The following is a 114410-nucleotide window of genomic DNA, read 5'->3' as shown; positions in this document are numbered from 1 at the left end:
GTTGCTCAGTCGTGTCCAACTCTTTGTGACCCCATGAACTGCAGCACGCCAGGCCTCCCTGTCCATCACTAACTCCCAGAGTTTACCCAAATTCATGTCCATTGAGTCAGTGATGCCATCTAACCATCTCATCCTCTGTCGTCCCCTTCTCCTCCTACCTTCAGTCTTTCCCAACATCAGGGTGTTTTCAAATGAGTCAGATCTTTGCATCAGGTGGCCAAAGTATTGGAGTTTCAGCTTAAACATCAGTCCTTCCAATGAACACCCAGGACTGATCTGTTTTAGGATGGACTGGTTGGATCTCCTTGCAGTCCAAGGGACTTTCAAGAGTCTTCTCCAACACCACAGTTCAAAAGCATCAATTCTTCGGCACTCAGCTTTCTTTTATAGGCCAACTCTCACATCCATATGTGACTACTGAAAAAACCATAGCTTTGACTAGACGGACCTTTGTTGACAGAGTAATATCTCTGCTTTTTAATATGCTGTCTACGTTGGTCATAACTTTCCTTCCAAGGCATAAGTGTCTTAATTTCATGGCTGCAATCACCATCTGTAGTGATTTTGGAGTCCCCAAAATAAAGTCAGCCACTATTTCCACTGTTTCCCCATCTATTTCCCATGAAGTGATGGGACCGGATGCCATAAGGTGTAGGATCAGGATAACTCTATTGATTCTTTGTCCAGAGCTCTGTTTCTTATATATATGTTTGTCTGGTCTCCTGGTAATTAGATCTTAAATTTGCTGGCCTCCCAATTCAGGCGGATGAATTTTGTTAAATTAACCCCTGCTGCTCGTGACCCTAAAGCAGCTCCCATGTGGAGTTTCCCATGATGCTTTGGGAAATCAGTAGGCTCCAACCAGGTGGCTCTTTTCCATGACTCCTAAACAAGTATGGCATATCTTCACAGCCACGCCAGCCTCTCTGGAAGTTACCTGCCACTCCTTGAGTTGCCTACAGGATCCCCAGTTTCATAGATACTATATAGATTATATTTTTTTTAAAATAGCTTTATTAAGATAGACTTTTCATGCCATGTCTATCTTTTCATCTCACTTAGAATTTATCATTCTATCCTGTTTAGCACATTCACAGTGTGCAGCTGTCACCACAATCAATTTTAGAATATTTTCATCTCCAGTAGAAAGGCTGTACTGATTAGCAATCTCTCCCCTTTTCCCTCAACCTCCTAACTTCCCCCAAATCCTAGACAAAACTTCACTTTCTGTCTCTGTAGATGGTCCTATTCTGGACATTTTATATAAGTGGAATCATATATGTGCCGTTTTGCTTAGTATAGCATTTTCAAGATTTATCCATGTTCTAGAATGTGACAGTGTTCAGTTTCTTTTTATTGCTGAAGACTGTTCCGGTATATGGATAGATCACATTTTGTTTATTCATTGATCAGTTGATAGTAATTTGAATTGTTTCTCCTTTTTGGCTACTATAAATAATGCTGACATGGACATTTGTGTAGAAATCTTTGTATTGACATATGTTTTCATTCCTTCTAGGGTGTATCCCTAGGAGTGGAATTGCTGGGTTGTGTAGTAAGTCTATGTTGACTCATTTAAGGAACTGCCTGGATATTTTCAAAGTAGCTGCACCACTTACATTCCCACCAGTTAAGTATGACTGTTCCAGGTCCTCCACACCCTCACCAACACTTATTTTCATCTATGGTGATCATAGCCATTGTGGTGAGTGTGAAGTGGTATCTCACTGTGGGTTTTATTAGCTTATGGGTGTTTTTCAAGCTGGGTCTTGGTTGGCTTTCCTGGTGGCTCAGCTGGTAAAGAATCTGCCTGCAATTCAGGAGACCTGGGTTCGATTCCTGGGTTGGGAAGATCCCCTGAAGAAGGGAACGGCTGCCTACTCCAGTATTCTGGCCTGGAGAATTCCATGGATTGTATAGTCCATGGGGTTGCAGAGTTGGAGGTCTTAGTTGCAGCACACGTGATCTTTAATCTTCAGCTGTGACATGTGGGATCTTTAGTTGCAAAATGTGAACTCTTAGATGTGGCATGTGGGACCTAGTTCACTGACCAGGGATCAAACCCAGGCCCCGCATATTGGGAGCATGGGGTCTCAGCCACTGGACCACCAGGAAAGTCCCTAGTTAATGTTTTAAATTAGACCACTTCAAACATATTTTTCAAATCTCGTGGTTCCTATCAAATTATCTTCATGAGACAGAATAACTGACAAAAAGGAATGGAAGCCAGGATTGGAGGAGGTAGACATGAGAGAAGGGGTAGGTGCTGAAAGGGAGGGAGTTTGGGGTGTTGCAGGAGTCACAGCTGGGGCTGGATGCACAAAGACGTGAAGGAGCCTCTAGAAGAGAACAGAATTCACAGGAGTGCTAGAGTGGAGTTGGTTACAAGTATATTTTCTTTCTGGGAGTCTTCCACTATAAAGACAGGGCCGCTGAATAAGAAGAATCACATTTGGTATTTATGATATTAAGTTCAGTTCAGTTCAGCTCAGTTCAGTCGCTCAGTTGTATCCGACTCTTTGCGACCCCATGTACCACAGCACACCAGGCCTCCCTGTCCATCACAACTCCCAGAGTTTAACCAAACTTATGTCTATTGAGTCGGATGCCATCCAGCAATCTCATCCTCTGTTGTCCCCTTCTCCTCCTGCCCTCAATCTTTCCCAGCATCAGGGTCTTTTCAAATGAGTCAGCTCTTCATATCAGGTGGCCAAAGTATTGGAGTTTCAGCTTAAACATCAGTCCTTCCAATGAACACCCAGGACTGATCTGTTTTAGGACGGACTGGTTGGATCTCCTTGCAGTCCAAGAGACTCTCAAGAGTCTTCTCCAACAGCACAATTCAAAAACATCAATTCTTCGACGCTCAGCTTTCTTTACAGGCCAACGCTCACATCCATACATGGCTACTGGAAAAACCATAGCCTTGACTAGACGTACCTTTGTTGGCAAAGTAATGTCTCTACTTTTTAATATGCTGTCTAGGTTGGTCATAACTTACCTTCCAAGGAGTAAGCGTCTTTTAATTTCATGGCTGCAATCACCATCTGCAGTGATTTTTGGAGCCCAGAAAAATAAAGTCGGTCACTGTTTCCACTGTTTCCCCATCTATTTCCCATGAAGTGATGGGACCAGATGCCATGATCTTAGTTTTCTGAATTTTGAGCTTTAATCCAACTTTTTCACTCACCTCTTTCACTTTCATCAAGAGGCTCTTTAGTTCTTCTTCACTTTTCTGCCATAAAGGGTAGTGTCATCTGCATGTCTGAGGTTATTGATATTTCTCCTGGCAATCTTGATTCCAGCTTGTGCTTCTTCCAGCCCAGCATTTCTCATGATGTACTCTGCATATCAGTTAAATAAGCAGGGTGACAATATGCAGCCTTGATGTACTCCTTTTCCTAGGAACCAGTCTGTTGTTCCATGTCCAGTTCTAACTGTTGCTTCCTGACCTGCATACAGGTCTCTAAAGAGGCAGGTCAGGTGGTCTGGTATTCCCATCTCTTTTAGAATTTCCCACAGTTTATTGTGATCCACACAGTCAAAGGATTTTGCATAGTCAATAAAGAAGAAATAGATGTTTTTCTGGAACTCTCTTGCTTTTTCAATGATCCAGTGGATGTTGGCAATTTGATCTCTGATTCCTCTGCCTTTTCTAAATCCAGCTTGAACATCTGGAAGTTCATGGTTCATGTATTGCTGAAGCCTGGCTTGGAGAACTTTGAACATTACTTTTCTAGTATGTGAGATGAGTGCAATTGTGCAGTAGTTTGAGCATTCTTTGGCATTGCCTTTCTTTGGGATTGGGATGAACACTGACCTTTTCCAGTCCTGTGGCCACTGCTGAGTTTTCCAAATTTGCTGGCATATTAAGTGCAGCACTTTCACAGCAGCATCTTTCAGGATTTGAAATAGCTCAACTGGAATTGTATCACATCCACTAGCTTTGTTCGTAGTGATGCTTCCTAAGGCCCACTTGACTTCCCATTCCAGGATATCTGGCTCTAGTTGAGTGATCACACCATTGTGATTATCTGGGTCATGAAGATCTGTTTTGTACAGTTCTTCTGTGTATTCTTGCCACCTCTTTTTAATATCTTCTGCTTCTGTTAGGTCCATACCATTTCTGTACTTTATTGAGCCCATCTTTGCATGAAATGTTCCCTTGGTATCTCTAATTTTGTTGAAGAGATCTCTAGTCTTTCCCATTCTGTTGTTTTCCTCTGTTTCTTTGCACTGATCACTGAGGAAGACTTTCTTATCTCTTCTTGCTGTTCTTTGGAACTCTGCATTCAAATGGGAATATCTGTCCTTTTTTCCTTTGCTTTTCGCTTCCCTTCTTTTCACAGCTATTTGTAAGATAGCCATTGTATTGTAAGATAGCCTCCTCAGACAGCCATTTTGCTTTTTTGCATTTCTTTTTCTTGGGGATGGTCTTGATCTCTGTCTCCTGGTCAATGTCATGAACCTCTGTCCATAGTTCATCAGGCATTCTGTCAATCAGATCTAGTCTCTTAAATTTATTTCTCACTTCCACTGTATAATCATAAGGGATTTGATTTAGGTCATACCTGAATGGTCTAGTGGTTTTTCCCTAGTTTCTTCAATTAAGTATGAATTTGGCAATAAGGAGTTCATGATCTGAGCCACAGTCAGCTCCCAGTCTTGTTTTTGCTGAGTGTATAGAGCTTCTCCATCTTTGGCTACAAAGAATAGAATTAATCTGATTTTGGTGTTGAACATCTGGTGATGTCCATGTGTAGAGTCTTGTGTTGTTGGAAGAGGGTGTTTGCTATGACCAAACACCCTCTACGTTTGCTATTTGCTATTCTTCTATAATATTAAGTGAAAAACAGTTAAATATAAGGTTAACTCTGTGCTAGGATTATAGCCATATAAAAACATGTCTTTGTGTAGATAGGCCCTGAAAGGGAATAGGAGAAAATAAACATACTTGTGTTAGGGAGCCAGGAGGGTGGGGTTTAAGAAAATGTTTATTTCTTTTTATTTTTTTCCTTTGTTGATACCATACTGTTTGTGCAATACCAAGTTGTTAGGCAGGAAAAAAAAAAAAAAGAATTCACATTCACAGCCCCTCACCTCCTTACCTCACTCCTCATGCTTCAGCCCCACTAAGCCTCCCATTTGTCTCAGACATGTCTGATCTTTCCTGTGGCTCTGAACTTTGTATATGCTATCCTCCATCATTGGAATGCCCTTGGCTCCAACACATTCTCTGCCAAATTCTTCCTTGTTCTTTTTGTTATTGTTGCTGTTCTGTCGCTAAGTTGTGACCCCATGGGCTGCAGCATGCCAAGGTCCCCTGTCTTCCACTATTTCCTGGAGTTTGCTCAAATTCATGTCCATTGAGTCGGTGATGCTATTTAATTATCTCATCCTCTGCCACCCCCTTCTCCTTTTGCCTTCAGTCTTTTCCAGCATCAGGGTCTTTTCCAGTGAGTCGGCTTTTCGCATCAGGTGGCAAAAGTATTGGAGCTTTAGTTTCAGCTTCAGTCCTTCCAGTGAATATTCAGGGTTGATTTCCTTTAGGATTGACTTTAGGTTTGATCTCCTTGCAGTCTAAAGGACTCCTCAAGAGTCTTCTCCAGCATCACAATTTGAAAGCATCCACTCTTCAGCACTTAGCCTTCTTTATGATCCAGCTCTCATATCTGTACATGACTACTGGAAAAACCATAACTGACTATATGGATCTATGTTGGCAAAGTGATGTCTCTGCTTTTTAATACATTGTCTAGGTTTTTCATAGCTTTCCTTCCAAGCAGCAAGCGTCTTTTAATTTCATGGCTGCAGTCACTGTCAGTAGTGATTTTAGAGCCCAAGAAAATAAAATCTGTCACTGTTTCCACTTTTTCCCCTTCTATTTGGCATAAAGTGATGGGGCCAGGATGCCATGATCTTAGTGTTTTAAGCCAGCGTTGTTCTTTTTAGCCCAGCTCTAATGTCCTCTTCCATGAAGCCATGCTCATGGAGTCTCCCTGGAAGAATTGGTCATCCCTTCCTCCATCCTTTGACTTCTGTTTTAGCCAGCAAGGGGCCTGACACACAATGAGCTATTGCTGGAGATCACGTTGTTCCCCTCTGGTGCCCACACCTTTGCAAGGAGGTAGCACCTTCTGTCAAGAAGTGGAGTCTATTTCTCCCCTCCTAACTGGCCCACCCCTGCCTCTAGACTCAAGTCATTCCCTACAGTTCATTTTCACTGTAGCCAGTGATTTTTTTCATGTCTGACTCTGATCATATCCATGCTTAAAATTCCTCAGTAGTTTTCCATTGCCTTGGAGAGCAGTCCATATGTCTTGACGTCACAGTTGTGGCCGATGGAGCCTGGCCCTGCTTATGTTCTCAGCTCCACCTCCCTTAACTGGTTACCCTGAGGAAGTTGCCTCTGCTGGAACATAACCTCCTCTCCATCCTTTCAGTTATTTTCTGCTTAACTTTCAGGTTTCAGACAGACTGCACCCATCTCACGCCACCCCCTGAGACTGAGTCAGTTAGTGCCCTTTCTGTGTGTATACCCAGAGCATCCTGACATGTAACCTCTGTCGCAGCTGTCCCCATTACTGGATTGTGGCTATATTCCCTGTGCTGTACAAGAAATCCTTGTAGCTTATTTTTAGTTGTTCATCTTAATCCCTTACTCCTATTTTGCCACTCCCTCTTTCCTCCCCCAACTGGTAACCACTTCATTTTTCATATCTGTAAGTCTGGTTTTTTGTTATATTCACTAGTTTGTTTCATTTTTTAAATTCCACAAGTAAGTAATGTCATACAGTACTTGTCTTTCTCTGTCTGACCTATTTCACTCAGCATAGTACCGAAGCATGTCCATGTTGCTGCAAATGACAAAATTTCATTTTTTTTTTCTTTTTTTGTGCATATCTGTTACAGATTTTTGGTTTGCAGTTCCTGGGAGGTTTATATACAGTAACCTCTATATATATGTGATTGTTTTAAGTTGTTGATCGCTTAATTTCAAATACATTTTAACAACCCTGCTTTTGTACTCTCATCCTATCACAATGACTGTTTTTGACATATTTTATATCTAAATGTTTTGTGTAACTCTTAACTTTTCATTGTGGATATAGATGATTCTACCATTTTTTTCTTTTAGCTTTCCTACCAACTTTGTGTGTGGATGATTTCCTACCTTTATTGTATATTTGCCTTAACTGGTGAGCTTTCTCGTTTTGTAATTTTCATGTTTCTATTTGTGGCCTTTTCTTTTTCACTTAGAATTCCTTTAACATGTCTTATAAAGCTAGTTTGCTGGTGCTGAACTCTTGCTTTTGGTCTCTGCATAAAATCTGAATGAGAGCCTTGCTGGGTACAGTATTCTTGGTGGCAGGATTTCCCCTCTCATTAGTTTTCATATATTATTATCACTCCCTTCTGGTCTTCAGTTTCTGCTGAAAGGTCACCTGAAAGACATATGGGAGTTCCTGCATATGCTATTTGTTTCTTTTTACTTTTCCCTTCTTGTTTTTTTTTGGCTGTGCTGAGTCTTTGCTGTGGCCTGCAGGCTTCCCTTTCATGGCAGTGCGTGGGCCCTCTAGTTGTGGCACGTAGGCTTGGTTGCCCTGTGGCATGTGGGACCCTAGTTTCCCAACCAGGGATTGAACCCATGTTCCTTGCATCGGAAGGCAATTCTTAACCACTGGACTACCAGGGAAGTGTTCCCTCCGCCCCCTTTCTGCTTTTAGTAGTCTCTCTTTAATTTTTGCCGTTTTAATTACAGTGTGTCTTGGTATGTTCCTGTTTGGTTTAATCCTGTGTGGGACTCTCTGTGCTTCCTGGACTTGAATGACTGTTTGCTCTCCCAGATTAGAGAAGTTTTCAGCTACTATCTCTTTAAATGTGTTCTCTGCCCCTTTCTGTCTTCTCCTTCTGGGACAACTATATCAGTGTTAGTATGCTTGATGTTGTCCTAAAGGTCTCTTAAACCATCCTTATTTCTTTTTGTTCTGTTTTCTTTTTTCTGTTCAGCATCAGTGATTTCCACTACCCTGCCTTCCAGCTTACTACTCTGTTCCTCTGTATCGTTTAGTCTACTTTTGATTTCCCCTAGTGTATGTTTCATCTCAGTTATTGTATCTTTAATCTCTGGTTGGTCTTTATATCTTCTGTTAAAAACTTCTAACTTTCACTCTATATGTCCATTCTTCTCCCTAGTTCTTTGATCATATTTATGATCACTATCCTGAACTCCTTCTTGGGTAGATTGCCTATCTCCACTTCACTTAGTTGTTCTCCTTAGTTTTTATCTCGATCCTTCCTCTTGAACTTGTTCCTCTGTCACCTCACGTTGCTTAAATTGCTGTTTGTATGTTTATGTATCTGGTAGGTTAGTTGTTTCCACACCTTGGAGAAGTGGCCTTCTGTAGGAAACGTCCTGTGTCCCAGCAGCCCATTCCCCTCTTGTCACTCAAGCTACATGCTCTTAAGGTTTCCCCCATGAGGGCTGTGTGGGTCCTTCGATTTGGCAGGCTATGAGGACAGTCTGGCAGGCTTGGGTAGCCCCCAGTCCAGTATGTTGCCAGGCCCTGCCTTACGTGGAGGCTGCTGGCTCTTTGTTGGCAGGGCTGTGTCACGAGGCAGCTGACTACAGAACCCCAGGTGGCCCTGGGGCTGGTGCTGGCTCACTGGTGGAGCCATGGGCCAGAAAACTCCAGGACTGTAGCTTGCCCACTGGTGGGTGAAGCCAGATCCTGAAGTTAGTGTCAGACTACTGACAGGCAGAGCTGGGTCCTAGAGTCTGGTTGCAAGGCACCAGGATCCCAGAGCTGATGTCAGATCACTGGTGGAGGTAGGGGCCGGGGGGAGGGTGGATTCCTGACACAGTTGGATGGAGTCTGAGATGTCCCAAAGCTTTGTTGACCTGCTAGTGGACAGGGCCAAGCTGGTCCCAGGGTGATCTCCTGCGGTCCAACTGGGTCAGGAGGCTGTGGGATTATGGTTTTCTTGCCTGTGGTGTCTGCCTTCTTGTGGGTGAGGCTGGCCTAAAGGTTAGAGCAGGCTTCATGGTGGGCAGGGCTGGGTTCCAGGGGGTTCTGGGACTGGTGCCTCCCACTGGTGGGTGGAACTGGGCGCTGGGCCCTCTAGTGGGTAGGGTAGTGTCCACAGGCAGCCGTGGGCTCATGGGGTCTTTAGACAGCTGTGTGCTGACTGCTGGGGCTGTGTCCCCTCCTAGTTAGTTCCTTGGCCTGTGCCTCAGCAGTAGTGCCTAGAGGCTGTTGTGTGGGGCCAGATCTTGGTGATAATGAGCTAGAGGAAGGAATCCACAATTTGGGCACCCAGCAGCACCAGCATCCACATGGTAGAAGCAGCTCCCAAGAATGGCTGCCACTAATCTCTATGTCTCCAAGGGAGCTACAGTTGCACCCCTTCAATCCCCAGGAGACTCCAAGACCAGCTGGTGGGTTTGCCCAGGCTCCTTTCAAGTTAGTGCTTTTGCCCTGGGTCCCATAGAGTGTGAAATTGTGTGCCCTTTAAGAGTTACGGAGAAGGAAATGGCAACCCAGTCCAGTATTCTTGCCTGGAGAATCCCTTGGACAGAGAAGCCCGGTGGGCTACAGTCCATGGGGTCGCAGAGTCGGACACAACTGAGCAACTGTCACTTCACTTTTAAGACTTGTCTCTATTTCCCCCAATCTTGTGGGACTCCTGAAACCAAGCCCCTCTGGCCTCCAAAGCCAAATGCTCTGCAGACACATCTTCCCAGCGCAGGAACTCCTGTGAGAACTTCTGCAACGTAATTCTCTAGCTTGTGGGAACCTGCCCCTCCTACCTATGTTATGGTTCCTTCTTTGTATCTTTAGTTGTAGATGTTTCCCAGGAGTTTCCCATCTATTTTAGCGATGGTTGTTCTACCAATAGTTGTGATTTTGGTGTGTTTGCAAGAGGTGAGCTCAGCTCTTTCTACTCTGCTATCTTGGCCAATCTGTCAGTCACAAACATTTTGAGATTCAAGTCCCAGTTACTTTTAGGGGTGGGATATACTTGGGTTGCTGTAGATGGGTGTGTTTTTTTTTTTATTGAATTGTGTTCTACATGTTGCCAGTGTACTGAAATGCATTTGATTTCTGTATCCTGATCCTATATCCAGTGCCTGTTTATGTTTTTGGATTTGCTAAGTGGAAAATCACAATCTGTGAAAAGTGAGTTATTTCTTCCTTTTTGGTCTTTTCACCTTACTTTCTTTTCAGTCTTACTGTGCTGGGGGGTGGGGACAATGATGAAGAGTGATCCAGGATATCCTCATCTCACCCCAATCTTGAATGGAATACTTCAAACATTTCATTTACTCTGAGTTTCCTATAGATATCGTTTGTGAGGTGAGGGTATAGTTTCTTTCTGTTCCTAGTTTGCTAAGGGTGTCTATGGTTTATTGTTGAATTTTACCAAATACTTTTTTGCATTTATTGACATAATCTACTTCAGCTTTCCATCTGTTACTGATTATTTGTGTTCCTTTACCTCCTAAAAGGTGAGAAAATAACGTACAATGTAAAGAGAACCTTGAGATGCTTTTAGTGCTTGCCTTTATAACACGTACTGGCTGGTACAGAGGAGAAACCCTGAAAGGCTATTATTTGCCCAGCCTGACGCTCCCTCGCTTGCTTTCAGGCCAGGCAGTGGGCTGTTCGCAGTGGGTGGGGGCTGGCAGAAATGCTGGCTGAGGGAGGCCAGAGAAGCCCTGCTCTATCAGGTGCAGAAAGCACAGGCCCAGGATCTGGGAACATGAGGGATCTAGAGGACACGTGACACAGCTGCCAGACTGGGACGGGTAGGCCTCTCTTCTCCACTGTTAGACATGGCCAGGTTTTCCTGCTGTGTGGGGATCCCCTTCATAGAGCCCCACAACCAGCCTTGGATTGGGCAGATCCTCTCCCAGAGGGCCACTCAGAAAAATGAAGATAGTAATATTTAACTTCCAAAGAATTCCAGGCTCTAGCAGAACACTGAAAAGGAATAAGTCCTCTCATAATAGTTTGCCAAGTGGCAGTCTCCGGTATGAAGATATGAGCTTGCCCTAATGACCTAACCATGTACTGAACCACTCTGTCCACCATGTAGAGGATCTTCAGGCCCAGGGAAGCAGGCCCATGAGACAAGAGGCCATGACTGTTGTCTTCACACCTCCACATGGCTGTCCAGGGGTAGAAGAACACAGAAGCGTGACCATAAAGGGGACAGACCAGGACCATGAGGCGCTACAGAAAGCAGAGAGGCTGACTCAGTACGGGAAGAACCTTCATAGGGATTCCCCTGGTGGGAGGGGACTGCCCCATCACAGCAAGTGAGCAAAGACCCAATGGCCAGCTGGCAGGGACTAGAAAGAAGATTCATGCCAGGATAGAACTACTGACCTCCAAAGTCCCTTCAAGCCCTAGAACATGCAGTGACACCAGCTAACAGAAATGCCTGGGTTTACCTGAGGGTCAAGCTGGTCAATGGGATGTTCTGGGTCAGGACTGCTGGGTTCGGCATCATTCCACAGGCTCAGCTGCTCTCTGTACCAATGATTTCACACCTTTGGTCCCCTGGCTTGGCCTGCGCACTCCCCAAGTGGTTGAGAGCCCTTGGGAAGTCTGTGCTCCTATTTTGCTAGCTGGATCAGGCTATGATTCTGTACTGCGGGAAGGTGCCAAGAGGCCATCAGAGCCCTCCAACATGGAGGGGGGTGGAAGGAGTAGCCAGTCACCCAGCAGTGTGGCACAAGTAGGGACTTTATTGGCGGGGCTCGGGAAGCTGTGGCAGAGCCGAGCAGGCAGCTGTGAGGGTCTGGACCACTGCCCGGAGACGAGGGGCGAGGGGACCAGCCTCTGCACTCTGCTGCTGGGGGCACGTGTCCCTTTTCAGTTCTCAGGGGCAAGTGTACAGGAAGACGGTTCAGCACTTCACAAACTGGTGGGCGACCTCGTAGATTCCCACAGACTCCTGAGCCTTTTCGTCATAGTCAGTCCAGTCCTGTGGGAAAAAGGCAGCGTTAGCCTCATGAGGCAGCCTGGGACAGCGTGGAGAGGAGAGGACTGGGACTAAAAGGCACAGCTCAGGCTCTAACTCAGGCTTCAGGAACATGCCTGACCCAGGACACAGAAAGACTGCTCAGGTCTGAATTCCTGCTCCTCTAGCTTTGTGCTTTTTTTCAAGTCACTTGCCTTCCTGAGTCTCGGGTCTGTCCTCTGTTTTAAAAAAGGGAACAACAGATTTTATGTTGAACGTTGAAAGAAATGAGTTAACACATATGAGAGCTCGCTAAATCCAGTTACTGTTATTAGGTGCTATGCAGATTGAATGTTTTTGTCCTTCCTTCCTCTGAGGCCTGACCACAAGCCTTCCTCATCTGCAAGGCAGTAACCTGTCCAGTGGTCCAGTTGATTCTTGGTATTCACGGTAGTTATGTTCTATAAAGTCCCCACAAGCACTGAATTAGTGAATATTGAACCACTGCTCCCAGGGGAAATACAGGTTAGGTTCCTGGGAGCATCTGATCACAATATTTTCTTCAGCCAATCAATACATAAACTTGTTTCATGTATGTTTTTGTTTAAAAACACCTTATCTAAATAATATACGTGTGTGTGTATGTGTGTGTATATGTATGTATATAGTTGATTCATTAAGACTGGACTTATGGCCAACAGCACTGTATCTCATGCCTAAACAAAGCTTATCTAAGATGTATTTTCTCCAAAAGGCCCGTCCCAGCTTTCCTGCATGTGATCACTAGGTAGTGCTTTAGCATTACACGTTGGGCTATCGTAGAAACCAGAATCACCAACAAAAAGAACAAAAGTGTGGAGTCAGCATCTCGTTGACGAGCCTTGTTCAGCAAAAAGTTAATTCCCACGAGGTGCCCTACAGCTCCCCACAAGGCCCCCAAGTCCTGTACCTTCTCCTGTAGATTAATGTCACTGAAGACTGTCCCCGATTCCACACCCTCAGCAGCAAACCCAGCCTGCAGGTGAGAGGAAGGCAGCAGTTAATCAGGGGGGAAGGCAGCAGTGTGGCAGGTGGGCCTGACCAGGGAACTGCCCCATTTTACAACCCTCTGGCACAGGACACAGAAGCAGTGTGGGATACTGTTTTGGAATAACTACTGAGATCCCAGGGCCTGGCAGGTGCCCTTGGACTAAGAGTGGTTTCTCCAAATTAGAGCCCTGACCTAGAAGGCAGGAGGTGTGGGGTAAACCCTTCCTTCACCCCTGGTTTTCTGAAAGACCCCAGGCATGTCACTTCCCTCTGTGGACCTCAGTTTTCTCACTTTTGAAATGGGGATAACAATATAATCTCTTCTGCCTACCTCAAAGGGTTGTGAGGTGAAAATGCTACACAAATCTAGTGCCATGAGCACTGGCTCTGGAGTTGGATAGATGTGGGTTCAAATTACTGCTCGTGTTTACTAACTGCTTCCCCTGAGCAAGTCACAAAATCTCTGAAGTTCTCTCCTCATCTGAAAAACTGGATGAATAAACCTAACAAGGTTGCTGTGAGGATTAAGTGACGTAACATTAAAAGTAACAAGTTTGATGTCCAACATACATTAGCTGTTTAAGAGATAACAATGATTATTCTTAGGAAGGAGAATTCCTGCTCCATGGTCTCTGCAGGAAGCACAGTCCTGCTGTCACTTCCTGCAGTATACACCTTCCCCAAACATACAGGTTCCCTGGGAAGACAGGTACCTGGGGCTGGAAATCCACTGGTTCAAGTCCTCGACACTCAAACTCTACTATCGTCTTGAACTTCTCATTGTCTTCAGCCTATAAAGGAAGTGTGTTGAGGAAGCAGGCCTAACCGGGCCTAGGATGATCCCACGGCCCCTGTGAGCCCAGAATTGGCTTCAGAAGCCACCCATCTCTCTCTGGAAGAAGGCCACTTTGGCACAGGCTCACCGTGAGATCTTTCAGAATGTGGACTCGGGCTGGGGCGCCTGGATGTGAGCTCACACACAGTTCTGCTTCTCTTCCCTCCTGGGCCTAAGACTGTCAGATGGAGCTGAGGAACCCACTACAGCTTTATCGTGAGAATCTGAACTAGGTGTGAAGTGCCCAGCATAGGACCTGACACTATGGTCAATAAATGGTAGATAAAATTATCAAAGTAAAAACTATGAGAAGAATATTGATGTATAAGGTTTCCAGATCATCCAAAAGCCCTTGGTACACTTAGCTATGGCCTTTTGGTAACCATCTGCCATGCTGTCAAGGCGGGGGCTGACTTAAGACCTTTGAAGTGGGATATGCCTGTGGAGGATGCTCACTGAGTGGAGTGGTATAACCAAAATTTGTGCCTACCTGACCCTTGGGTCCATACGTCCTACACATTCATTGTAGGACAATGTGTAGGGACTATACCTACACATTCATTCTCATTCATTCACTCTGTAGAAACACTTCCTGCATGCCAACCAAGCACCTGTCCTTGGTGTAGTTTTGTTTCCTGGTCTGTCTCTTTCACTAGATAATGATTTACTTGAGGGCAAGTTCTTATGTGATTTTTCCTTATGTGATTTTTTTAACTTCAGGACAAAGCTGAGAGTTTGGCATAAGGCAGGCATTTTTTCAAAAACACCAAATAAGGAATGGATAAAGACAAGTAATTACCCTTCTTTAAATACACAGAACCAAAGCATACATTCCCTCCCTCACTTCTGGACTAATACGCTATGCAGTGACATAAATAAATGTCTAATAAAATCAGATAGCAAGGATGGATGCACCATTCAAAGGACTATCCCACCCATGGACGCAGAGAAGACTCACTAGTCCTCTAAGATGTAGACAAGGCAAGTGTTCCCAGTGTTGGAAACTGAGTGGCCAGGTTGGGTCAGAGGTCGCGTAAGCTCCCACAGCCCAGCACTTTTAAGAAAGCACTACAATAGTCTGGTTATGAGTCTTTTTCCTACCAAGTATTCAGTCAGTGTAAGGTGAATAAATGACTGACACATGAATGAACGAACAAGTTAGCACATGCAGTCAGTCCCATAGCTCATCACTCTGGTGCAGATATAACTCTAGAACACAGGCCTCCTAGTTCCCAGCTTCGATCTAATCCCACCATGCCTGCCACTGCAGCGGGAAACTTACGTTGTAAGATTTGATGGTGCTGCTCAAAATCTCTGAAATGTAAAAGAGAAGACAAAGTTGATCTGAGCCCACGTCCTGGCCCTATCAGGTACCCAGATGGTGCTCTATGCAAGAGTCTACTGTAGAGGCTTGGGTACCTCAGGCCTGGGTCCACCCACAGGACACATGAGCATGCTTTCAGTCTGGTACCAGAAAGCTGTGGGCCAGCCTGGCAGAGGCAGTATCCACGGCCTACCTACCAATGGAGTTTTCCCTCGAACACAGCTTGCACTTCTGGACCATGGAGGCACTGCCACGGCCTCCCTTCAGTGCCACACTGTCCTGGCAAGCAGGAAACAGAACCTCTAGTCACATATCAGTCAGGTGTAAGGGTCCTCAGGAGACCCAGTCCTACCACTTATTATCCAGTTAAAGATGAAAACCCAGACAGGGTGAGGAACTTGCTAGGACAAGAATCCTGGGGAGGCTTCTTGAGACTGAGAAAAGGATTCCCCCTTGAACTCTTGCCTCACATCCCAGGGCCTATTGTTCCCAGTGTTGATCACACCAATGCCTGCCCTCCCAAACCACAGAAAGTGGGGTCCAAAGGCCAGAGAGCTTAGGGCCACAGATCCCTGCCCAGAGACCTGTGTGTGTTTGTGTGCGGGTATGATGGTGGGGGGAACAGTTACCATCAGCCGAATGTACTGCCACTTCTCTGAAATCTCACCACAGTTGCCACATTTCATCTTGAGGGGAGGGAAAAAGAGTATTAGTAGCTGGCTCAGCTGGACAGATGCTGAGGGAACGGCAAAAACGGGGTGAGGTGGGCAGGCTCATAATCTTATCAGCCATCTAAGGACACAACCAGACTAATCTCTGGGCAAAGTGTTTCTCCTGTTGACTGGCCCATCCTCCTCTAAGAAGTGCTCGGTCTGGCTACAGATTCAAGACTCATGTGGTACAGAAATGGCTTCAAGTTCCACACAACAACCACTGAGTTAGGAGCTTCCTCTGTGTTCTCATAGGACGGAAGGTTGCTGGTAGAAGTACTTATCACTGTTGCTATTCTATTTCTTTGTCCCCTTCTCTAAATTCTGCTTTTTGAAGCTAGAGACCATCAATTCCTCAAGTAAGACCTGGCACTCGGGCTTCCAAAAATTTGAAAATAAAGGTGGTCAGAAGGTTTCCTGAAAAAGGGATTTTTCCAGGTACTGAAGGATACTGGGATTTAGACAAGAAGGAAAACAGATGAGAAGCTCCGGAATGTGGGAAAGGGAAGGGCCTCAACTGCTCAAATAAGATGAGGACTTCTGGAGACCATGGCACTAGGGTACCAGATTTACAAATACGGGTGGGGAAGTAAGGGTGCAACCCTGCACAAAAATAAACCTGATCAAGAAAAGAGGTGAAGTTATTCTTACTAAATAATCACAAGATCCCTGCAAGTAGTCTTTCCTTTAGTGTCTTTACATACCATGAAACATTTAACAGAGGGAAAAATTACAAAAGGAATTTCAAGACACTGCTAATTAAGAATTAATAAACTTTTAAAAGGAAAACATAAAATTCTACCCAGAAGAAAAGAGAACATTTAATAAGCTGGATCATCAAAAAAGCAAGAGAGTTCCAGAAAAACATCTATTTCTGCTTTTTTGACTATGCCAAAGCCTTTGGCTATGTGGATCACAATAAACTGTGGAAAATTCTAAAAGAGATGGGAATACCAGACCACCTGACCCACCTCCTGAGAAACCTGTATGCAGGTCAGGAAGCAACAGTTAGAACTGGATGTGGAACAACAGACTGGTTCCAAATAGGAAAAGGAGTATGTCAAGGCTGTATATTGTCACCCTGCTTATTTAGCTTATATGCAGAGTACATCATGAGAAACGCTGGGCTGGAAGAAGCACAAGCTGGAATCAAGATTGCCAGGAGAAATATCAATAACCTCAGATATGCAGATGACACCACCCTTATGGCAGAAAGGGAAGAACTTTACAAAGAGCCTCTTGATGAAAGTAAAAGAAGAGTGAAAAAGTTGGCTTAAAGCTCAACATTCAGAAAACTAAGATCATGGCATCTGGTCCCCATCACTTCATGGGAAATAGATGGGGAAACAGTGGAAGCAGTGTCAGACTTTATTATTTGGGCTCCAAAATCACTGCAGACGGTGATTGCAGCCATGAAATTAAAAGATGCTTACTCCTTGGAAGGAAAGTTATGACCAACCTAGACAGCATATTAAAAAGCAGAGACATTACTTTGCCAACAAAGGTCCATCTGGTCAAGGCTATGGTTTTTCCAGTGGTCATGTATGAATGTGAGAGTTGGACTGTGAAGAAAGCTGAGTGCCAAAAAATTGATGCTTTTGAACTGTGGTGTTGGAGAAGGCTCTTGAGAGTCCCTTGGACTGCAAGGAGATCCAACCAGTCCATCCTAAAGGAGATCAGTCCTGGGTGTTCATTGGAAGGACTGATGCTAAAGCTGAAACTCCAATACTTTGGCCACCTCATGGGAAGAGTTGACTCATTGGAAAAGACCCTGATGCTAGGAGGGATTGGGGGCAGGAGGAGAAGGGGGACGACAGAGGATGAGATGGCTGGATGGCATCACCGACTCGATGGAGATGGGTTTGAGTAAACTCCGGGAGTTGGTGATGGACAGGGAGGCCTGGCGTGCTGCGATTCATGGGGTCACAAAGAGTTGGACACGACTGAGCCGAACTGAACTGAACTGAACAAGCATTTCTCATCTTGCCCGAGAGAAAGCTCCTGTTCACCACTGGGATCAGAATGGGAAAGTCTTACGCGAGCCTGGCCTTGGCGCCCCCACTAGAGGCCGGAAATGCCTGCACCCTAGACGTCTAGAGCCCCGCCCCCCCAGCCTTACCTTCAGGTACCACCGGAAGTCTTCGCCCACTGGCCGGAGGTTGGTGACATTCTCCAGCGTGGCTTTGAGCTGCAGCGCGATTTTCTGAGAAGGAGCGCCAGGGCGACTGCTTCAACAGCGCCTGCGCAGCCCCTGTAGCCCCTGCCCCGCCCCTCTCCTCCCTTCCCCGCACGAGCTTTGACTCCCGGCTCTCAGCACGAGCCCACTCTCCTCATTCCCTCCTGGCGCGAGCTCCTGCCTCCGAGGTTCTCGCCACTTCCCCGCTCTTGCCCTATCGGCGGCTCGCTTCCACTTACCCCCATAGCGGCTCGGCCCACCCAGCGCTTGCTGCGGCCACTGCTTTGCGGCTCGTCGTAAACGGCGGGCGCTGTCTGCGCACTCTCGGTGCGGCTCTGGGCGGGGCCTGGAGGCGGGTGTACGCGGGCCGCTGCTTTCCCAGTACACCTGGTCTTTTAGGCAAAGCCGTCTTGTGGAGGTAGTCTGAGACCGCAAACAGCCGGTACCGTGGATTCAGACCCGCGGAAGGCTCCGTCCAGCAATCGGTAATTAGATATTTACTGAACGGCAAGTTAGTTTGAGGGACGTCGCACCAAACAAGAACAGTCCTGCCCGAAACCTCTACCGGGTCCTCACTATTCTGCCTTCCTTCACCCAACCTCGCGCTGGCTCCCTGCCTGCCCGCCGAGGCATCTTAGATCACGTCAGTTCACGCTGCCCGGGGCCGGCTTCGCAGATTTGGAAGACGGTACCCTTCTTTAAACTGCTCGTTCCTCTACGCAGGGGGCCTTTCGTAGGGTTGTCTCGTGTGCATGTCCTTCTGGTGGTCCGCAAGACTGGGCACTCCCCTTCAGCTTACTCTTCTCTGGGTTCCCGGTTTGCTCTAGCATACGTTCACTCAACTTGTGCTTTTGTCCAGGACTCCTCTGAGGCTATACGGGAGCTGTAAGCATTACAAAGAACAGCCTGTTTGAAGCTTTTATAGCCTCCTGAGGTCTAGATTGTTTAAAATTTGGAGCGACTCTTTAGGATGTCTACTTTGACACAAACTTACCTGATTGCCGCCAGGTACCCTTCAATAGCAGAGGGTGCACTGCAGAGGAACTCCGACGCCTCAGGTCCCAGATCGGCAGCTTAGTTGCTGCCCTGTGATCTTTTTTTTCCATTCTTTTTTTCCCCTGTGATCTTTGAAGGCAAAGTAGGGTGTGTGTGTGTTTGGGACCCTGTGATCTTTGTGTGTGTGTATATATATATTTTTGGGACCCTGTGATCTTTTTTTCTCCCCGTTATTTATTTTTGGCTGTGCTGGGTCTTCATTCCTGCAGTTAAGCTTTCTCTAGTTGCAGCAAACGGGCTAGTCTCTAGGACTCATAGACTTCAGTAGTTGTTGGCAAGTGCGCTTAGTTGCTCTGCAACATGTGGAAATCTTCCCAGACCGGAGATTTAGCTCATGTCCCCTGTGGTGCCAGGTGCTAGACCACCAGGAAAGTCTTGGGACCCTGTGATCTTTGAAGGAGGAAAAGTACGTGTGTGTGTGTGTGTGTGTGTCTGATCTTTGAAGAAGTCAAAGTAGGGCATGTGGGTGTGTGTTGGGGAAACACTTGCCTAGGAGTATATGGGACCTGTCCCAAGTTGGCTGCTCTTGAGGGATGTTGAGCTTAGCTTTATCACATCCCCTCAGTCAAATGAGATTTAGCAACACCGTGGCCACTATCCGTTCAGTCAGCAGTTTGTCTAAGGAAGCCATGCAACCTAGCAGCAAGAAAAATTTCCTGCAGATCTACCTGCTGAACAAATCCCTACACTATCTATACCAACTACGTCGCTTCTTTAATGGCTGTTAGAATTCTGACTTTAAAATGAATCACTGGAAAGGTTTTCTGAGACTAGCCACTTTATCGCTTATAACGTATGAAACCAAGTGTTCTTCGCCATCGTGAAAGAGTTTCAGATAGGTCTATACAGGTGATTTACAACTCCGACCTCTGGCTTCCCTGGTGGCTCGGTGGTAAAGAATCCGCCTGCCGATGCAGGAGATGTGGCTTTGAACCCTGGTCTGCGGACCCAGCGTGCTGCCGAGCAACTAAGCCCATGCACCGCAACTACTGAGCCTGTGCCCTAGCGTTCATGCTCCACAAGAAAAACCACCACAATGAGAAGCCCAAGCAATACAAGAGTAGCCCCTGCTCTCCACAAGGAGAGAAAAGCCTGAGCAGCAACAAAGACTAGTACAGCCAAAAATAAAAATAAGTAAAAAAAAAACCCCAGAAAACCCTCCAACCTGTTATACCTCAGTAAAGCTAGATGAAAAAAATAAAACCAAAATATCAACCATACCATTTTACTCCCTAAAAAATTAATAATACTTCACTAATACCAAATATCCAGTGTTTAGATTTTCTTACTGATGGCAATTTTACATTTCCTGAATCATGATCCAGACAGGGTTCAAACATTTTATTGATTATGTGATTATGCATCTCTCAAATCACCTTTAACATTCCCACTCCATCTCCATTTGTTTGCAGCTTTTTTCTTTTTTTAAGAAATCAGATCACTTATCCTGGAGTTTCCTCTGGTTATTGATTGGATTTCCACTTTTCTTTTTTTTTTTTTTCCCCCACTGTTATTTCTTAGCATGTTTCTCTAATCTTTTACTTCCTATAAACTGGTAGTTACATGTACAGAGTTGATTAGCTTTTTGGCAATACTTAACATAAGCTACTGTTAAAAAGTAATTTGAGACGAGTTCACATGTTCAGGTCTTTATAAAATAAAAAAATGCATTTTGTTACATATTTATTAAAGACAATCATTTATAGTTTATAAAAAAAATATTGTCCTGATACACACAAAAATGTCTAGATAATGGTAATTAAAAAGCAGCACTCCCACCCCCCTTGTGTCCACACCAATGTTCCATCTAGATTGGCTTAATCTTGAAGTGTAATCCAATAAGACTGAAGACCAAACACTTCAGGTCCTGGACAAGATAATAAAATACTCGTAAGCCTTCTGGATCCCTGTAATGCAAGAGGAAAAAAATGTTTAAAAAGCTGAAAAAAACTCAGCAAAAAATACCACTTAATAACCCAGATTATTTATGTACCAGGATATTCCTCATAAGAGGTATTTACAGAATTAAAACTTTGAAAACAACCAAATGTCCAAAAAGAAAAAGCCTAATATACATTAAAATGGAATATTAAGAAGTAATTTAAAATGTTAAGGTTTTTCATGATTAAAGTTAACAGACTGTTGATCTCAATTCAATTTTTGTGCTTTAAAAGACTTTTTTAAAGCACAGGAAAAAGAGATACTTTAAGATTAATGGTTATCTAACTGCTAATTTTATGGGTGATTTTCTATGTTTCTGTATTTCCTATATTTTCTACAGTAAGCATGTATTACTTTCAGAATTGCATAACTGGGTAAGAACAAGGAGACTGTTCATAGGAAGACAACATGTACTAAAAGTGAACTATATCTAATCCCAAATCCTCAAAGCACAAGAGCCAAAAAGGCTGCCAAATTCTAATGATTGTGGCATACAGATTCATGTCTCAATAATTTACCCTGACAAAGACAAATTCCTAAATTTATATTCTAAATGATTTCAAGTTTCACTAAAGTCAGGCTTTAAGATGTGCAATCTGAATAACCAACACTGAGGAAGGTATCCAGACTCATTGATTCCATAAGTTATTTCCACCAATTGTTTTTTTGTGTTTTGGCCAGATTCTCACCCACTTTGGCTGCTCCTGTGGGTGTATCACTGAGAAGTACTTACTGACAACGATTGACTGAAACACCAAAAGCAAAAGGAAGCAAGCCCTTGAAGATAATTTGGAGTCTCTCAAAGCTGTCCAATTCTTAGATTTGTACCAGATTATTATCTTACCATAACAGTCTCAATTTGATTATGGGTTTCATATCAGCGTGCTCGAAAACAGACATATCTGGATATAAGGATCATGTGTACTTACTTGGATTGATTGACATCAATAAGGGAACCAATTTTTGATGTTGTGAAAGAAATGTGTTCGTCTCCAATGACAATTTCAAGCTCCTAGAAACATTGAAAGAAATATCAATCTGAATTGGTTTTTCATCACACAGGAGAAGGGTTCATCATCTTCCAAATCACATGAACTCTAATACAGATGGCCACATTACCAAGAGCAACCTGAGCCCTAGACTGTACTGGGTACTAGAAACAAAGAGATAAATGGTACGACATAAATACTGGTTTAGTCCTTGAGTAGCTTGTACTCTTAGAAGTTGTGTCTGTGGGGCTCCACATTTGGAAGAATTTACATTGTTTTCCATATAGGAGTTTTAATTGTTAACAATGTGGAGTAACATGTATAAATTTGTTTTACAAATACTGAGAATCTAACTTTTAGGGGCAACATGGGACAAGGAAAGGAATTCCAGACCTTGAGTTAATCCCAGCTTTCTCACTTAATAGTTGTATGCCCTTGGGCCTGAATTTCTGAAGAATGGAACAAGCACCACAATCTTTAAAAAAAAAAAATCTATTGGGCAGGGAATGGGGGGGGGGGGGGTGTCTATGGGACAGATGAGCAAAACCAAACAAAGATTTCTGCCCTTGTGGAACTTATAACCTATTGAGTTCTACTTCTTTTCTTTTTAAAAAATATTTAATTAATTAATTTATCTGGCTGTGCTCGTCTTCATGCAGGATCTTTAGTTGAGGCATGTGGGATCTAGTTCCCCGAGAGAGACCAAACCTGCGGCCCCCTGAATTGGGAGCATGAAGTGTTAGCCACTGGACCACAGGGGAAGTCCCCTGAGTTCTACTTCTTAACATTCAGACTTGAAATGTTAATATTTTGTTGTATTTGTGTCAGATTTCTTTTTCAAGAAATATTACAGTTTAGACCCACCTCCCACTCTATTCTTCCTGTATGCCCAGAAGTTGGAATGTATTCTTTCCACTCATGGTTTTAGATTAGATAGAATGTCTTTAAAATTTTTACATAAATGATCATACTACATATATCTTTTTGCTCAACAAAGGTGTTTTTTTTAATTTGTTTTTATTGAGTTACATGGGGCTTCCCAAGTGGTGCTAGTGGTAAAGAATCCACTTGACAATGCAGGAGGCATAAGAGATGGGGGTTCAGTCCCTGGGTTGGGAAGATCCCCTGGAGGAGGGCATGCCAACCCACTCCAGTATTCTTGCCTAAAGAATCCCATGGACAGAGGAGCCTGGTGGCTACAGTCCATAGGGTCACAAAGAGTAGGACACGACTGAGTGACCTAGCACATTGAGTTACATTGCAGTTTTTTGGTTTTGGCCACAGGGCATGGCTTGTGGGATCCTGGTAGTGAAAATGCCAAATCCTAACCACTGGTCACCAGGGAATCTCCATATTGAGTTAAAATTGGTTTGTAACATAAGTACAATATTCTATTTCTACTTCTGCATATACTTATACTGTGCTGACCACCAAAAATTTAAGTTTCTGTCACCATACAGTTGATTCCCTTTACAAATTTTGCACACCCAGCCCCTTCCCTCTAAAAACCACTACTCTGTTTTTTTTATCTATGTGGTTCCAGTTGGTTTGTTAATTTATTTTGGTTTTTGTTTGTTTTCAACAAAGTTTTTGTATATAGATCAAGTTCATTATTTTTAGATGCTTTAGAATATTCATCATCATGCATAAGGAAAACCAAACAAGACAATTTCAGACAATGATAAATAATATGAAGACAAAAACTAAATCTTATTTAAGTGATAAGAAAAGGCATTTTAGATTAGATAGGTTCTTAAGACATCACTGAAGAAGTGACATTTGAAGACCTCAATAATAAAGACAGTCTCAGAATGTTCCAGGCAATATGTAGCAGATGCAGAAGTTCTAAACTAAGAAACACCTAGGTGAATCTGAGTAACATAAATAAGACCAATGAGATTTAAACCCAGTGAGAGATGGTGAAAATGGTAGAAAGTAATCTGGGAGTTCAGATTTAATTTTAAATGCAGTGGGAAGTCAGAGTTTAAAATCAGTGGAATATATAAACAAATTTACATTTTAAAAGATTACTGTCACTTCAGGAGAGAAAAAATGGGCTGTACAGGACAAAAGAAGAGACAATGAAATCAACTGCAAGTTGGAAGGCAGCATTAAAGTAGAAAGAAGAATCTTTCCTATTAATCTGATCAAATATGACAGTGGCTTTTATTTTTTAATTACCACAATGTTTTCAGAGTAAATATCTAAGCCAGAAATTTAAACAGATAGACTTGGTTGCTGGCATGACTTTCCATTACATTGTTGACATGACTATGTTTTATTTATCTTGCTATCTTCACAATGTTTTGTCCATAGTGGTGACTTAGTAAGAAACGTGGGTAGCAAATACTCTGGAGAAGCGGGAGGTGGCCCAGAAGAACTTCAGGGCTGGGCTGCAGGTGTTCAGCAGCTCCACCTGCTGTCCCTAGTCCTCCGTGGGGCTTCGTGCTACCTTAGACCAAGGTGCTGGTAACCTGCTCAGTACAGGGCTCCAGAACACACACACATACTGAGTACATTCAGTGTCACATGCAGAGCAGGAAGCTTTATCTTATTCTAAGACTTCTGCACTGTGGGTAGCTGCTAAAACACTCACCTGCCGGCCCACTCGGTCAGGAGGAGGCCACAGTGCATCATCCTCTTTGGTAATTTCACTGTCATCAATTATTCTCTTCAGTTCCTCCATCACACTTTTATGTACATAAGCCTGAAAGCAAGTTAAAAAACAGAATTTAAATTATATCTCTAAGCAGCATTCTGACTCAGATAGTGATGAAAGATTAAAAAAAAAAAAAGACTAATGAAAATTTATTTCTGGCACCTCTGTAAATGTGAAGACACTCCAGCTTGACTTCAGCATGCTAAGAGGATGGCAGGGTCAGAAGTGTCCAATGACTACACCTCAATCCCACATCTAGTTGTTTCTGTTTCTTGGTCCATCCTGTTCATATGGACCTACTCCTTGCCTATCTGCACACCTGAGCCCCAAAGAAAGATCTGTGAGTAACTCAGGTTATTTTAAATTAAATGATATGCTTCTGAAGAGCAGACACATGTCTTTTACATTTTACATATTACTACACATTTAAAAAAAAGTGAGGATGCTGACATGTAGGGGTAAGCATAATACTGATCGCTAATTAAATATTACAGTATGAAAATATACTATTAAGACATTTTCAGGTATGACAAAGCAGTTAAAAGGAAAGAATGGCTTTAATGAAGTTCAATGGTGTGGTAGAAATAACACCAAACACGGACTTCACAAAGGCAGGCAGAGGTCTAAATTTCTGCTCAGTTTCTTACTAGGAAGGGTAACTCTGAACAAGCCCCATAATTAATATATGGGTCTTCAATGTCTTATCTGTAAAGGATATGTAACACCACCCATCAAAGAGCCTTATGATAGGGGTTCAAATAGCACTACAGATGTAGTACCTAGTGTCATGACTAGAATCTAACATGCATTCAATGATGTTAAGTGCTTTCCCACACTCCCTTTTGCCTACTCAAATGCAAATTAAAAGAGCTCCACTGAGTGCTAGGTACCAGGGAATGCAGATGATACCCCCTAATGGCAGAAAGTGAAGAGGAACTAAAGAGCCTCTTGATGAGTGAAAGAGCTGGCTTAAAACTCAACATTCAAAAAACTAAGATCATGGCATCCGGTCCCCTCACTTCATGGCAAACAGATGGGGAAAAAATGGAAATAGTGATAGACTTTATTTTCTTGGACTCCAAAATCACCACAGACAGTGACTGCAGCCTTGAAGTTAAAAGACACTTGCTCCCTGGAAGAAAAGCTATGACAAACCTAGTTTAGTTCAGTTCAGTTCAGTCGCTCAGTCATGGCCAACTCTTGGCGACCCCATGGACTGCAGCATGCCAGGCCTCCCTGTCCATCACCAACTCCCGGAGTTTACTCAAACCCATGTCCACTGGGTCGGTAATGCCATCCATTGTCCCCTTCTCCTCCCGCCTAAGACAGCATATTAAAAAGCAGAGACATCACTTTGCTGACAAAGGTCTGTATAGACAAAGCTATGTTTTTTTCCAGTAGTTATATATGGATGAGAGAGCTGAACTATAAAGAAGGCTGAGTGCCAAAGAATTGATGCTTTTGAACTGGGTGCTGGAGACTTGAGTTCCCTAGATAGCAAGGAGATCAAACCAGTCAATCATAAAGGAAATCAGTCCTGAATATTCATTGGCAGGACTGATCCTGAAGCTGAAGTTCCAATACTATTGCCACCTGATGCAAAGAGCCAAATCACTGGAAAAGATTCTGATGCTGGGAAAGATTGAGGGCAGGAGAAGTGGGCAACAGAGGATGATAGAGGGCATCACCAACTAAATGGACAGGAGTTTGAGCAAACTCTGGGAGATACTGAAGGACAGGGAAGCCTGGTGTACTGCAGTCCATGGGGTTGCAAAATCAGATATGACTTAGCAACTGAACAACGACAACCAAGGAATATATCAAACACTAAGTGGCAGGTATGTTTTCTGTTTTTTCAGATGAAGCAACTGAGACTTATCAAGCTCAACCAAGAAATTTTCCCAAGGTCACATGGTTAGTAAAAGATCCAAGGTTCAAAACCAAGATCTGCAAGACTTCAAATGATTACTGGTTATTGACTCATCACTATTAAAGAAAAAATAAACTAAAAGAAGATTTGAGAAAAACTTTAGAAGCCATCTACAGGCACATTTATACTTCCCTATTCTTTATCTTTCAATATTATTCCCAGAAAGAATAAAAACAGGACACAAGGCTAAATGGTAGTGAATGAAAGGCCCTCAGAAGATTCATTACCTCTTTTCTGATCATGACATCATTTTTGTAATTGCTGTTGTTGGCATATCTCAATTTCCCTGTGAGTGACAAAAAACAAATTCAATATATAATAAAAACATAAAGTGTCATTAGCCTACCAAAACTATCAGCTATTGCTTAAAATGTATCCTAACTTTCCCTTCAAAGTGTCGAATAGTTTTAGTATTTATACCTCTGGTGTTTCAACAATACTAGTCTTTTCAGTTTTTCACTTTAGGCTTTGGTGGACAAAAAAAGTCACCTGCCTTATCAGTCAACAAAGGATATTGCAGCGATTAAGCCATCAGCCACTGCAGCCACACCACCCCCAGCCCCCTCCCTATGGGTGCACTCTGAGGGGATTCAGGATGTTGAAAACAGGATACTGGCCCTGGACAGTTAAGTTGCATATCAAAGGAATGATTTCAATAAGCCTAGCAACTTCCCATACAAAGAAAAATGCTAACTTAATTAACTTTAGATGTCTGGTATTTGATTAACAGTAACCTTTAGATGTTCTACCTGTTTTTTGTTTTTGGGGTTTTTTTCCCTCTAAAACATCCTATATATCCTGGCTCATCCCTCACTTCTTCAGAATAGTCCCTCAAAGCTATCTGACAGCCTAACTCCCAGGCTTAAGTCCCCAGTGTTTCCACTGAATAAGACAATTCTCAAACTTTAAATTATGTATTTTTTCCCCAGTGAACATTATTAAATAACCTTCTAGCCAAAAATACAGCTGACAATGATTTACAATTCTTGCAAAAGGCAGCTCAGGTGTGATAAAAGAACAGACTCCTTTGTGACTGGCAAATCCTATCTCAGCAGGTTAATGTCCTCAGCTGAAAATAGGAGTTACTGATAACCTACCCGCACACAGGGCCTTCAGAGGCTCAAAAGAATTGTGAAAGTTTCTGAAAACTATAAAATGGTTTTTACACATATTAACATATGACTGTGAAACACTGATCTATTCCTTTTCTAAACATGATAGAAAAGCTGTTGTTTTATTATTGAGCATTTTTGGTATACAATGCCCTCTGTGACACTGTTCATCAAACAGGCTGATTTGGGTATATATGGTGGATATGAAGAAGATAAAAGGAAATAGAGGAGATAATTTTTTCCCCATAGAAGGCACACTAAAAAGAGTCAAAATAACTGATGCCTTACTGCACTGTGTCTCTGCCTCAAGTCTCTCTCCATTTAGTTCATTCTCTGTAGAGTGGACAGAGTCAAACAGTAACAGATGGACCCAATTGGGTCACTCTAATATTACGTTTTAATACTGACAGCAGCTCCCCACTACCTTCTTGATAAAGTCCAAAATCCTCAATGTGGCTTCCTGCTAAGCTAAGCCCATTTCCAGCCTCACTCCTACAACAGGACTCTCACATAGAGCTGGGGTTAATCAAAATACAGTTTACCCTTAAAGGATGTCGGGGTTAGGGGCACCCACCCTCTACACAGTCAAAACTCTGAGTATAACTTAAGAGTCAGCCAGCACCTGTGATTTTTCGGTGTCTACAGTTCCTTATTCTCAATTCAACCAACTGTGGATCAGGTAGTAGCACAGTATTCATTAGTATTAATTAAAAAAAAATCTGTGTATAAATGGACACATGCCATTCAAAGCTATGTTGTTCCAGGGTCAACTAACTGTTTTGGTTTCTGCCTGAAACATCCCATGCACCTTTTGGGTTTTCAGCCTCTTTGCTGTTAATGCTGTCTAACCAGCTCCTACACAGTACTAAAGACTCATACTCTCCACCCAGGTCATCTTATGCAGGAAGCCTTGTTTGACTTGAAGGCCAGGTTAGGTGCCTTCTTTCCGCTCCCAGAGCCTTTCTGCTTCTTTCTTCAACACCTTATACACTGTCTTATCATTGTTAACAAAACTTTCTCCACAATTTGGGCTTGTCAGTTCATTCATGGGATCCCAAAGAGTCGGACACAACTTAGCTACTCAACTACAGGAAGTTCATCTTTGTGCCTCCATTTAGTGGAAGCTTTCTGTCATCTTTTTTCACTCCTTTTCCTTCACCATATTGGTCCCTCACCAAATCCAGTCAATTGGCAAAGTCCTACTGATTCTGCCTCCAACTGTATCCTAAATCCTTCTCTACTTTTACTATCACGCTAGTTCAAACCAACATCCTTTTTCTCTTAACAATTGTAACCATCTCCTGTTAAGTAGTTTTCATTCTTGCCAATTCTGCACCTAATAATTACAATACTTTCTTAAGAATAGATTACACCTCTGCTTAAAACTTTCCAATTGCTTCCTGCTGCACTTAGAAAAAAAATCCAAACTCACCAAGACTAATAGTGTGGCCCCTGCCTACCTAATTGACATCATCTCCTCCTATTCTCCCCAGCGTTCACTACTCTTCAGCCACAATGGCCACCTGAAACATGCCTAGCTCATCTCTGCCTAGAATGTTCTTTTCCCGAGCTGGCTCCTTCTTTGTCAATCAGAGCTCAGCTCAAACATCGGCTCTTCAGCGAGTTCTCCAATGGCTATCCTTCCTGAAAGCGGCCCATCAGCAATTGTTCCATCATTTTATTTTTCGATCACTCAACACTATTGGGTTATTTTTTGTTTACGATCTCCCAGCAAAAGAATACAAGCTCCACGAGAGAGGACGCCTGTTTATCATTCACTCCTACACCCCAGATTGTGGAAGTGAGCCTGGGACAGATAGGCGCTCAAGAAAGGTTTGTTGAATAAAGCAATATGGTCAGAATCGTCACTAAACAGAAGCCCCGGCATACGGACAGAATCAGTGGGGCAGACAAGGATCGTTCCTTCCAAGTCTGCGCCTCACAGCCATCGGTCCCTTCCTCTAGTTCTTCGTACATTCCGGATCCCCAGCCTCCCCACTCGCCCGCCCCCAGGCCTAGTCCTCGCTCCCGGGGAGCCGGGAGGCTTCTCTCACCGTCGGGCCGGAACTCAAATTCCAGGAATTCGTGGCCGAATTTGCCTTTGTGCCCCACGTAGTAACGCAGGTAAAAGTCACTCTCCATGGCTCGCAAAACGGAGACAAGACCGAACTTTCAAGAGCAAACCGCACCGCCACTAAACGCGCCCGACACTGACGTTTGCAGCCGCGCGAGGAAGTGATGTCAAGAAACGTCATCATGCGTCGCGGAGCGACCCCCCCCCCCCTCCTCCCACTTCCGGAGATGGGACCAGGCGACTTCTCCTCTCCCGGCGGAATTAAGCCCCTTTCTCCCAGAGGCTGAGTCGGTTCAGCCCCTCCCCATCGGCCTGCGACTTGAAGAGGCTGTCCCTTTGAAGAGGTGTCTCCTTGGGGCTTGAGGCGGAAAGCTTGAGGCCCAGGCTCCAGTTTCAATTACCCAACAGTGTAGTCGGAATAGGCTCTTCACCGTCTCAGAACCTAGGTCGTCCCATCAGTAAAATAGGGTTAAAGGACCCGACCTCTTGGGAAAACACAGCGCGGCGCGGCGCGTCTCTAATGTTGGCTCCGACTGAACTCTACTGTTTAAAAAATCAGTTCAAGTAACTTCTCAGCGACGCTTTCCCTAAATCCACAGTGGAGCTGGCCTTTTTTTTTTTTTTTTTGGCAACTAACTCTCCCGCACTTATTCTCCATTTTATCTCTTTCTACCTCACTTTTCCCCCTTTCTGCCTCACTGGTCTCTAGATGAGGTGTTGTGAGTAGGAGTTAAGTTTGAATGTTTGATCTCCCACGCAATTGAATCGCCTCGGACGGAGCACCTAAAAAATACTGGTTCCAAACCAATTAAGTCAAAATCTTCCACAGTGGATCTATGTGTTGGTGTTTATTTTTTCTCCGCAGTTTGAATCAGGACTGTGTACTACTGTCCAGGAGGTTCTTGTCTTTTCAGGCCTAAGTGGTTGACTGCGAATGTTTTCTCGGCTGTGGAAAATATTTTCCTCCCTGATTAGGCCAAGAGCAACCAAACTCTTATTAGAAACCTGCCTTAGCTCATCTAAGTTCCAGCCAGATGGAAAACGGAATTGGTTCTAGAGACAGTGCTGAAATGGCATCATTTTGAGGGCCTGGAGAAGAGTCAGACCCGACTGAGCACGCGTGACTATAACACTATTCTGTCTTCAGGCTGGTGGTCCCTGAATCTCATTCCCAATCTTGCTGTTAATACTTTTCTCCCTGAAAAAGTATTGACAACAGAATGAAGAGTGGATGCTGGGGCCAGGGCGGGGGCGGGGGGGGCGGGGGGGGGGGGGGGGGGTTGTCACTGGAGATTTGTGTTAAAATAATCCCTCGTGTGACAGTGATTCACTGTGACCAAAGGTGAACTGATTGAACTTTTCGGACCTCAGGTTTCTTATCTTTAAAATGAGCATAATAATATTACACATCTGGCAGAACTGTTGCAAGGATAAGAAATGTCTTGGAAATTGAAAAATACTTTTCAAACTCCAAATTGCTATAAGGCATCTTATTTAAAAAAAAGACACTGAATGTGGGTGGTAACAAAGGACTCGTATAAAAAAGATAAGGGAATCAATAAATGTCAGCCCCTAGGCTGAGTATGTTTACAAGTGCCCTTTCTTTAAATTCTCACAACAGTCTTGAGGTGGTAGTTAGAGTTAAATATTTAGAGACATTGGGTAATTACCACAGGGTTATTTTCCAAGAGTGAAATTATAAAAATTATAATGTAATTGATTAATCTGGGCATCTGGAGACATGGAAAATATCAAAAAGTGATGAGAAAATTTCAAGGACACCCAACTCCAATCAAGCTGTAAGGTAATTTCAGGCTTGGGGGTATGAAGCCACATAGTAAAGTATAGCTGAAAGAGCATGGCCTGTGTGTCTAATGTGTCTGAGTATAGCATAATTTGCTGAGCATCTACTGTGTGTCATGTGCTGGGAATACAGTGATGGCTGTCAAGGAGCATACAAGCAATTATAATGTAGGCATCAAATTTATAAATAGGGGAAGCACAGAATAGCATGGAAGCTCATGCAGTGGCTCCTAATCCAGTCTAGGGGACTAAGTTAAGTCTCCCTGAAGAAAATGTTCCAGACAGAGGGCCCAGAACTTTTTGGTTATAATAAAGAAAAAAAAAAAGTTGAGACTATAGTAATGAGGTTGGAGAAGAGATACAAGACTAATCACAAAGGACCTTATAACCCATGATAAGGAGTTTGGGTTAAAACCCCAAGGCTGTTGGATTTAAATGTAAGGAAAACAGATGAAGGGCTTTAAGCATGAAAGTGGAAAAGGGTGTTGGTGACAAGACCTATTGCATTCTAGAAAGATCACTCTGTCGGCAATGTTGTAGACTGGATTGTAAAATGGAAAGATTAGAAGAATGAAACTCACAGACAATGGAGATTAAGATGAAGTCAAAAAGGTAGGGGGAAAATCAGGAGTATGGTATCATGGAAACCAAAATAAGAGTACTTTAAGACAGGAGGGCCAACAGTGTTATATGCTGTTTCTAGGTCAAGGAAGAAAAGGATTGAAAGTATTTCCAAAGTTTATAATTAAGGAGATCCGGCTCACCTTGGTAAAAACAACCTCCTTGGCATGGGAGTAAGAGGCAGAGCACTGGAATACAAGTAGGCAAAATTTGTTGTGGAAGCACAGAGTTCCCTAACCTTACAAGTTAGGTCTGAGTCTGAGAGAACAGAGAAGGCTCCCTTAGCAGAGTGTTTAGGACAAACAGGAGTTAAGCCAGATGAAGAGAGAGAAGGAAAACTGAGGCAGAGGACAGCACATGTGCTACATGTGTTTTGGGGGCGCTAAACATAACTGTTGACTTTGGGCAGTGCCTTCATTCTTTTTCTCATCTCTAAGATGGGAATGATAATATTGAGAGTCTTTATCTCACAAGATTGCTCACTCCCCACTCATTAAAGCATCACATAACTTTCAGATTTAATAAAAGGAATTTAATCTCTCTCTAGAAACAGTGCACCGAGTTTACAAATGTCCACATTTGGTTTTTAGTTCACCAAGATGATGCCAGTACAACTAGTGAGATGCAGCACATCACCCCTTGCCTCTGGAAGAGAAACCAGGTTGCAAAGGGGACTGAATACAGAAGCTAAGGGAACTCAGAAGGACAAGACAAAAAGCAGAAATGGTTAGTGTGACCCAACATTCTAACATGCCTGTTACATCAAATATCATTTAGGGGTATTCAGGGAAGACAAGGAAAATTCATTTGGGTACAATGGGATGGAGTCTGCAAACCAGTACTTCACCTCACATCAACAACAGCTTGTATAGAACAAAATGCTATTTAAAACACATGGTTTGTACAGATATTTTCTCTTGTAATTTTTGTAAAAAAGTATCAAAACCTTCATGTCTTTAAATATATATATATACACACACATATATACAGGTGGCTTTTTAAAATTACTTTTTATAGCACAAAGTATTTGCAAATGCGAGGATTTCTGCTGATTCTCAACTATGCACATGGTGCATAGCCTGAACAAAGCTTCCTGATTTCTTATGTTAACTGAGAATGTGAAGCTGTTAATTCTTCCACATCAAAGTTGTCCACATCTTGAAAATCCTCAATACCCTAAAAATAGTGGGAAAATTCCAACACTCTTTGTGCATTGCCAGGAAAAGAAATGATTTACTCTGAAGCAGTGAACTGATAACTCATTTCTGTTTTGTGAAATGATGAGTGTGTAGCAGGATTGAGGGAGAGGAGTAGAGAGGCTCTCATTACTGTGTCCTCTCCCCATTCTTTCCAGCACCTGACTGGATAGTGCTGGGGGTCCCCTCTGCGGACACCACATCTTCCAAAATTTCCAGTTTACTTTTTCACAGTTGAGAAAGTCCCAGAGGCTCTTGACAACATGGAATGCTTCTGTGAAAATCCCACTGCCTCATATCAGTCTTCATTGACCATGTCAAAAAACTATGACACAAATATATGAAAAGCAGTCACTGTTTTCCTTTGGCCACAGGAAAGCTTGAGGGTAAAGACTGTCATGTCTGCAAAGTGCTTGCAACACATCCTGATCAATTTTCTGTGATGTACTTGGTAACTTACACACAATAAATGACCAAGAAATTTGATTAATTGAATCAGAAATTAAATAGAAGTATTCTGTAAAGTGCTTACATTGAACCTATCTTTCCATCCAGCCTCATTTCTTGCTAAGTCTCCCTTGAGCCTTTTGCTCATTACACATTACATTCAGTTCCTTAAAATCCTCGTGCTCTTTCATGCTTCTGTGTCTCAGCTCAGTGAGTCTTCTGCCTGAACCAGCCTGGACACCCCGACTTCATTTCTGAGACTTAGCTCAGGTCTGCTTTTCCTACAGTGCCTTTCTTGATCCCATTCTTTATCTCCTCAGGGAGAAATGACCTCTCTCTCCTTTGTAACCTAATAGTATTCAAAAAAAACAAAAACCTACTCTTTTTTTCGTTTGTTCCACATATGTCCTCCTCTAATTGCTACTGTGAGTTCCATCAGGACAGAAAGCATTTGATTGACTTGTACATCTGCAGTACCTGGCACTTAGTTGCTACCTAGCAAATAGTTTCAGTGGATTAATATACATATTGCAATCACATAGACAGCTGGAGGGATGGATCATACTTATTGCTATAAATTTACATCCAATCTCATTCTGAGGTTACAGTTTACCTCAATCTGTTTTATAATCATGCTCTCAAGAATAAATAAATAAAATTTTAGTTGCCTCTGTTTCTGGAAGACCATTTCTGCCAGGGCCTTCAAAATTCCACTAGAAAGATAGGTCCTAAGATAGGTAGCAGGTTTGATACAGTTGTTTGGGCAGCCTAAAGTAGTCTCCTGGAAAAGGAAAGGGAGGAAAAGGGCTTGGACTAGTGTCTGGTAAATTGTCTAACCTTTGGGCCTTATCTCTAAATGCCCTTCCAGCTCTATAGTCCAATGGCTCTGTGATCCATTATTGGCTGTAGATATATGATGACACAGGGGCAAAAGGCAACAGAAGTGCAACTACACCTCAGAATGCCTCCAAGAATAGGGAACGATGGACCTGACTCCTCAGACTTCATCTTATTTAATGCCATCCAACACATGAGTATTCCACAGTTTGTTTGTTTTGTAGGTTGCTCCCATAACAGCCTCTTCCAAACCACAGTGGTAGCATAGTCAGGGAGCATGGGCAGAAAGAAGACCCTGGCAGGCTACAGTCCATGGGGCTGCAAACAGACACATGACTGAGCAACTGAGCACATAGGTTCTTATGTCACAGGAAACATGGATGTCTCCCATAAAGTTGTGTTTCATCATCATTTTGAGATTTCAGGCTGAATCATCCTGACCCCACTCATTGTTGTTTTCTTCAAAGGCCAGGATCTGACTGAAAGTTTAGAAACTATGCATTAGTCACTATTATCATTTCCCCAGAAATTCTGTTTCTTTGGAGGCAGGTTACAGGGAAAGTTGCTTGTTTTGTGTAAATTTCAGTGTCTTTTACTTTCATCATTTTTCTTCAGTCAAAAATAATTTTACTTTCCATTTCTGAAAGAACAGTAAGTCATTAGGCTCCACAGGAGTTGTCCCTCTGTTCTTAAAATTCTGTTTGGTGTTGGTCATTCTATGTCAGTTGCATGCACCCTCTCGATGAATGTTTCAGGACTATCCACACATGTATATCATGAAGAAACTGCTTGTTTATGCAAAGCTTAGTACCCAGGTTCCAGGACACTGTTAGGAGACCAAGACCATGAGTGATGTGGAGAAAGGTCCTAGGAAGAGGGTGATAGAACTCCAGAATCACTGCCTGCAAATTCAGAGGGTATCAAGCTGGTGAGATATCCAAGCTTCATTGAGTTGGAGGCAGCTCGAGAGTGGAGGAGAGGAATTTGCTTAAAAGTGTCAAGTTCCAGGTATGTTCAGGTTAGATACATGTCCTCTGCTCCTACTTACACCAAACATTTCCATTTTACACCTTGTCCCTGGTTGTCCAGTGGGTGTGAAGTGGCAGAACATCTGAGTTAATAAAAGATCACACCTTGAATAAGAGTCAACGGGGACTAAATTCCTTCTGGGACTGTAAGATTATCTTTTCAATGGTAGACCCCAAAAAAGAAAAGTGCACTTCTCCCCGCATCCCCCAAGACCCAGGAAAAGCAAAGTAAGTGTCCACAAAGAAAAAAAATCTATACATATACCCAGAGTTTTCCTTTTATTTACAAAGCAGTAAACCAAATTCCTGTGTGAACATATATATCCAGAGAACTATAATATTGTGTATGCCATTTCCTCCTCAAACAGGACTTTAGGTTTGGCCACTTTTTCTGATTTAAGCCAAATAGCAGTTCATCTATGTAGACACATGATGGTAACAAACCTATGTATCACCTTAAACTGTTTTCCCCACCTTAAGGATGTGGCAGAGAGTAAGGGGAAGGGCGAAATAGAGATTAACAAAACCTATTCCTTCGTCCTTATCCTCACCCATAGGATACTCAGAGGTAAGTGCCTGAGCCAGTTCCTAAAGTAAACTTGGGAGGTTCTAAAAACATCTCCACTTAGCTCTTTCTAAGTAAGGATGGCACCCTCAGTATGCTTCAGAGAAAACAATGAAGTCAGTCCAGGTGTCCTGAAGGAAAATGAAGTTACTTGAAATGCTGGACTTTAAAACAAGGAGTAGCTGAGGTTCAGGAACGTTCTCACCTGAGCTTGCGAGAACTTTGGGTACGGTGTGAAGTCTGTACACTGGCTTTAGCCACAGAAGAGAAAGCCCAGGTGAGAGCTGCAGCAGACCCTGGTGAGCCGAGGGGCCCTTTTCTGGCTGGCTGCGGTCCCAGGAGTAGGCAGAGGCAGAAAAGCTCTACCTCTTCCACTGCATGTTTGCACAAATCACGATCTCTCTTTTCTGAGCCAAATTTACAAAGGCTTCTCTGAAAACTACAGATATCCCTCTCTTGTGGATTGTTTTAAAATATACTTATCTTTATGTAACTGAACAACAGCCATAGGTGTGCCTCTTCTCTACAGATTTTTCTCTCTCACTCACGTACACGCAGAAACATAAATGCACACAGAGACCACACAGTGGGCCAATCATACCGAAAATAAATACTCTCACATCTATAAATTACTTACAGAGCTAATCTTGGTTTTGAATTATGTTAATAAATAACCTAGATGGGAGAGGAAGTTGAAGTGTCTTCTTTTTTTTTTCTTTTTACTTATGTTGATGGATAGCCACAAAGCATTATCATTCTATTTACAAAAACAAAAACAAAACATAACTCTGAAACCTAAAAAAGACTCTCCAAACCAAAAGCCCTCTGTAAATATAATTTTTAAATGATGAGTAAGCTACTGTACCATCGGCCCCATTTGGTTATGTACATCATTAGTCACTCAGCAGTAGCTAGTCCATGAATTCTTCATGGGTAGTGCAACCAGTTACAAAGTGTATAAAACATTATACATATAAAAACTCTCACATCCTTTGGATGTCTGCAGTTCATCATAACTTTGTGGTTACCTTTCTGCAACATAAATTAAAAAAAATGCACACACACGCACACACACACACATACACACAGACTCAAGTACAGAAACCCTTCCATCCAGGCATACACCATCCAGAGTGTAGTGCATGGGACTGAATTCCATGAGGCACGAAGGGAGTGGTCCCATCCTCAGGGCAGTCCATCATCTTCAAGGCTTAATGCCACTCGCTGGGGGAGACAGAGCAAAGAAATCATCATTAGATCCACTGGAGCTATTTATTGGATAACAACGTACCAGAAACTCTATTACTTTATAGGCAGTAGCTCACATACTCTTCAAACTACCTCAGAAGACAGGTTTGTCATATTTATTTTACAGATGAGAAAACTGAGACACAATGAGCTTAAACAGCATTTGTCCTGGGTCACACAGCAAGTGGGTGAACCCAATTTGAACCCAGATCTGTATGACTCCAGAGCTGTAGTTTTTTTTCATCATTCTGTGCTGTCTCTGTAAAGAAGGGGGCTGCAGAGATCGAAACTCTCTCCATCCTCCCTCATACGATTTTAGGTTTGCTGAACTTTAATGGGTTAGCTTTGCAAATGTTTAATCCCAGGCCTCTATCACACCTCTATCACTCTATCTATTTCTATCACACTGATCACAATCAGGAAGGTAATCGGCTGCACCTCTCCAACTAATTGTATAGAATTGGGAGGCAATGGAGGTCAATTACGTTAACCCCTCTTTCCCTCACCCCTACTTTCTAGTCACTAGATACTCGACTTCCTTCTGCCACAAATGGGTGACCCTAGATGGTGAGACCATTAACCCCTGAGCCAGTCTATTCCACTGTAGACAGTAGATTTAAATACTTTCCCATATTGACATGAGATCTGTTTCTTTATTTCTTCTGATGTTCCCTGATTCTTTCTCTTAGACTCAAGAGAGTTCTACACAGATAACCCTTGAAATTTTCAGTTCGAATTCCCTTCCCTTTCTTTGAGCATCTTTTTCTCCGGCACATCTAGCTCCCCCAATATGGTCCTGATTTTGTCCTGTGCCCCACTCTTCCATTTCCTCAATACCCTCCTTTGGATAGACCCCATTGTTTTAAGATCTTTCTCATAGCTTTATGAATTTGGGCTAGCCACTTTATATCTCTGAGCCTTGGTTTCATCACCTGTTAAATGGGAATAGTAATAGGACCTATCAAATGAGATTATGTATGTAGAGTGTTTAATATAGTATCTAACACAAATGGGATCCAGAGTATTCTACATCAACCTAACCAACGTAAGACAGAACCAGACTAGCATTTTCCATTTCTGGATATTATACAAATCCACTGCCTGTCAAATCATCTTTGGGTTATTTGTGATTTTGCATGAATGTCATGGCCTTGCTCCACTAAACTTCTAGTCTGTTACCCTCCTCCTCAAGACAGATCTCCAGGCCAAAGGCAGGTCCCAGCAGTGATAGTGGAGTTACCCGAGAAGGGGCCAGGGGAGAGAACACAGATTGTTGAGAACACTGATTTCCACAGCTTCAAGGCTAGATACACTGAGATATAGTGGAAAGAGCATAGACTTTTGTGTACATACAGACAAGAGTGTGAATCCTGGTTCTGCCACTTCCTAGTTGTGATCCTAGGTAAGTTACTCAATTTCTCTGAGTCTCAGTTTCCTCATCTGCAAAATGGAGCTAATAATGTCAAGTATATAAGTTATTGTAAAGACTAAACAAGAAAATTTATGTAAAACACTGAATAGTGTCTGAAACAGTAGATTCTTACTAAATGTCAATTTCCTCGCTCTCCTACTCTATTTCTCTGCCCCGGGCAGGAGCTTATTCTTCAGGCCTTAGTTTCATCAGGAATAGCTCCTCGTGAGTGACTGTTTCCTTCTCTGGAAACAGTGACACTTCACATGTACAGGGAACTTTATAACTCACAAAGCATTCTCACATGTGCTATCTCACTTGAACTTAGGCCGTAAAGGGAAGGGGGGTTACCATTCCCATTCTACAAATAAAAGCAAGCACGTAGAAAGGACAGAGATGACAGGGCTGTGGAACAGTGAAACTGGGCGTCATCTCCTTACTCCAAGCTCAACATTCTTTCCACTGTGCTCTCTGATCTTTAAAAACCAGTTAAGCAATTGTTTGCTTGGACTAGCCGAGGCTAAGGATCCTCAAGGCCATCTGCTAACCCTCCTCACTCATCAAACTTATCTCCCATGTCTGCCCTTCATAGCTTTAGCAGCCATTCTGTCCGTCCTGCCCCATACTCAGTCATTTCTTCCACATGCCATTTCCTTAGTCTGCAACTTGCCCCAACACCCAGCTCACAATCTGCAGCCTTCCAGAACCAGAAAGCCTTCGAGGATTGGCTGCACCTGTCTGGTTCATGCCCTCACTCATCAGCCCCTCAGACTCAGAGTGGCGCTGCCCTACCTTGCACTTGACGACAGGCAGCTCGGAAAGAGGGTTCTTCGGGAGTTGGTGCGGCTGTGACCTTGGTTCCCCCGGCAAGACAAAAAGCTCCTTGAGGGCAGGGGCTGGGTCTTCCAGTTCTCTGGTCTCCCCAAGACAGGGCTCTGCCCACAGTGGGTGATCAAAGCTGCTGATTGCCTGACAGGGGGATGGACTGGATGACCTATGAGGTCACACTCAGCCCCGACTCGGCTATACAACCATGACATCTGCTTCAGCCACTGTGTGGTCCTTGCTCCCCCAACAAGCCACGCCCTGTTGTGCCTCTCAGCCTCTGCACATGCTTCTTTCTGAAATGTCATTTTTCCCCCTTCTCTACGTGAAAGACTGCTATTAATCTTTCAAGGACACAGTTCATCTGTCACCTCCTCTGTGAGGCATTCCTGCCTGATTTCTCAAAGACCATTAACAGCTCCTTTGTGGGTATTTCCATAGCATTGGTTCAACAAATATTTACTGGGAGCCAGCTATGCTGTGCTAGGTACCAGGGACACATTAATCAGACAATCCTGCCCTCAAGGAGCTCACAGTCTAGTGGGGAGACCAATGGGTATACAGGCAAGTAGACTACAGTGTGACATGTGTTGTGATGGAGAGAGGCAATGGGAGAAAAAGAAACCAGGGACAGCTTAGAAGAGGAGGCCCCTGGGCTTCCACCATGGCACTTAGCGCACAGCTGTTCAATAGCAAGTGACTCTCTAACTCTCCCACCAGCTCCCTGGAAGCAAGTACATCCTGTCTTAACTTTTGAACACTTGGTATCTAATGTGGTACTTGGCATACCATAACTGGTGTACAGTGCTTACTGTAATGAATGAGTTTGAATTGAAGGACCACAGTTACCTTTCTAGGCCGCAGGTTCTGAAACCTTGCTCAGCACAAAGACAGGCCTCTTTACTCCAGCAAGAGCTTCTAGGTACAAGGTTGTTCTGATACCCTTCTACCCCAACCACCTGCCCCAGCATTTCTGTGTTCCCAGGGCCTAGAACAATGCCTGGCACATGGCTGGTTCTTGATAAATGTCTAAAGGAGGGAGGGAGGGAGAGGGGAAGGGAGGAAAGGAAGGAAGGAAGGAATCCTTCCAGCAAGGAATACTTACTGCTGGATAGACATGGCCAATCTGAGCAGCCCTCCCTATGTGGAGCTCATCCTCCTCCTCTTCTTCGGTAGTTTTCCTGTACACTGGATTGTCGAAATTCATGCTTTTGGTATTCTTCCGCTTCCAGTTTCTCCAGATCAGGTAGCCACTCATGCACAGCAGGGCTATGACCACTGGAGGAGGAGACACGTCACACTGGGTATATCCAGCAGGCTCCAGCCCGCTGCCCAGACATCAGTGCGTTTCTCGTCACCACTCCTACTTGACTGCCCCTTGCTCCTCAGGCTCTGTTTCTGCATATTCTTTTTCTGCTGTTGGGAAGCCCTTCTCTTAGCTCTTCCTTCATTAACTGCTCGTCCTTCCAGATCCAGCTCAAATGCTCTCAGCCTCACATGGTACAGTCAGTGTTTCCCTCACGTGTGTTTCTAGACCACAGCGCTGTACTTTCTCTGCATCCTCAGCTAGACCGAGCTCTTTGAGGGCAGCGACTGTGTCTTCTTTCTCTCTCTATGCCCAGTGCCCATCACTGAGTAGGTGCTCAGTCACATGCTGAGTAAATGAGTGAATTTCTTCACCACATTCTTGCTGCTTCCCTAGATTTCTCTAAGAAAACCATTCTCTCCCAAAATTGGAGTGGGGGGAGGGTAAGGTGGGGTGGGGTGCTTCTTTCCAAAGCTGGGTCTCTGCAAGAAGAGGAGCATCTCTAGAAGGGGACACAGCAGGGAAACACAGGCTCTGAGTTAAAATAAATGGTATGCTAATGAGTGACGGAGGAAGTTCTCAAATAGAGCTGGGCAAAAATGAGGCAAGCAGATTCATAAGATAGTAAGCGGTCACCCTGAGTGAGCACTCAAGTGAGGCTGGGTGACAGCCATCCAGGGTGCTATAGAGGGATTCCACTTTGGTAAGATTATAATAATCACTAATAATGATACCCATAAAGACAGGAACAGGGCAAGGACACCTGCTATCACTGCTAGTATTTGTTATCCCAGTAGGACCAGACAAAGAATTGAAAGGCACAAATGGGAAAGAGAGAACCCAAACTATCATAAACATACATTGCAGGTCTGGAAAATCTTAGAAAAGCAGATGAAAAACTATTAGAAATAATTTTAGTTCAAGAATCAACATAAAAAATTGGGGTTTCCCTGGTGGTTCAGTGGTTAAGATTCTGCGCTTCCACTGCAGGGGCCATGGGTTCATCCCAGGTTGGGGAAGTTCTACATGCCACATACTGTGGCCAAAAAAAACAACATAAAAAAAATCAATAGCTTTCTTTTTAATCAGCAATAATCAATTAGAAAATGGATACAATAAGAATACATAACAGCCCAACAAAAAACTATAAAATACTTGGGATAACCCAATAGGAATGGGCAAGCCCTATGTGATCTATACAATTCTACTGAAGCCCATAAAAGAAGGTTCATATAAATAGGGAGATGTGTCATGTTCCTCAGTGGGAAGGTTCAATGCTGTAAAAATCTAAATTCTCCCCATGTCAATTTATATACCCAACATGTAAGATTTCATCATATTTTTTATAGAATTAACAAGATTATTCTAAAGTTTACCTAGAAGAGAAACTGTATAAAAATAGCTAAGAAAATGTTGTGAGAATAATAATGCCCTATTAGATATTAAAACATATCACAAATGTGCTTCTAGTAGCTAGGAATGGTATATAGGAATTGGTGGAGGAGAATAAATAGCCTAGAAGCGGAACAAGGTAGATACAGGCATACAGTTCATAATAAAGATGATAATTCAAGTCATAAGGAAAGGATGGACTATTCAGTAATGGTCTTGTGAAAATCAGACAGGCATGAAAAAAAGTTAAATCTGTACCTCATGCTATACTCTAAATTCTGAATAAATTAATAATTAAACACTAAAAATGATTAAATTATTGATAGTAGAAAAGTATATAGGGGATATTTTAATAACTTAGAATGAGGCAGATCTTCCTAAGCAGGACATAAAACCCATGAGACTAATGATATGATATGATGCTTAAAAATTTTAATTTATGCATGGCAAAAGAGACCATCAACAAATTTTAAAAATCAAGATGTAGTATGGGAGAAATGATTTATAACATATGTTACAAAGGTTTAACATTTATTATGTATCAATATTTCTATGCATAAGTAAGAACAAGACAGAATCAATAGAAAAATAAGAAAATACCATGAATAGGCAATTCATAAAGGATGAAATGTAAATGGCCAATAAGTTTATGAAAATATGCTCTACTTCACAGGGAAATATCAGGGAAAGAATATTCATCTTTCACCCCTCAGATTAGCGGAAATTTAAAATAATGATTATATTAGGGAAGGTTACCTCTGGGAAACAGCACATGCATGTTCTTCTATAGACCAGAGGATGGCAGGAAAGGGGTTGATTTCTTTTTCACTACATAATGCTGAGTATTTTCCACCCACTCCACTCAAAATGAGCCTGGATCTCACCATCACCTTTACTGATGAAACTTTCAAGACCAATTCACCTGCCACCTTCTCCAGAAGTGCCTATTCTCTCTCCTCCACAGAGCATCATGCCTGTATCATGGCATCTTACAATATACACTAACTCCTCTCCTGTATCACCTTTTTTATGATTAAGTCTGATTAAAGACTAAAAGCTCTTAAAAGTCATTAATCTTTTCCTTCCCTGAATCCTTGGTACCTCGCACAGTCCCTTGCGTGGTGCTGAAGTTTTTAAAACATTCACTCACTAACTCACCACGATGCTGGGGATTCCCAGGATTAAAGGGCAAAGTCCTTATCCTTGAGATACTCATAGGCAAGTAAGGGAGATAAACCTACAAACGGACAATCACAATGCAAAGATCCGACCAAGAGAAAAGACTGATATGAGAGACAGGATGTGCAGCATACTAAGTGAACATGAGGGTAAGAGAGAATGAATCATCCCATATGGCTCTCTGTGAGGTTTAAACAAATGTGACATCCTGGCCATGCTCCAAATCCACCGCACTCCCACCCTCCCATACCATATCCCATGGCTTTGTTTATGCTGTCTTCACTTGCTTGGGTTGCTCTTGATCCTTCTTCATTTGGCTGATTTGGCTCAAATATCATTTCCACTAACTCTCCCCTACCCGCTTTCCTTCTCTCCCAGTTTCAAGATAAGTGTCCCCTTAACATATCTACTGAACTGCCTATGGCTTCATTTTAGGACTTATCCTTTCAGAATCAAATTATCTGTGTTATGTGTCTCTCCAACAAGTCTATAAACTTTTGGAGGACAAGAACCATGTCATACTTATTTTTAACCACATTCCCTCCCCTTATCACAGAATCTGGTACATCATAGCTGCTTGATGTGAAAGGGAAAGCCGCTCAGTCATGTCCGACTCTTTGTGACTGTACAGACTATTCAGTCCTTGGAATTCTCCAGGCCAGAATACTGGAGTGGGCAGCCGTTCCCTTCTCCAGGGGATCTTCCCAATCCAGGAATCAAACTGGGGTCTCCTGCATTGCAGGCAGATTCTTTATCAGCTGAGCTACCAGGGAAGCCCTAGCTGCTTGACAGGCCTGTCCATGTGGCTCAGTGGTAAAGAATCCACCTGCCAATGCAGGAGACACGGGTTCAACTGCTGGGTTGAGAAGACCCCCCTATGGAAGGAAATGGCAAACTACACCAGTATTCTTGCCTGGAAAATCCCATGAACACAGCTGTTTGATAATGTTTGTTGAAAACCAAACAGAAAAAAAGCAAGATAGCATGATCTACTAAAGGAATGGCAAGTAGCTCTACTAATATTTTTCAATGTATTACTTTTGTCCTACTCATTCATTCAACAAATTTGTTATTTCTTCCCATGTGCCAGACACCACTAGGAGCTGGGCAGAGTCGTGAGCAAGAGAGACACCAGGCCTGTCCTCATGGAGCCTACTGTTTAGCTTCACATGGCTGGTATGTAGAGTGTCAGTGAGGGGTAATGGGGAAAATATCTGGATAGTTGTTTGGGGCTAGGTCCTGAAGGCCCTTGGGTGCCAAGCTAAGAAACCAGACTACACCAGGACTGGGAGGTGAGCAGAAAGGCTGCCAGGGCAGAAAAGTCAATGAGAGGTCAGTGTGCTGAGTGCTCTGTCCTTCTAACGATTTTTCCCAAATCCTGGACAGGGTTTCTCTTTTCTCCCCAGGGATTTGGGGCCACACTCACCCATGGGCACGATGATCCCAATGACAGCGGCTGTGACTGTGGAGCCCATCTTTCCACCTTCATTCCCATCTGCAAAACACAGACATTTGCAGGATGATGCTCTATCACTCTGAGCCCAAGGCCCTCCTTGCTGGCCTCATGCAGTAAAAACTACCCAACTGCTTCTTGTCCCTGTTCCAAAATGACGGTCCTGCTCAATGCTTAATAATTTAGTCTTTCCAGATCTTATCAGGACAGAGGTCATCTCCATTTCACAGATGAGGAAATTGAGATTTATTGGAGTTTGGAGGACTCTCAAAGTGGCAAAGCTGGGGCTCAAAGCCAGGACTTGTGACCTAAATCCCTTACCCCTTCACAGTGTTTGGGTGGCAGGAAGCTCGGGGCTGAATCCTTAGGTTTGCTGATGCTTGGGGCAACTGCCTCTTTCAGCCAACATCTCTTGCTTTATCTCTCCCTGTTTCCACCCGAAATAGACTGTCTGCAGTACTGTTTGCATTATCAGTTTACTTTCAAAAAGTCGTTAAAATGAGACACAATATAGCTTAGTGGAATCCAGAGTACAGGCTTCTTGGTCAGACTTCTAGGGTTCAAATCCTGGCTCTATTCACTCTTTCTGTGACCTCGGGCAAGTTGTTGTATGTCATAAATATCGTATTTCTTTACCTTTAAAAGGAGGATAATTATATACCTACTTCCTAGGGATATTGTGAAGATTAATGAGATAATTCATGTAAAGTGCTTACTTAGCACAGTGACACTGACACAGCCTTACCAAGTTCAAAGAGGCCAGAGAGTGGGGTAGGAGTTGTGGTGAGGCCTGTATAGGGCAGATAAAAGCAGATTCTAAACTGAAAAGTGCTTGGAAATTGTACTATGTAGTTTTAAAAGTAAGTTGTGCCATCTTTTCCACTCTTACACTCATCTTCATTATAACATCTGTATAGCATTTTTTAGCTGAAAAAGCAGTTTTCTCTCGGATGCTCGTGATAGCCCTCCGAGGTATGAGATGAGCCATCACCTACATTTACTCCTAGACAGGAGATGACTGTCCCCTGGCAATGGCCAGATGCCAACCTCTTAGCATGTCTACTTCTCCAAGTTGCTCTGCTGCTGCTGCTGCTAAGTCGCTTCAGTCGTGTCCGACTCTGTGCGACCCCACAGACGGCAGCCTACCAGGCTCCTCCGTCCCTGGGATTCTCCAGGCAAGAACACTGGAGTGGGTTGCCATTTCCTTCTCCAAGTTGCTCTAAGGGAACCTAATTATCAAGGGGAGAAAGAGCTGCACTGGCTTACAAAGTTTTCTGCTGAAATGCCGCTATCTTCTCCTTCTGGGCCCTGAGAAAGCACAGGACAGTGATATTAAAGCCTAGAGTGTGATGAAGCCAGTGGGGAGACCCCTTGGTCAGAGTTCTGCCCAGATAAGAGGAACTGGACTTTACACAGGTTCCATCTGCCTCTCTGAACTCCAGGGTAAGCACTCAACTCTGAAAATCCCACTTCTGGACCAAGATGGGCCTGATTAGAAAGATGTTGCCAAGCTGCCTAGTTTCTGGGCCATGCACATGTGGGAAAAAATTTAAAAGATAGTTTATCCTCTTAAATGAACTCCCCCTAGCAGGTAACTCAATTTAAAAGGTATTCACTGGTTAATGAGACAGAACATTTCTAGCAGTGACAATTACTGCTCCTAGTGATTTAATAAGTGGTGAACTCATCCCAGGGTTTACAGAGAGGCATGAGCAGACCATAGTTATGGATATGACTACCTGGGGAACCTACAGAGGGTGCTGGGAACTGAGACCAGGGCTTTTGAAGTTTAAGTTTCTGAATCTGAGGGTCGCGCCCTCATACTCGTCAGTAGCGTGTGATGTAGACACACCACGGGAGTCAGCAGAGGCTGTGTGCACATGCATTTCTGTTCACACGGTCTCCTCTGTCTCATCGTAACCTTGCAAAGCAGGTAGGGAAGGGTTATTATTATCCCACTTTGTAGGTGAGAAAACAGGCTCAGAGACGAGAAGTAGCTTCCCTCAAGACCCTCTATGAGGCAGGAGCACCTGTGACTCCAAATTGCAGGCTGGTGCTCTGCCTCCCCTGCTTCCTCCCTGCTGATAAGCCAGTACCGAAGTCTGGTATGATCTCTCCTTCCCACAGATCCTCCCACCCTGGCTTCCCTAGGACCCTCCCATGTCATGCAAGAAGGCAGAGCTCATTTCCTTACAGTGCTGGGAGTGGTTGCTGGTTGCAGGGCTTGGGGTGGACGGGCTGACGCCGGGAGCCCTGGGGACGCTAACTGAGCTCGGGGCCGCGGCGGCCAGGCTCGGTGTCCCTGCGCTGTGGTTCTGGTAGGTGGGGCTGTGGGGGGTGGTCCCAGGGGCTCTGCTGGTGTCGGCTGGTGTCCTCGCTGTGGTGGAGGCTAACGTCGTAGTTGAGGTAGACTGAGGTGCTGAAGGGGAAATAGCATGAAGTCACTTGGACAGAGAACTTTTGCTGTTTTAGTGCCTAAATTATTGCTCTATAAGCATACTCGGTGAAGTATACTTATAAACTCATCCTCATGGCTCAGCTCAAGTGCCCTCTCTAGTCCTCCTGAATGGGCTACAATCTTTTCTTTAGCTGAATGACAAGCATCTTATCTGTTTATATATATCTGTTTGATTTTATAAAGATGAGTTATTAAAACAGTGCTGTCAGATTAGGTGTGGGAAAGATCACTATAAAAGAATGGGAACAGTGGAAATCATGTAAATCGAGAAGGATTTTTTAAAAAAAACACATGTATACTGTTATATTACTAGGTTCAAATTCTCACTCTGCTATAAACAGTTGAACCTGGAAATCATAAATTATGCAGCAGACCTATGCTCAAACAAAAGGCCTTGTATCTTGATTGAGACGCAGGAATGAATGTGATTTATAAGGTTGAAGTATTCACTGTTAGTCCCAATCATACCAAAAAATGACTTTTGGTAGTGTGTGAAGTTCTGGGTGAGAAACAGGCAAGATTATAATCACCTGCATACAAATAGTAACTGAAGCCATGTGGATAAAGGCTTCTTAATTTGAGGTCTTCAAGGGGTTCCAGATCCCCCTGAAGCTGAATTCAAAATGCTGTGTGTATATGTGCATCTTTCTTGGAAGTGAGAAGACAGCCTTGGAGGGAGTCTACAGGACACTGGCATTCAGGGTAGGTAAAGAAGAGCCTACGAAGGCAAAAAGCAGCCAGAGAAGATGCAGGAATCCAGGGACACACAGTTTCCCAGAAATCAAGGAAGATTTCAACAGAGGGGTCTGCCATTCCCAGGGACCAGCCCTCCCGGCAGCTCTGCTCACCTCGGTAGCACCTCTTCATGTCAGGGCCCAGCCACATTGTGTCAGGACAGGCACACGTGTACTTGGGGGAGTGGCTGGAGATCTGAGGAGCAGGAAGGCACAGGTACTCACAGCCTCCGTTGGGCTGGGCACTCAGCTCACAGGCATCTGCAGCTAAGGGCAGAGAGAGAGATGGAGAGAGAGCGTTGGGGCACAGACAGGACATGCCAGGTTCTCCCTCCTCCCAAGGACGAGGTCCTGCCCACTCGGCTCAATCAAAACATTTTCTCTGCTACTTCTATCGAGCACCTTCCACCACTGGACCTGCTGTTTTATCCCCACATTTGTTTAATGCAGACAACAACTCTGAGGGCGGGGTGTTATGCCCAGACTGACAAAAAAAAAAAAAAAAAAAGACTGCTTAAAGAGAACAAATTTGTCAAAGCTATACCTCTTGTGATTTTGGAGATAATTTAAACTGAGGTCTGTTGGACTCCAAAGACCATGTTTTTTGCCTCCCTATGCCACATCTCTTTCTTCTTTAAATTTCTAGATCTAGAATCAGGCACCAACCTTATTTCCTTACCCCCTTTTCCCCACCTTCACCCTCTCCAATACAGTTAGAATGAGGATACCCTAGTGACAGAGGCGGGACCAACCTAATAGTAGGATTCCTAGCTTTTGTTCCCAACCAGTCAGCTGACTTACTGATGGCCCTAGGATACATTAGTTTATACCACTGCCAAGTACGAACAAATGACAAATGAGAAGCAATGGGCTCCTTCATGGCCAACGTTGCTCTGGAATCAGACAGATCTAAGTTTAGGCTTCAGCTCTACGATCTGCTGACATTATTTTACTTCTCCACTACAGTTTCTTCAGCTGTTATATGAGAACAGTAATTGCCATACTTTGTAAGACTGACAAAAATGGGACATTTGTATGTTCATTTATTTATACCCAGCCTTAGTGCACCAAGAGTTTGAGGCAAATGAAATAAAATATGTGCCAGCAAAGCAGTTCACCAATGAGAGGGATTGTCACCACTGCCTCTGGGGGTGTGGAGATGTGACATGAATGTGAACGCAGCCTGCCTATTGAATGGAGAGGATGTGGGCAGGGGACCTGGGACTGGGGAAGGCTCACCTCTTGGCTGCTTCAGCTCATGGAAGATGACGATATCATGTGGGTTGTTGAGGTTCTCAGCTAGGACGGAGATTTCCAGGCCATTGAGCCGATTTGCACTGAAAATAGCCTCATTCTCCAGGTCTGTCCAGAACACCTTGTCCTGTGGGGTACAGATACAGAGAATGGGAGGTCTAGAGCCTAAACTCATGACCTCTGTCTGAGGGCTCAGGCTCAAACCACAGTCATAAGAACTGCTCCGGCATTTCCCCTGAGCTCTCCTGTCTACGGATTCACGGTGGGACTCTCAGCTCTAACTTGTGGCATACGCTGTGATTTCCTTCTGTCTCAGAGGGTTACTCAGTGATTCTGTGCTTTGACCTAGAGGCTGCTCATTAATGCTGAGCTAGGCCTGCTTCTTAGAGTTCAGCAGAACCAGGGTTGGATTGGGTCTCTTTAGCTATCACCATTGTTAGGGCCTGGGACCAAGATTGGAGAGGATGTGTGGTTTAGTGAGTATTATCCCTACAGGGCCTCCTCCTGCAGCCTCTGTGTGTACACGCGTGTGCATTCAATGGTTAGTCCACACAAGCCTAGATGTGCACATGTAGGCAAATTCACATTTACAGGTAAAACCGTGCACCCTGTGCAGACCTAGACACAAACCCACATGCTCATCTACATACCCAAAGGCACACTTGTACCTAAAGAGCACTTGTCTAAATACTGGTATACACGTTTACATTCACAAGCACTAGCACATACAGGAATGCACATATTTTAACAGATGCATTTATGTACACACATGCACATACACATACATGCCACATATATGCACAAGTACAAACACATGTGTCTGAACACACCTGTCTTTTGAAGCAGAGGCTGGACGTGGGAGGTGGAGCTTTGCCCACAGTTTCAGAGCTGTGCTGGGTGATGTCGCTCCAAGCAAACATTGCCCACACCCACCACGGGCCAATGTCCCCTTGCTTCCCCTCCCCTTGATGGCAGAGTGAGTTATGGGGAAGAGGTATGTGTGTACAAGATCTTGGTTGGTTCTGGCTTCCTTATTCCCCAAGGAGAAAGGTTTTCAGGGTCAGAACACAGGAAAGTCTTGGCTCTTCACTCTCCCATAAGCTTCTTTTTTGTTGTTGTGGGTTTTTTTTTTTTTTTGGCAGGGTGGGGAGTGGTCTTTTTTTCTTGAGGGTTAGGATGATGCCTGGTTCACCTCTATGACCCCAGGGTCCAGCAAAGGTGAGTGAGAGTGTGTTGAATTGAATAGCATTTATCAGGCCATTTCCAATAGTAAATGATACTAAGGAAATGTAAATTCCTTCTCCTCCCTTTATTGGGCACCTTCTGTATATGTGGGTACAGTGCTGGGTGCTGAGGGTACAAGGTCTAGCAACTTACCTATGAGACGTGCTCTGAGAGAGGGGCCGTGGGGAGGAAGCACAGGAAAGGCTGCCAGGTGGACAAGGGACTGCAAAGCCTCTGTTTGCAGGCAGCTCACATATTGTGTACAAACGAGCCAACTGGCTTCCCTGGCCCTTTGTTTCCACCTGGACGAGTCTCAGGGAGTCATCCTGTGTGAACAGCCTTTCCTAGGCTCCAGCTTCCTGAAGGAGCCTTGCCTCCCCTCTCGGAGCTCACCTCAAACACAGCTATCCCAAAAGGGTGGCTCAGGAAGTCAGGGGAGGAAATCAGCATCTTCCTGTTGCCTCCACTGAAGTCAATGCTGGAGAGCTGGTGCAGCTTGGAGTCCACCCAGTACAAGCGCTGGGTCAGCAAATCTTGGGGAGGAGAAGGACGAGGGGATCAGGTGCTGAGCCTGCGATCGCAGCCTGGATCTCGTTTGTGCCCCTTCCCTGCCCACATCTCCAGACCAGGCCTCAGGAGCAAGCCAGCCCAGGGAAACCATCAGGAAACATAGGAACTGGCTCTAAGAGGGAATGTGGAGACAAGACCCATGGAGCTCCAGGCAGTGGTCAGCACCAGGAGCTAGAACAGCCCACCCCATCCCACCCCCTCCATCCAGGAAGGCAGGGCTCACCCAGAGTGATTCCGTTGGGCCACTCAATACCGTCCGACACCAGTGTCTGCCGGCCCACACCGTTGAGCCCGGACTTCTCAATCTTGGCCTGGAACCCCCAGTCAGACCAATACATGAACCTAGAGGAGAGGAAACCCAACTGAGCTTCTTGACAGGGAACATGACTGGGGTGGTCTGGCTCACAAGGACTCAACGGCCCTCTGGATGTTGGAAGATCATGCTTAGTGGGGACTGAAGTAGACCTCTAAAGTTCATGGGAACCTCAAATCTTAGAACTGACAGGTGAGCTAGTTTCAGGGGCATAACATAATGATTCAGTATTTGTACATATTGCAAACTGACTGCCATAATAAGCTAGTTAATATCCAGCACCACACATAGCTACAATTATTTTTCTTGTGATGAGAACTTTTAAGATCTACCAATCTCCAGTTTTTAAACTTTATGATGGCTTCTCCTATTGATGTTAAAATCAGATCCCAAATCCTTACCACAGCTGACAGGGCTCTGATGACCAGGGCCCTGCCTACCTCTCTGGCTATTTCTCCTAGCACCATCGCCCACCTCCCTTACAAACCTCACAGCTGCCCCATAGGGCTTCTCTTAGGTCCTTCAGAGCACCAAGGCCTTCACAGAGCCTTTGCTCCCACTCTTTTGCCATTTACAATGTCTTTTCAGTAGAGAATCTTTCTCTGTAAAGAAGTAGGTTCTTCCTTACCCTCAATGTAAGTAGGTTCTCCCTGTTATCTTCTCTTAAAGCACCCTGTTCTTCCCTTCTGTAGCGCTCACACCATTGTTGATTTATGTATGCTTTCGGGTGTGTGGTGTATTTATTTACTGTCTGTTTTCCCCACTAGTCTACACACTCCACTAAGGGAAGGTTCCTCGTCTGCGTTATTCCTCATTTTATGCCTGGCAGGTGGTTTGTGTGTGATATAGGTCTTCATTTACTATTTGTTGAACAAACTAGTGTTTTCATTCTAGTCTCACAATTGCCCCAGAAGGGTATCATTACTAGTCCCATTTACAGATGAGTAAATTGTGGCTCAGAGGGGCTGACTTCCCTAAGATCACGATGTGAACAAGCAGAGAAACCAGGCTCCAAATTTAAGTTGAAACTCAAGCCTGCATGCTTAACCCTCCCCAGAATGCCTGTGCTGAAGCCTGGTGTCCAGCCAAGCTGGCTCCGGGCTAAGGGGCCGAGTGATTGTTCTGGATCCCTTCCATTTGCTGCTCTGAATCCCATCGCCATTCTGCTCTGTACAACAAAAGGCCAGTGCACGTGGGAACCACATCAATGGGCTTGACTTCCTAGCTGTCTGGCTTCCAGTTGGATTCAGCAAAATATTGGGGGTAGAGGAGGGGGCTGAGGACAGATTGAGGTCAGGATGTCTATTCCCCTGACTCTCCCACACAAAGCTGACTCCAACTGGCTCATGCTCTAAAGGTTTACCCGACCTCAAATTATCTTCATCTGAGTGTGCACTGGGTTTCCTGCTGGGAACCTGACAGATCCACAATGGACCAGGGATGGGCTGGGTGTAACCACGTGGTTTGGGGGACATGGCAGGTACAGCCCCAGGTCTGTGTGACAGCAGACAGGGAACAGGGTTGAGGTGGGGGTTAAATGAGATGACTCAGTGTCTGCAGAATGCCTGGGACTGTGCTGGGTGCACCTGTGTGTGCCGAGTAAACGGCAGCTGTCAGTCACTTCCCAAGGCCACACACACCCTCTCGGGTGGCCAGCCCCAACCCCAGCGGCCCGACTGGAAGAAGAGGGTTATCTTATCACTGCTTAACAATTAAGGAAACAGCAGTAGGAAGAAGCTGGTGATTCTGGTAAGCAATATGATGCAGCTGCTTAAAAACCATGCCATCTCAGGACATCACCACTGAGGAAGGGAGGGAGTCCTGCTCTGTTCAGAAGCCCTACTCCCAATACAGAGGCATGGCCAGAGAAGGTCAGCCTGGGTGATGAGGGGCCTGGAGACTGTGGGCAACATGGGTGGGGATGGAGGTGGGCAGCCTGGAGCAGAGTAGACCCTGTAATTTTGTTCTTCAAATCTCTCTGGCTGTCTGGAAGGGCAGGGAAGAGACATGCCAGAGGTAACTCCAGAGGCCAATCAGAGAGATTTGGGAATGTGAGAAACAAACAAAGAACACTTTCCAACAGGCAGAGCTGCCCCCAGCTGAAACAGGCCGTGTGAGATGTAATGGGCTCCTGTCTCTGGAAGTGTGAGCACCTGCCAGGTGTCCACCTGCAGCGCATGGCAGCCGAGGGAAGACGTCCTGCCCCAGGAATGTCTACAGTCTCCAGCGCCCTGAGATGCTCGGTTCTGTGATATGATGAGTGAGTATCCCAGTCCTGGAGTGCCCTGGCGGCCAGTGCACAAGGACCCCTGGTCAGGCGTCCATAGGCTGAGGGGCCCGCAGGGACTTTCCCCCCCATCGCCTGTGTCTGGGTGGCCCAGGGCCTTCCGAAGCCCTCAAGATAGTTCTGGTGACACATATGTGCAGACTGAGCGCCCAGCACAGTCTAGGGGTGGGAACACTCACCCTCGCAGGGGGTCGACGGCAATGGCCCGGGGTTCGCTGAGGTTGCGGCTGAAGAGAGTACATCGGCGTTTGCCGTCGACTGTGGCCACGGAGATGGTCTTGTTGCCGGAGTCGGTCCAGTAGATGTGCTTGTGGACCCAGTCCACTGCCAGGCCCTCGGGAGAGTGCAGCTGCTCGTCAATGAGGACATCCTGCTCCACGGGGTTGCTGGCTTTGTCCATGTAGGCACTAGGAGCAACCAGGGCTGGCGTGGGCAGGCGTGCCGCCCCCAGGGCCCGTCTGCAGCTGCCCTTCCCCTCTCTCCCCTCTGGGTCATGGCAGTGCACCAGAGGGGAGCTTGGCTCACTTCCATTCAATGGGTTCCCTGGGCCACCAGGGTTAAGGACACAAGCTCGAGTCAGCTACAGTCTCTGGCCTGAAGGAGCTCAGTTTAAGAGGGACAGAAATTTATAGCCCGATAATTACACCAATACTCTGTGATCACGGAAAGTGTCAGAGGCTGTAACAGCAGAGAAGTGGACACTACATCATCCTGGGGGGCTGGAGGAGGGCTTGTGGTTGAGCCCCAAAGGACCAATTCACCAGGAACACAAAGAACAGACAGGTCAGGTAGGGTCAGCATGTGCAGACGCCAAAGCACGTGTTCTGAAACACTGCGAGAGCCAGCAGGCAGGGGTGGAGGGGGTGGGTGAGGGTGTGGGACAGGGAGGAGGTAGGAGGGCCACCCTCCTGACGGCCCTTGCCTATGTGCTAAGGGTAAAACTGAACAGGTCAGAGGGTATGGCCAGAGAGGGGAGTGAGATCACTGTGGCACCTGCAGAATACACAAGGGTTTGGAGGGGGAGGGGATGAAGGCAGGAAGACCAGTTAAGAGGCTGTGAGCACGTCCAAGTGAGAGATGAAGAGGGTCTGCAGAAGGGCTGAGGCAGTGAGAATAGAGAGAAGGGGCCAGAATACAGCAGACACTCAGAAGGCAACACCAGCAGGGCTTTATGTCTCCCAAATGCTGCTTTCCCCAAGGCTTTCTTCTCCCCACATCCTCTCTTTGCTCTATTAGTTGCACAGTGCCCACGGCCATCCATGACTCAAATTCTCTGATCTTGACAACGGTCTAAGTTTCAGACTATAAGGCCAACTGGCCCCCTTTGAATGTCTCATGGACACCTTGAACTCAACACATCCCAAACTATTCAGCCCATTCCCCTCTTCTCAGCCACACTCAGCCAGCCTACCCCGCCACCATCTCTCCCCTCCTGGCTCCCATCTCAGAGAAGGGTACCCAAGTACCAAGCGAGAAACCCAAACTCTCAAAAATGAACTCTCAAAACGTAAGTGGGAATTCATTTCAACTCTTCCTCCTACAGCCCCATACCCAGTCTGTCATCAAATCTGCCTCTTTCAGTCACAACTGTTGGACACACACACTACTCGAGCTGGTTCTGGGTGTGTGAGTGTGAGTGTGTCTATGTGTGCTGGGGTGTGATAGGCACTAGTTGCCAGTGAGTACCCACTTGGCATTGCTTCCATCCATCCCTCCATCCCACCATTTGTTCAACAGTCCAGCCAGGGCCTGGTCATCGGCAGTCCTGAGTCCAAGTGGATCACAGGATGAAGAAAGGACATGACTACCAAAGGGGACTTGGGCACGCAGAAGCTCCTAGGAGAAAACTTCCTTGTGTGTGAGGAGCCTTCCTAGGAACCAGAGCCAACAGACTGTGATGTGAAGGGCTGGTCTGGGCATAGTGCCGCCCCCAGACCAGGTCGGAGGTGTCTTCTATACTTTTCTTTCATGATAATCACAAGGGATATCACTGTGTTCTGAGTGGGATCCTCCAGGCAGGATCAGGTCTCAGTCATCTTTGAGTCCTGAGCATCCAACACACATGTACATGAGCGGCTCTGAAAGTCCCTGTCAAAGCCAGAGGCACCTTCCTGTGTCTTGCACTGCCCGACTCGGCCGCCAGAGGTCAGTCAAGGCCCCGGTGTGTGGGCTCAAAGCTGCTCTCCCAACAAAGCCCTCGGATGAAGGCCCAGCAGGTGAAGACCCATGTACACTGTGCTCCTGCATCCCCTCCTAAGCCCCAACTCTGTCCTGGGGGAGCCTGGGGGCAGAGGGGGTGCAGAGGCCGCCCGTCCTCTCCTCCTCTGCCAGCCCCCCGCCACGCCTCGGCTCGGGAGCCAGGCCTCTGCTCACCTGTAGATCTTGCGATAGGAGAGGTCACACCAGTAGATGCGATTGGCGGCAACTTCAACGTCCAGCGCCACGACGTTCTTGAGCATGGGGATGAGCCGTGAGTAGTCCCGCTTTACCAGGTCTATCCTCCGCACTTCGTGCCGGTTGGTGAAGATCAGGGATGGGCTTCTGCCAGCTGCCATACAAGGGGGTTGAGAGGGAAAAGGGTCAGCACAACAGGTGGGGGGTCTGGAGACCGAGGCTCTGCCACTGATGTGCTGAGGGGCGCCTCCTTTCCTACCTCACAAGTTAGAGGAGTGAGATAATGGGTACAAAAAGCATAAGATGCAAAGCACCACACATAACAAGAGGGATTTTTTTTATTAGACACAAACTCCCCCAAATCTGAGATGACTCCATTTCCTCTGGCCTGTATAGGAAGCTTTCTGCAGTGATTCCAGAGCTCCCTGTCCAGCCTCATCACTCACCCCCTAACACCCTGGTCCCAGCCACCAGGCTATCTGTCATCATCTCCCCATGGCAGAGCTTTGCTGCCTCAGGGCCTTTGCTCAAGCTGTCCTTCTACCTACAGTGCATTTCTCCCCAGCAGCTGCCTCCTCCTACCCAGCAGCTTGGGCCCCACTGCAACATTCAAGAAAGGGCAGCATGAATAGTAAATGATTTACAAAGATGACTGAGGCTGCAGGATGGAGCACAGACCTCAGGGCCGGCAGTGAGGCTCGAGGGAGGAGATTCAAGGAGGTCATTGTGAGTCTTCAGTTTACAGAGAGTGTGTTTGGGGACATGGCAAGAGATGAATCTGCAGGTGCTGGCAGGGACCCAATCACAAAGGATCCTGTGATCTGAGTTCACACTTTATTCTGAGCCAGTAGCTAGGGCAGGATGTGTATAATATGCACAGATTATACACATGCAAAAGGACAACACACAACTGCTAGTGTATATTCAGACTTATTTTCAGACTTAGGATTAGATTTTAGGAAGAACATCAAAGGTTGAACATTCCTGGCTACCCCATGGGGAAGGTCACTGTCCCCCAGGCCTATGAAGGTTTAGAACTTGGCACAGGCTGCCGCTCCTCCAGCCTGTTTTCAGATATAAATAGGCAACTCTCAGGTACCTGCACTGTCTGAGCGGCAACACCTGTCTCTGGAGCTGCCTGGGCCTTCTCCTGGTCTTGTTTTCCAGCTGACACGTCTGCAGGGCCCCTGGTCCCTGTCACTGCACATCTCTGCCAGGGTAATGTGCTCCCTGGGGGTGGGGAGGACCAGGACAGAGCCATGTGGGGCCTGGGGCTGACCTGTGTGACCTGTGTGTAGTGATGGACATCATTTCAAAGCAGGGTGGGGCTGACAGGGAGGATATGGGACACTGAGCATGGAAAAATACAGCTCCATGTGCAAGGAGAAAGGAGAAAAGCTGCGTTCAAGGCCAACTCTGCCATTGACAATCTGTGATTTTCCTCGCCTGGAAAGTGGAAGTGAAAGTCGCTCAGTCGTGTCCAACTCTTTGGGACCCCATGGACTATACAGCCCATGGAATTCTCCAGGCCAGAATACTGGAGTGGGTCACCTTTCCCTTCGCCAGGGGATCTTCCCAACCCAGGGATCGAACCCAGGTCTCCCACATTGCAGGCAGATTCTTTACCAGCTGAGCCACAGGGGATTTCCTCGCCTGGAAATGAGCAAAGATACCTCATCTTCCTGAGGGCAGGAGCTGGGTTACAGGATATCTTGAGCTGATTTTTACAGAGAGTTGTGATTGTGACAGGTACCCTGTTTGTTTACGACTGGAATTTTCATGTAACTGCACTTTAGATATTGATATGTGGGGGTTGTGTATACACGGGCCATTGTGTGTTGTCTCCACTGCACATATATAATATGTTATGTGTCACACCTGTCCCAGGTGGGGGCAGGAACTGATTGCATGCTACATGTGATGTGCTAATGTATGTGTTGTACATTGTACAGTTTGGGTGCTATATGTGTCAGGTTTGCCAGCTATATGTTAATTATTGTAGCTGCTGCATTGTTATAGCCTACAGAGTAGGTATTTTTGTGCATCTGAATTCCAGGTTCATATATCCAACAACCTGCACAATACTTCCGCTGAGATGTCTAAACAGTTTTGTTAAATTTAACATGTCCAAATTAATCCAATATTCTCCCAAACCTGCTTTTACCATCTTTTCCAATGCCTTAAACAGCAATCCCATATTTCGTTTGGTTAAAAACCTCATGGTCATCTTTGATTTCCTTTTTTCAGTTTCACATCCTACATTCAATCCATAAGAAAATCCTGTTGCTTCAAAATAAATCCTGACCTTGAAAATATATTCACATTGTCTACTTTTCATTATCTCCATGCAACACCCTGGTTTAATCCACCATCACCTCTCTCCAAGCTGACTGCAATGACCTCTGCACAGTTCCCCAGCCTCCTCCCCTGCCCCCAGCAGTCTATTCTCAACACGGCCGCTAGAGGGAGCTGGTTAAAATGGAAGGCACCTTGTCCCATTACTCTGAACCCACCAAAGCTTCCTTTCCCCTGACCGATGGCGAGAGTCAGCCCTTATAACAGTCAAGAAGGCCTTTATGATCGGCCCCAAGTCACTCTGTGGGCTTCATCTCCTCCTATTCTCTTTGCTCCAGCTGCACTGGCTTCCTCTTCGTTATCTCAACACAGCAGGCATGCTGCTATCTTTGGTTCCCGCAGGTCATGCATGGCTCACTCCCTCACCTGCTTCAGGTCTTTACACAAATGTCACCTTCTCAGCGAGGGCTTTCCAGACCACTCTACTTAAAACCGTAAGCCACGGCCCCCTTGGACTTCTCTACTTTATATTTCTCCTGAACCCTAATCACCATCTGCCATGCGCTGAATTTTATTTAGTTTTTTGATTTCCCATCTCACCCACTAGAGTGTAAATCCTATAAGGACAGAGATTTGAATCTGTTTTGCTTACTGTTGAGTCTCTAGTGCCTGCAACAATGTTAGGTGTTCAGTGTAAACAAATGAATAAAACAAATGAATTCCATCGGCTGACCTGATGATCAGTCAGGTCTGCACACAGCCTGCCCTTTGTGTGGGTTGCCTATGCCATGTGTGGCCAGCATGGTCCAGCTTGTATCTGTCATGTGAGCGCAGTCTCTGGGTGGCTCTGTGCAGGGTCAGTGTTGTGCTCACAGTTGCATTGTGTGTGTGCTATATATTGCAACTTCCTATCTGGGTGTGTGAGAGGGTGTGTATGCACACCTACGCCTCACATGTGAAGCACGCTGCTTCTTGGACTCCCTCAGAGCTGCTCCCCTGCCCCCCACCTTGTAGCGTCCATACTGACCGACGGCCTTGCAGTTCCTGGTCAGCGTGTCCATCTCGTAGCCAGGGTGGCACTCGCATTTAAAGTAGCCCTTGTAATTGACACAGATCTGGCTGCAGGCATCTGGGTCCTCACACTCGTCGATGTCTGTGGGGAGGAGCAGAGGTCAGAAGCAGCAGGAGGAGCTGCCTCTGCTTGAGGGGCTGGGGCAGGGGTGCTCACCGCCACAGGTCTTCTGGTCCAGGAGCTGGTAGCCTGCAGGGCACGTGCACTCAAAGCCAATCTTAAGGTCGGTGCAGATGTGGGAACAGCCACCATTGTTATGCAGACACTCGTTCAGGCCTGGGGAGGGACACGGGCTCCTAAGGGTCCAGGAGCTGAGACTGGGGTCGGGGCGGGACGTGGATGGGCCCGGAGCTGAAGCAGAGACTCGGGGCAGCCTCTTCGGGCCTCAGCCTCGTTAGCCCGGTGACTGGGCAAGAGGAGGCTCAGAGAGGGCCCTTGCTCAAGGCAGACACACAGACAGGACAGGGTGGAACCAGAACTCGGGGCCTTTGCCTCCCGGGCCAGGACTCTGTCCATCACCAGCCTGGAGGCAACCAGGCTGCCTAAGGTCTTTCCTTTCACAAACACATTTCTTACGTCTCCTTCCTCATGACCTCAGTATTGAAGGGACCTGCATGTACCGTGTCCAACCCTCAAGTGCCTTAAGAATCCCCTGTGAAATGCCCTTGCTTAACCACCTCCAGTCTCGGGAAGCCCACTTCTGCCCGAGGCAGCTGGTGCCTTGCAGGGTTGGCCAGAGTCCGATGGCTCCCTCAGAATTTCCTTAGAGCGCTGATTCCTGGTCCCCTGGCTTTCAGGTGCCTTGCTCTGGATGCACTCTCTGGACAGGGCCCAGAGCTCGTCTGCCACCCAGAGGGGTCTGAACTACTACAAGGGCTGCCCTCTACTGAGCTGGTGGGTATTTGAGACGGCCAGGCCTCTATCTCCATGGCGCTGTTGCTCCATGAGGCACAGTTCTCTCGCACTGTGAACCACGGTGGACTTTTTCCCCGTCCTCTCCTCTCAACACCTGTGCCTACTCCTACACTTGGTCACAAGCCTGGTCCCAAGATTACCGATGCTGCAAGGGATGAAGGGATCTGGTTCCCCCATCCTCCACTCCCTCACCATGTCTGGCAGGGTCCTAGAGGAGGGCAGAGAGGCCAGGACCAAGGCTCACCAAGTTCTCACAGCATCTTCTGGGCTTTAGAATCACAGAAGGTTAACTCTTCAAGCCAGGGGAAGGTGCCGTGCCACCCTCTGCCCATTAGACCCCTGCCCCGCCACTCCAGCCAAGCCAAGCAGAGCTGTGCCGAGTCAGCCAGGGCCATGCACACAGCCGGTCTGAGCTTCCCACCCCAGGCCATGCATAGCAGTGGGTGCCCCAGCCCCCAGCCTGAGCCATGCTGGGGGAATGTTCCCCTTTACCCCTGGGCCGCCTCCTGTTTCTCTGGGATGTTGGCAGAACTGAAAAGAACAAGACCATGGCAACCCCATGACTGGCGGGCTGGGGGTGACTCGGCCAGGCCCAACACTGGGAAGCCCCAGCCCCTTGGGGTGGGCTGAGCCGCAATAGCTCTGGGGTGGTCTCTGTAGGGCACCACCTCCAGGATCTTCCCGTCACTCCCAGCCCTCCCTGACGTCTCCCACACCACACTGCAGACTACTCCCTCCGCGCCATCCATTCACTTGTTCACCTGCTCACTCATGGCCTCAGTCACCATCACTCACGTCCTCCCTCTCCTGCAGGAGCGGCAGTTCAACCACTGTATTTACTGAGCACTGGGTGGAGCGGGAGGTGCAAGATGGCTCTGATGGGGGAAGGGGAGAGTGCCACGTGACTCAGGCTTCCATGAAACACAGAGGCAGAGTCCTCCGGGGTTGAGGTGAGTCAGGGTCAGAGAATGGGCAGACGGTCCCGCCAACCCTGGAAAGCCAGAACGGAGGCAGAAGAGAGGAGTCTCTGGGCCTTCCCAATTTGATCTACCCTGGAGGGGATTCTGCTGGGAGCCTGCAGCGGGGAGGGAGGGAAAGTGGTCCAGAGAGGCCTGAGGAGCATTTGAGGCCCCCATGGAAGGAAGGGGCAGTGTCCCCAGCACGAGTGCCCACCTGCATGCACACACCTACATGCACACACACACCAGCTCACATGCACAGGCACATTCACACAGACACGGGAGCCACACGGAGACACATGATGCAACTCCCTTGCCTTCCTCCGAGAAGGAGTCATGGATACAGACACTGGTCTCTCACCAGCACAGAGACACAAACACATGCGTACATACGTCTCTTTGGAGTGTCATGCAAAAGACAAGAGAGAAGAGAGTTCAGCAGGTTAGTAGTATCCGGTAGGGCGCCTAGGCTCAGATGTTCCTGCCTCCCTCTCCTCTTTTCCATAACTTCCTTCTTCTGGGACCTTTCACAGCAGACCCTGGGGGGAGTCTGTCACCTGCAAGCTCAGACTAAGGCCGAGTGACCTTCTCCCAGCTTCTTCCCAATTTCTTAATTTTTCAACAGGGGCAAAGGTGTGCTGTTTCAGGAAGCTCAAGGAAATGATCTCCTCTGAAGGCTCAGGAGGGAGGGCGCTGGGTGGAAACGTGTCTGCCAGGAAGGCAGGGGAGGGAGGGTCTGACCTAGGCTCTGTCCACTCAGGCGTTCTCTGTCCACTCAGGCGTACTCTGTCCACTCAAGTGTTCTCTGTCCAAGCCGCTGACCTCAGAAATGAACATTCCTAGAGCCCACCCTGGGTTTCCCACATGTTCTTGGTGATGTCTGCCCACCTGCAGTTCAGACTTTCCTGCTCCTTTTAGCCTGGAACCCGGCCTGACAGCTCTGGCCATCAGGACAGCTGCCTCCTTGCACTCCTCACTCGTGTCCAGCCTGTGAGCCTGTTCTCCCAGAAAGTTCCTCAGGGCACAGGACGGTGCCACCCTCTGCTGCTGAGTCTGCCCTATCTTTACACAGGCCTGGCCTGAGCCCAGTGACCTTCATATCTGTGCCTTGTCTGGCCACCCGCTGGCTGTCCCCCACCTCTTTCACTGCAGGGTCCCCTGCTATGCGGGGCTGGAAGGCCTCAGAGGCCAGGGCCCTGGCTAGGACAACAGGGCAGAAACAGTGAGAGAGAGAGAAAGTTCCCGAGTGAGCACACACTTAGAGGTCTGAATCTGAAAGAACTGAAGACAGTCTGTGTTTATGAGAGGAAGCAATTTCTGAGCATTTGGAAAGGAAAGGCCCTTAGATTTGCAGAAACACAGAACAGGAGGCCTCAAAGGCAAAGAGCCCCGTCTGAGACCACGGGACAGCACATGGGTCCAGAGAGAGGGTCAGAACAGAAGGTGTGCAGAGGGGTGGGTGAGGGCTGTGGCCTGAGGGCCAGGAGGGGGTGTGATGGGGGGGTTAGTCCAGCAGTCGGACGGAGACAGGTACTATACCACACTCTTTCAGAGGCTCATCCGACCAGTCCCGGCAGTCCCTCTGAGCATCACACACTTTCCTGCCGTCCACGCACTCGCCACTCTTACACTGAAATCTGCGGGGACCCTCACATGTTGACTCTGTCGGGCCGGACAAGAGAGTGGACAGCACCTGTGAGACCTTAGGCCAGGAGGGTTGGGGTGGGCTGGGCCCATGGGAGGTGAGGAGAGCTCCAGACTCAGCCCCCACCGGCCTCCAGAGGGTGGCCCAGGATTGACAGCTGAATACAGGGCTGGTGGGAGCTCTGTTCACAGAAGGGCAGGACCTCGGGGATAACCAGGATCACGGAGGTGGGTGGGGTGTGGGGTCTACATCTGATCTACCAGCGTTAGGGACCTTGGAGGGAAATGCAGCCCCTCTCCAGAGACCCTGGGGGCTGCAGGGACTCCTGGGGGGGCCTACGCTCCAGGGGTCCTAGACTGGGGAGGCGACCTCACCGCCCAATCCTTGATCCATTTCTCCAGATGACCAGGGGTTCAGGGTCCCTACTCCTGCAGGGTGATGACAGAGAGCCACTTGAGAACTAAGGGGGCTCCCTGGGGAGCAGGGCTCTGCCTCTGTCTGGTCCAGGAACCAGTTAGTAAAGCTGCTTGGAGGTGCAGATATAAACAAAGGGTGGGGGCTGGATCTCCTGCAGCACCTTCACATCCCTTCCCCCAGGCCTCTTTCAGCTTTTGCAAAGTCCTTATGGCTCCAGTTCTAGTGCCACGAGGACCCGAGGGAGGGGGTCTGGGTGGTTTAGGGGCAAGTAATACTCTGGGGGAAGAGGCATCATAAGGACCAAGGGGTGATATCTCCCAACTCCGCTCTCTCCAGGGAGTCAGGGGAAAGCTCAGGGGGTGCAGTCCCCTTGCCGCTGACCACACTCACCCTGCAGGCAGCCAGTTTCGTCACTCCCGTCTGGACAGTCCTGCTCCTGGTTGCAGCGCTTGATGGCAGACACACAAGTCCCATCCCCGCACCGGAACTCATCTCCACGGCAGGTGCCCAGCGCTGCCAGGGGAAGGTGAGCGGAGAGGGTCAGAGCCCTCAGGTGCTGGGACAGCTCTCCTCCCCCACCTCCACCCCACACCCACCCCCCGGCAAGAACAGAACCAGTGGCTGAGCTTGGGAGTCTTCGGAGGACACCGGGCCAAGGCACAAGATGGGGAGACTGAAGCTCAGAGAGGGGAAAGGCCTCAGCCAGGGTCACACAGCGCTCTGGCACGCAAAGCCAGGACTAAAACTCAGGTCTCCTGTTTCCCTCTCTACCATCTCTCCCCAGCGCCACCCCTCCGGAACAGTGCTTTGGAACCTCAGTTCTCATTACTTAATGACCTCATCCTTTCAGCAAACCCTTCCTCAGCGCCCAGGATGTAGGGATGGGGGACACAGATTACTAAGAGCCCCCCATCCTCTAACAGCTCAAGGATGCAGAGCAGGGCTGAGGGGCAAAGGAGATCATTGTGTGGATGTGTTGCCAGAGGTGGAGGCCAGGAACCTACAGGAGCTCAGGGGAACCCAGCCCAGCCGGGCCCATCAGAGGAACCTGGGAGAAGCCTTGAAGGATGAGCAGGCCCAGGAGGTAGGGAGGGTTGGGGTGGGGGCTCTTCTTTAGTGTACCAAGGTCTCCGGCATTGGGACCAGTGGGTGACTGCTTGGGCCGGGAAGGCAGGGGTGGGAGGTATGACAGGGACAGGGGTGCATCCCAGAGGGTCACAGGTACCTGTGAAGACCCTGAGCTCCGCAGCTTAGCAGCCATGTGACCACACACACTTCACGTTTCCCCAGTTCTGTCGCCCCCGTTAAACCAAGACTAGGGTCGGAGCAGGGCGAGAAGAGGCGGCCCCCTCCGCGGACGCTGGCGCACCCGCGGCCCAGGGCGAGATGGGGGCGGGCGGGGGCTTACGGCAGTCGGCCTCGTCCGACTTGTCCTTGCAGTCGCGGTCACCGTCGCAGCGCCAGCCCAGGTGCACGCACTCGCCGCTGCGGCAGGCGAACTGGGCGGCGGCGGCGCAGGCGGCGGGCGCGGGGGTAGCCCGGGGGCCCGCGCGGCCGCACAGCTCGGCCGCCTCGTCCGAGCGGTCCTCACAGTCGAACTGGCGGTCGCAGACCCAGCGCTCGGGGATGCAGGCGCCGCCGTCGCCGCCGCAGCGGAACTCGCGGGGCCCGCAGGCCGGGTCGGCGCAGCCGCGCTCGTCGCTGCCGTCGCCGCAGTCGTCGTCGCCGTCGCACACGAACACGGCGGCCAGGCACGAGCGGTTGCTGCACTGGAACTCGTGCGGGGCGCACACTGCGCGGGACAGAGAGCCGGTCGGCCCGCCGGACCCCATCCCCGCGCCCCGGGCCCGCCGGTCCCGCTCCAGGGGCCCTGACCCTCACCCACCGGCCAGAATGAGCCCTGCTGGGAGCCCCAAATGTGGGCGGAAAAGGGGGCCTCCAATCTGGGTCCAGCTAGGGCATGCTGGGCGACCCGGGGCAGCAGGCTCGCCTCCCTAGCCTCACTGGGAGCGGGAATTCCTGTCCTGCTGCCTGCAGGATGGTGGGACTAAGAGCCTCTAAAGCTGCAGAGTGTAACCTGTCTTGAAGGCCTCTCCGGATGTTCCCAGGAAATGGTATGTACATGACATCGACCCTTCCAGGAACAAGGCCTGGACCTGCTTCCTTACAGCACAGTTCAGGCCCCTCCCCACTCCCGGGTTTGCTTGCACTATCCCCTCTAAGTCCCTTGGCCTGGCATCCAAGGCCACTGGCATAGAGCTACGGCTGTACCCCATCACCTCACTCCACTCACACCCTGCTTCACGTCAGACGCTAGACCATTTGTACACTTTCCCACTTCCCCAGCCTTTGCCCAGGCTGTTCCATCTGCTGGACGCCCATCTCTTGCCTACCACTGTCTCTCTTTATCACAGTGATGAGTTCGAATTCCTCAAGGGTCCAAATTCTACCTCTTTCATGACACACTTCGTGTTCCTCTGCTTGGGAAGTTTCCACACACCTCCACTCTCCTTTCAGGTGCCCTTCACAGCCGGCTCAGGTGCCTGGGTCTCGTGTCCTTCTCTGTCTGCCCCATGACAACGGACTGCACAGGGGTGGGCTCTGAGATTGACCCACTTTTTCCCGAAGGTCGAGTACAGAGCTTCCTGCAGTGAGTGCATGTGGTGTGGATGGAGGCTGGACCAGCCAGGTGTGAGGAGGAATTTAGGGATTTGCAATCATTATGGGCACAGGTCACTGGCACTGCCTGGGGCCCTGGGCTTCCTCTCCCTGGTGGGTTGCTCTGAGCTCAGAGGCTGGGCGGAGAAGGCAATGGCACCCCACTCCGGTACTCTTGCCTGGAGAATCCCATGGACGGAGGAGCCTGGTAGGCTGCAGTCCATGGGGTCGCTAAGAGTCGGACACGACTGAAGTGACTTAGCAGCAGCAGCAGAGGCTGGGAGAGCCTTAGAGACCACTAGCCCCACTGCCAGTTTACAGATGGGGAAACTGAGGCCCAGGGAGAGGAACAACATGCCCAGGGTCGCACAGTCAGTCCGCGGTGACGAGGGGTCTAGAACTCAGGCTTGGGGCTCTTACTTCCTCCTCTGACTCCTCTGAGCTTTCCGGTTTTCTTCCCAGCCTGGAGTCAGGCTGTTTCTAGAGTAGCGACCTGACTTCCTCCCTCCATCATTCCTTATACAGAGGCCAAGAAGAGGCCTGGAGCCCCAGATCAGGCATGGATACAGGGGCTGCGTGTTCATGCATGCTAAGTCACTTCAGTCGTGTTCGACTTTGTGACCCAGTGGACTGTAGCCCACCGGGCTCCTGTGTCCATAGGATTCTCCAGGCAAGAATACTGGAGTGGGTTGCCATGCCCTCCTTCTGGGGATCTTCCCCATCCAGGGATTAAACTCTCATCTTTTATGTCTTCTGCATTGGCAGAAGCACCACCACTAGCGCCACCTGGGAAGCCCGGTTAACTTGGTGATGGCAGCACCCTATCTTTCCACGTGGGGGCGCCAATAGTCTGTGTTTTTACTTTCTGTTGGAAAACTGTCCCTTTTCATTGTTAGTGAACATAAAATAGAAGGATGCCTTCAGTTTCACAAGGTAGGCAGCTCATGTCATGTGTGGCTGACGGCTCTATCAAGTTTCTGACAGATGCATTTTTTCCCCTTCTGGGCTTCTGGAATGTTGGGGCCTTGGTAGGAAACGCACACCCTACTCTGTGATGTCTGCCCCTCAAGATTAAGCTGATGCCTAGATTAGCCCTCCTCCTTCCTGTCCAGACAGGGAGGGAGGACTCGCTCACTACGATCAGAGTTCTAGGAGGAAGAGCTGCTTTATCGTGAGCTTGCTCCAAGTTTTCGAAGCTGACAGCACCTTTAAGACCTACATCATCAGGCCTGTGTTCAGGGACCCCTCCCAGTGTTCATGAATGGAAGAAGCTTTGAGGGATGAGAGAAGGCAGTATTCTTTTTCCTTTGCCTTGGTGATTGGGAGCTGAAGCAGAGAAGCCCAATAGGACCTTTGAACATGACTATCTTCTATAATTAACAGGGAACAGCCCTGCCACAACATGCCTTAGTTAGAGCTATTCCCACTCCCAGAAATAGTGGCTGATAGCCTTGATGACTGCGGAAACATCTGATTTTCAGGAGGTATGGAGCGGAGAGGATTCTCACTGGCCAGTGAGGCCCCACAGAATTATTATCACAGCTGCAGAAATGAGGCAGTGTACCACTGGGGCTTTGCAACTGCTGGTCCCAGCCAGGATCTGCCCGCATACCCAGATGCTTCCATCTTCAGAGATATCCAAATTCCAGAGACTCACATTCTTAAAGTGCTGTGATCTAGAAGCCTCCAGAGGAAGTGGCACTTCCCATGAGCCAGGAAGGATGGGTAGGATACAAAGACAGAAGCTGGCAGAGTGAGCAGGGTGGGAGACAGTGGTGGGCACGTGCTTGGCAAAAGCCCCTGAGCAATCGCCCGGATCTCTGCCCAGCCTCACAGCCTAGTTCCAACAGCCAGTCTGTCTTCCTCATTCATCATGAGCTCCCGAAGAGAGGCCTGTAGGATTCACCTTCTTGTCCCTTCCAGAGCTTGGCACACAGTAGGTGCCCATTGCATATGAAACATGCCCGGCCAGGCCACCTTCCCCACTGGCCCAGGCCCTGCTGGCCTGCCCCCTGGGAAGGAGATAATCCTGTGTTTGAAGCCCACTGATGTGAAACTGCCCCAGTGACCACTTCCATCTGTCCCTGCAGAAGCCTGCTGAGAATGTCTTCCTGCCTCATGACATTGGTGCTCAAGTCCTCAGGAATCTGTTCCCTTCCCCCCAACACTGCCAGTGTCCTCGCCCAGTCTGCAACCATCTCTCACTATGGCCCCCACTCTGGTCTCCTGCCCCTGCTCAGAGATCAGTATAGATTATGGAATGGATGAGCAGATGTCAGGCATGGTTAGAACACGCGTGGACTTTGCTATCCGGACCTGAAGTTGAATCACTCAGTTCTGTCACTTAGCCATGGGCATATTTCCTCGCTTGTCTGAGCCTCAGTTTCCTCACCCACAAATGGGGATGATAATGGCTGCTTGTGAGGTGATTGTGAGGATGAAAAAGAATGTCTCTTCAAAGTGCCCGGCCATTACTCGTGTCCTGACCGTTCCCCTTTCCTCTCCACCTCCCAAGCTCCCTGGAGAACCTGGCCCTCCTTCCCCATGAGTGACCACTGCTGCCCAAGGCTGCCTGACCGTGACCCTGGGGGACCAGACCCTGGACTCACACGTGGCACATCCAGCCTCATCCGCTCCGCTCTCGCAGTCCTTCTCCCCATCACAGCGCCACGAGGCCGGCACACACTTGTGGCTGGAGGGTCCGCAGCTCAGCTTCTCTGCAGGACACACCTGCTTGGCTGTGGAGAGAGACACATGTCCACAGCTCAGCCAAGGGGGACACAGGGCATGGTGCCAGTAAGTCCTACTGCCTGAATCCAGCCACATGGCCTGAAGCCCTGGGAATCCACCAGGGCCTTCCTGTCTCAGCTTCTTCATCTCAGAAGAAGCTCCTCTGCCCCTAAGACATTTTTATTCATTTATTCATTTTTGGCTGGGCTGGCCCTTTGTTGCTGTGTGCGGGCTTTCTCTAGCTGTGGTGAGCGGGAGCTACTCTCTAGTTGTGGTGTGCGAGTTTCTCGTGGCCGTGGCTTTTCTTGCTGTGGAGCATGGGCTCTAGGGGTGTGTGGGCTCCAGTGTTTGTGGCATGTGGGCTCCGTAGTTGTGGTTCTCAGGCTCTAGAGCATGGCTCCATAGTTGCAGCGCATGGGTTTAGTTCTCTGCAGCAGGTGGAATCTTCCTGGACCAGGACTTGAGCCCATGTCCCCTGCATTGCAAGGTGGATTCTTAACCACAGAACCACCAGGAAAGTCCTACTGCTAAGACTTTCTGAATCCTACAGTTGGCCCTGTCACTGCCCTGCCTAACACCCTCTCATGGCCCCCTGGTCCCTGGCCATCAGGACCCTCTTCAGTTGAGCCAGTCCCTCCACCTGCCTCACTGGCCTAACCTCCCACCCTTCCAAGCCTTCCCTTTAGGCTCCAGCAATATGGAGCCACCACACCCTGCGCACTCCTCTGCCATTCCCAGCTGTGTGCCCTTGGGCAAGATACGCCCTGTTTGGGGCTCAGTTTGCCTTCCAGATCAGTGACTCTGTGATCCGAACCTGCAAATAGGAAGGGCTCACCACAGCCCCAGCAGCTCCCTCCAAGCCTGCCTCCCCCTGTTAATGTGCCGAACCCGCTGCTGAGAGCAGTCGCTGTGTGCCAGGGCCCAGCGGGACCACACAGCTATAATTACTGCAGCCGCAATGAGAGACTGACTCAATCAGGGGCCCGAAGCTCCAGGGCTGATTCTCAATTTGGAAGAAAGAATGAGAATCCTGATCCAGCCTGGGGATGGCTCTCATCCTGAGCATCCCAGGACGACCCACGTGACAGACCCAGCCGAGGCAGAGACATCTCAGACCTCTGTGGCTGGCTTCCTCACCCTGCCTTCCAGGGTGTACACGGGCCCAACTCAGTGATCTCTAGGATGCGCCAGGAGCAGTGCTAGACGCTTCCATTGTATCTTCATAGTAATCCAGCAAGGTATAGGTTCTCTTGGGGCCTCCAGCATGAAGGTCGAGGGCATGGGCTCTGGAGCTTGGCTGCCTGGGTTCAGCTCAGTCACTTGTTGGCTGTCTACCTTGGCCATCGATCCTTATCTCTGTGCCCATAAAGTGGGGATAATACTATTCCCAGTCCCACTAGACTGCTACGACAGCTACGTTAATGTCTGTAAAGCATTTAGAATGCCCAGCCAGTGCTCACTCATGATACCTACTATTATTCTCTGCACATAGCAGCTGAGGACTTATCTATTCCCTCAGTGAGTATCCTGCTGTGTACCACACATGGCACCCAGCGCTGGGTCCTATTCACACAGTCGTGAAGACCCAGGTGAGGGTGCAGTCAGCTGTGTCTCATGCCAGAGGCTGAGAACAGTCCACAGCACCCTGGAGGCAGTGGGTTACTGGTACTTTACCCTCAGTTCTTCTCTCTAATCTCAAACCAGTTTCCCTAACCTCTTACTTCCATAGCTGGGATGAAAGCTCACGAGAGATGGAGAGGACACACACAAGATGAGTTGGGGGCAAGTGTCTGAGCCAAGACCCCCAGATACTACTACACCATGGGAAAGGAGTGTCTTGGACCCCCCAACTGTGGACCCCAAAGTTATCCCTAGGAATACATTCCATAAATATAAGGCAACCTATTGGGAATACAGGATTCAAGGGATTCATTTTACAGAAATTTCCCTTTACAAATACTGTCGGGCAGAGCCCTGGAAGCACTGACACTCAAAGACCCTTTATACAGGCTTCCTTGGGGAGGTGGTACAGGTGGTGAGGGGCCTGGGAGTCAGGGGAGGGGCCCAGAGCACCTCCATCACCCACACACTGCAGGAACTGAGAAAGTATTTCCCACTCTGGGCCCAGCAGCACACGAGGGGACTACAGCAACCAGCATGTCCCAGATAAGGGGTGGGTTGGTGGGTGGTGGGTGCAGGTTCTTGGGCCCCAGCTCACACTAGACTGAATCCAGGTTTCCAGGGCAGAGCCCAGGCATCTTAGCAACTCCACCCATCCCTGCTTGCCCTGGTGATTCTCAGGCACCCCATTTGAGAACCCCTGGGTTACCATTCTCTAAATCCAAAAGATATCGGAGATGTCATGTCTTTTAAATCCACTTCCAGAAAAGTGATAGAGCAGAAGCTGTATGTCTGCAAGCCCCTGACACAGAGGGGACAGAGGGACGAGGCAGCATCTGTGAGTCAGGCCTCAGGAAACAGATGCTCATGGGGAGTTGTTAGGGAGCCATGTTACTGAGCACATACTGTGGGTCAGGCTGCTTCATACTGAGGAGTTGATATTTTCCCATGTCATCCTGACCCTCTCCCTGCCACATAAGCAGGCACTGCAGGCTGTGAGTGGAAACTCCAGGGGCACCATTCACAAAGATCATCATGTTAATGGCACCCCTAGAACAGAACAGGACACTGGTCCTGCAGGTAAGCACTCCATTTTACAGAGAAGGAAACCAAAGCTCAGAGAGACCCAGACCAAAGCTCAGAGTAACTGGCCCCAAACACACAGCAGTGAGAGTCAGAGTCTAGATTCCTTTGACTAAACCCTGCCCTTTCCATCAAACCCCTCACCCTCCTGTGGGTAGGGTAGTGGCCCAGTTGTTCAGTTGCTCAGTCGTGTCCAACTCTTTATGACAACATGGACTGCAGCATGCCAGGCTTCCCTGTTCTTCACCATCTCCTGGAGTTTGTTCAAACTTATGTCCATTAAGTTGGTGATGCCATCCAACCATCTCATCCTCTGTCATCCCCTTCTCCTCCCGCCTTCGATCTTTCCTAGCACCAGGGTCTTTTCCGATGAGTCAGCTCTTCACGTCAGGTGGCCAAAGTATTGAAGCTTCAGCTTCAGCATCAGCCCTTGCAATGAATATTCAGGGTTGATTTCCCTTAGGATTGACTAGTTTGATCTCCTTGCAGTCCAACGGACTCTCAAGAGTCTTCTCCAGCACCACAGGTCAAAGCATCAATTCTTCAGCATTCAGCCTTTTGGTTCAACTCTCACATCCAGACATGACATAGTGGCCCAGAACCAACCCCAAACTCTCCGCTCAAAAGTCCAGGTGATTGAAACGGCCCTTGACCCATCTGTACCATCTCCAGGGGCCTGGTTCGGCATACCCCAGTGCAGCAGGCAGCTGCTTGAACTTTGAATGAATATTTATACAGTTAATTGCATAACCTTTCAGCAAGGACAATGATTAAACAATCCGTCTGCTTCCTTTCTTTATAATTAATAAGACATTTGCTGTGTCCCTAAATAGACAGCTCTAATTACAGGCTCTCGAGGATTCAGCAGTGCCTGACACCAGCCCTCCTACCCTCAAAGAGCCAAGGAACCTTCTTGGAATGTGGGGGACACAAGAGGCCTTGGAGGTCACACTGAGGAGCACTGGCTGGAGTGACAGGAGACGGAGGTCCAGAGAGGGGAAGCGACCTGCCCGGGGTACTGGACACTGGGCATTACAACTGCTGCCTCTCCCGGAACCTCGCTGTCCCTGCTGTGATGCAGCTGTTTCCCAAAGCGGGACATGGACCTCACCCTCTGGGCTCCAGGGTCAGACCTCTCACTGCTCAGCCCCGGAAGCTGGTCTGGGGAGTGTTGACGTGCACCATCTCCTCAAGTGTGTGTGCTCAGTCATGGCCAAATCTTTGAGACCCCATGGACTGTAACCCACCAGGCTCCTCTGTCCATGAGATTCTCCAGGCAAGAATACCAGACTGGAGAGCCATCTCCTTCTCCAGGGGAATCTTCCTGACCCAGGGATCTGTGTCACTTATGTCTCCTGCATTGCCAGGCAGGTTCATTACCACTGCACTATCTCCTCATGAAGTGAAGGCTATTATTACCTTCATTTTACAGATGGGGAGAACGTAAGTTGTTTGCTCAAAGTCTTGTGAAGAGCAGAGCTGCAAAATCTTCCCCAGGTCCCTCAACCCCAAAACTCTGTTAACTTATGGCACTTCATACTGCATGGGGGGGACAGTAGGATCTGATGGTCTCCTGGTGACCCTGGAGAGGGTCACTGGAGGGAGGAGGCTCACTGGGCATTGGCTTAGGCAAGTCTGCAAGATGGGAGGTGGCTGTCTAACAACCACTTTCGGGATAACTGAAGCTAGAGGCCCCAGGCAGCATAGCACGGGAGATAGAGCATGGGTTTGGAGTCCACATCAAATTTACTAACATGAAGGTCCTTCAACAAGTCACTTAACCTCTCTGCACCCTGGCTCCCCTCACCTGCACATGGGGTTACATTATGTCCCAGAGCTGGTGGGTGGTTTATATGAGGAAACATGGAAATGCCTATACAGAACCCGGAGCAAATCTGGAACTCAGCAAACAGTTGCCCTTGTTTTATTTCATGAAATGCAAAGGGCTGGGAGGACCCAGGTCTCACCCCTGGGGATGGACATCATCGCTTATTCGAGTCCAGAGGGCCCTCCACGATGCAGCACCCACCACTGAACTGAACACTTCTCCCTCTCTCTCCATCTCTTTCCCTCTCCTGCTCTCTCTCTCTCAGAAACAGATGCCCCAGGGAATGCCTCTGGCTTGCTGTCCAAGTATCTCCAGGTTCTCCGGGGCAGGAATGAGAAGCTCCACTTCCTCAGACATCAGGAATCCTTCAAGTCACCAAAGGCCTGCCACTGTACTCCAGAGTGGCCGCAGGCATTTATAAATTCCCAGAGAATCTTGTCTTAGAAATCCAAATCCAACCGTCCTTTCTCTAATTCAGAAGCTTACAAATTAATAAAGAGGGAAATGTCTGTTGACTGAAGGAAGGAAGGTGCCTGACAGCTTCTTACTGAGCAAGCACATCAGCAGTGCAGGTCATGGGAGGCGCAGGGCCAACAGCCTCCACTTGGGGACTGCCAGCTCCCAGGGGCCAGGGGCTCAGGCATGGTGACTATGGGGTCTAGCTGCTGCCCCAGGAAGCATGGCATGGACGTCCCATTGCACAGAAGGGGGCAGTCACACCAAACTTCTTCTCACGGGGTCAGCAGGGTGGGCCCCTGACTTGCTGGATGAGCTCAGAAAATCTCTGATAGGAAGGTGCACTTGGTTAATCAGTGAGGTCCCCCTTCCAGATGGGAAGGCTCTAACATGCATGAATAAAACCTCATTTTCAATAAGCAGCACCCAGAATTGTAACTCACTCACCTTGAACCAGCTTCCCCACCCCCATGCTGCACACCTCCCAACAGATGCCTGAAGGTGGGTCACAAACATCCCCAATCAAGGGAGCTATAATTAGAGCTGAAATGCTACTTTCATTAGGCAAATGTCCGGGCATTCCTGCTGTGACTCCTGGCTTAATGTGACAGCCACAGAATCCAGAACGAGAAGGAAAGAGATCTGGGAGGAACCCCAGCCAGCGAGATGCAGATTATACAGAGGAGAACACAGGAATCGGAACCTGCTCCCAAATCCCTCCCTACTCCACACAAAGCGTCTTTACTTAGACTTCTAAGATTTTAAATTGGGGAGAGGGCCTAACGTCAAAACATAATGATAAAAATCACACTGCCATTTACTCCATCATCACCGCTGTGAGTGCATTTTTTTCACTTGGTCCTCACCACCCCTGTAAGATAGGTACCATTCCCCTATTTTGCAGATGAATGAACTAAGGCTCAGGGAGATTGGCAAATTGCCTGTGGTCTCACAGGTTAAAGGACTTGAACCCGAGTATACCAGACATCAAACCCACTACACTTGACTACTGCCTATAATCTTTCTTTGCAGGTGGGGAGGGGGCTCTATCCTGGAAGCTGGCACAGTCCCCAGGAACCTGGTAGGCTGTGGAGGTTGCTATGACAACGCCAATCAAATGGGCAGTGAATTGGCTGCTGGGTTCTCACTTGGTCAGGAGGTTGTGAGCAGGCCTGTTACCAGGTCCTGCTGCCCCCAATTCTGCCTGGCCCTCAAGGTCCTACACTGGCTGACCTCCTCCAGGCAGCCCTCCCCACACACAGGCCTTGCCCACCTGTGACAAATGTAACTGCACAGAAAGTGGGATCCTGGCCTTGTGCCCAACTGGGTACAGGCAAGGCAGAAAAGGGCCTCAGACTCTTATGAGTCCAGGAGTCTTAGAATCATGGTCTCTGGAATTCTGGAATGTTAGAGACTAGAACTCAGAGGGGGCGGGAAAGTATGCAGGACTCACACTGAATCATGGGAGAGCCCCCTGACTCCCAGGATGCAGAAAAGAGAGCTGGGCTGCGACTCCCCTGGCGGCAGCTCCCAAACAGAGCTCTGTCAAGCCCCAGAGAGACTTCAGAGCCTGCCTTTTGTCAGGGAAGGCAGACCAGCCACGAGCAACCTGTGTGTCTTAGAAGCAGGGCCCTCAGCATCTCTAGGCTTCCAGTTACTCAACTGCCAGATAACTGTGCTTTACAGCTGAGCCCAAAGCAGGCCTGGGGAGGCAGGAGGTGTGAGGCCAGAGACCACCCCCCCCCCCCCCCCAGCCCAGCACAGCCCAGAAGATGGGAAGGCTTGAGCAAGTGCTGAGAGGGGCAAGAGGTGGGAAGACAGAGAGAAATACAGGCAGGATGAAGAAAGAGGGCAAGGGGGAAGGGGAGGAGGGGACAGGCAGAGAAGGGAGGCAGCCCAAGTGCAGGGCTGGGCAGGAGGGAGATGGAAAGGAGCACCACTGCAAAGAGACAGAGATGTGGGGAGGAGCGGGAGCATAGTTCTTAGGCAGCATGACAGACCCCAGTAATGACTGTGATGACGCTCCCCTCCCCTCCATCTCCAGTGTCCAGGGCAACTGCAGGCATGGGGTCTGCATGGCCGAGCTGGCTGACTGCCAAGGCGGTCACAGCCCCCCTCCCCAAACACACACTCCAGGCTGTACACGGCTCTGCCCTATGTTAGCTGGGCCGCCTTGGGCAAGTGGCCGAACCTGTCCCAGCCTCAGTTTCTTTCTCTCTAAACAGATCCACCCCTCGCCCAAGCTGGCCCTGAGGAGGAGTCACAAGTGGGCGTGGCTGGGCTTTGTTCTCCGGAAGCTCAGGACAAAGCGCTGGGCGGCCCTCCCCCATCGTCCAGCACCTCCAGGACTGCATGGGGTGTAGGGGCTGCTGGTGGCTGTGTAGGCTGTAGGCTGTGGTGTGGTGTGGCTGGAAGGCGAGGCAGCTGTGCAAGGAAACGAGGGAGTCCCTTGTCTTAGGCGGGGGTGGCTCCTGCTCTCCCTTTCTCTCTCCCGTTCCCTGTTTCTCATGCGGAGACTGGGAGCTCTGTTGCTAGGAGACAAGGAAACCCAGTTATCACCAGCCACAGCCCTAGATAGGACCCTGGCCTCCATTGTCCCCACCTCTGCCTCTGGGGTGACTGTGACCCCTAAGGAAGATCCAGGGACTGCGACTAGCAGGCCCCCACCAGCTCTACCGTCCTCCACGTGCTGGCCCTCTCCTGGCCTTTTGTCTCAGGCTCATTCTGCTGAAGCTCTGCCTCTGGGACTACCGGGTCCTTCCCCGCCCCCTTCTCATCTCCTTTTTAATTTAACAAATGTCACGGAATGACCTGCCCAGTGTACGTTTGCTTTGAGGATTAGGGCCTGGAAAAGAAATCACAGGGAGACAAAGGCTGAGTGCGGGAGGCGGGCCTGGGGCTTGGCGTCGGCCTTCATCTTGCCCCTGTTGCCTGTTGCCATCTGGGCCAGGCTCCTAGGCTCAGTCTGCACAGGCTGAGGACAGAGCTAGGGCCTTGAAGACCCCAGCTGGGTGGCCTTGGGCAAGTCACTCAATCTCTCTGAGCCTCAACTTCTACCTCTGCAAAAGTCAAAATGTGACAGTACTCATCTCAGGAGGCCACTATGGGAATAGGATGAATGAAAGCACAGATAGCATTTTGCATATAGTGAATGCTAGATGAGTACCAACTGCCATTAGTATTATTAGAATTATGATTAGAATCCTCAAAAAAAAACTAGCGGGGGAGACTAAGGGCAGGCCTGGAGCATGTGTGCTGGCTACTTCTCACCATCAGGGTTCAAAGGGGCTGCTTTTAGCTCCTGGAACTCTCGGAGCAGGGCCCAACCTGCCAGAGGGCTGGGAAGAAAGCCCAGACACAGGTCACCAGACACCAGCAACTAGAAGCACCGGAGCTCATGAGTGCTCAGCGCAAAGTACGTACGGGGCTGTGGGAGACAGATCACCTCACCTGAGCCTCCAGCTTCCCCACCAGGAAGACCTAACAAGGAAACTGAGGCCCAGAGCCAGGCCTCACCCCCAGCCCAGGGGCAGGACTCACTGCACGTGGCCTCCGACTCGTCAGAGCCGTCTGAACAGTCCTCCTCGCCATCACACTTCCACCGCTCTCGGATGCAGTGGCCGTCATTACAGGTGAAGTCGCTGTCTGCACAGGTCTTCTTGGCTGTGGGGCAAGGAGAAGAGCATGAGGGGCCTGGTAGGCACAGGAAGCTTTTCCAGAACATACAGTCAGGTGGCTGCAGGGCGACCAGAATGTCCTCCGTCCACAAGCTGGACCACGTGACCTCCCACGGCTCCAGGAGAGAAAGACATTCATTCCACACCGGGAGGAGACAGGCAGTCCCTGGCCCTGCTCTCCAGGTTCAACAAGGGTGACAGCATCCAACCACCAAGGGAATGCCTCTTCCCATCACACCTGTCTCTTCCCCCCAAGTCCAGTTCCACTGTCACAGCCTCTAGGAAGCCTTCCCTGATCACATACAGTAGTTGCCTTAGCCCCTTCAGCCAGTTCACAGTTCTTTTACCTGCCTCTCCTCCTCCCCCTGGCCAGACTAAAGTCAAGGCCTCTTCTGCAAGCACCAGGGAGCTTATTATTTATGATAATAAATCACAAAAGTAAATGATCACCTCGTGGCAAGATTAATGAGGTGCGTTTTGTTCAGAGTGAGGGAAAGAGACTCTAGACGTCTAAATCAGTCTCTGTCCTGAAGGCCTTTACAGCCCGGAGGGGAGGCCTCCACACTGCGGGCTGGAATCCCAGCTCTGCCTCTTTCTATCTGTGTGACCTTGGGGATGTTACTGGCCTCTGAGCCTCTGTTTTCTTATCTATGTAATGGGGAGAAAGAAACAAAGGGCTCCAAGAAGAAGTAGCAAGAAGTTATAATGTATGAAGAGCAGGCAACAGAGACCCTGGTACACAGCAGATGCTCGGTAAGCAGCAGCTATTGCTGTTTTTATGGTTCAAGTCTTAATTAGAAGCAAAGGAAGTGGGGTGTTCTACACCCTCACGAGGGATATATATAACAGGCTGGGCTCTCACAGCTGGGAGCAGAACTGAGACCAACTCAGGGACCAACATGGTTTGCTTTTCTTCCTGTCCCTCCACTGGCCCGATGCTCCTCCAGTGTGGATATTACATTAGATTCGACACAGGACCCAACTCAGGGTAGATTTCAGTGGAGGCCATTAAACCCAAGGGAAACATAGCCGCTGCTCCCACACCTCCAGCCAGGCCAGGCTCCAGTTCTTCCCAGGAAGCACCTTCCCAGTGACCAGCCTTGGGTTATATAAATCCTCCCACAGGCCCTCTGGCCTCCTCTGAAGCCACATGACTGCTCCCTCTCCCTGAGCAGCCCGACAAGGATTTGAGGACAGACACTAGGGCTCCTGAATCCATTCCATTTCTGCCTTCCTTTTCAATGAAATCTTTGCAGTGCATCTGCATTCTAGGCTGAGCTTTCACACTTTCCTTAGAAGAACATCTCTGCCTTTGCAGGGTGGGAAGAAACCAGAGGAATCAGAGTCTACCTACAGATGGGGGCCTGAGGCCTAGACACAGAAAAGGGCTGGCCCAGGGAAACACAACACCGCGATCAGAACCAGCTCACTTGCCTCCCAGTCCAGGACCCTGAAAAACCCTCCCTGAGCCCTGCAATGAGGGGTTGACGTGGGTAACAGATACCAGTGTTGTTGATCAGTCACTAAGTCGTGTCTGGCTCTTTGTGACCCATGAACTGCAGCACAGCGAGCTTCCCTGTCCTCCCCTTTCTCCCAGAATTTGCTCAGACATATCCATTGAGTCACTGCCTTTTGGCAAATCACAGCCTATGACACACCAGAGTAAGTAGTTATGAGCCATGGCACCTGAACATTTCCAGAGTGCTCCCTTCACAGGAAGCTCTGCAACCAAAAAAGAGACATCTATTCCCATGCTTTCTTTTTCCTGTTCTAACATTCTCCAAGTGCATCCTGTGTGCCAGGCTCTGTGCTTCACACTTTACCAGGAAACCCCACGACTAAAGGCCTGCTGTGGCCCTCACTTGACACGTGGGGAAATTCAGTCCAGGGTGTTAAGTTACACACCCAAAGTCACAGCTCGGGGGTAGCAGAAGCCACAGTTTGACCTCACTGTCAGACAACATTCTTCCGCACCAGGGCTCTCCAAAAAAATGCCCAGTGGCGTCAGATATGGAACAAAAGCCCCGGAGTAAATGGGAAAGACCATGGAAGCTCCAACTCGGTGCTCGGTGAGCGTGTATCTGTGCCCTGAGCACACGGATTGGGAATCGGCCCGGCCTGTGAGTGCAAGTGCACAAACCAGCAAACCCCAGGAGAGAAGGGGCCAGGCTGACCGAGAAGGTGATGGAGGGGCTCCATCGCTGGGCCTGGGCCAGCCAGATGCTCACCAAGGTCCTCTCCTCCCTGGCATTCTGAGAGTGAGCTTGGCCTCCCACAGTGTGTGAAGTCCTGGCGGGCCCCAAGCAAGGAGGCCAGAGCAGCCACAGGAACCATCACAGTCCTGAGGGCAGGAAATGGCAGATTCAGGGTGCATGTCCTACGGCGGTGTTTTAGGGAACAGATTCATTCACTGTCATGACCAGTTTGAACATTTTCCACCCTGGCTCTGCTCTGGCACCTTTCACTCAATATCCCAATGATGACTTACAGCTATCCTGACAGCTGTTGTTAATTCCATTTTACAGAAGAGGAAATTGAGGCTCAAAGAGGTTAATGGGGTAGGTGGCAGAAGTGGGATTTCAATTTCACTTGTGGCAGCTGCCAAAGCTGGGCTCTTTGTGCTAAGTCCCTTAGCCACCATGGTATTATCAGGCTAAGAATGAGGACCCCAGAGAGGCAAATGCAGTGGGACTAGATCCCATGGGCTGCAGGACAAGGCAATGTGGAAGATCAATCACAGACCAGAGGCGCCTACATTGAAGAGCTCCCCTGGCACGTGCCCAGAAATGTGCAGTAGAGTAAACCTGGGCCTCAACGACTTGTGCTTGGCTAAGGAACCACCCTGGGGAAACTGAGGCAGCATAATCAATGCAGGCGACTAGACTAAACTACCTGGGCAGGCCCTGTCTGAAGTATAACCATGTGGAAGGATTTGGAAGCAGAGCTGTCTAAATCCTGGCATGGCCACCTCCTCTCTGGGTGATGCTGGGCAAGCTCCTTCCCTCTCTGGGCAAGTGGCGAGGGTGGCTCCCCCGGGAAGCACTGACACAAGGGCGGCAAGCATCCCAGTGTCGGGCAGATCAGTGTAGAGAGGCTACATCAGCCCTGCCAAGAGAGGAGGGCTCGGCAGTCTTGTGAGGCTGTCAGAGCAAGCCAGGCCAACCCCAACTCTCCTGGCCTTGGCAGCCTTGGCTCCAGCTCCCAGGGTGATTCCCAAGCTGGGCTCGGGGCTGTGGTTCTCTATTTCCAGGGATTTATGTCCCTCCGTGCCAGTTGCCCCTTGGACAATGCCCACCTCTGTGAATCTCTGTACTCCAACGGCCCAGGAATGGTACGCAGTCATCCAGGGTCTGCGACATCATAATCTGGTGCCATGGCAACAGATGGCCTGCCACAAAGGACTCGGGATTCCAAAGGGCAGTGGGGAGGGGCCAACCCCAGGGCAGAGTGGGAGAGAATGGGAAATCCAGGACAAAGGAAGTGAGAGCCGCTATTTATAACAAGAATGCAGACCAAGGAAAGTGTCAGGCTGCTCACGGTTGATAGAACTCTGTTCTGCCACTGTGGGCTGTGTGACCTTTTGCAAGTTACACAGCTTCTCTGAGTCTCACTTTTTCCGTCTACATTCAGGGGTCATATCCCTGCTTTACCACGCAGGGTTGCTGTGAGAAGCAGTCGGGCTATGTTAGATGGTGTCCAGACTTCATGAAAAGCAGAAAGGTGCGAGTCTGCGATGTGTGAAGTCAGCAGCCTCAGCTGCTGTGTGTGTGACACTGGCTCATCCACCTCCTCATCTGGTATGGAGGTGTGGTGCTGACTGCATCTTCAGCCCTTCTCTGTGCCCAGAGCCTATGATCTTGTGAAATTGTTATGATCACTCAGCACCTCCCAGCTCCTCCGCCCCTTCCCCAAGACAATGTGCATCCTTCATGCTGTTATTCCCCACCCACACTCATCCCGCAGCCCCAGTGCAGACAGGGGGCTTCAAAACAAAGATTAGTCAGTGTGCTGGGCAGAGCTGCTCGGCGTGGCTTCATCTTGGCAATCACAGTGCTACCTCCTGTCAGAGCCCAGGGCCTTGAAGTCCCCTCTGCAGCTCTCCCATTCTAGAAGCAAAAGCCAAGCCCAGGGTGAGGCAGCAGATCAAAGGCACAGCACATGTGCACCTGAGCCCAGGTATTCTGTCTCCTCGGAACACTGCGTGGCCAGGAAGTCAGGGGAGGGCTACCCAACCATCCCAGGGGTCAGGGAAGGCTTCCTGGAGGAGGGGACCGTGTTCAAGGAAGAGAGGTCAGCCAAGCTGTGGGAGTAAGGAGAGAGGAGAAGGGCATTCAAGGAGAGGGATAACAGCATGGGGTATGGAGGAGCCAGCGGAGTGGCCATTCGGGGTTCATTCGACACTTGAGGAGGCAAGTGGCAAGGGGCCTGGCAGCTCTACTAGGCCACGGGCCAACTCACCCTGCCTGGCACCAGCCTGCCCCTCAGAGGCCCTGTGCAGGGGCCTGGCTTTCCCTGAGCTTATCCAGGGACTCCCCCCCACCCCTGCTAATCACAGGACAGCCAACAAAACCCACAGCGCCAAGCTACCAGGGTCTCCTTCAGGACTTGGGGGTGGGGGTGGGGGTACATGGACCATCAGGCCCTAGCAGGGGAGGAGAGAGGAGGGACCCCGACAGACAGCTGGGGGACCATCCATTCAGATGCTTGGCATAAGCTTTATTCTTTTCCCTTCGGGAGATTCTTGATGCCCACTGGCTCACCAAGGGCCTTGAGAGGCCTACAGGAAAGATATCAGATTGATTTTGTTTCCTGCAGTACTTCCCAAATTTGTTAAGCCAAAGACCATCTTTGTTGGATGCCATGTCTACTAATTTCCCAAGAAAAACCAGTGCAATGAGCCACACTTGATGAAACACTGCTGTAGTACTAGCCCTGCATCCTATAGATCAGATGAGGTCCAGAGAGGGGAAGGACTGGCCTGTGTGACTGGTCACACAGCAGAGGCTGGTACCCAATCTTGTGTCTCTAGGCCACCTCCACCAAGCCATGAAAAGCACAAAAAGCCATTCCTAGAGCATTTGGCCCTGAGTGAAGCTGAGAGTTTCAGTCCTAAGAGCAGGGACATGTGTAGAGGTGAGCCCAGGATGGCTGGGGGCTGGAGGGCACTGATACCAGACCACACAGGACAGGGCGATGAGAGAGACAAGGGCTGTGTTAGTCCTCAGGTTTCTGCAGACAGGTCGCGGGCCTCAGGGAACGTTTTTTTGATGGCAGAGCAGAGACCCACAAATAAGATGATTCCAACTGAGCACTGTTGCTGAGCCACTTGGGGCAGGTCCCTTCCCTCCCGGGGCAGCTGAGAGTCTGGAGGAGCAAAGATGTAAACCCCCACCTTAGAGACTTGAGCACAGAGGGGACTCATCTGTTCCCATTTCCTCTCCCAGGCCTGGACCAGCCCTGAGTGTCCTGGCTCTGGCCCTGCAGCCCAGCCTGAAGGCAGCTGGGCCACTGGGACCCGGGTCGGGCAGATGAAAGAGCCGCTCCCCCCACAGTTACCCTTCTGCAGAGCTCGCCAGGCCCCGGCGTTGCCAAGACGACCACTGCCAGCTGAAGGAAGATCCGGGGTGGGGGCAGGGGGCGTGCCAGCCCGCCCCTGGCCTACTAACCTGGCAGGCAGATTTAAATGACAGCCCAGGAAGCTACTATTAAACTGTCACCCCAGTCAACAGGACGACAGACCCGGAGTGTTCTCTGGCTGCAGCAACAACACAGCAGGAGTGAGAGGGGGAGGAGACGGTGGCCCAGAGCAACCTGCACCCCCTCCCTGGAGGCCCAGTCTGCCTGCCCACTCACCCGCCGGCCAGAGCCACCCTCTAAGGCTGCGGCAGGTTGTGGCTCAGAGCCGCGGCACAGCGCAGGCCTGGAAAACTTTGTTTTCAAGCAGAGGAATGCTTTGTCTAAGTGAAACCCCAGCATGTAAAATAGAGGAAAATGGATCTGCGCTACTGAAAGCAGGCCGAGAGGGGTCCACATCAGCCTTTGCCCTGTCCCTCCCTTAGCAGCCCTGGTGGGGCCATAACACCCTGGGCTCATAGCTCCCCCAGCACTGGGTTCAAACCCAGCCCTGATCCCATCCCGGACACATGATGTTGCTAAGAACCCTCAGTTTAAAGATCCCGTGAGTCAGGGGTGGGGGGAGGGGGAGGTCCCATGAGTCTAATATAACATTTAGAACAGCTTCTGCGGGTTCAAGGTGCTCACTCTCTAAGAACCCAAGGTTCTAAGACTGTGCCACCCTGATCCACACACCTCAGCCTCATGACGGGACTCCAAGATGGCCCTGCACGAATCACATAATGCCGACAAGCTGTGAATGCCCCCCAACCCTGTCCTGTGAGGGGCTGTCTCTGAGTCCACGCTGACAGTCAGACCCAAGGCTCCGGTGCTGCCAGAGAGGCAGGCCGTTCCCACAGTGTCCCGACACCCACGGAGCTCGGGGGGAGGGGCTCAGCTCGCGGCTTTGTGCTGCCCAGCGGGCTCCGGGGCTCAGGCCACCACCATCCATCAGCAGGTGACATCTGAGTCCGCTTCTCCTCCACCCTCTCATCCCACCTGGGGAGACAGAGGAAACACAGCGGCAGATGCTGGGGGCGGGGGGCAGGGAGGGGTGGGCATGTGAAGGGTCTGAGAGAGAAGATGAAAGAGCAAAGCGGGGAGTGTGGGAGGACCACTCTTTGGGGAGGGCTCTTTGTTCCCAATTGGACAATGTCCTCAGCGGGGTGTCCCCCTGGCCCCACACGCCAGCGCCTGCCAGCACTTCCTTCATCTCAGTGTCCCGCTCACACAGGATCTGACGCCAAGCAGGTGCCCAAAGAGTACCCGCGGCCCCACCCCCCTGACAGACCGTGCGATCCCTTCCCACTCGGCCTCAGCTTCCTCGGGTGAGCAGATCTGTGAGGACCCCTCCCGCTGACAGTCTGGGTCTGACACAAGTGAGCTGCGCGCCCCGGCGCTGCTCCAGGGGATCCCCCTGGGGCTTCCGGGAGCCAAGTCCCTCTTCTGTCCCTCTTCTGGCCCCAGCACATCCCAGCTGCTCTCCAACGCTGCCCCACCCCGGCCCCGCTGTCACCAAGGGAGGTCCAAGCCATCACTGGGGTATGTGGGACTCCCTGTCGCCACAGGGAAGATGTGTGTCTCCAAGGGACAGACGACAAAGGGGTCTTCCTGTCACGGTGATTTGTGGACGCAGGGTATTGAGCCGGTGACAGCTATGAGGGGGAGGGGGGCTTGGGTGTGGGGAGCGTGGATGGGATCAGCAGGGGTCCCTGGCAGGTGTCTGCACAGGACGAAGCACCACAAAAGCGGTGCTGCTCAGAGGAGCTGGTAGCACAGTGGGGATAGCCACTCCCTGCCCAACTTCCAGGCTCAGGACTGCTCGCCCTGGGTCTGGGACACCCCCTTGACACTTGGATTTGAGGTCCCGAGGAAACAGCTAGAAGGAAACTTGCTCTATCCTCAGAGTGGACGCCATCAGAAAGCAGAAGGCGTGGTCAGGAAACCCTCCTTGACCTCCAGCCAGGGCCCTGCCTGGTTCCCACCCACACACTGTCCCTCCACTCAGCTGAGAGCACGTGGCTAGCCCCAGTGGGGACCCAGCCTCCTCTGACCTGGGGACCGTCCCGTCTAACCCCATCAGTCATGGCTCTGCCTCCCACGGGCAGACCTCAGAGCCTGCCAAGGATCCCACCTTCCAGGCCCTGTTCTCCATCACCAGCCCCTACAGGAGAGGGACAGCTCTTCTGCCTCCTCTTCCACAGCTGAGGGAAAGGCTCTGGGTCTCATTGCAGGGAGCTCTGCCACCAACAAGCTGGGTGATACCGGCGGCCTCTCTGGGCTCTGTGGCTTCCACCCCACTGACTTGGACGAGGAAGCCCGAGGCTCCGTAGACAGAGCTCTGCAGCAGAGGGCGAGGAGGCCAGGCCAGAGGGGCCTGAGAAGTCACCGGGGCAGATGGCACCTCAGTCAGCAGCCTGTGTCGGGTTTGCTAAGGGAGTGGGAACCAGGTGGGACTTCCCAGGTGGCACTAGTGGCAAAGAACCCCCCTGCTAGTGCAGGAGACGTAAGAAAGACGGGTTCAGTCCCTGGGTCAGGAAGATCCCCTGGAGGAGAGCATGGCAATCCACTCCAGTATTCTTGCCGGGAGAATCCCATGGACAGAGGAGCCTGGCGGGCCCTAGTCTATAAGGTCACAAAGAGTTGGACATGACTGAAGCGATTTAGCATGCACGCAGGAAAAAGGAGGCCAGCTGATCCTATTCAGAGGTCACCAGGTGGCACAAGGAAGTGAATGATGGAGTGATGACCACCACCTGTCTCCTCAACGCTGCCCCGCCCCATACCCACAGGCACCCTCTGCCCACGAGGCAGCTGCTGGGAAACAGCCCTTCCTGAGTGGAAAATGAAACGCTTTCCCAGTTAGGTGGTAGGAGAAGCATTTTGAGAGGAGTCTCGCTGGGTTATCGGCTTCCCAGATGGTTCAGCAGTTAAGAATCTGCCTGTAATGCAGGGGACGCAGGTTCACTCCCTGGGTCCAGAAGATCCCCTGCGGACACAGCAACACGCGCCAGTATTCTTGCCTGGAAAACCTCACGGGCAGAGGAGCCTGACGGGCTGTGGTCCATGGGATCACCAAGAGTTAGACAAGACTGAGCACACACGCACCGCTGGGCTATCCTAGTGATAAAGGGGTAAGAACGCCCTGTTATCGGGAAATCCATCTCCCGGGATTGGGTGGGCTGCGGCCTCTCTAGGGCGTCCCTTCTGTGTTGGCCGTGAGTTTCTCACCCAGGAGGTTGGTACGAGCTCTCTGCCACCCTCAGCCCCTTGCTGGCAATCCAGGAAGCCTCTGCCTACTGGGTGCCCCGTAGGAGGCCTGAAGGTTAGGACACTGCTCTGCGAAGTAGTTGAGGCCTGTGCCTGGATGGCTGCTGACTTTTATCTAGAAAGAAGTTAAAACCATTTTACTGTGGATGGGGTTAGCAGTAGGCTGTCTCCAACCCCTGGCCTGGGGGCCTGGCTCCAGTGTGTGACCTTGTGTAAGTCCTCTGCCTTCTCTGCCTGGCTCTCTTTCTCCATGACAGGACTGGATTAGATGAGATGATCTCTAGCTTCCATCTTTCTTTTTTAAGGTATGGTACCACTATCACCAGGTCCAGGGTGAGGCTGGCAAAGGAGGGGATCCATGGCTTGGTCCCCAGGCCCTCCCAATCTGCCTCCCTGGCTCCAGGTGGGGGCTGGAGATCCATAGCCAGTAGTCACTGACTTGTTGAAGGCCCCTCCATCATCAGAAAGCCACCTTTCCTGGCCCTTTTGGGTTCCCATCTCCCCTAGAACCTGACCGAGGGTCTTAGCAGGTGCTCAGGGACACTTCAAGCTGCTCCGCTAACTGCTCTCGCCCACCCCTGGCTACCACTGCCCCACACCCACCCAATGGTCAATTACAAACCTGGGCTTGCCCACCTGATGTCTATAGTTGTGTAGCTCCACCTGCAGGAGGCGCTTCCTCATCTCCACCTGGCAGACTCCCCCCACCCCCATCCACTCCTCAAGGCCAGCTCAAGCATCAGCCCTTGATGGTGTCTGATGACACCCTCTACCTCCAACAAGGCCCACCCAAAGGAGTGGAACTCCAGCCTGGGGCCCAGAGCACCAAGGGTAGAACATTAGCCAGCTCGTCTCCACAGGCTGCTTCCTTTGCTGCCATGTTTTTGGCAGGCCAGACCTACCGGGACAGTGCTCTCAGCCAGCCTTCCAGGCTGTGCCCACCCTGGCCATCAGTGCCAAGGTGAAGCTCTGCAGCCCAGCCAGACAGCACTCATCCTGTTGACAGGCTGGAGGCCTGGGAGGCTCCACCCGACCGGAGCGGCTCAGTGAGTCATCCCAAGGCCCAGCCAGACTGTGCAGCCGGCCTCAGGGAGCGGCGACCTTCCTCTCCCGTTGTAGCTGGGCCCTTGGGCCCTTGGCTGCAGGAAAGCCCTTCACAGGATTATTGGGAGGGAGTTCTGCAAACCCAGGCGCCAGCTGGGAGGGGTGGGAGAGCCTCTGACTGGTCTGAGCCTTACAGCCTTAGCACTACAAGCCCCTTGCCTTCCCCATGCCTCAGTCTCATCAGAGGAGAAAATGGTCAGGCTTTCCATGTGCTTCATGGGCCTCCACCCTCCAGGTGGAGAGAGGAAGGGACAGAAGGAGGGCACTCCAGGCATGCAGGCAGAGCTGCGTGCTGCCAGCCTGCAGAGTCAGCACCCGCATCTAGAGGGGAGGCAGTGTGCAGCTGGGTGGCGAGGATGGCAGAGCACTTGCGTGGCTCAGGGTGGATGCTCCATGAAGAGAGGGCAAGGGCCCTGCAGCAGGGGCCACCGAGGAGCAGCCGTGGGGAACTATGGGGCTGTTCTGGGGACAAGGAGCGTCTCTGGCTGGAAACTCAGCAAAGGCTGAAAGAAATCTGGCAGAAGTGGGGTCCTGAATGAATGTAGTGCCGAGTAATAGATTCGTGACCTGAGACCCCCACCCACCCCACTCCCCGCCCTTCAGCAGGGGTCTTCATAGCAGCTCTGTGAGGCGGGGGAGGGAGGCATCACTCCCTTTGAGAGATGAGGAAGCAAAAGCCCTTGAAAGGCAACAGAGTGTCCTAAGGTCACAGAGCTCAAGGCAGGACCAGAATCTAGGTCCTTTTACCCCTAATCCCCTAATGCTCAACAGGAAAGAAAAAGGTGAGAGGTGGACCTTCCCTCAGAAATTACAGCCAGGGTGAGGAGACAAGAATTCAGATATAACCCGTCCTAACCCAGAACAAGATTAGATGGTCCTGATCGGAATCAAGGGTGGTGACGATGCTGTGTGGCCTCAGGCAGTCATCTCCCTCTCTGGGCCTCAGCTGCCCCAGCTGAAAACAAGGATGCTGAACTCAGCCTTGGGGAAGCTTTCACCAGCACCTCTCCTCTCTGTGGGTGAGGCATGCTTGGGGGGCAAGGGCGATGAGATAGGAGCCTTTCGAATTGGACCTCAAAGAAGGGCTGATTTGGCACCAATGGGGAAGCGGTAGGGGCTGAGGCAGCCCGCCCTGAGAAATCTTGTTTGATCCAGAAGGAAAAGGTAGATTCTAAAAGCAGATGAAGGAGGAGGTTTCTTTTCTGGCTTCTTGGTGCATTGGGAAGGAAACGAGGTCCATTCTCTGAAGCTTTTCAGCATCTCAGCGGGGAAGTGTGAGCGCATGGGTGGCAACCCCACCCAGCAGCAGATTCCAGGGAGAGATGCCCCCGGGCCCCCTCACCACACTGACCACCTGGGGCTGCTTGTGACTCGTTCAATCCAGCAGGCATGTGGCTGGCAGCTGTGTGGGCAGCAAGTGACTGTACAGGTGAGATAACTTCTCAGAGCCTCAGTTTGCTCGTCTATAAAATGGGGCTAACAATCAATAGTCACACCCTTCAGGGGCAGGATGTACAGGAGATGATAGATGTTGAAATGATATAGTGAAGTGTATATACTTTGGCCACCTGATGTGAAGGGCCAACTCATTGGAAAAGACATTGAAGAGAAGAGGAGAAGGGGATGACAGAGGATGAGATGGTTGGATGGCATCACTGACACAATGGACATGAGTTTGAGCAAGCTCCAGGAGATGGTGAAGGACAGGGAAGCCTGGCATGCTGCAGTCCATGGGGTCACAAGGAGTGAGACAAGGCTTAGTGACTGAACAACAATATCAACAATAGCCCACAAGGGCAATGGAGCTCTTGTCAACGATATGGTTTATTTCTTCTTATTACTCCCAGTGGCTTTCCTGCTGGGACTTTGGAGGAGAGCTGAGTTGCCTTCCTGCTGGAATGAGAGAGGGCTACAGGCAAGTGGACCGAGGATGTGGCTCAGATGGAAAGACTCCTGGGTCCCCCGAGGTGCTGTGGGGTGGCCAGCACTGATGGCCTACGTGGAGAAGGCATGGAAGGAGGCAAGGGGCTTCAGGCAGAACACACCTGCAGGGCTGGACCTGGAAGCCATCTGATCCAACCCTTGCATTTCATAAATGCAGAAACTCAGGCCAGAAAGGCACTTCCAAAGCAGCCTCAGCAAAGCTTACATTCCCTCCTGAGACCCAGTCACGGAGCAGAATTGCAGCTTAAGAGGCTCATGGAATCGTAAAATAGCCTTAGAGTCACAGAACAGAATCTCCAGTTCCAGGAGAGTATCTTATTAGAATCTTAAAACACACAATTTAAAAGTACTTAGGCCCAGGTGGCTCAGTCAGAACCTCGGATTCACAGATTCTTTCCAACTTTGAAATCAGAGAAAATCTTAAACTTACAAACAACAGAACGCTAGAAGCTTCCAATCACAGCATCTAATTTAGGCACCAGGAGTGGCAAAGGCCTGTCCCTTCCCCCAACCCCTCCCCTGAGCAGTGCAGGAATCCTCTGTTCCCACCGCTGACATATGGCCATTCTGCCCTCTTGAATGCTCTCGGCGACAGGGGACTCAGTCAGCTGTGCCGGCTGGAGGCTGGACACGTTCCTTCCTCTTGAACAGGGAGGGAAATAAGTTCTCAACAGGAGATCTCCACTTTGTACAAATGGATTTTTCACCCCTCCTTGTTCTTTGGCTCTGGTCGGAAAGATTCCCAGGGAAGTGGCAAGGAGCCAAGAGCTGCCACAAAATGACTTTAACCAGCAGACAGGCTGGTAATGGGTTTCGGTGGGAAAAAGGAAGGAGAGGGGCTATTAATTCCAACTTGCTATGCGATAAAGGAAATTAAGGCATAATACGGAAAGGCAGCAGTTCTATTAACCTGTGTGGAATACCAATTACTCAGCCTCCTCAAAATTGCTGGAAATAAGAGAGAAAACCCCCAGAGAGAAGGTGATTGTGGTCCAGGGCTCATCTGGATTAGGCTGTTTGTTTGCCCTGGCACCCTAATGATGGGAATGAGGGAAAATTCCCCGTTTCCTGGGAGATGGCTACACCAGAGTCAAGGAGAAAAGGCAGGCCCACATATTGCCACGGGACCTCTTGGCAAGTTTTCTGGGCAGAGGGGTCCTCGGCCCACTTGAGGGAGAGCTGGGTGCAGTCAGGGCCCAGTGTACACCCTTAGTCCTGTGTTCTGGGAGGGACCCTGGGAGGTCAAGCTTCTGATGACCCCTGTTCCAACTGGAAAGTCTCAAGTCTCTGCTGTGGGAAGCTGAAAGAATCAAGCAGGGGCCCTTGGGTGCTGAGTACCCAGCTAGGTGCTGGCAAGCCCTGCTGTGAGGCCAGACCTTCAAAGGTGCCACATCTCAGGTACTGGTCCTGCTGGGCTGGGACCTCAGGTTCTGGCCAAGGCCGCCCACCTCTCTGCAGCTGGTCAAGGGGCAGACAGCATGGGCAAAGTTAACAGCCATAGGCCACAGCTCAGTGCCTCCAGCCAGGGGCCCAGCAGGACTTCTGTGATGGCCCCCGACCATACCTGGGCAGAAGGAGACAGTCGTGGCTGTGGGAGGTGAGCTGAGGGTGGGGGTGAGGCAGGTGCCCAACAGAACCTCGGTTCCACTGCCATCCTGAGACCCCTGCCACTGCACAGAGCCCTCAGACAGGGGGCCATCACCTAGGGGTTCTGAGCCAGCATGGTTCCCCCACCAGATAGGTCCCACCACAGCTTGGATGAAAGGGAAGCTGCCTCTTAAAGAGCCTGCTCTGTGGGCATACCCACCGCCCATGACAATTCCACCCTCCTCGGCCTTTTCTTCGCGTGGACGTTGTCTCCCAGTATAGAGATTTGGAAGATGCTAGTCTGCAGCCCTCTGTGGCCCTTCTCCCACAAGGAGCAAGTTAAGGAACGAGGGCTCACATCCTGGCATGGCCCCTTACTGGCTGTGTGACCTCAGGCAGGTTACTTGACCTCTCAGAGCTTCGGTTTTCCTCATCTAAAACTGTGAGGCTGAATCCTGACTTGCAGGATGGTTGGTTGTAAGGTAACATATCAGTGCCTGAAATAGTGATGCAAGGTCCTCTCAATTTTTTTTTTTTCACACTCCCACCCCCAGGCTATGTACCTAGTAGGCCCTCAGGAAGTTTTTGTTAGAATTGTTAAATGGTTAGCCACCAGCACACCCTGCCATTCTCCACCCATGGCCTCACACTGGTCTCTCCTGAGCCCCAGAGAGCCAGAGTCCTGCAAACCAGCTGTGCACTTGCCAAACCCACCACTGTCCCACCTGTGCACGGCCCCCCACCCCCACCCTTCTGTGAGCATCACTCTGTCAAGAGGGGTGGAGAGGCTGAGCCGTCTCTGCACACAGCCCAGCTTGACTCACTGCACCGGCGCGTGCTCAGGCAGACATGCAGACCCACGGGTGCAGGCACACAGCACATGCACAGGCAGATGGGCACATATGCACACAAATGCACACTGCCCGCTTGCACACTTGGATGTGCACCACACTGAACACAGACACACATGCCTCCCTGTGCACACACCGCAGCACATGGGCCACACACTCACACATGCACAGGTGGCTTCATATGATGCTCACACACTCCAGACGAATATGCATAGATTTTCCTGCCTCTCCTGTGACAGCCAGATGGTGGGATTCTCCCAGAGGGCTACCATTTAATGCTCTAATTAATTTTTTAAAGTTCTATGTACCCAGAGTCTGGGTTAGTTCCAAATGTCCCAGGCATGGTCCCAGTCTGAAACCAAAGGAAGGAAGGAGATCTTAGGGAGAACGATGGGGGGGCTTCCACTGCCCCCAATGCAGGAGAGCCTGCATTCTCACTGGAGGGCTATGACACCTAGCCTAGTAAGGGGGTCTGGGCTCAAAGTCCTCTTCCCTGGTTCCAAGAGCACCCTATAACCTAGGACCAGGAGAGAGTCCTCGCAGCATCCCTGGCAAGTTGTCTGGCCCTACCTGCACTTTGGTCCCTTCAGAGGCCACTGGGCTCCTGTTCAGACTGCACTGCAGGGGAAGGTGTTTACAGACACCAGGGTGGGCTCTGGGGCTCACGTCCAGATCCAAACATGCCCTTTACAAGCCCTACTGTGTGACTCCAGGGCACTGTCAGTGGAAACGAGGCACAGAGCCAGTGCAGTCTGCTGGGCGAGAGGGATGAGGCGGGAAGGTGATGGGCCAGCCCAGAGGGATTTGCGGTGCTCCCTGCCTTCCCGCTTGCATACCTCCAGTGAGGGGGAGCTCACTCCATCTCCAGGCAGCTCTGCCTGGACCAGAGCGCATCCTAACCAGGTTCCCTGGTGAACCCTGGCTGTTCTCTGGGCCATGGTCCCCGGTGGTTCAGGCTGGCAGGAACCACGCAGCACTTGCCCTCCAGGCCTTTCCTCTGCCTTTCCTGGGGGCACGTTCTTTGCTGCTGAGTGTTTGGGAAAACGCAGCAATAAATTTACCGCCTCACTTATGAGTAATTTGCTGTCAGGAGCTCTGCGTAAGCAGAGGGCTGAATTAACGAGGCTTAATTAACATTAATGTTGTGACAGATTTCAACCAAGTCGGGAAATCCCCCATCCTCGCAGCCCAGGCCTTCGCCTGCCGCTTCTGGGCTCATGTGGGAGGTGAGAAGCGTGGGGAGGGTGCTTAGAGCTGCTGACGGACGTGACCAGGGGCCGCCTCTTTCCCAGGATTAGGAGGGATTTGGGATCTGGGGGCTGGAGGTTTGCAGATCAGCACAGGAAGCCAGCAGGCTCTGCATCACCAGTTCCAAAGAGCTTTCAGGCTAAGCCCTTCGTCCCCTCCGCCTGGCTCAGCGACGCCTGCATGGGCCTCTGAGCCTGAGAGCCCAGGGTTTGGATCTGCCACTCCCAAGCTGAGGGGCCTTGGGTGAGTCACCCCACCTCTCTGTGCCTCACCATCCCTGTCAGCAGAGCAACAAGACAAATCCCACTCTCAGAGCTGTCAGAGGATTCCCTAGGTCACGCGTGGAGAGCAGAGGGGCTCTGACATCTGCATCTCCTCCTTTCACATCATGAGCGGAAGAGGAAACACTATTGAGTGATTACCATGCACTAGGCTCATCATCTCATTTGATTCTCCTAACAGTTCTTTGAGGAGGTAACTACTATAATCCCATTGTACGGATGAGGAAACCAAGGCACTGAGGGGAGCTGATTTGCCCAAGGTCACATAAATAGTCATGGGGGGGCAGTGAGGGGACCACAGTCACTCACTACACTCACTGAGCACCTCTGGAAAGATCTAAAGAGCCAAGGCAAGGAGTGAAGTCAGGCAGTGGGGCCATGAGGGGTGGGCACAGGGCCTGGGCCAGTGGTGGAATCACTGTGGATGACAGAAGAAGGGGAGAAGTGTGCCCTCCGCCAGTAGGTGTCCCACCACACAGGTACCCGGTTTTCAACCACTAGGACTTTATTAAACTGCCCCCCGAGGGCCCAGCCATGACAGGCTATGAGGAGGAGACAAATGCAATAGAAGGTGCATATCCTGCTCTCAGGATTGGTCCCCTCTTCTGCTTCTCTTGGTTTTCCCCCAGGGTACCCACCAGCTCTGGTACAGGGCAGGCATACCATCATTTATCATCAATGATTGCCATTATTAATATTAATGTGGAGGACAGCTCCAACCAGGACCACCTCTAAGGAGCAGCAGGAAGGAGACCCAGCTCCCACCTACCCATCCAGACACCTCGGGCTCTCAGCCATCACCCTGCACACTTCTTAGATCACCAAACAGGACAGGCCATGTCAAGGTCCTGGGGCTCCTCCCTGGGGCACCCCCAAGGGGGACAGGAGGGACTCTGGGCCCCGGGTCCCTAGGGCTCACCTGAGAGATGACCAAGTTGGGGTCTGGGTGTCATGGATGTGTCTGGGAACCGTGTAGGAAGGAGGGAGGGGACAGCATGTGGTGTGGGGTCAGATCTACCTCCAGGGAATAAGGCTCCTCAGCCCTGCTAAGCCCCATACACCCCCAAGTCCTGCCCCAGGAAGCCTTCCCCTCCCCGCAGCCCTCCCCCCACCTCCTGACTCAGACACTAGCCACACGACCTTGGGGAAGCCTCTCCTTATCTCTGCCTCATTTCTCTCCCCTGCACGATGAGGGATAAAAACAGTGCCATCTTATGGGGCTGACGGGAAGGTCGAGTGGCAGCAGCGCAGTAAACGATGGCTATGATTACTGACCCTTGGAGGTTAGTGGATGCCAGCCCAGTCAGGTACCACCAAGGAGTGGGGTGGGCTCAGGGGTTTTCCAGTCTCTACAGGGCCACTCTCAGGCAGCAGGATCAGCTGGGGGGCTCTGTACGGCCCCTGTGACAGGCCAGGGACCCAGAGTGCCTCCAGGGGGCTCTGTACAGCCCCTAGGACAAGGCCAGAGACCCAGGGTGCCTCTCAGGACAGAATCAGAAAAAGCTCTGCTTTTGGAAATAGAAAGAACTGCCTTATAAGGAAGTAAGACCTCCATCCCAGCAGGTTTGTGCAAGCAAGAGATCCATTCATTCATTCAACTAGCATTCACTGGACCCCTCCTTCTCAGGGCTGGGCCCTGCATTGGGCACCGGGAGTTGGGAGAGACAGAAAGAGACCCAACCCCTCTGGGGAAATTCACCATCTAAGAAAGCAAGAGATACTGAAGGCGCCAAACCGATCCCAGGCCAGGTCTGCCCAGTCCTGTACATGTATCAGAGGCTGGAGAAAAAGCAAGAGGACCTTTGGCATGAAGTGGGCTTTGGGGCCACGTGGGATGGCTCAATGAATGTGCTCTGGCCCTGCAGATGTAAGGGCAGGCCCCACCTGCTCTGAGCCCCTCAAGACCACCCATCATCACAAGGTCCTCCTGATGCCCACACTCTCCCTGCCCTTGTCCACCTTGACCACAGCTCAGTGCTGGTCCCCAGAGCCCCCACCCAGCCCAATACCCAGTGAGGGGTGGACAGGAGGTATCCTTGGGGGGAAGGTCCTGCTGGCAGCCAGGAATGGAGGAGGGAGGGGTGGCTGTCTCTGCTGGGACAGGGACAAGGGCATGGCTGGCCCCAGGCGGGGGGTGGGGGCTCACCCCTCGCCCACTTTCCCGCCCCACAGCACCCACGACTCCCCCGTGGCCCCAGCCATGGTTCCCTGGGGAGCGGGCTCCAAGGAGGCCCAGCAGCCAGACCACCAGCTGCTGCCCCCTCCCCATACAAACCCTGGCCACAAAGCACTCTCCCCCAGCTCTGCCCGCCCGCGGTGACAGCCTCTTGGCACCAGTTTCCCCCTTCCCTCCATCTGTCAGGAGTCGGTGCAGACAGACTGTGAGAACCGTAAGAGGAAGTGGCAGCACTGCTTGGACCCCTCCCTCCCCCTGCCGCCCCAGCACTACCCCCCACCCCACGTCCTTCCTCTCCCCGCGCCTGTGTCTACCTTTCCCTTGCATCTGTCTCCATCTTTTCTGACTGACGAAGACACTGACAAAGTGGCAGTGGGGAGAAGAACAGTCAGCCAGGGACCCCCACTTACTGGTAACCACCACACATCACGGCTACCATCCTTGACCTTCTCCACGATCGTTAAGGAGTTGAAATCCTGTGGGCCTGTGGCCTCAGTGTCCCCATTTGAACAACTGGCAGAGCAAATGCTGCTGAGCCCACCTCTCAAGGGATAGGAGGAAAATGCCGTGAAGAACATAGAGGGTAGCAGGAACGCAAAGGCAGGGCCGTCGAGGTAACGATCCTCACCTTACTGATGTGATGTTATTGATGTTATTGATGTGAGCTGAGCAGGGCAGGGCTGGGGGAAACCAAGTCTCAGACAGAGCCGTCACTCAGCTGCATCAGAGGCAGGGTCAGATCAAAGGTCAGGCGTCCTGGCTGTGTCCACACCAGCACCCCAACCAGGATCTCAGCCCTGGCTCCTTTAGACCTTCCAAGGAGCTCTATGTCTCCTTGAATTCTGCTGAAAGGTGGGGAAGAAATCAGCTTTTGTTCTTTATTTAAAGTGAGCCCTGCCCAACTAGCAGCAGAATCCACAGGTAACAGGGAAGCCCTGCGGCAGAGCTGGGGGAGTGGTTGCAGCAGTTGACAGAGTGCAGGCTGGCAGGCCAAGTGTCCCATCGGACATGAGCTTTTGTTTTAAAACTGGGGCGGTTCCAAGCAAACGAGGACAAGCTGGTCACCCTGCGTGGGAGCAGGCTCTTGGTAATGCCAAAGCGCTGGCCAACATGGGGGCGGGCCTTTTCAACCAACAGAGAGCAAAACCCCTGTCCCCCTTGATCCCAGCAAAGCTTGGCCCAAGGCCCCAGAGGCCCCAGGATGGGGGGCGGGGAAGGAAGTTCTGGTCTAACTGCCATCTTGGGACCCTGTGGGGCCATGTGTGACCCCGACCGCAGCTCAGATGTGCCCAGGGAACAGGGGAAGGAGACTTGGGTCCTCTACCCCTTTCACCTCCAAGGAAGCTTGAGGTTCAGAGAAGCTGACTGCCCAAGGTCACATACTGAGTTAAGTGACCAAGGCCTGCTTTTCCATCTGCAGATCCTCTCTAGGTCCTGGCACAGAGCAGGCCTACAGTGAATGCTGAAGCTCAGACTTAAAGACTCCAGTCCATGCCAGGTGCTTCTCCGGGGCTCACACGTGGCTCAGGAGGATGCAGCACAAGGAGCAGAAACACAGCCTGGGAGGAGGGGACCTGGGCCTATGCCAGAGGTCCCCACCCACTCTCCTCCCCTTCCCCTCCTTGGCAGGCCCTGGCCAGGCCCCCTGCCCCATCCTGCTGAAGCCTGAATCTGTGAACCACAGACTCTTAATCGGATCATCTCGGTACAACGTGGCAAGGATGGAGGGAAACACAGGGACAGGGGCGCCCAGAGCAGGCCCTGACCCAGCCAGGGTGGGAAGGCTCCCTGGAAGTGGAGACTACTGAGGCAAAGTGGGACTGGACAAGCAGAGGAAGGGTCTTCCAGGCACGTGAGAGTGTGAAGATGCCCCTGTGACATACACTCACATCAGGGGTGGGGGTGGGGCTGGAGCACAGAGCCGAGGGTTTTAGGGGGGCAAGAAGATGGTGAGGTCCGGGGCTGGACAGATGCCAGGTGTGTGCTGGGTCTTGAAGGGCACTGAAGGCCAGGCAGCAGACTGTCCTGTGAATGGTGGACCTCCCTGTAGGGCGCTGAGCGAGGGCAGGACGGTGCTCTGAGAGTTTGAGAGTACTCAGCTGCAGAGCAGAGAGCAGACAGGAGGGAGAGAACAGAGACGAGGCTGGGGCTGCTGCCCTGGTCCAGGGAGGCCGCAGGGGGAGTAAGGGCCTGGGCCCGTGAGCGGGGGAAGGATCAGGCCATGGAGGCTATTAGTGGTAGGGGAGAAAGGGGCTACAATGACTCCCAGATTCCTAACCAAGACACGGCGGTGTCTGCACTGTGGACTGGTCTCGGGGGCAGAAGAGGTCCAAGCACCACCCTCCAGTGCCTGGCCGCAGGTTCTCGCAGGATCTGGGCACTGTTGCCTTGCTGACCAGGGGACAAGCTGTCTGTAGGTGTCACCGTTACCTCTGGACACAGCACTTCCGTCTTCAGCTCCCCTTTCATAGGGAGGGAGGTCACAGTTACAGAAGGCAACCAGTGTTTCTAGAACCTGAGTGTGCAGCCCACCAGGCTCCAAGAAATAGTGACCCAAGAGGGCCTTACTCGAGGTTACATAGCATGTCAGCTGTCACAGGCCAAGAAGGGATACTAAGCAGGCTTGAGGTGAAGGTAGGGGGCAGAGTCTGTGAGCAGAGGCCCCAGAAACAGAGGTGAGACCAGGACAGGGCAGGCGTGTCACAGAAGGCAGATTTGAGGTTGAAAGGAAGATAGATTCTCTAACAGGAAGAACTGTTCAGGGACAGAAAAAGCTATCGGTTGCTGAGTTAGCTCCCTGTCCCTGAAGGTATTCAAGCAGACACCTCCCCCACCCCCACATCCAGCCCCTGGAGTTGCTGGAGGGAATTCCCACACTGGGGATGAGTGTGGAAGCCTGCTTTGGCCAAACGAAGATGCTACTCCCAAGAGCCACAGCTCACTGAAGTCATTCACCCCACACAGAGTCACCAAAGCTTGCTCTGTGCCAGGCCGGGGACATCAGGGGCAGGTGGAACAGAACAAGGGAAACCTTCCCGGTCAGTCTTCCTCATCCTCATCCAGGGAGATGAGGCCAAAGCTGGGCAGGGGGCACAGGGTGGAGGCCCTGGCTGCCCAGGCTCCATGTCACGGGTCTAAGGGACTGGGCTCCCCTATTTTCCTGGGCATATGTGGGACACAGGGTCAAGGGGCTGGACAGGGTCAGACACAATACAAACTCCTCCTACACCCCACCCCTCCTGGAGGTCCCCAAGGCTCTAGGCTCATTTCCTAATGAGGTCCCTGGAAGGACTCTTCCTAATTAAATTAGGACAGTAAGTTATGGCCTGGGGCCACCAGGAAGAAGCAGGGACAAAGGAGACTTCTGGGGGGGCGGGGCTCTCTAGCCCTTCCTATTCCACCCAGAAGTGAGCATCCCTGCGTGGGAGGGGACACCTAAAGGACAGATGGGAGACAGAGGTTCAGAGGAAGAGGCCAAAAGAAGCCGAGCAAATCATGTGCAGGCACTGCTCTCAGGGCTTTTCTTAAATAAACTCACGTAATCATCCAGCCACTTAGAGGGTTAGGTGTTAGCTCCATTTTAGATACAAGTGAAGTAACTTGCCTAGGGCCCCACAGTTAGGAAGTGGGGAAGTATGGACTTGCCCCCAGGCAGCCTGGTTAGAGGCCCTGCTATTCTCTGCGTCACAGTGGGGTTACTCAAGAAGGAGGTGATGCAGGAGCAGTCCCTGGCCACAGAGCAAGCAAAGGTTTGGAGTCAGACCTGGATGAGGGTCAGGGAATCCGAATTCCAAAAGCTGTCCAAAGTGACACAAGCTCCTGATGCAATCCTCACAGATGGGAAAACTGAGGCTCAGGACGAGTCAGAGACTCACCCAGGTCCCTCAGTAAGTTGGTGACAAGGGGAGGCTCCCTGGCTCCCGGTGTGGTGGCACTGAAAGCCTGGGGGGACTGGCTTTCAACAGGACAACACCGACAAGGGTTCAGGCCTCTGCTCCCAGGGGGAGAACTCAGTGCAAAACCACATAGCCATCAGACCTCGGCCCTGGTGTAGACCTGTGCCCAGTGCAGGAAGAAACGACTGGTTCTGCAGGGCCCAGTGAGGCTTCAGCTACTATACCAAAACCAGGAATTGCTCATTATCCACATGCATGGGCCTCCCTGGTGGCTTACATGGTAAAGAATCTGCCTTCAATGCAGGACACCTGGGTTTGATCCCTGGGTTGGGAAGATCCCCTGAGAAGGGAATGTCCACCCTCTCCAGTATTCTTGCCTGGAAGAATTCCATGGACAGAGGAGCCTGGAGGGCTATAGTCCACGGGGTCGCAAATAGTCGGACACAACTGAGCGACTAACACTTGCACTTTTTCACGTAGTGCAGGAGTCTGAGGTTCAGGTTTGAGGGACTTGTCCCAGGCCTACAGCTAGGACATGGAAGGCCTGCAGTGGAAACCTAAGTCCAGCTGACACTGGGAGGCCATACGAGTCCCTGTCACTCACCTCTGAGAAGCAGGCAATTGTTCAGGTTGGGGAAGGAGAGCACGGAGACAGGAGAGCATCATGTATGCAGCAGATATAAAGCCTGGGGCTGCAGGTATTAAAGATTCGGCCTGGTCAGACTCAGCAAAAAAAATAAACAGGCAGAAACTCCCAAGTGGAGGCATGTTCCGCTAATAAACAGTTGGTTCCAGCTTTGCATGTTTGGTTTAGGCCACATCCCCTGGGTTGGGGGTGTGAAGGGTTGGATTTCACACCCCTTACTCTGGGCCTCCTGGGCCACAGTGAACAGGGGCAGCTCCTTGGACCCCCACACCTGGGGCCTGGCCATAGCAGAGCTCCTGTGAACTCCCTAGTTCTCAGGGGAAAAGAGAATCCCAGAGATTTAGGGCTGAGAGTGGCCGGGAGATGTCCCACTTCTAATGATCAGAGACCCAAGAGGGTCAGGAACCTGCTGATGGCCAGTTGGTGAGGTAGGAACAGGAGTGGAGCTGAGGTAGGCCAGGAGTCGGGCCATGACGTTTCTATCAAGCTCAGCCCTCTGGGGGGTGGGGGGTGGGGTGGGTGGGTGCAGACAGTGGGCTGCAGGCTGAGACTTGGAGACAGAGAGAGGCTGCCATGGCAGGGGGCAGGCTGGGAACAGAGACTGCTGGCACCTCGCCAGCTACAAATAATTCCCCACCACAAACAGCCCAGTGGGGGGCTTTGGCTTCGGCTGGGCTAGGCGGCCTTGGCCGGTGTGGGAGGAAAAGCGTCACCTTGTCCCTGCCGCCTCTGTGTGTCCGGAACAGTCACCTCCCTCCTGGTGCACACCCCTCTCTGAGATGCACACCCCTCTCTGAGATGCACACCCCATGCACATGCACATGTACCGGGCCACATGGCGGAGAGGCGGCTTAGGGTGACGGGGGCAGCAGATGGCAGCTCAGAGTCTAGGAAGTAGAAAGGGCAGGGGGCGGGAGGAGCGCTGGCCTGAATATCCCTGGATTCACGCCACTAGGAAAGCCCACCCTGGGCCTCCAGCTATTCAGTCCTGCAGCTTAACCTGGGCCGATGGGCCCTTCTTGCCTCTCATCAGCTTCCAACTCTCTGATGTTAAATGGACCCACTGGGGAACCAAGGCCCCCTCCTAGATAACTATGCCAGGCCCAGCTGGTTAACCAGGTCTCCTTGTTTCTCTCTGCTTAACCAACTCCCCCAGGCCACCCAGGAAGCAGCCACTATGGGGCCCCCAGTGCAGATGGCAGTGGATGAGATGATTCCTACAGTCCCTCCCAGCCCAAGAAGCTGCTGTTCTCCCAGGCAGCCAGGTCCTCCCAACTGGCCAGCTGACCTACATCTCTCCTGCTGCTATTTCGGCAGCTGCCCTCTTGTTGTGTCCTTGGTGGAGGAGGAGGAAAACTGCTGATGGTCCCCTCTACTTAGCTGTTCCCCGTGCGGGGATCATGGGCTTGGGAGGGGAAGTGGGGTGCTCATTTCAGGGCCAGGTCTGGACAGAACACTTTATATCAGCCTGCATACCTCTGAGAGGTAGGCTCATTATCCCCATTTCAGAGACCAGAGATCTAAAGCTCAGAGCATAAGACCCTTACCAGGAACCCTGGCTGGTGGGTCACACGGCTGGTGGTCTACTCCGTGTTTCTCCATCACTCCACAGCATCCAATCCAATCACAGGCACAGGAAGAAGGCCTTTCTTCCTGTGCAGCTCAAGGAACCTGAGCCTTAGGGCTAAGTTCTGGAAATGGACCCTAAATAGTCCAGCTACCCTCCATCAGCCTGCCTGGAATCCACCCACAAAGCCAGCTACACTCCCACCAACCCTCACCAGGCATCAAGGAGCTTGAGGGACACAAGTCCCCTTCCCCCAGGCCAGGATCGGCCCTGAGCCCAGCTCCAGGGCAAGGAAAACTGCTCAGAGTGCTGGTTACAGTGCAGGTGGCACATGGACCAATGGGGGAAGGGGAGATGAAGTTCAGAGAGGGAGAGCCCCTCACCTGGGGTCACACAGCAAGCTAGGGGCAGGGGCAGAATAACTTTTATAACACTGTGGAGGAGACAGATTCTACAAACATCTTGAGAAAAACGAAGACTGGCTGTGTTCCCTCTTGTGTTCTCTGGGGGTGGGTGTTCTCCTTGGGGCTAGAATACACTTGTCCTTTCTCCTCACTTTGCTTTGTGCAACCTGGATCTGGCTGCTTTGTCTGCCCCCTGGGACTGTGGTGAGGTGACCCTGTGCTCACGGAAAAGGGAGGTCCTGTGGACTGCCCGCCTGGCGGGGAGGGGCCACAGGGGGTCAGGGTGTTGTGAGATAGGAAACTGTCTCCTTGAGGGAGAGCGACAAGGTGAGGATGAAAACACATATGCTCAGCCCTGTCTTTCCCAGGGCTTTCATCTTCTTAGTGGAAGAACCAGAAAAAGGCACAAAGGTGTAATCCTGATATTTACCCTAGCACTGTGTAGACAGGAAAAAAAAAAATAGAACCAACTAAATACAAGTCTATCCATAGGAGACTATGTCACTAAATCAGGGAAGATTCATGCAGTGGAATGCTATCTAGCCCTTTAAAACGATGATCGGCATCTACTGTTACTGACACAGAAAGATGTACATGTTGTAGGGAGAAAACAACTGGCATAACACATGCTCATTTTGTAAAAAAAAAAAAAAAAAAAAAAGCACATGAACTCGCATGCAGAGAATACAAGAACATCTCTGGGAGGACAGGCAGCTCCCATGGTGGTATAACCACATGGGAGACTCCTGCCTTCCTCTTTTCACTTTTCTGAATTGTCTGAGTGTTTTTATTTTTTTTTAAACAAGTATGAAATTGTTTTTATATAATCAGAAAAACTTTCTTCCATTGGAAAAATAAATGAAACCAATTGAAGTGAGTTTTGGCTTCAGCTCCACCAGTAACAGGCTGAGCGGCCCCAGGCGAACCCCGCACCCTCCCTGAGCCTCAGTTTCCTCATCAAGAAAATGGGGATGATAATGAACTTCTGCACCATCTTCCCCACAGAGCAGCTGGGAGGCACAAACTGGAAAAAGCCATACTGCGGTTCTAACAGGCTGAGAGGGCCAGAAACTGAATAGTCTGCAGAGTGGCTGGTGTAAAGTCCCTTGTGGAACTCAGAGCCAGTGACCAGGGGAGGGTAGTGGCCACATAACCATTCCCGTGGACTCCAAGGCTGGCAGACCTCAGGGAGGCTTTGGGCTGCCATATCCAACGGGTGGGTGTGTGGAGGCCGAGAGGGGTCATGGGAACTGTGCAGACCTAGGAGCCCCATGGCCCTGCTTCTCTGGGTGACTCTTCCAGTCACTAGAGGGTGTTGATAATAAGCTGGACTCTGCACCTCCAAAGAACTTGGCTTGTGGGCATCTGACCTGGGCTCTGCCAGGGACAGAGAGGTCAGACCTGGTGCAGGGGAATGGGGGAGCTCACAATTGGGGTCCCTCCTGAGCCACTCCAGCCAAGGGGCTATTCCTGGGGCCTATGACATACACGGCCTGTAAGAGGAGCCAGGGCCACACAACTGGTGATGGGAACTGCTGCTTGGGGCTCAGCTCATGCTCAGGGGCACCGAGGGGCCAGAGCTGCTCAGGAGGGAGCCCATACACCCACTGGCAGGGGTTGGCAAAGACAGATGCCTGGGGTACCTAGAAAGGAAGCGGGGCCACAGCACACCCCCACATCACTCCCACTGTAGCTGTGACTGGGATGTGTGAACATGTATCTCCTCCTTTACCTGCGTCAAACTGTAGCCAGACAGGCATGGCCCAGTCCTGTCGCTGGCCGACCAACCCACCTGGGGCAAGTGACTTCACTCCTCAGGTGACCCAGCTCACAAGAGAGGACCCGACTGTGGTCCCTAAAGGGCACCCGGCTCCCTTTTCCAGCCTCAAGGACCTCTCAGGGGCTCCTCAGAGGCCCCTGGTTCCCCCACATCTGACTGATACTAGCTTCCCACTCTGAAAAGTGGGGGACATTTCCTCAGCCCATTCATTCATTCACACACCACTCTTAAAATGCCTCGGCTCTGGGCCAGGCCCTGTGGTCCCCCACCTCGGATACGCCCCAGCAACCACGAGCTCCTACAATGGGCTATGACAAAGGTCGACAAAACCATGGCATCCAAACATGGGAGAGGTTAGATCACACCTGGGAGACAGTGAAGGCTTCATGGCAGAGGTAATGAGCTGGGTTTTGAAGGATTCATAGGAGACAGGGTAGCACAATCCAAGCAGAAGGAAAGTATGTATGAATGCCCAGAGTCTACGAATTGCATGGGAGTCAGAGAACCAAGGGCTTCCCTGGTAGCTCAGCTGGTAAAGAATCTGCCTGCAATGCAGGAAACCCCCGTTCAATTCCCGGGTCAGGAAGATCCCCTGGAGAAGGGATAGTCTACCCACTCCAGTATTCTTGGGCTTCCCTTGTGGCTCAACTGGTAAAGAATCTGCCTGCAATGCAGGAGATCTGGGTTCAGTCCCTGGGTTGGGAAGATCCCCTGGAGGAGGGAATGGCTACCCACTCCAGTGTTCTTGCCTGGAGAATCCCCATGGACAGAGGAGCCTGGAGGGCTACAGTCCATGGGGTCGCAGAGTCAGACACAACTGAGCGACTAAGCACAGCACAGCACAGAGAACCAAAGTCAACATTTTGGATGACTTGAGTTCTTGGCCTTTTCTGGAGGAAAGACGGTGAATTGGAAATGACACTCTTTGAGGTTACCTTGCATCAGTGACATATCACTGAGGCCTCAGTTTCCCTATCTGTATAATGGGAACAGTAACCACCATCCCCAGGCAATGGCCAAGGAAGACCCTCGGAAACTATGGAGGGTCACATTCAGGCTATGTGAGGCTATGTGAGGGGAGGACCTTATGTTGGGGCTCTGTGCTGTGTCCAGAGAAGAGGGTCCCTCCCAGACAGAAATCTGTACTCCAAGGAAGCATCACTGGACACTGCAATCCCTCATCCACTTCTTCCACACCCTCTGAGCCCCACACCCTCTGACCTCTACAGGGTAATCAGAGCTCAGAAAGGAAGAGCCTGAGAAGTCCAGGCTCCAGAGTGGACAGGCCTGGGTCAAGTCCCAGCTCTAGCACTCAAACATCATGACACTGGCCAAGTCACTTCTCTTTGAGCCTTGATTTCATCATCTTTAAAATGGAAATAATAAGAAAATAGCCCTCCAAGGGTTGTGAGCAGCAAAGCTACTGAATGCAGATTGTCCAACATGGTACTAGGCACAGGGTAAATAGCCTGTATCGATTGTTAGTAATTCCCTCGAGGGAGCTGTTTTGGCATATTCCTTGCTCAGCACAAGGTTGGCAGGACAATTTGGAGAAGAAGGATCTGGGACCAAAGGAAGAACAGGGACAGATTATGGGAGCTCAGGGACCAGGGAGCAAAAGGACAAGAGGTCAGGGCAGGCCACCTGGGGGAGGAGGCATCTCCACCAGACCTTCAAAGACTGGGTGATCGGAGCATGTGGGCAGGTATTATTAGTACTGTTTAGATCCAGGGCCCTGAGGCTTGGCTGCACAGCCCCCACAGCAGGGTCCCACACCCTCCCCTCAGTCCAGGACTGGCTTTCTGGGGGTGGAACTGGCCTAGGGGTCTGACCTGGGCCAGAACACTTACTTCCATTTGCTTATAGCCCTGAAGGGCAGCGCAAACAAGTCCATCCTCTCCTGCTCCATCAACGCTTTCTGTCCTCCCTCTCTTCACCCTCTCCCTGGGGGCATCTCTCTGGCTTCACCTGCTGCTGCTATTTCCCCAGGGAGGGAGAACTGTCAAGCCAGTTTCGTGCAGACAACTGAGAGGGCTAAGAGGCCTACTGCACTCAGAACCCTCAGCAGGCCTGAGTGAGCCCAGGGGCTTTCCAGAGGGGAGCTCGGTCCCAGGAGAGCCCGCAGGAAGGCCCGCGGGAGAGTCTTCAGCAAACACTCCCAAGGCCTGCTGGGATCAAGCCATGGAGGCACCATCCTGGCCCTGGGGAAGGGAGAAGCTTGGGGTCTGCCGGGGGCCACAGGGCTTCCTTCCGTTTGCAGGCACAGACAGGTCATAAACCAGCCTTGGGACAAGCATTTGGCCTCAGGGAAGGCTTCCTCTGCCCCTCGCAGGGCCCCAGACACTCATTCATTGAGACCAACTAGGCCGGTTTGGTTCACTTCCCTCAGGCCCTCCCTGGGTGACTTTCTCCATTCCCAGGTCCAGCTCAGGGCTGAATGGCCTTGGGGCTACCTCCACTGGGGCTCAGCAACCCTGTGGCTGGGGCAAGTCTCAGACATGAGAGCCTTCAGACCTCTGGCTAAGCAAATAGGAGCAGGAGAAGTAGGGGCATCTTGGCAGACGGAGATCTAGATTCTTCAGTGAACTCCTCCAGAGCAGACAGACCCACTGCCATCCACTGAACACCTACTGCTTATCAGGCACATTATCTCACTTAATCCTCACAACACCTCTGGGAGGGAAAGACTAAGGCCATTCAGCCAGAGGTCACAGTTAGGATAGGAAACCAAGAGTGGCTAATTGAGAGCCACATTGAGTTATTCCAACACCAAGTCTCTAAGTCCCCTCTCTTGACTCATGTATCTCAGCCCTGGGGAGAGACGGTAGCAGGGAAGGCTTTCTGAAGGAGATGAAACCTGCACTGACAATTCTAAGATGACAAAAAGAAGGTTGCCAGGTGAGGGAGCAGAAAGTGTTCCACACAGATGGAATAGCATGTGCAAAGGCCTAGCCATGAGAAGCAGCAGGAAAGCTAGAACGTGACAGAAGTCTGGTGTCACAGGTTCTTTCACAGGAAGAGCAGGAAGGGGCTGGAGGGCAGTGGCCATCAGGAGCTGGTCACCAAGGCCCATCATGCAGAGGAGTCTCGGCTGACCTTTTGCTATGGGGACATGGGAGCTTCAGGAGGACTCTGAATGGTAGAACTGGCAGGTCAGATGAGGAAACCGAGGTTCAAAGAGAGCAGCACTGTCTGTCAGATGACTCCATCCAAAAAAGGACACGAAGCTGGGCCTGGTGTCAGGGGTGTTAGAATGGCTGAGGTCAGATGGCACATTGAATACTAGATGCAATGTACAGCCCCAGCCGGAAGTGGTGGCCAAGCTTTAACTACTTACAAGGCCGCTGCCCAGCAGGCCTCAGCACTCCTGCAGCCAGGCCTCGCCCAGCTAATGAACTCCCGGCCAGGGGAGACCTCACTGCAGCCACTGCTTATTAAACTTGAAGTGGAGGGGTGACGGAGGCTAGGAGAACAGGGCAGCCTAAAAGAGCCTGAATAGGTAGAGAAAACTGAATATACAACTGGGACACCTGTCTACACAGCCCATCCACACAGACAAGCTGAAGGGGTTGTGAGGGAGAGGCTGATGTCCCCTCAAGATGAGGAATCAGAGGCCTGGGGGGACTTGCCTGAGGTCACCAGCTAGTACTTGATGTGGCACACGTTCCGTAGTTGGGTGCCTACATTCATACCCCAGCAGTTTCAGTTTACTGAAAAATCATACACCCTTGAGCCTGTTCCTTAACCCCCTGTGCCTTTGTAAAACGAGGATGATGCAGGTGACTTCATAGAGGCACCCCGTTTTGTAGACTCGAGGAGCATGAGGTGATGCATGTAGAATCCCAGCACAGCTCCTGGTCCACAGCAAGGGCTCAGTAAATGTTCACTGTTCTTGCTGTTGCCGCTCTGGGAGCAAAGGGCTGGCTGGAGACCAAAACCCCTGTCTCTGCCCCAGACACTAAGGAGCAACAGGAAACTGAGGCCAAGACGCCGGCTGGTCTATGCGGCCCAGGTGCAGCCAGGAACCCCACCCCTTCCCTTGGCTGGGCTGCCCCTGAGCTTCCAGCCCCTTCCTCCACTTTGAAGGCCCTTTGAGCTGGGAACTAAAGCCCCATGAGCCTTTCCTTTTCCCATCCTGCCAGCTCTATTCGAAAAGCCAAGTCCCATCCATTGTGGCTTAAGTTTCAGCATTTAGAAGGTCTTAGTTTGAGCTCCAGCTCCAACCATGAGGAGCTGTGTGACTTTGGGGGTGTCATGTCACCTCTCCGAACTCCAGTTCTTTTTCTATAATGGGGGGCCTATATCATCTATTTCTAAATGCTAAGTCCTAATGAAAGTGAAAGTGTTAGTCGCTCAGTTGTGTCTGACTCTGTGATCCTATGGACTGTAGCCTGCCAGGCTCCTCTGTCCATGGGATTCTCCAAGCAAGAATACTGGAGTGGGTTAGCATTCTCTTCTCCAGGGGATCTTCCCGACCCAGGGATTGAATCCAGGTCTCCTGCATTGCAGGCAGATTCTTTACCAGCTGAGCCACCAGTAAGGCATCAAGGCTTGAGGGAATGGCATTAACTACCATCTTTCAAGGGCTGACTCAGCTGTCTCTTCCTCCAGAAAGCCTTCCTTGGCTTCCTCCACAGACAAGCTCCCTCTCCCCGACCTCCATCAGCTCACGGAATTCATGGACAGCATTCTAGCCCCTTTGGGAGCTTGAATTCATTTTGCCACACACAAACTTCACTTACAAATTGCAATCCCCAGTTTACAAGCTAAGAGGTACAGAGGTGCAGTGGCTGAGGCCCTCTCACAGGGTGGAAGGGGTGGAATGATTAAATATAAGGCAGGGAGGAGAGTTCCAAGTAATGCAGTTTGGGCAGGTGGCGCAGAATGGAGGGAACTCTCCAGATGGGGAAGGGAGAGGTGACAAGAGACCATTTTCTAACACCTGGCCCCATACAGCCACTGAAGCTTGCAACCCTTTCTTCACCATTTCTCTTTGTGACCCCTAGGAGTCCCTTTCTAAAGACCTTGGTGGTGTGAACACGCATCCATCCCCTTCTCTTCACAGCCCCATGTGAAGACTTTCTAACCTGTGGTAAAGGAATGGCTACCCTCATTTGGCAGATGATGAAACAAGTCTGGAAAAGTCCAGTGTGTAGGATCAGTCCTCAATACTAACAGCCAAGCCCTCAATGTCAGTTGTTTTTGTTCACTAACCCTTAGTGAACAATAACAAAAAACCCTAAGTGAACCCTTTTGTTCACTAACCTCTGACCCCACCCCAGCCATCTCAGAATGAAAGCCCAGAGTGGCCATCAGATTGGCCCTCTCCCCGCCACCAGCTACTTCACTCTTTCATCTTGCCCAGAGCCTTGAATGGAGATGAGAAGAACTGGGATCACCCTCCTGGGTCCTTCTTCACCACACTCCCACCACAACCACCACAGATAATGCCCCTGAGCTAGGAGGCAGGCGGACACCCTGACCAAGTTCTGTCACTCTCAGCTGTGTGACCTTGGGCAAATCACTCAACTTCTCTGAGCCAGAATTCTTATCAACAAATGAGAATGACAAGAAACATTTTTGCTCTTCACAGACATCCTCACAAAACTGTTGCTATGCAGACTCAGGGAGATAAGTAAAACCAGCCCAGAAATACAGTTTCTATTTCCCCACCTCATCCTCAGCACTCCTACTAAAAGGAACCACAGAAGAACAACTCCCAGCAAGGAGACTCACTGTCATATTTTATCCTGGCCTAGGCATTTTCAGATGGCAACCCACTCCAGTACTCTTGCCTGGAAAATCCCATGGATGGAGGAGCCTGGTAGGCTGCAGTCCATGGGGTCGCTAAGAGTCGGACACGACTGAGCGACTTCACTTTCATGCATTGGAGAAGGAAATGGCAACCCACTCCAGTGTTCTTGCCTGGAGAATCCCAGGGACAGTGGAGCCTGGAGGGCTGCCGTCTGTGGGGTCACACAGAGTCGGACACAACTGAAGTGACTTAGCAGCAGCAGGCATTTTCAGAATTTCAACAGCATTGGGAAATGGTCAGGATCATAATTAGGATAAGAACTCTGGAGTCAGATGCTTAAATTTAAGCTACTACTTAGCAGCTCAATAGCTGTGGGGTAAGTAACTTAATCTCTCCAGTGCCTCTTTTTTTGTGTTTTGTGGGTTTTTTTTTTTTTTTTTTTTTTGTCTGTAAAATAGGACTGTTCTGAAGATTAAAGGAATTTATATAAGACACAGTGGTGGACTTGACAGTGGTGGACACACAGCTAACAGTCAGCACATATTAGTCACATCCCTTTAAATGACATTTCTAGAACTGGTCCTCAAAAACAGGGCAGGAATCATTAGCCCAAGTGGTCAGGAGAGGAAACAGACAGGAGAGAAAGATGTACCCATGTCACACAGCCAAATCTGGGATCAGTTCAGTTCAGCTTGGTCGCTCAGTCGTGTCCAACTCTGCAATCCCAAGGGCTGCAGTGTGCCAGGCTTCCCTGTCCATCACCAACTCCAGGAGCTTGCTCAAACTCATGTTCATCGAGTTGTGTCAGTGACGGTCTGAGAATGAACCTGGGGGCTGACTGGCTGGCAAACCAAGAGGGAAAAAACAAACTAGACCTCAACAGACAACGCCGGCCCAGGTGGTTCCTCTACCCCTTGCCACTGTGTGGAGCTGTGGGCCAGCTGCCCTCATCCCGCCGAAGCTGTACTCCCTGGCCTGGGGGGTGGGGGGTGGGGTGGGTCTGCTCTCCAAAGTGCCCCAGTGCCTGGCAGACGGCAGGCGCTCAGTGACGATGGATGAATGACTACCTGTGTCTGTGTTTATAAAGAGTCTTGTTTTTCTGTTCCTGGAACCACATTCCTTCCACTGTGACAACTGCTTGCTAACTGGCTTCAGGTTCCGCAGACATCAGAAACCGCGTGCACCTCAAGAAAGAACTTCCAAAGCTGCTGCGCCCGGGTGCCGGCGAACGCCACACTCAGCAAATGCGGTCCGCCACCTCATGTAACCTGCGGTTCCCGCACAGCCTCGGGATCCTCACGCCCCGTTCAGGAAACAAACTCTTCCTTCTGGCCCCCTTCTTCCTGCTCTGCCATGACTCACGCCTGGGCCTGGCTGGCAGGAGACCGCAGTCGGCCAACCAGGATGGCACAAGAAAGGTTTTCACCGTGACTAGGCAGAAAAGCAGCGGGCGCCGGAGCCTGACCTGCACCTTCTACCCAGGGGAAGCGCGGGGGTGTGGCCAAGGCGGGGCCAGGGCCGGGCCCCACCGCCCCGGGCGCCAGAAAACAGCACACCCGTCCGCCCCACGATTGGCCCGCTCAGACCACAGAGACCTATGGGGTGGTCCTCCCACAGCCAATCAGGGGCCCCGGGGAGCCCATTCATTCACAAACGCGGCAGGAAAAGAAGCAAGGCTAGGCCCAGAGTTGCGTGGAACTTTGAAACACCCGCGCGTTCTGTGGTGGTGTCGAGGCTGGAGTTCCGGAGGGCAGGATCGCAGAAAGCTAGATGCGTGTAGGGGCTGTCCCTTCGCCGACTACAGATCCTTCCCAGCAGTCTGGGCGTGGCGCACCATCCTCCCCGGCCCCGCAGTGCCAGGTTCCGCTCCGGCCCCAGCGGGACCCGCGGGCCGCCCGGAACCGACCGGGTCCCTAAGTGCCCAGAAGGAAGCGGCTCCTGGGCGGGTTCCTGGCGGCAGCCTCCGGCAGTAAAAGCCCAGGCAGGTGGCCCGGCGGAGGCTGCAGCCACGTGGGCGCTGAGTAAAGCGTCCCCCCACCGTTCCCTCCTTCCCCGGCCAACCACTCACGGCAGTCGTCCTCGTCACTGTTATCGGAGCAGTCGTCGTCCTCGTCGCACCTCCACACGGAGGGGATGCAGCGCTCGTTTCGGCACCGGAACTGGTTCTCTTCGCACTCCTTGACCGACCCTGGACCGGAGGAGAGGAGGCGTGAGCCGGATCCCCAGAGCACAGAGGTCCTGGCCGCGGGGAGGGGTCTACTGAATGAAGGAAAGGGGGCGACGCTGAAACCGAAGGCTTGGAGGCCTCTGGCACCCTCGATAAGGAAGGAGGGCAGGATGATAAGGGTTCCAGGGATGACGGGCTGCTCTGTGGCACGACGAGGCCAGGCACACACACGGTGTCACACCATTTAGATACACTCCCCATTCAGAACACTCACACGGCCCATAATGAGAGATCCACGCAGATACAGCCCACAGGGAACCCCCCGAACACGCCGCGACACGCGCACTAGGCGCTGTGGGCACATCCCCCTCGCACGCAGCCCCTCTTTCTCTGCAACACGCAGGGGTCGCCGGAAACGCATTGTCAGCCGGGGTAGTCTCCCGGCTCTGCTCATCGCCGCCGCGGAGCGCGCGTGTCAAATTAACCCCAATGGCAAGAATTACACAGCCCTCGCGAAACCATCAGTGACCAACCCAGCAAAGTTCCTGGCCCCCACGGCGCCCATCCCCCAAGAACGGGTGCCGGAGGGCAGAGCCCACTACACAAGAGAGCCGCGAGGGTGGGGTAGAGGGCAAATTAACGGAAATCTGGGTCCACAGGAGTATATCCTGCACAGGCGCCCCCCCTGCCTGGCCCAGGCTCAGGGACCCCGGAGCAACCCGCCCGTCGGCCGCCGGGCAGTGCTTTGTTGGCCGCTCCCGCGGCTCAAAGCCGGGCCGGGCATCGGCCGCACGCACCTTGGCCGCCGCGCAGTGGATCCGCTGCCGCCGCCGCGCGATGCTGAAGCTGCAGCAGCAGCAGCAGCAGCGCTAGCGGCCGGAGCGCGCCCCGCTCGGGGCGGCCCATCGCGGGCCCCGGGCTCCGGCCGCCGCGCCCCGCGCACCCTGTGCCGCCGCCTCGCCTCAGCCCACCGAATCCTTGCCGCGGCGCCGGGGCTGCCGCTGCCCCCGCCGCCGCCGCCGCCGCTGCCTCCCGCCCCGGCTCCTCGGCTGCATTTCAAGCAGGTTCCGTGACGCTCGGCGGCGGGGCGGGCTCAGGCTGGGCGCGCGGCCCCGGGCCTGGGCTGCTGCCGCCGGCGCGCGCGCTCCCTCCCGCCGCCGCCTCCGCCCCACGCTCCTCCTGCTGACGCCTCCTCTGCCTCCTCCCTCAAGCTCTTGGGCAGCTTCTCTGTTGGTACGCTCTCAGTGACCCTGCTCAGGGGCCCCCTCGTGCTGGGCGTTGCAGACGCTGGGATGAGCCAGGCAAGACCTCTACCCCCAGAGGTAGCAGATGGCCTAAGGGAAGCAGCACAGCCTGCCTGGAGGAGGTGACAGGCTGATAGGAGGCTGAGGAATGCCAAGGAGTGAACCTGGGCGGGAGGGGAGACGATGTTCCCCGGTGCACAGGCCTGTGAATGTGCTCATGGAGTAGAGATGGTAGTGGATAGGGGTACCAGGATTCATGTGATCTGGGAGAAACTGGGGGAGCAGGAATGAATGGACCTCTGCACTCCTGCAAGGCTCCCACCCAGATATTACACATTCTTGTAGCTGGTTAACGTGCCCATGCTGCATTCTCATATGAATGCAGTTTGTGAGGCCAAGGATGAGAGGCAGGTGGCCTGGGCCTGGTGCACAGACTTGATTCATCCATTCTCACTGGGTCATCCTGTTGGGCCAGGCAGAAGGGCAGACAATCAGGGGGACCGGCAGGGACAATGGGGTTGTCTTCACTGTGATGGTGAAAGGCAGAAACTGTGGGGCCCCCCAGAAGGGATGCCTCATCCCTGCTAATGAGAGACTCACCAAGGATGAGAGGCAGGTGACTTGGGCCTGGTGCACAGACTTGATTCATTCATTCTCACTGGGTCATCCTGTTGGGCCAGGCAGAAGGGCAGACAATCAGGGGGACCGGCAGGGACAATGGGGTTGTCTTCACTGTGATGGTGAAAGGCAGAAACTGTGGGGCCCCCCAGAAGGGATGCCTCATCCCTGCTGTCCACCCCTGCTGGCATGAATAAGACCCCTCCTCTGGAAAGTCTCAGCCCCACTTCACTCATTCCAGGGTGCAGGTGACTAGATTTTAGTTACCTGCTGGTAAGCAAGCCCCAACCAGCACAGCCTTTTTGGGCAATGAGTTTTGAGTGCACTGGCCACTAAAAGAGCCAGACTTGAAGGTGGTTAGGCCTGGTGTGGGTCCACCTTCCCCTCCTTTCTTGCTGTCTCACCTCCATGGCAGGGATGTAGAAGAAAGGGCTTCAGGAGTTGCTAGCCTCAAGCCTAGAAGTCACTCATCAGCAGTCCTATTACTGAGCCGTATTCCTTCCCACAAAGAGCAGCCCTTTGGCAGTGTTTGTGGCCACCCCATGGGAGAGGGT

At 50.2% G+C, this 114410-nt stretch overlaps 3 protein-coding genes and 1 long non-coding RNA gene across 13 annotated transcripts; 1 reads left to right on the top strand and 3 right to left on the bottom strand.

Annotated features, from left to right (window-relative positions):
* Positions 1-11735: 11735 nt before the first annotated feature.
* Positions 11736-18390, bottom strand: CZIB (CXXC motif containing zinc binding protein). 2 transcript variants are annotated; one of them, XM_020871426.2, is made up of 8 exons: positions 18284-18390; positions 17988-18071; positions 15788-15844; positions 15356-15437; positions 15117-15148; positions 13713-13790; positions 12920-12985; positions 11736-11994 (listed from the first exon to the last, which is right to left on the bottom strand). In XM_020871426.2, exons 1-8 carry the CDS (start codon positions 18287-18289, stop codon positions 11917-11919), a joined length of 483 nt encoding a protein of 160 aa, XP_020727085.2. In that variant the 5' UTR covers positions 18290-18390; the 3' UTR covers positions 11736-11916. The 2 variants fall into 2 exon arrangements, with proteins under 2 accessions (XP_020727085.2, XP_070324243.1); XM_070468142.1 differs by lacking the exon at positions 13713-13790.
* A 5-nt stretch (positions 18391-18395) lies between these two features.
* On the top strand, positions 18396-26970 carry LOC139035233 (uncharacterized). Its single transcript, XR_011487866.1, has 3 exons — positions 18396-18529; positions 21723-22215; positions 26549-26970. It is a non-coding gene; the product is annotated as an uncharacterized lncRNA (long non-coding RNA).
* Positions 20427-29972, bottom strand: MAGOH (mago homolog, exon junction complex subunit). The gene is made up of 5 exons (XM_020871348.2): positions 29786-29972; positions 26847-26905; positions 24627-24737; positions 21971-22053; positions 20427-21007 (listed from the first exon to the last, which is right to left on the bottom strand). Exons 1-5 carry the CDS (start codon positions 29871-29873, stop codon positions 20908-20910), a joined length of 441 nt encoding a protein of 146 aa, XP_020727007.1. The 5' UTR covers positions 29874-29972; the 3' UTR covers positions 20427-20907.
* A 6027-nt stretch (positions 29973-35999) lies between these two features.
* On the bottom strand, positions 36000-113130 carry LRP8 (LDL receptor related protein 8). 9 transcript variants are annotated; one of them, XM_070468133.1, is made up of 20 exons: positions 112792-113130; positions 111896-112015; positions 77569-77691; positions 68921-69049; positions 65062-65445; positions 64044-64166; positions 61125-61163; positions 59874-59993; positions 59673-59798; positions 56330-56504; positions 54136-54363; positions 51580-51698; positions 51180-51319; positions 49548-49689; positions 48423-48575; positions 47311-47535; positions 45090-45158; positions 40892-41064; positions 39754-39930; positions 36000-37526 (listed from the first exon to the last, which is right to left on the bottom strand). In XM_070468133.1, the coding sequence occupies exons 1-20, from the start codon at positions 112898-112900 to the stop codon at positions 37488-37490; spliced, it is 2913 nt and encodes a 970-aa protein (XP_070324234.1). In that variant the 5' UTR covers positions 112901-113130; the 3' UTR covers positions 36000-37487. The 9 variants fall into 9 exon arrangements, with proteins under 9 accessions (XP_070324234.1, XP_020727012.2, XP_070324237.1 ...); XM_020871353.2 differs by lacking the exon at positions 61125-61163 and adding an exon at positions 63131-63253 and having other exon boundaries at positions 112792-113129; XM_070468136.1 differs by lacking the exons at positions 47311-47535; positions 61125-61163 and adding an exon at positions 63131-63253.
* Between the last annotated feature and the right edge of the window lie 1280 nt (positions 113131-114410).

This window comes from Odocoileus virginianus, chromosome 5 (assembly GCF_023699985.2).
Source record: "Odocoileus virginianus isolate 20LAN1187 ecotype Illinois chromosome 5, Ovbor_1.2, whole genome shotgun sequence".
Classification (NCBI taxonomy): domain Eukaryota; kingdom Metazoa; phylum Chordata; class Mammalia; order Artiodactyla; family Cervidae; genus Odocoileus; species Odocoileus virginianus.
The sequence above is the reverse complement of the archived record's forward strand: the minus strand, read 5'-3'. Positions and strand labels throughout refer to the sequence as shown.

Excerpts from the sequence above, each read along its gene's own strand:
- LRP8 (XM_020871353.2), bottom strand. The coding sequence starts at position 112,900 with ATGGGCCGCCCCGAGCGGGGCGCGCTCCGGCCGCTAGCGCTGCTGCTG. Across the intron at positions 64,167-65,061 it reads GTCGGACGAGGCCGACTGCC|CGCTGGGCACCTGCCGTGGA; the intron begins GTAAGCCCCCGC and ends TTCCCCTGGCAG. Across the intron at positions 63,254-64,043 it reads CGAAACTGGCTGCCTGCAGG|AGTCAACATGTGAGGGTCCC; the intron begins GTGAGTGTGGTC and ends CCGGCCCGACAG.
- CZIB (XM_020871426.2), bottom strand. Across the intron at positions 15,438-15,787 it reads GGCAGTACATTCGGCTGATG|GACAGTGTGGCACTGAAGGG; the intron begins GTAACTGTTCCC and ends CCTGCTTGCCAG. Across the intron at positions 12,986-13,712 it reads CAGTGGATTTCCAGCCCCAG|GCTGGGTTTGCTGCTGAGGG; the intron begins GTACCTGTCTTC and ends TCTCACCTGCAG.
- MAGOH (XM_020871348.2), bottom strand. The coding sequence starts at position 29,873 with ATGGAGAGTGACTTTTACCTGCGTTACTACGTGGGGCACAAAGGCAAA. Across the intron at positions 26,906-29,785 it reads ATTTGAGTTCCGGCCCGACG|GGAAATTGAGATATGCCAAC; the intron begins GTGAGAGAAGCC and ends TGTCACTCACAG. Across the intron at positions 21,008-21,970 it reads ATTGATGTCAATCAATCCAA|GGATCCAGAAGGCTTACGAG; the intron begins GTAAGTACACAT and ends CTTGCATTACAG.